This window comes from Lynx rufus, unplaced genomic scaffold, assembly GCF_022079265.1.
Source record: "Lynx rufus isolate CCGP_SWC_20201006 ecotype Redwood Valley unplaced genomic scaffold, mLynRuf1.p SCAF_1, whole genome shotgun sequence".
Lineage (NCBI taxonomy): Eukaryota > Metazoa > Chordata > Mammalia > Carnivora > Felidae > Lynx > Lynx rufus.
Window position 1 is genome coordinate 204,394,148 of NW_025814823.1, and position 128,795 is coordinate 204,522,942.

The 128,795-nt window shown below is 39.7% G+C and overlaps 2 protein-coding genes across 4 annotated transcripts; one reads left to right on the forward strand and one right to left on the reverse strand.

Moving 5' to 3' along the window:
* Positions 1–23,373: 23,373 nt before the first annotated feature.
* On the reverse strand, positions 23,374–119,395 carry NNT (nicotinamide nucleotide transhydrogenase). Of its 3 annotated transcripts, none has more exons than XM_047092863.1 (22): positions 119,310–119,395; positions 113,756–113,959; positions 108,783–109,012; positions 106,037–106,254; positions 101,285–101,372; positions 94,831–94,919; positions 89,440–89,627; positions 70,519–70,652; positions 70,027–70,218; positions 69,250–69,403; positions 66,054–66,215; positions 64,666–64,776; positions 63,513–63,658; positions 61,858–62,053; positions 59,326–59,559; positions 57,999–58,159; positions 55,813–55,992; positions 47,553–47,712; positions 46,355–46,436; positions 27,391–27,509; positions 26,032–26,147; positions 23,374–24,343 (listed from the first exon to the last, which is right to left on the reverse strand). In XM_047092863.1, exons 2-22 carry the CDS (start codon positions 113,910–113,912, stop codon positions 24,194–24,196), a joined length of 3,267 nt encoding a protein of 1,088 aa, XP_046948819.1. In that variant the 5' UTR covers positions 113,913–113,959; positions 119,310–119,395; the 3' UTR covers positions 23,374–24,193. The 3 variants fall into 3 exon arrangements, with proteins under 3 accessions (XP_046948819.1, XP_046948827.1, XP_046948808.1); XM_047092871.1 differs by lacking the exon at positions 119,310–119,395 and adding an exon at positions 119,055–119,072; XM_047092852.1 differs by lacking the exon at positions 119,310–119,395 and adding an exon at positions 118,755–118,834.
* LOC124521774 (ubiquitin-conjugating enzyme E2 N-like) lies at positions 72,078–72,745 on the forward strand. The gene has a single exon (XM_047092885.1). It carries the CDS (start codon positions 72,078–72,080, stop codon positions 72,492–72,494), a length of 417 nt encoding a protein of 138 aa, XP_046948841.1. The 3' UTR covers positions 72,495–72,745.
* Positions 119,396–128,795: the final 9,400 nt, after the last annotated feature.

Consider the following 128,795-nt stretch of genomic DNA (forward strand, 5'->3'; position numbering starts at 1 on the left):
AAGTCAACTACCCATCTGAGAGCTTTGGTTGATAAAGAAAATAGCTTTCAAATAGAGAGGATAAACTAATGTTGGGATTAAAGTTAAGTTCTCTTGTTTTAGAAAACCTTGATAATTTTACACAATTTCGAGCAAAAAAACAAAACTGTAATTAAAGCTGAAGAGTCTCCTGAGTCTCCTTAGATTATATAGCTTCAGCTGTGCTCTGCCTCTAATAATCAATAAATTTTTATATTTTATTTTGATTTTACATTTATTATATAAACAAGTATAGAAAGACTAACTTTGGGGTAATACAGAGAGTAGAATGTGGTTTATCAGAATTATTAGGCTGTAAAAAGAAGAGAGGTCTCTAAACTTGAGCAACTGCAGAATGAGACAATTTTCTGCAGAAACTGAATAAGCTCTGCTCTAAAGAAGCAACCTCTGTAGGAAACATGGAGCAACAGAAGTCAAGAAAGATCTCAGATAATAGCAAAGAGGAGGACCAGTCTAGACTACAAGCTTCATAACTTCCTAGAAAGAAAGGAGTGGTAGTTAATACCAGAACCACGATGGGTTTTGTAGTTGAATTATTTGTAGCTTACAGTGTGGATATATTTGTTTAAATAGATAAGGTCTACAGCTACACCATTAAAAAAAGAAAAAAAAGGAAGAAAAGGAAAACTCAAGAGCAGCATGCACTTAGAAACAAGTAGTCCATATCCTAGCAGCAAAGCACAGGATCCTTCTCATGGCACCACACCAAAACAACAGATTCTGTATTTCTAAAAGGTGAAGAAGTCTTCTGGAAAAATTGACTGCCAAACACATGCATGAAGTTAAGCAAATGTCAAATTGGTACATTAAACTGTACTGCCTTGCTTGTTTAGCATCTCGAAGAGCTCACAATTTACAAGTCGTTCTCAACTTACCAAGATGTTGTTTTCTTAAAGTTAGTTGGCAAATCAGTTGTATGACAGCATAGTATTGTGGCTCAGAGTAGAGCCAGACTTCCCAGTTCAAATCCTGATCCCACCACCTATTTAATTCACTGGACTCTGAGCCTCTACATCTGTAAAATGGGATACCTACTCAAAGGATTATTCTTTTGTGATTAATGAGTTATCACATTGAAAGTTTTTACAGTCATGCCTGGCACATAGTGAATATTCAAAATGGTAACTATTATTATAATTAGCATGCTGATAGAAATAGGAACACACTAAGTATTTCCTAGAACAAGAGGATCATAGGTTATAGAAAAGGCCAGGAGAGAAACAGGTCACCAGGGATTTGGTAAATGTATAGACATACCTCTCTAAATGCATAAGAGAAGACTTCTCTAGGGGCACCTGGGTGGCTCAGTAGGTTAGGTGTCCGACTTCAGCTCAGGTCATGATCTCATGGTTCATGGGTTCAGCCCCTCATTGGGTTCTGTGCTGACAGCTCAGAGCCTGGAGCCTGCTTCAGATTCTGTGTCTTCGTCTCTGCACCCCACCCCCCGCCCCATTCATGCTCTATCTCTGTCTCTCAAAAATGAATGAATGTTAAAAAAAATTTTTTTTTAAGAGAAGACTTCTCTCTAGGTGGTTAGCAGAGCACATTTAAATTCCAAACAGCACACAAAGAAAATAAAAATTAATTAATTAAAATGCTGAATTACATTTTAAAATTCAGTCACCAGAAGACAGTGGGAAATGCTGTATATCCTTTCTTCTTGGAGCTTTACAGAGAGTGTCATCAGTCCCTGTGATTAAAAAGAGAAAAATACCATTGAATTTTGTTTAATCCAGCATTGCCTAAACTTTTGTAACCATAGAAACCATTCTTCTCTTACCTGCCATTATCACCACATTTTTGAGAGATGCTTCTCCAGGTCAATTATTTTCCCAGATATTCTAAATTGGAGAATAAACAGTAATTATCCCTAAGGAAATAAAAGTGGAAGGTTTTGATTTCACAACGCTATGAGGATTACAAAAACACTCTTCATAAATTAAATACTGGCTAAATCATGATTGCCATTCTTGCTCAACCTGTTCAAAGTGAGAATAGTAATATTAAAATAAAATGTAAAGCTCCAACACTTCTTTTTTTCTTCTCATGTTAGTAAACCTACTATAAATGACTGCTTAATTATTACATACTTTAATGAAGATAAATGCGAGAACTACAAAGTGTATTGAAGCATTGTAGTTCTGACTTATTATGGTGATCATTTTGCAGTGTTCACAAATATTAAATCACGATATTGCACACCTGAAAATAATATAATATTATACGTCACTTATACCTCAATTAAAATAAAGCATTACAGTTCTTCCTCAATAATCCAAAATTGTTTAATTATAAAGGGAAGCTTTTAACTATTACTGCATGGAAAAAGAGAAATACTATTTATGGCAGCCCCATAATGTTTTTACAATACATGCTAGTACTCATGTTAACTCTTACTAGTTTTCTTATTTCTGGGAATGTTTCTATCCAGGGGTAAGAATTTAAATAGATAAGGCATTGTAAGGGAGTCCACAATGTTCTAGTAAGTCTTAGCTTCAGCATAGCACCCTTAATTTTTAATTCCCCTTTTTAAATTTTATTTCATGTTATTTTTTTATGAATACAATTTATTGTCAAATTGGCTTACATACAACACCCAGTGCTCATCCTAACAAGTGCCCTCCTCAATGCCCATCACCCATTTTCCCTCTCCCCCACACCCCATCCACCCTTAGCTTGTTCTCTGTATTTAAGAGTCTCTTGTGGTTTGCCTCCCTCCTTCTCTGTTTGTATCTATTTTTGCCCCCTTCCCTTCCCCCATGGCCTTCTGTTCAGTTTCTCAGGATCCACATATGAGTGAAAACATATGATACCTGTCCTTCTCTGACCGACTTATTTCACTCAGCATAATACCTTTCAGTTCCACCCACTCTGCTGCAAATGGCATGATTTCATTCTTTCTCATTGCCAAGTAGTATTCCACTGAATATATAAACCACGTCTTCTTTATCCACTCATCAGTCGATGGACATTTAGGCTCTTTTCACAATCTGGCTACTGTTGAAAGTGCTGCTGTAAACATCGGGGACACAAGTGCCCCTGTGCATCAGCACTCCTGTATCCCTTGGGTAAATTCCTAGTAGTGCTATTGCTGGGTCATAGGGTAGCTCTATTTTCAATTTTTTGAGGAACCTCCACACTGGTTTCTAGAGCGACTGCACCAGTTTGCATTCCCACCAACAGTTCAAGAGGGTTCCCGTTTCTCCACATCCTCAGCAGCATCTGTAGTTTCCTGATTTGTTCAGTTTAGCCACTCTGACCGGCGTGAGGTGGTATCTCAGTGTGGTTTTGATTTGTATTTCCCTGATGATGAGTGACGTTGAGCATCTTTTTATGTGTCTGTTGGTGATCTGGATGTCTTCTTTGGAAAAGTGTCTATTCGTGTCTTCTGCCCATTTCTTCACTGGATTATTTTTTTTTCGGGTGTGGAGTTTGGTAAGTTCTTTATAGATTTTGGACACTAGCCCTTTATCCAATATGTCATTTGCAAATTATCTTTTCCCGTTCCATCAGTTGCCTTTTAGCTTTGTTGATTGTTTCCTTTGCAGTGCAGAAACTTTTTATCTTGATGAAGTCCCAATAGTTCATTTTTGCTTTTAATTCCCTTGCCTTTGGAGATGTGTCGAGTAAGAAATTGCTGAGGTCAAAGAGGTTGTTGCCTGCTTTCTCCTCTAGGGTTTTGATGGTTTCCTGTCTCACAGTTAGGTCTTTCATCCATTTTGAGTTTATTTTTGTGTATGGTGTGAGAAGGTGGTCTAGTTTCATTCTTCTGCATGTTGCTGTCCAGTTCTCCCAGCACCATTTGCTAAAGAGACTCTCTTTTTTCCATTGGATGCTCTTTCCTGCGTTGTCAAAGATTAGTTGGCCATACATTTGTGGGTCTAATTCTGGGTTCTCTATTGTATTCCATTGGTCTATGTGTCTGTTTTTGTGCCAATACCATACTCTCTTGATGATTACAGCTTTGTAATAGAGGCTAAAATCTGGGATTGTGATGCCTTCCACGTTGGTTTTCTTCTTCAATATTAATTTGCCTATTTGGGGTCTTTTGTGGTTCCATACAAATTTTAGGATTATTTGTTCTAGCTTTGAGAAGAATGCCGGTACAATTTTGATTGGGATTGCATTAAATGTGTAGATTGTTTTGGGTAGTATTGACATTTTAATAATTTCCCTTCTTGAAACATCTCAGAGTTTTTAGAATGCCAGGTGCCTTCTTTCTTGCCTAAAATAGTATTAATACATCCAGTCCAGGCACAAAAGGGTCTAAAGTAAGAAAGGAAAAGAGAATTCAATTGTTCAGAATCTCAGTTCACCCAGTCATTCATTTGTTTCTTTAACAAATATGTATTAAATACACTCCATGTGTCAGAGTATATTCTAAGTATCGAGAATACCACAGTGAGCAAAAATAATCATGATCTCTATCTCCTTAGAGCTTATAGTCCCAGGTGATGTAAATAATATGTATGTAATATGATGTAAATAATTACATATTTAAAAGGTTGATTGAAATTGCTCTGAAGAAGAGGCAGTTGGTTCTATGAGCACCTGTAATCGGAGAATAGATTTAATCAGGGGGTTCAGGGACACTTCCCTAAGAAACTGTTAATGGAGTCCAGAGCTGAAGGAAGAGAAGTAGTTAACTGGCTGACAGAATAAGGGGGAAGACTTGCAGGCAGATGTACATGTGTGGGCAGGGCCCCCTGGCAAGCTAGAGTCAGTTCCTCCCTGCCTCTTCCAAGGAGAGCAAACGAACAAACTAATCCTGGCTCCATGGTGATTGACAGAGGATAATATTATGTGTCCAGGCATAGTTCGTCCTTGGAGAAGGGAATTCATAGCTTAGAAGAAAAAAATCATTGTTTAAATAATGTTGAAGTCTCAAGTACCAGGACAGACTGAGAAGGAAGATATTCTGGGGTATATGGGGTTTCTAAGTGTCTCCCAACTCATGCTACCTAGAAGAACGACCACCCATGCTCTGATGAGAAAAGGAGAAGTGGAGACCATGAAAAGTAATAAGGAATTTAAGGAAGGAGTAAAAGGAGGCATAGTCAGAACTAAGTCAATGCACAGTTTTTTATAAAAAAAAGAAAAAAGAAGAAGGAACAAGTTTATTATTAATGCTTTGTCATGGCTATTTCAATCTTCCATTGTTGTATAACCAACCACCCCTAAACAACAATCTGTTATTCCACAGAATTCCGTTTATTAGGAATTCCAGCAAGGTTCAGCTGGTGATTCTCCTGTTCCATGGATATTGCTCATGCAGTTGCCTTCAGTTGATAAGTCCAAGACAGCCCCTAATCCTCCAAGCCTCTCTCCAGATTGCTTCTCATGACTCAGCCCAAGGTTCCTTATAGTATGGCAACAAGCTCTAAAGAAGGAATTTTCCAAAAGGCCAAGCCCCAGTGCACAAGCTCTTATCAAGCCTCTGTCTGCACTTCACTTGCTAATGCCTGTTAGCCAAAGAAAATCGCATGGTCAAGCCCAGAGTCAATAAGGATTGATTCACATGTGCAAGAACAAGAGCTCTTGGAATTTCTAAAAATGGTGTCAATATTTGTATGTGTACCGATACTATAACCAAATCATCATTTAAATTTTTAGCCTTCTCCTTTTATCCTACCTGTAAGCATTCTGTCCACACACCCCCACTGTATGCCAAAAAGAGGATAGGTTTTACAACGGTTTTAATCCCCCCAGCACTAAGTTGTGCTCTTTAGAAACAGCATTAATTTATATGAAAAAATCATTAGCTGAATTCATCATTCAATCCATTTGTAAAGGTGGTGAAATGTGAGTCATCTAATTTTAATATTTATTAGGAGAAATGGTTGAAATTATATATTTATTTTTTTTGATGTTTATTTTTGAAGGAGAGAGAAACAGAGCGTGAGGGGGGAGGGGCAGAGAGAGAGGGAGACACAGAATCTGAAGCAGGCCCCAGGCTCCGAGCTGTCAGCACAGAGCCCGACATGGGGCTCGAACCCATAAACCACGAGATCATGACCTGAGCCGAAGTCTGAGGCTTAACCAACTGAGCCACCCAGGTGCCCCAAAATCATTGAAATTATTAAATGAGACCTTTGATCACCTGTAATTTCAATTACATATGCCATTCAAATTCCTTAACACAATTAATAATCACAAATTAGTTATATGAGCATCATGACATGTGGTGAGGGGACTGTACCAGTGAAGTTTCAATCAGGGAAGCAGAACCACAGTAGGAAAGAAGAGACTTACTACGAATGCAACTTTACACAATTGTGGATGCCATTGGCTCTGTTTCTGGCCACGGGCCTGAAGTGACTCTCGGTGAGCAGAGTTGACAGACAACGTGAAGTGGGGGAGAGTGAGGACAAACTTGAACCCTTGTCTGTCTCACACCTAACACGAGTGACCTGCAGAAGCCAGTGCGCTCGGCCAAGACCACATACATGGGCTTTGCCCAGAAAGTTGAGAAGCTGAAGAAAGGGATGCAAAAGGAGTGAGAGAAGCTGGGGTCCCAGCTAGTGTGCAAGGTCAACAAGCGGACCTGGAGCAGCAGTCACGCGATGCCGCAGTAGTACCCAGCCAAACAAGCCTTTGTAGTGATACGGCCGTTGCCTGGCCTCATCTTCCGAATTTCACAAAATTTCTCTTGGGACTAACCTAGAATCAGACAAGGAAGGAAATTCTAGGCACTGCACTTCCAGATTAGCTAAATTGACACAAAACCACATTAATTATGGCCGCCACCCATCAGAAACAGGCTTGCTTCTTGCTTGATAGACTCATCTTCTGAGATCCACCCAGAAGGCAAAGAAAGCCCAAGACCTTGGGAAAAGCTCCTAGTATTAGTACTACTGAATTACCACTGCCCAGTTGCAACTGACTCAATAATTTCTTGGAAACTTGAGCCTTCTCTAATGCAAAGAATAGAGTTCCTCCTTCACTGGTGCTCTGACAAAGATGGAGTAACAGATTGTGAAAAATACAAGCAATGTGGTTTTTTTGTTTGTTTGTTTTTTGGGGTTTTTTTGAGAGCAGCCTGGGGAAAGAGACATTAGTCAGTACCAAAATTGGCAAATGACTATTGGCAGTAGAAAATAATAATAATAATAATAATAATAATAATAATAATAATTCCCCTCAAAATGACCAGGAAAATGACAGTTCTCTAGCACAAGAGTTTTATTTAAAACATTAATAACTATGAATTAAAATCTGTATTGTGTTAAATATTTGAAGAGAATTACTTCCTTTGAAATGTCTTGATTCAGTGAATTTTCACATGCTATCTCCTCCATTTAAAATACTTGTTCCCGGGGCGCCTGGGTGGCGCAGTCGGTTAAGCGTCCGACTTCAGCCAGGTCACGATCTCGCGGTCCGTGAGTTCGAGCCCCGCGTCAGGCTCTGGGCTGATGGCTCGGAGCCTGGAGCCTGTTTCCGATTCTGTGTCTCCCTCTCTCTCTGCCCCTCCCCCGTTCATGCTCTGTCTCTCTCTGTCCCAAAAAAATAAATAAACGTTGAAAAAAAAAATTTAAAAAAAAATAAAATAAAATACTTGTTCTGGGGCTCCTGGGTGGCTCAGTCGGTTAAGCGTCTAACTCTTGGTTTTGGCTCAGGTCATGATCTCAAAGTTTTGTGAGTTCGAGCCCCACATCCGGCTCTAGGCTGGCAACACGGAGCCTGCTTAGGATTCTCTATCTCTGTCTCTCTCCACCCCACCCCCAACTTGCACTGTCTCTGTCTCTCTCAAAATAAATAAACTTTAAAATGCTGTTCCTTCCTTATGTACCTAACCATCTCTTATTTATCTTCTAGAACACTTCTCTGCAAAAGCTACCCAGAATTCCCTACTCAAACCCAGGCAACAATCATTCTCTTCTATGAGCTACCTCCATAACTTGCAAATCATTTAATTTTTGCAATGCCACCAAATTATAATTTTATCATTCTTCTATGCATCCCATACTTCACTGCAAGGGACCATGCTACATGCTTCTGCTAATTGGCACAGCACATGGCACACAATAAATAATAGGCTTGTCATCGCCACTTGATCATATATTTTATAGATAGGAAACCCAACCAAATCAATGGTGGAAGGAACAGAAATAAAAACATTTCAAGCGTAAGCAATTTCTAATATCACCTTGTAACTTAGAAAATGTCATTAGTGCTACCATTAACTGTTTTTTTTTAACGTTTATTCATTTTTGAGAGAGAGAGAGAGTGGGGGACGGGCAGAGAGAGAGGGAGACACAGAATCTGAAGCAGCCTCCAGGCTCTGAATTATCAGCACAGAGCCTGATGTGGGGCTAGAACCCACAGACTGTGAGATTGTGACCTTAGCTGAAGACAGATGCTTAACCGACTGAGCCACACAGGTGTCCCATACCATTAACTCTTTTTGTGGTTTCTTCCAGTTTGAATTCCAACTCCTTACTCCACATCCCTTCTAAAAATCTCATGCCGATGATCTCTGATTCTTCCTTCCTTTGACATCCGCTCCCTCCACTTGGAATCTAAAAGAACTAGCAAAATTTGGGTTTCACCCATCTTGTAAATGCTCCCTTGGTCTCTCTTCTCAGAGGCTTTTCCACCTCATCTCCCCCAGGCTGAGCAGTGGCCAATTCACTTCCTCTCACCCTCTATTCCACCTGGATAAACGCTCTAATCCCCCAGATTCTTGTACAATAGGAACACCTATTATGCAAAGGTCTGCCCAATTGCCCATGTTGTCCCTTGCAGTCTAATTTCATTCTCACGTGGTGGCATGAAAATATTAAATAATGGCACTTTTGAATGTATTTGTTATCTTCTTTGTTCCATTTTGCTCAACTTCCTTTATTTCCGTGGGGGGCAAGAAAATATTCCAGAGGAGCAGAAAGCTTATGCATAAAATAGGAATCATGACATTTATTGAAATGACCATGCACTTGTAATTTAAGAAAAAAAACACAGTTAATTGGCAGAAGATACAGTTCTTGTTCCATCTGCCACAGTGTAATTAGGGGAACATTGTGATGTTTTGTGCTCCAATTTCCCCAGTGAAAATTACAATTAATAACATACACAGAAATCGTTATTTTTTAAAAAATATATTTCATCAGTACAAAAGAATTAGATGGGTTATAAATGCTAACCTGTGTTCTTCAAAAAGATGATAATTATCACAGAGCTATTTTTGACCTATCTTTGTTTCAGATGTGATCCAACTGTGAATGAGTGGTTCAACTTTTAGCTATAGATTTAGTACCAAAGTACTGCTCATAAAATAATAGAGATTAGATGATAGAGCACTTTAAATTCCTCATGGGGCAGAGGAACATATGAAAAACCTTCCTCCAAACAACTCAATGTCTAAATTTTTAAAAATAAGGTCTCTGAAGCTCACATTCAGTTAGTCTTGTGAGAATAATTAAATGGCTCCTCAGAATTTCTTTGCTTGAAGTATTTGAATCAATTCATTTTAAACTACTTAAATAGAGCACCTACTACTTTCTTTGTGAAAATAAAATTAATATTCTTTCCTCATTCAAAGGCTACAAGTTGCACCCCAAATATAAATCATAGTAGGAGAAAGTTGCCAAAATATGTTGAGATGATCATATCATCCACGCTTGTGTATTTCTTCCCTCCCATTCCATATTGCTTTAAACATTCTTATAACCTCTTTTATTTCATTTAGACCAAAGAGGAAATTACAGAATGTCAATGTGTAAAGATATTAGTAACCAAGACTGGGTAGGAGGAATAACACTTCAGAGGATGCCAGACTGGATGGATGAAGACCAAGGACCCAACCCACTCCATTCAAACATCATTGTAACTCACCTTGCTCTCCACCCCACTTTGCCTCTGAATGAAGATGTGCCCCCAGGAGTAGAAGGAGACAGAAACACACTGAATTAAGGTCAAGTTTCCATCATCAAGGAAAATGGGAGTTTAATAAAGGAATTCAGGGGGCACCTGGGTGGCTCAGTTGGTTAAGCATGCTACTTTGGCTCAGGTCATGATCTCACGATTAGTGAGTTCAAGCCCCATGTCAGACTCTGTGCTGAAAGCTCAGAGCCTGGAGCCTTCCTCTGACTCTGTGTCTCCCTCTCTCTCTGCCCCTCCCCTGCTTGTGCTCTTCCTGTTTGTCTGTCTGTCTGTCTCTCTTAAAAAAAATAAACAGGATGGGCCAAGATGGTGGAACAGCATGGAAATTGTTTTTTGCGTCTCTCCTCCCTGAAATGAAGCCAGATCAACACTAAACCATCTTGCACACCTAGAAAACTGATTTGAGGATCAACACAACAATCTATACAACCTGAAACACAGAACTCAGGAGGTACATGGTGTGGAGAGATGAACTGAGGGAGAGAGAAGCCATGGGGGGGGGGGGGGCAAGAGCTGTTTTTGCTTGTGGAGAGAGGATGGAGACGGTGGGGGGCGGGTAGAGTACAGATAGCATACCCCCACTCGAAAGCATCTGGAGAGAAAAGAAAGAATACACGAGAGACTGAAAAAAAAGGGAGAAAGGAGAAAGGAGAGGGTTTAAATTCCATTAAGACTCCATAAACAGGGAAGCATAGAGTCTGAAATGCCACAGCTCAATACCTGGTGGTGCTCTGGTGGGAAGGGCGAATCCTTAGGAACAGAGAGCAAGGTCTGAGGGGTCCTCGGGTCACACACTAGAGGCAGTTCCCCTGCTGGGAGGACATCTGGTAGAGGCTGTGCAGCCACCCCACAGGCAAAGGTCTCAGCAGACCCTGGCAAACAACCACACTCACTGGTACTGGAACAAGGACGTTAAGTGGGAAGCCTGGTGACAGATGGGTGTTGTGATTTTTCCATGATCCCTGGTTGCTGCTGCTACATGATCATGTGAGATTTTTCTGGGGTGGGCTGGCACCCACCCACAGTCTCAGGGAATCGGCAGCAGTGCAGTCTCCCGAACATCCCTGGGGGTAGCTGGCACCAGGCAATTGCTTGGTGAGACCTTCACCCAGAGGGTCAGAACAGGCCAAAGCCCCAATCTCTCAGAAGCGAAGGGTTGGGAAACACAGGCGCATCTGAGATAAAACTCAGGAGGGAGGTGTCGCCTGGCAGCCTGACGGCTTGTTTACAGTGTAAAAGCAAGGAGTGGACATAAGCCAGAGACAAAGGTGGGGTGCTTGATGGTCTGTCTGGGAAAGCATAGAGTTCTGGTACTAGGGATTGGGTAGCTGGGTGACGCTATTTTCACCCCTCCCGTGCATGTGCATACATACCTATAAGCGCCACAACAATCCACCCCCAGCAAGCTAAGCAGCGCCATCTAGTGGAGAATAGAGCCATTACACTAAGCCCCATCCAACTGGGCCAACTGTGCACTTTAGGAACACCACAAGTCATTCCATCTGCTTAGTTTACTGACTCTAACGTGCTTCATAGTTTGACTTCTAGGAGAAACCTATGTAATTTCAATCATATTTCAGTCTGTTCACAGGTCCATCTATTCGATTTTTTTTCTTTTCTTATTCTTGAATACAGAAAGAGAAAAAAAATTATATTTATTTTCCATTTTTATTAAAAATATTTTTAATTTTTCCCACTATATTTTTTATTTTGTAAATTTTTAAAATTCATTTCACTTCCATCATTTCACTCTATTCTATTCTATTATATTCATGTTTTCAAATTTTCAAACGTTTTCCTTTTTTCTCTTTTCTTATCTTTCCCTTTTTTCTCTAATCTATCAAGCTCCTTTCAACAACCAGACCAAAACACACCTAGGATCTAGCATCCTTTATTTTATTTTTTTGTGTTGTTTTTAATTTTTTAATTTTTCTTTTTTTACTTTACTAATTCCTTTTCTTCCTTCAAAATGATGAAATGAAGGAATTCACCCCAAAAGAAAGAACAGGAAGAAATTACAGCCAGGGAATTAATCACCACAGATACAGCAAGACGCCTAAACCAAAATTTAGAATCACGATAATAAGAATACTGGCATTGAAAATAGGTTAGAAATCCTTTCTGCAGAGATAAAAGAAGTCAAAGCTAGTCAGGATGAAATAAAAAATGCTATAACTGAGCTGCAATCTTAAATGGATGTCATGGCAGCAAGGATGGAAGAGGCAGAGCAGCAAATCAGAGATAAAGAGGACAAACTTATGGAGAACAATGAAGCAGAAAAAAAGAGGGAGACTAAGGCAAAAGAGCATGATTTAAGAATTAGAGAACTCAGTGACTCATTGAAAAGGAATAACATCAGAATCATAGGGGCCCCAGAAAATGAAGAGAGAGAAAAACGGGTATAAGTTTTATGTGAGCAAATCATAGCAGAAAACTTTCCTACCTGGGGAAAGACACAGACATCAAAATCCAGGAAGCACAGAGGACTCCAATTAGATTCAACTAAAACTGACCATCAACAAGGCATATCATAGTCAAATTCCAAAATACTCAGACAAGGAAAGAATTATGAAAGCAACAAGGGAAAAAAGTCCTTAACTGACAAGGAAAGACAGCTCAGATTCACAGACCTATCCACAGAAACTTGGCAGGCCAGAAAGAAGTGGCAGGATATATTCAATGTGCTGAATCAGAAAAATATGTAGCCAAAAATTCTTTACCAAGCAAGGCTGTCATTCAAAATAGAAGGAGAGATAAAAAGTTTCCCAGACAAACAAAAATTAAAGGAGTTCTTGACCACTAAACCAGCCCAGCAAGAAATTTTAAGGAGAACTCTCTGAGGGGAGAAAAGACAACAAAAATAAAATAAAATAAATAAAACGTATTTTAAAAGACCAAAAGCAACAAAGACTAGAAAGGACCAGAGAACACCAACCAGAAACTCCAAATCTACAGGCAACATAATGGCAATAAATTCACATCGTTCAGTACCCACTCTAAATGTCAACGGACTAAGTGCTCCAATCAAAAGATATAGAGTAACAGAATGGAAAAGAAAACAAGATCCATCTATATGCTGTTTACAAGAGACCCACTTTAGACCTAAAGACACCTTCAGATTGAAAGGAAGGGGATGGAGAACAATCTATCATGCTAATGGTGGCCAAAAGAAAGCTAGAGTAGCCATACTAATATCAGACAATCTAGACTTTAATGTAAAGACTGTAACAAGAGATGAAGAAGGGCATTATATCATAATTAAGGGGTCTATCCACCAAGAAGATCTAACAATTATACACATTTATGCTTCAAACATGGTAACACCCAAATATATAAATCATTAATCACAAACATAAAGAAACTCATTAACAATAAAACCATAATAGTAGGGAACTTCAAAACCACACTTACAACAATGGACAGATCATCTACACAGAAAATCAAAAAGGAAGGAATGGCTTTGAATGACACACTGTGCCAGACGGACTTAACAGATATATTCAGAACATTTCATCCTAACGCAGAATACACATTCTTCTCAAGTGCACTAGAACATTCTCCAGAATAGATCATATACGGGGACACAAATCAGCCCTCAACAAGTACAAAAAGATCGAGATCATACTGTGCATATTTTTAGATCACAACGCTATGATATTCTAAATCAACCACAAGAAAAAATGTGGAAAGATAATAAATACTTGGAGACTAAAGACCGTCCTACTAAAGATGGATGGGCTAACCAAAAAGTTAAAGAGGACATTAAAAAGTACATGGAAGTCAATGAAAATGATAATACCACAGCCCCAAACCTCTGGCACATAGCAAAGGCAGTCACAAGAGGGAAGTATATAGCAATCTAGGCCTTCCTAAAGAAGGAAGAAAGGTCTCAGATACACAACCTAAACTTAGACCTTAAGGAGCTGGGAAAAGAACAGCAAATAAAACCCAAAGCCAGCAGAAGACAGGAAATAATAAACATTAGAGCAGAAATCAATGTTATCAAAACAACAACAACAACAACAAAACAAAAAACAAAACAGAACAGATCAATGAAACCAGAAGCTGGTTCTTTGAAAGAATTAACAAAATTGATAAACCACTAGCCAGTTTGACCAAAAAGAAAAAGGAAAGGACCCAAATAAATAAAATCAAGAATGAAAGAGGAGAGATCACAACTAACACAGAAGAACAATAACAAGAGAATATTATAAGCAATTATATGCCAATAAAATGGGCAATCTGAAAGAAATGGACAAATTCCTGAAACAGGAAGAAATAGAAAATTTCAACAGACCCATAACCAGTATGGAAATCAAAGTAGTAATCAACAATCTCCCAAAAAACAAGAGTCCAGGGTCAGATGGCTTTCCAGGGGAATTCTACCAAACATTTAAGGAAGAGTTAACATCTATTCTCTTGAAGCTGTTCCAAAAAATAGAAATGGAAGAAAAACTTCCAAACCCTTTCTATGAAGCCAGCATTACCTTGACTGCAAAACCAAAGACCCCACTAAAAAAGGAGAACTATGGGACAATTTCCCTGATGAACATGGATGCAAAATCCTTAACATATTAGCCAACCAGATCTAACAATACATTAAAAAAATCATTCACTGCGACCATGTGGGATTTATACCTGGGATGCAAGGCTGGTTCAATATCCACAAAACAATCAATCTGATACATCACATCAATAAAAGAAAGGACAGGAACTACATGATCCTCTCAATAGATGCAGAGAAAACATCTGACAAAATACAGCCACCTTTCTTGAAAGAAACCCTAAAGAAAGTAGGGATAGAAGGATCATTCCTCAATATCATAAAAGCCATCTATAAAAGACCCACCTCTAATATCACCCTCAATGGGGAAAAACTGAGAGCTTTCCCCCTAAGGTCAAGAACAAGACAGGGATGTCCACTCTATGTTCCAATATTCAACATAGTGTTGGAAGTCTTAACCTCAGCAATCATACAACACAAAGGAATAAAAGGCATCAAAATCGGTCAAGAGGAGGTGAAACTTTCACTCTTCACAGATGACATGATACTCTATATGGAAAACCCAAAAGATCCCACCAAAAAACTGCTAGAACTGATCCATGAATTCAGCAAACTGGCAGGATATAAAATCAATGCACAGAAATTGGTTGCATTCCTATACACCAATAATGAAGTGACAGAGAAATCAAGGAATCAATCCCATTTACAGTTGCACCATAAAATACCTAGGAATAAATCTAACCAAAGAGGTGAGAAATCTATACACTGAAAACTATAGAGAGCTTATGAAAGAAACTGAAGAAACAAAAAAATGGAAAAAGATTCCATGTTCCTGGATAGGAAGAACAAATATTGTTAAAATGTCGATACTACCCAAAGCAATCTACATATTCAATGCAACCCCTATCCAAATAACACCAGCATTGTTCACAGAGCTAGCACACACAATCCTAAAATTTATATGGAACCTGAAGAGACCCCCAAATAGCCAGAGCAATCTTGAAAAAGAAAACCAAAGCTGGAGGCATCACAATCCCAGACTTCAAGCTGTATTACAAAGCTATAATCATCATGACAGTATGGTACTGGCACAAGAACAGACACTCGGATCGATAAAACAGAATAGAGAACCCAGAATTGGACCCACAGATGTATGGCCAACTAATCTTTGACAAAGCAGGAACGAATATCCAATGGAATAAAGACAGTCTCTTCAGCAAGTGGTACTGGGAAAACTGGACAGCGACATGCAGAAAAATGAACCTGGACCACTTTCTTACACCATACACAAAAATAAACTCAAAATGGATAAAAGACCTAAACATAAGACAGTAAGGGGCACCTGGGTGGCTCAGTCGGTTAAGCATCTGACTTTGGCTCAGGTCATGATCTCGCTGGGTTTGTGAGTTTGAGCCCCACGTCGGGCTCTGTGTTAACAGCTCAGAGCCTGGAGCCTCCTTCAGATTCTGTGTCTCCTCCTCTCTCTGCCCCTCTCATGCTCATCCTCTGTCTCTCAATAATAAATAAACGTTAAAAAAATTAAAAATAAATAAATAAACATAAGACAGTAAGCCATCAAAATCCTCAAGGAGAAAGCAGGCAAAAATCTCTTTGATCTTGGCCGCAGCAACTCTTACCCAACACATCTCCAGAGGCAAGGGAAATAAAAGCAAAAATGAACTATTGGGACCTCATCAAAATAAAAAGTTTCTGCACAAAGGAAACAATCAGCAAAACTAAAAGGCAACTGACAGAATGGAAGAAAATATTTGCAAATGACGTATCATATAAAGGGGTAGTATCCAAAGTCTATAAAGAACTTATCAAACTCCACACCCAAAAAACAAATAATCCAGTGAAGAAATGGGCAAAAGACATGAATAGACACTTTTCCAAGGAAGACAGCCAGATGGCCAACTGACTGCTTAACCGCACTCAGCATCAGAGAAATACAAATCAAAACCATGATGAGATACCACCTCACACGTGTCAGAATGGCTTACATTAACAACTCAGGCAACAACAGATGTTGGTGAGAATGTGGAGAAAGAGGATCTCTTTTGCACTGCTGGTGAGAATGCAAACTGGTACAGCCACTCTGGAAAACAGTACAGAGGTTCCTCAAAAAATTAAAAATAGAACTACCCTACAACCCAGCAATTGCACTACTAGGTATCTATCCAAGGGATACAGGTGTGCTGTTTCGAAGGGGCACATGCACCCCAATGTTTACAGCAGGACTATCAACAATAGCCAAAGTACGGAAAAAGCCCAAATGTCCATTGATGGATGAATGGATAAAGAAGACGCAGTATATATATATACACAATGGAGTATTACTTGGCAATCAAAAAGAATGAAATCTTGCCATTTGCAACTATGTGGATGGACCTGGAAGGTATTATGCTAAGCAAAATTAGTCAGAAAGACAAAGATCATATGACTTCACTTATATGAGGAATTTAAGATACAAAACAGATGAACATAAGGGAAGGGAAGCAAAAAATAATATAAAAACAGGGAGGGAGGCAAAACATGAAACTCTTAAATATAGAGAACAAACAGAGGGTTGCTGGAGGGGTTGTGGGGCGATGGGCTAAATGGGTAAGGGGCATTAAGGAATTTACTCCTGAATTCATTGTTGCACTACATGCTAACTAACTTGGATGTAAATTTTAAAATAAATAAAAAGGAAAACAAAACAAAACAAAAACCCCATAACCAACAACTCGTGCTGAGAGCACTTTTTAGTAAATTATGCTGAAGTTAAAAACAATAAAATAAAATAAGAAATAAATTAAAATAAAATGGAAGTCAGTTCAGTTATAGAAAATAAAGTCAGGGGCGCCTGGGTGGCGCAGTCGGTTAAGCGTCCGACTTCGGCCAGGTCACGATCTCGCAGTCTGTGGGTTCGAGCCCCGTGTCGGGCTCTGGGCTGATGGCTCAGAGCCTGGAGCCTGTTTCCGATTCTGTGTCTCCCTCTCTCTCTGTCCCCCCCCCTCCCCCCCCCCCCCGTTCATGCTCTGTCTCTGTCCCAGGAATGGATAAACGTTGAAAAAAAAAAAAAAGAAAAAGAAAATACAGTCATATTTTGGGACGTCTGAGTTTGTGGCCTGGGAGATGAAAATTCATAGCAAAAAGCTTTGGCCAGACTGGTTGTCAGGTGGGCAGTTGTTGGAGGTCCAAGTAGGCATGGATGTGCAGTAGGTATGATTCTGGAAAGCATAACATAGAAAGCATTTTGGAAAATCTGCTCCAAAGTCTCCTTTATTCTTCTCCTAAGTAAGAAGTGACCCCAGGACTTAAACTTTTGTGTATGCGGCCAATGGCAGCAGCTGCTGGGAGAGAGAAAGGGTAGGACAAATCACTACTGGATAACCAGCAACTTTTGTCATGTAAAAACAGCTGTTGCTTGTTTCTTCTACAAGGTTCACATTTCTTCATATCATTTTGTCAGTGGTTGGTATCTTCTTGCTGAAATCTCAATTGGGTTTTTTAAAAATATACTTAAACAGTTTAGAAAGATATGGTTCCTCCCTTTCTTGAGTGCCATCTTTCCTTTAGCTATTTTTGTTTAAGAAACATCAACAGAGTGGTTAAGTGGACCCAGTTAAGTGGAACCTCGCCAGATCTAGGTTGCCATTTTCTATTGTAGAAGGCACTGAAAACCCACAGGATGTGGACAGGATGTTGCCTAGCACAAAATGAGTACTCGTTAACTAGTAGCTACTGTTACTATTACCAGCTGAGATACTAAATTGAATAAGGGGACAAAGTCTGTCTATCTGGAGTTAAAAAAAAAAAAAAAGTTAAGATAAGCTTCCAGATAATGAGTCCTAAACATAAATCCATGTGGGACACACACAAAAATGCACTCCCCTCCCTCCATCCAAGCTGCATACTAATATACTTATTAATAAAATGCCTTTATATTTAATTTAGCAAAAGGTGAAACATTCCAGGAATGTATGCATGACCAAAAGTGAATGAATGTTTTCATTAGAGAAAACAGTAACCCTTCTCCTGGCAATGCCATCATCCAACTACTTGTCCTGTGTTCATCATTAAAATCCAACCATTGGTGCTTACACAGACCGTATTCTGGGTGAGATGCATTACAGCAAGGACCAAATCCAGTACAAGTACTCTAAAGTTCTTACATATAGAGTTAAGATTTTCATAAGATTTCCTATTATAGTCTTCGAATGCTCTATTGGTCTCATTTACAACCATGATTCTAATCTTTATGTGACCATGTTTCCAAGTTACTATAATTATACCCAACACTAATGAAGCAGTGATCCCCAATCAGACACAAGGGTGTGGACCTAAAGCATGTCCTGTCCAAGCTTCCATGCTCATACATACCCCAATGGGACAAAACCACAGAGCTGGCTATAATTTGCAAGAACAAAATTTTCCATGAATCAGTAGAAGCCCGAAAGTTTTAAAGGCACTTTTCTAGAGGGAGTGATTTCTGAAGCAAACTGTTCCAGTAAACTCGGAGAGTAGTGACAAAACATTCAAACATAAAGCCATGTGGGGCACTCAGGTGGCTTAGTTGTTTAAGTGTCAGACTTCCTCTCAGGTCACAATCTCACAGTTCGTGAGTTCAAGCCCCCGGTCGGGCTCTGTGCTGACACCTCAGAGCCTGGAGCCTGCTTCAGATTCTGTGTCTCCCTCTCCCTCTGCCCCTACCCCACTTATGCTCAATCTCTGTCTCTCAAAAATGAATCAACATTAAAGGAAAAAAAGATTACAAATAAAGCCATGACATTCTGTTTCATCCATCTGGGGAAAAAGCTATCTCCTTACTGACACAACACAAGGAGGTTAGTCAGTCACACTTTATCCTATTTCTCTATAGACGTTTAAATGTGACATTTCAGTTCAAACCAGTGTTTATGTATGTGTAGCAGAGAACTAGAATCACAAGGTCTGGATAGAATTAACCAGGCACAGACCCTGCCACATTAGTGTAAGCCCTGTACTCTTGTGGAAAGTGCATTCCCCAAATGGGAGAAAGAAGGGGCAAAGGCAAGGCTGGCTGATAGCAACTCACTGGCTTTTGGAAAATCAGGTCCAGAAAAGAGCTCATTTAGATAAAAGTTCACTGGCTAACTCCAGTTCTACACATTACTAGACAAGTTTCCAAGTTTTGCTTTTCCTAGAGTAAGCCAGAAACAACGTAGGTGGATGGGGGGGATTAAAAAAAAAAGTGGCCTTATTTCAATTTCTGAATGGTCCATTTCCGTGTGTTTTGACTGTGCCCTACATCAAATCACATTGCTGATGTGTTTTTCATCTTCCCAAGTGCAAAAGGAAGGAGAAGGAGAAGGTTCTTAGATCTTCCTATTCTCTCTTTATGGTAGAGGAAACAGGAACACCTGCAATCCCTTGCCCTGAGTTCTCACTTCCTTTTTCGTGTCTCTCCATTGTTGGGGGAAGGAACTAGCCACCATCATTCCACGTGTCACCTGCACACCCCAAATCCACATCACTTCAATTCTTCTCAAAGTCTGTAACAACCACTTTGACTCCCCGCCATTCTATTGCTGCCACTTGTATGTGCCCCCAAACTCACAGTGACCTTAGGTGAGCTGGATAACTCTCCTCCCCATTCCATTACCTCTCTGCCTTTGTTATCCCCAGTAACTCCATACAACAAAAGTCCAAGTACCCAGATCTCTGAGGGCTGTTTTGGTCTATGGGTGAAATTTGAAATATCCAGGGGCAAACTGGACTCTCAAACTTTTAGACTACTTTTTCATTAGTATTATACTTCAGAAATAGGCTTTTTAAAAGAATTGGAAAGCAGAGTTTAAAGTTGTGATCTTGACAAGAATATGAAGTACAAATATTTTACGTAGAATGAGGTAGTCATATGCTTTCACAATCAACGTGACAGAGATGTAATATCTCCCCACTATTTAGAGTCCAAGCCTTTAAAGTTCTTCATAATCATAAACTAGATGTTCTCTACCTATTCAATATAATTTTCCACTCCTCCCCCAAATAAATTATCTACCAAGACCCTATCTTTTCCTCCCACTATCTTAACCATCATAAGTCAAGAGTTTGAAATAGTCAACATTCTAATTGCTGTCTCATTATCTCCTTCCTTTTGCACAAGACTATCTACTGTCTCATTCTAATTACTGTCTAATTATCTCAATTACTGTCTCTCATTATCTAATTACTGTCTCATTATCTCATTATACCCACTTTATCCAAAAGATTTCCCTCCAGAATTACAGTATATACCATGCTAAATGTCTATATAACCACTTAAATAGTGAACAGTTCAATTCCTTAGCCCAATATGTAACTTCTAAGAGATAAGTTTAAAAACAGCAATCTTGGGGTGTTGGGTGGCTCAGATGGTTAAGCGTCCGGCTCTTGATTTTGGCAGGTCATGATCTCGCAACTTGTGGGATGGAGCCCCACATCAGGCTCTGCGCTGATAGCAGGGAGCCTACTTAGGGTTCTCTCTCACTCTCTCTCTCTGCCCGTCCCCTGTTCACATTCTTCCTCTCTCCCTCTCTCTCGCTCTCAAAATAAACATTTAAAAAAAAAGAACAGCGACCTTGAGTGCTTCAAAATTCAAATGTTACCATTTCTACTGCTTTACTTAACTAACACTTTAAAAGTTTCACTTTAGGGGCATGTGGGTGGTTCAGTGGGTTGAGTGTCCAACTCTTAATTTCAGCTCAGGTCATGGTCCCAGAGTCATGAGATGGAGCCCCACTTTGGACTCCGTGCTGAGCATGGACCCTGCTTAAGATTCTCAAGTTCCCTCCCTCTGCCCCTCTCCCTGCTCCTGTCCTCTCTCTCTCTCAAATTAACAAAAAAAAAAAAAAAAAAAGTCTCACTTAAAAGTGTTTTTTTCCCCCTTGTTAATTACACTTATTTATCTTTCCTTTGGGAATCTAAAGAGCAGCTGGAACATGCAAGTTGCTGCCACTGACGTGTAGAATTTTGGTTGTTTGTTTTTCTCCTCTTACCATTCCGACCCAATATTTGTTGGCAAAGACTCTCAAAAACTGGCAGGAGCTATAAATTAGATATTTGAACTATTCTCCCCTAGCTATACAAATGAGCTGTCCAACTTTCCAGTACTAAAATGCTTTAATTCACAAGACGTATGCCTTAAGGGACTTGAAAATTTGCCTCTAAGTTAGATGAACACATGGGTTATGAGTTATTAATTATACATAATAGGGCTTTGGGATAGGATAAATTGAACTAAACCCTAAACCTGACTGACAGATAATATATCCCATATTTGTGTTGGATGAGAAAACAGCACAATCTAAAAGTTAGGGCCATGACTTGGATAGAATCAGAAAGGCCAAGGCCCACTATCCAGATTCATTACAAAATACCTAACTGTTATTCCCTGACTCCATCAAGGCCTGAACGCCCACTGCAGAAAAAGATTAGTCCTCTCTCTCCGTCCTATTCCAATCCCTAGAAAAAAAATACAGAGAGAATGATAAAAAGATTTATATGCTGAAAAACTGTCCAGAGTTAGACAGAAACATACATATAATGTATTAAAATTTATCCATTTACTTATATATATTCTTTACTTAGATGAGTAATTTAAACACAAACTTCCAATTTAAGACAAACGAGAAAATAACGTATGGTCAAAAAGGCCTAAAAGACACATCAACATTAGCACTTCACTGCCTACGCGTAATTCTTTTTTTTGGTAACGCACTGTGGGGTACAATGGACTTTAAAAAAAAATTATTTCCAGTTGAATATCTATACATAGTGTAACAATACAAGAATAAAAAATAAGTCATAGCTTCCAGTTGTATGCCTTAGAAAAAAAAGAACAATAAAATAGGATGGATGAAAATTATTTCTGTTGGTTTTAGACTTCACCATAAATAATCCAAGGTCACCAACCTTTGGGAGTATTAATTTAAGAAATTTTGTATCCAAAAAATCATTTAAATATCCTAAGCAATAAAGCAAAATAAAACCAACTGAAGCATAGTTTTTAACTCAAGTAATACAACTAGATGACAAAGGATTAGTCAGCAGCAAAGAATGAGGTCCTAAATTCTGAAAATATAGAAAAAGATTTACTACAATAACAAAAATAAATAAATCCAAGTATCATTATTTTTAGTTTAAGCTGAATCCAGGAATTATCTCATTAAAAAAAAAAAACCAAGTTGCTGCTTTCCAGATATGCCCACAAGTACTTTGGGAAAAGGAAAAGGGCATAAAGATACGATTTATTGTTTTCCTGGTAGAACTTTCATGATGTAATTCAGACTTGAGGTTACTAATGACCTGAGATCCATTAGCAAATTGCATTTATTACTTAAAAATTAAAAAGGAGCCTTTCCTGCTTTAAAACACATGTACACACCCACACAAACACACACAAACAGATCTTAATCTCAAGCACAGCAAAACAGAAGTTGATTACCAAACCAATAGATATTGTGAGTTATAAACTGAGTAAACATGAGCATTACAGTAAAAAATTTCACAACAGTTAATTCTTTTTCTGGTTTAGAGATAGTTTATATGTGCTTATAATTATTTCAAGAAACTTAGTACCAAATTAGTTACAGAGAGAGACAGATATTCCAAGTATTCACTCATTCATTCACCTATATACAGCTTTTGGCACAGTAGCAAAGTCACAAAGAAAATCTACACTTTTACTGCAAAAAGACATGGTCTTTACTGATGTTTAGATAAACAAAGAGGTAGCTAATAAAAAAAAGGGCCACCATTTTTCTCAAATGTCATCAATTACATAAGACCTCAAAACACATTCTGATTTGGAAAAAAAAATTCTTGCCAACAATTAAGGGAGCGAGTAATTTCATCTATTTCCCAGCGGCAAGTCTTCCCCGGATGGTAGTAACCAGCAAAACTATTCACTTGAGCCTTTTGTCACCAGAGACCATTGCTACATCTCTACGCAAACATGATGAACTCAATTTATTAGTCAAATAGCTGAATTCCATTCAAGTGCACTTAATACAGTAATACACTTTATAAATTGATTGAAATTAAAAACACCTCTGATTGGAAATGGGATTCTTAAGAATACAATACTGATTTCAAATTATATGTTTCACTGGTGTCCTGATGAAACATACAAAGCAAATGATGTCATTGTTTCCAGCATCTCTGAAAGATTACCTAGTCCCTTAAGGTATTAAAATAGAAGTGAGAAAATACATCCCTGAAATCTAGAATTGGTAGTACAGTTTGAAAAGTTGAAGCCAATTTGATATGGTTAATTCAGATCATGGTTAAATGGTAAGAGGATAGCTCAGGAGTTGACACAAGTCTCAAATTAGTAATCTTTGTTGAAAAAACATAAACGAAGGTACCTGTAATGTTAACAAGGTCAGAGTGTTCAGATCCATGTATATAAGTCCTAAGATCCTAAAAACTTAATCTCTTAAAATATTGTTGACCATTGAGGAAGAATAAAAAAATCCAAATGGATTACATCTAAAATGAGGCTGTTCTTTCTCCTTTTATAAAATACTTTTGGAATTCATAACACAAAAAATATGCACAGAAAGACATTCAGAATTTTCAATCTTTTAAAAAAAAATCAAGGGATCTTGAAAAATATCCCTGTTTGCTTTGCATTCTTCAGTCTTCCTTCTCTTCCAAGAGCTTTGCTACAGATGTCTATCAGCTGTATAGAGTGATACTTTATTTGCCTGTTCCCACAACAGAAGAGGTGGCTTTGTCGGACAACAGCTTGGTCTTGAAAATTTACTTCTGGTAGGATTCTCTCACTTTTGCCTGCAGCGCATCACACGTCTTCTTGGCATCGCCTAGAAGCATGGCCGTGTTGGGTTTGTAGAAGATTGGATTGTCCACTGCAGCATAGCCAACACCCAGAGACCTCTTCATAACGATGACCTAAGGAGCAAAGATTAAGGGACAAAATGAGTGTATTTAACAGACTGGGCTGGGATGTGACAGGTATGCCCACATTGCCCTGCCCTAGCTTTAAATGAAGCATCACCACTACTAACTCTTGAGTACACAGTTTTCTAAAATACACAAGGAGTCGTTTTTTTAATGCAGGCACACATTGTATTAACTTTAATTTTTTAAATGTGCCCATACTCACATCCAAGAGAGAAAAATCTTGTTAACAATAAATAGTTTATCTATGAAACATAAGATTACAAGTGATTTTCTTCTCAGAGCTTTTCTCTATAAAGACCCTGTAACATTTTCTACTCAGAAAAATAAGCATCTTTCTCTAATGTGTTAAAGAGACCAAACTTAGTGCATAAGCTTCTAATGGGAAAATGGCATGATTCCTATTCCACCACTTTAAAGTACATCAGAAGGTTCCAGGCGCGCCTGGGTGGCTCAGTCAGTAAAGTGTCTGAATCTTGATTTCCACTCAGATCATGATCTCACAGTGGTGGGTTCAAGCACCAGGTCGGGCTCCGTGCTGACAGTACAGAGCCTGCTTGGTATTCTCTCTCTCTCTGCCCCACCCTGGCTCACTCGCACTCTCTCTTTCTCAAAATAAATAAATAAACATTAAAAAGAAAAAGAAGGTGCCAAGACAAAAGCCCAAACAGCAATCTAGCCCATCACATGACAAAGGTAATAATATTACAGTCCTACAAAGCAAAATGGAAAAAGCAAACCTGTCTCTAATATTGATGTAGTATAGTCATTGACACCTACATGGATTATGGATGGTGCTATCCTGTTAAATAGCAAGTCAGTTCTTAGGAAAATAAAAAGCCTTTCTGTGGTTGTCCAGGTAGTTTATCCAAAAATGAAAGCAGTCTAAATTTATTCACACTTCACTCAGCCTTCGTATAGTCTTCTTCAAATTCTCCAATTTGATGACGAATGCAGTAATTTTTTATCTACACGTGAATAAGTGCGTATCACACTCCCATATTTTCAATGAAGAGAAACAAAATTAAAGGGAAATGTACTTACATAATTACATAATTATGACTGTTAAAATGCAGATCTGACCTAAGGGTAGTAAAGACATGTCCCTCGAATGAGGCAGGGGAAAGGTATAAGCCTTTGAGTCTCTATGACCCAGCGGTGAGCCTCCACAGAGGTGATGTGCGCGAGCAGGCCTTGCTTCCTTATGCCACGTTATGGTTTGGATTTCTAAATCACCTTTCTTCTAGACACCCCATAACAACAACAAATTCCCTTTAAAAAAATTAAATGAAAAAACATGCTCATCTTCGTATATGAAGGCAATGATACTGACTCACTGTCCCAGAGGGAAGCCATCTGCTTCACTGGTCTCTATCTGGAAGTCAGCCAGACTCATTCCAAAAGCTCACAGCTCTTTTTTCAGCTGTGGCTACAGATTTTGTTAATCCATCCACATAATATCGTTTGGTTCTAATGGTGACCAGGGCATTCACTCGGGTTCTCTATTGGTCACCGAACAGACAGAAGCTGGATATAGAGAGCTAGGCCCTACGCCCACTCAAGCTCCTGCGGCTTTTAAAAGGCATAAGCGCTCCTCGCCGAGTGAACCAGGATGGCTCTGTGCGCATGTCTGAAGAGACATTTGACTATGAGAATGAAACACAAGTCTGAAACTTTACCTGCTTTGATTTCCAGACCTCGAGGACTGGCATGCCTGCAATAATAGAGTTGGGGTCTTCCTGAGCTGCTGAATTAACAGTGTCATTAGCTCCAATTACAAGGACCAAATCGGTGTCTATGTAATAAAGGGAAAAAAAGAGAAAATATAAGTCTCAAATAGGCTACTTTCATTTTTTTTCAGGCAAATTATAGTGATCTGCACTTTATAACAATAGTAACAAAAGCCAACATTTATAGGATGCACACTTGTGCCAGGCACTGTACAAAGAGCTTTATCAGAGAGGGTCGGTAACTTAGCCAATGCCACACAGCTAAAAGCAGTAGGTCCTGCATGTGAACCTGAGCATGCTGACTGGAGCTTACATTATTGTGCTTTCCCTCCCCCCAGATGCATCTACCTAATCTGACTTTGCGATTTTTTTATTATCTCAAAATGATCTTGTTGGTTATATTATTTTTGAGAAGACTGGCATTCTATTTTCAACTTTTAAAATGACCACATATGATGCTATTTGATGTCTCAAAGAAAATGGTCTAAGAGTCTGTACTGTATTAAAGCTGTGCCCACAATTCCTGGAACTGGCAGGTTTCACACAAAATTTTGCAACAGTGAAATCTCAAAGGGGGCATAAAATTAAAATGGTCCAAACTCCCTCTTTAAGGACTATAATATAAATTACCTTAGAACTTTGCCAAAAATGCCATGTGAATATAGATACACATATAACTTCATTATTTTTCTCTAATAAACAGTATTTTTTAAGTTTACAGTGGATACTTGCCAGGGGGAACTGGTTTAACTTTAACAAACATGATCTTGGGCCAAATGTCATTAACATTCAACATCTACCCAATGACAGCCATAAAGTACAGCACCTTATCTACTGAAATCCTAGTACTTTAAAAGAAAATAGAAAACTACTTTATTGATTATGAATTAGTACAATTAGAAGCCAGGAAAATCTCAGACACTGGCTAGCATTATACATTAAATTAGCAACAGAACTAATTTTATAAATGAGGAACCTGAGGCTGGGATCTAATGCAAACAAGCGAGAATTGTGACCTAGATCCCAAAGCCAGATCTCTTCCGAGTTCCTCTGCTATGAGCTCCACTATCTCTCAAGATTTTCACCACCCCTCAAAGGCACAAAAGTACCCATGCTACTCACAAATCTGTTGTGCCTTATTCAGTACCGTCTTTCACTGCTTTCATTCCAACTGCACACCTACTAGGGGTAGGTTACTCTTCATTGGACTAGTGGGTGTTCAGAAATCCCACAATTTACGTCCTAAGACGGGCGTTGCTTTATTCAGACTAAGAATATTTAGACTTCAGCATCGCCTCTACCACTTACCTGGGAAATCATGGTTGATCTCATCCATTTCCAGCACAATATCATATGGCACCCCAGCCTCAGCCAGCAGCACATTAAGCTGACCAGGCATCCGGCCTGCAACTGGGTGAATTCCAAACCTAGACATGAAACAAATGAACAGCTGGCCTTACTTGATGGGCCAAAATGTACAGAGACCCCAACATCACCTCCAAATCTGCACACTTTGTTCTTGGCACCTCTGCTTTTCCTGGTACTATCTGATCTCTACAGGCGGGACTAGAACTAGTCCAGATATATGATCAATCTACAAATATTGAAGTTGGAGGTTTAATATCTCAGTATACACAAATGATAACTCCTCTCAAAAAATAAGTGTAACCTTAGAACCTGACTCTTCCATATGTTTTAAGTACAAAGAATTTCCAACAACATTAATAAATAAGATCACCTTACATTTAATAAGCATTATGTTCTCTCATGATACTTTCTGATAAATCTTGAATCTTTAAAAACTTATGTAAGTCAGCCTGGAATTAAACACTTGCCATGAAAAATCAACATTATTCCATCAAAAGCTGACTTCACATTCAACTCTAACCTCTATGTTCAAAGCTGGAGAAATAAAATAGTGTCATGGACAGGAGTTAACAGCCTACAATCTTTCAGAAAATGATATGAAGCATTAGTCTGCATCCCAGAAGAAATGTGATAGCAACATGCTGGAGTGTTTCAAAGACAGAGTGATACACAAATCAGAGCTCCACACTTTTATTAAGGCAAAAGAAACTGAAGCATCAAGCAATTTCTTTCAACCACAACCATAATGGGATCTTTGGAGTCATTTAATCCAGCCCCTTGCCCACAGTATTGATCTCTGTCTCCTCAGCACTGGGCACAGTGCTTGACACACAGGAAGGGCTCAATAAAAAGTGAGTGAGTGAGTGAGTGAATGAGTGAATGAATCCAGTGAAGAAATGCATTTGATAGTAGTTCTTGGCAGGGATCTATCCGACTTCAGTTTAAACACTTTCAGTAACCAGAAACTTACTCCTTCCTAAGGTCTATTCCATTACTAGACAATCTCAAAAATTATAACACACACACACACACACACACACACACACACACATACACATACACACACACACACACACACACACACACACACACACACACACATTCATATTCAACCGAAGGGAACCCCTATCTCATTGCTTTCCAAGGTCTGTAGTTTTGCTCTGGAGCCATAATGAGTTTATTCCCTCTTTCATATGTGGATTCCTTTGAGCTATCCTACGATGCTTACTAAGCAAAACATCCTCAATTCTTTCAATTACTCAACACTGACAGATCCGCTGCTGTCTGAGTCCCATTTCCACAATGCAATATCCAGCTCAAATCTCAGTCCCCCAAAGTGAATACAGTATGCTGGATGCAATCTAGATGCATAAGGCACAGCAAGAAAATCCCATCCTTAGACCTTTCATTGACAATGATGCCTAAGTCAGCCTTAGCTTTTAGGGCCGCCACAATACACTGCTGGCTCACACAAAAATCATGTCATTTAAGACACAGAAACTGCTGCCAAGTCAGGTGTTCCCACTGTTTTTTTTTGTTTTGTTTTTTTAATTTTTTTTTTCAACGTTTATTTATTTTTGGGACAGAGAGAGACAGAGCATGAACGGGGGAGGGGCAGAGAGAGAGGAAGACACAGAATCGGAAACAGGCTCCAGGCTCTGAGCCATCAGCCCAGAACCCGACACGGGGCTCGAACTCACGGACCGTGAGATCGTGACCTGGCCGAAGTCGGACGCTTAACCGACTGCGCCACCCAGGCTCCCCGTGTCCCCACTGTTAATAGAGGTCCTGCTGGGAACAGATTAAAGCAGCACAGGAATTGACCCCTCCCAAAAACACAGACCTGAAAAGGGCTTTAAAATGGCCATTTAATTGCCCAAATAGATGATAAGGGATTTTCCCACATCTTTAAAAGTGATAATGAAGGGGCGCCCGGGTGGCTCAGTCGGTTGAGCGTCCGACTTCGGCTCGGGTCACGATCTCACGGTTTGTGGGTTCGAGCCCCGCGTCAGGCTCTGTGCTGACAGCTCAGAGCCTGGACCCTGCTTCAGATTCTGTGTCTCCCTCTCTCTCTGCTCCCCACCCCCCAACTCACACTCTGTCTCTCTCTCCTTCAAAAGTAAATAAACATTTAAAGAAAATTTTTAAAGTGATAATGAAGAGTCTGAATTACTGGGGGATCTTGTAGTTGGGGGGGGGGACATCAAGTGACAGGTACTCTCTCTTATCAAATTTATTTTTAATCTTAGTTTGGAGATCACCAAATGCCCCTAAATAATAATTTATGTTTATTAAAAATCAGAAACCCCAGGCTAAAAGGAAACAAAACAGTTACCCCTATGCAGTTATACAACAGATAATCATTTTATTTCTCCTCTTTTTAAAATATATTTTCCCAATTTTCTATGAGAATGTACACTTTTGTGGGAGAATCAAACCATGTGATTAAGGGGCTTTGGGGAAACCCCGAAGGGCTAGGAGGACAGTGAGATCAGTGACCTTGGCCCAGCCAGGATCTTCCCAGCCTCACAGTCGCTGAAAGGAGGAGAATGTACACTTTTTATGGTGGGAAAAATTAACTTCATTTAAAATAACTTAATACTTCATGCTATTATATTGTAACACCATTTACAAATGATTTCTCATATATTATTCCATTCTATCCCTAATCATCTTTAAAATTCTCCATCCAGAATTAGAACACTGGGGCGCCTGAATGGCTCAGTCAGTTGAGTGCCCAACTCTTGATTTTGGCTCAGATCAGGACACCAGGGTCGTGAGATCGACCACCGCATCGGGCTGCACGCTGAGTGTGGAACCTGCTGAAGATTCTCTCTCTCTCTCCCCTCACCCCCACTCACCCCCAACTCATGTACTCACTCTCTCTCTCTCTCTCTAAAATAAAAGAATTAGGGGCGCCTGGGTGGCGCAGTCGGTTAAGCGTCCGACTTCAGCCAGGTCATGATCTCGCGGTCCGTGAGTTCGAGCCCCGAGTCAGGCTCTGGGCTGACGGCTCGGAGCCTGGAGCCTGTTTCTGATTCTGTGTCTCCCTCTCTCTCTGCCCCTCCCCCGTTCATGCTCTGTCTCTCTCTGTCCCAAAAATAAATAAAAAAAACGTTGAAAAAAAAAATTTAAAAAATAAAATAAAATAAAATAAAAGAATTAAAATAAAACAAAAAGAATTAGAACGTAAGAGCAAGTGATTCAAACCCAGTCCTTCGTTAAATAAGCAGAGCTTCAGAGCTTTACCCATACACATAACAGAAAGAAGCAAGAATGTAGTAAGGGGGGCTGCTGGTATATATTCTGGCACAACGGCCAATGCTGGCTCTTCCTGATGTGCTATGCAGTTTGTGTAACTTTTTTAGTAAATAGTTACAGCTGGGATTCAAACTCAGGTCTTTCTGCCTCAAGAGTCTGAACTTTTAGCTCTATACATTATAGTAGTATAAGGGAGATATATATTTGAGAGGTATTTTGTTTAGTTGACAGCTCAGGTTTTACTAGTTATGTTGCTGCTAGGCAGGTTACTTAAGGACTCTCACTGTCTCAGTTTTCCCAGAGTAGTAACCGGCTGTTACTATCAGCCCATATCCTGCCAAGGGCTATATAAAACTGTGTAGAAACGGTTTGAGAAATACTTATTATTCTCTGCTTGGATGGGTAAAAAAAGGAGTTCCAAAAATCCAATTCGCAGTGTTCTTTGAGAATAATTGAGAGCCCAGAAAGTTTCAACAGTGCTACAAGCTATAAAATAGAAAAAAAAAAAAATTAAATATCTGCATGAACAAACAGACACAGAAGAAAAATATGTCTCATCTATCTCAACTACTTCATCACCTTTCCCCTCAGTGGGCTAGCTGTAGTTTTGTTCTAGCAAAAATACAATTAAGGGCAGTCATTGTTTCACTCCAGTCATTAGTTCACTCCAGACCATGCTCACCACCTCATAGGGTTTTAAGTTCTTCCACCACAAATTCTCCTGTCGTTTTGGGGACTGTAACAGTTCAACACCTGAGAAAAAATTTTAAATGTTCTCTAAAAACAAGATTGCTTTCTTTTTAGGTTCAAAAAATGTTTCTCTATTTATTGAGAGAGAGAGAGAGAGGGAGAGGGAGGGAGTGCATGGGCAGGGGAGGGGCAGAGAGAGAGGGAGACTCCCACACAGAGCCCAATGGGGAGCACGGAGTCCCACATGACCCCATGAAGTCACTACATGAGCCTAATTCAAGAGTCAGACACTGAACTAAGTCACCCAGGTGCCCCAATTGCTTTCTTTTTAAACTAGACATTGCTATCTTAATGTCATAGTCTATATCAAACCAAAGTTTTCAATCACTCCTGAAAACAAAAGAAATAAGGCAAAATACTGACAATATAGGCTCCCACTCTTCATGTGGTAATGCAAGCTGTCTTCAGCACTGCAGCTGTTTTCAAACTGCCTCAGAGAAAACACTTCTGCAGGGGTAAGTGGACTCTCTGGTTAAGGTAACTTCTTTAAGATTTTAGTGTTTTTTTGTAGTGGCAATAACATAAAACATTTGAAAAAAAAATCTCCAGGAACCAAAGTATATGCTCAATAAATCAGACTTATTGAGACTTACTAAGACTCAAATATGAACATAAATATCATTTTAGTACTTTAGTAACAATATAGTATTTTAGGGGTGGCTGGTTGGCTCAGTTAGTAGAGCATGTAATCTTGATCTCAGGGTCATGAGTTTGAGCTGCATGTTGGGTGTGGAGCCCCCTAGGGGAGGGGAGGGGAGGAAAGGAAGGAAGAGAAAGAAAGAAAGAAAGAAAGAAAGAAAGAAAGAAAGAAAGAAAGAAAGAAAGGAAGGAAGAAAAAGAAAGAATGAATGAATGAATATAGCCTTTTCCAGCTTCTGGAGGCTGTTCCCATTCCCTGGCTTATCACTCCATCCCTCTGACTTCTGCTTCCATTATAACATCTCCTTCCCTGACTCTGACCCTCTTCTCTCTCTTATGACAACCCTAGTGATCACATGGGCCCACGTGAATAATCCAAGATAGTCTCCCCATCTTAAAATCCTTGCCTTAAATCTACAAAGTCCCTTTTGCCATGTGAAGTAACATGTTCACAGGTTTGGGGGATTAAAGTGGACACCTTTGGGGGTGACTGGGAGGCTCAGTTCGTAGAGTGTCTGACTTCAGCTTAGGTCATGATCTCACAGTTCGTGAGTTCAAGTCCCACAACTGGCTCTCTGCTGTCATCACGGAGCCTGCTTCAGATCCTCTGTACCCCTCTCTCCCTGCCCCTCCCCCACTCATATTTTCTCTCTCTCTGTCTCTCTCTCAAAAATAAATAAACATTTTTTAAAAAACTTAAAACAATAAAAAAAAGAAAAACAAGTGGACATCTTTAGGGCCTTTATTCAGCCTACCACAAACTTCCTTTCTAGTCCTAAAATTCCAGGAACTAGGGTTTCTATTTTAGCTGAAAAGTCAATATATACAGTATGTAAATTACTTTTGGATTTCAATTCTGTATCCTTCCTTTATTCTAGTAATTTTATTGTTTTTAATAAAACAATAGTAATTAATTTGTTTTTAATACTGCCCGTGCTTATCTTTATTTTTTTTTATTTTATTTTATTTTTTTTTAATTTTTTTTTTCAACGTTTATTTATTTTGGGGACAGAGAGAGACAGAGCATGAACGGGGGAGGGGCAGAGAGAGAGGGAGACACAGAATCGGAAACAGGCTCCAGGCTCTGAGCCATCAGCCCAGAGCCTGACGCGGGGCTCGAACTCACGGACCGCGAGATCGTGACCTGGCTGAAGTCGGACGCTTAACCGACTGCGCCACCCAGGCGCCCCCCGTGCTTATCTTTAAATTAATCCATCTAGCTATCATCTTTATGCTTTAACTGACATGTCTTGGGCCAGATTAGAAATCAAAGACCTCTGAATGTATTTGTTGTTACTGTAATTTTTAATTAGCTACAGACTGCATAAAGACATTATTTCTGTTGAGCTAGTTGTGAAGGGTAAACAATCACAAAGCTAATCAATGTTATGCTAAATATCCCAAATGATAGACCATTTTATATCTGTTAGCATAATAATTTATTATACCAAACCTTAAGACTCTAAGGTTGGAGAAAAACACATGCAAGGCTCTAACAAGAAAATGCCAGTGTTTTGAGAGAAATAACAGAACACGCTAAATTTTTAGAAATATATATGTGCACACTGATAAGCCAATGTGAGTTTATAACAATTCTGGCCCATATAACTGACTAATCTCCAAAGTCAGTATTAAAGTTAATTATACCAGACAATGGTTTGGCCATAACCAGCAATTTCCAGGAACTGATGGACAATGCTCATTAATGTTCCATCATCATACGAAGAATATCCAGAATTTCAAAATGCAAAGCCTACTAGTCTTTTAGTTCTTTCCTCTGAGCCATGAAAATTATCTTTATTGTACACATGCTTAAAGCAGAATTAGCTGTGCCTGTCTACAAGATTCTACAGAAGGAAAATAAATACTACAACGAGATCACAAAGATCTGCCAAGGTGCCTCAGTGGCTCAGTTGGTTAAGCATTTGACTCTTGATTTCAGCTTGGGTCATAATATTGTGGTTCGTGGGTTCAAGCCCCGTGTCGGGCTCTGCGCTGGCAGTGTGAAGTCTGCTTGGGATTCTCTCTCTGACTCTCTCTCTCCCCCGCCTCTGCTCCCTCTCTCTCTAACTAAATAAACATTAAAAAAAAAAAAAAAAAGATATTCCATGTTCCCAGAACTTTTTCTTTATGCATCTCCTCCTTACGATGCACTGCATCATAGTAACTGGTTGACATGACTGTGCCCTCCAAACTGGGCACAACATGAGCACAGGAACCGTGTCTTATCTGTCAGCTCCCACAGCACCTGGCACTCCTTATAGGGATTCCAAGAGAGGGAGGGAAGGAAAGGGTTTTAAGAAACACAGTGTGCCCAGTAAGGTACACGGACTCATACATTTTTACGTCTCTTTTTAGAGAAAGAATTTAGGGAAGTGGCAAGAAACAGCAGTTAAAAGCTGTAGAGTGCCACTGCCTGGATTCACAGCATTTGGGCAGTTTGATCTGTATGCCTCACGCCTCCTCTGTGTGCAATGGGAATGATAATAAAACCTCTTCAGAGGAGTATTGTGAGATTTAAGTGAGATAGTTCACATAAAGAGTTTTTTATACAAAGTATTTTAGACCAATGCCAAGCACAATAAGCCTTTAATAAATTAAGCTGCAATTATAAAATTCTATTCCAATACATTTCTGTAATATAAATGCTCTCTGTATTTTTCACACAAATACATTTTAATGATCACTTATATAAAAATTAATACACATTTTTTTTCATTAAAACAAATGTTAGTTTGATGTCAACATGTTTTGGTTGGCTTTCTAATTTTTACCTTGAAATTCTAGTAAATATCAATATAGTCCAATAAAAGCCAGAAGTTCTTTGTATTCACAACTACATCAAAAGACTAGAGAAATTATGTAGTCAAAATAGACGAAGGCTAGTAATTGTGAATACTGCACTCACTGGGAACTTGGTCATAACTAATATTCAAATACATACTTATTTGATAAAGTCAAATTTTAAAAGGCTATACATAATCCTTCCACCGATACTATTAGGCAAAAAAGCATTGTTTCCTCAACTGACAGATACAACAAATGTTATTAAGTCAGGATAATCTCTTCGATTATCTTGAAACAAGAAAAATTTGAACATTTCTTGCTGTTTTCCTCTCTCAAATATGAAAATGATAGCTTTTGCAAAACATTATAGAATAAAAACTAAGGCCTCGGTCCCTGATTAAAGACAGACCCAGGCACAGTTCAAAACCAGTGAAATGATCTACTCAAATAAATCAACCTGATCTTCAGAGCCTTTTAACTAACCAAGAAAGAATAAAAACAAGTAAGAGTGTATACAAGGGCTATTTGTAAATATTGCGTGACCTGGATAGAACTTGGTAAAGATGCAATTCAAAAGACACCCTATTTCTTAAAACTTCTTTATAGTACATGATGATATAAAGCCTATTCTTACACTTTTCGCAACTTCACGTTAGATTTTAGACACCACATGTTCCAAAGGGGACACAACAATGTTTACTCCCATGATTGTGGGTCATGGAGACAATATGTCCTGACCAGGGTGCATTACAGCAGTTGGTTCTTGGACATGTGGGACTAGTAAAGAGTATAAAACATTCACCACATGGATCTTACCACAACCATTCAAATTAACTACATTTTCCTTCTTGCATTATGAAAATATCCAGATTTAGTTCAGCAATAAAACATGAAGAAGAGTCAAGTATCCCAATTCAACAATAAGACAAAGAAACTACAGAGACAACTGGGCCTCATCCTACAGTATTGAGTGTTTTCCCCATTTTACAACCTCTTACTATTTATTATAAATATTGCAAAATCTCTTCAGATTTAAAAAAAAATCTTTTTACAACCTGCAACAATTTGGTTATACATTTTGCCAGTCACTGTGCAAAATGTTTTCATACTCAAGATGTTCAAATGGCTAATTTCCTTTCTTTCATTGTGTTTTATTATTTAATATAATTTATTGTCAAATTGGCTAACATACAGTATGTACAGTGTGCTCTTGGTTTTGGCGGTAGATTCCCGTGGTTCATCACTTACATACAACACCCAGTGCTCATCCCAACAAGTGCCCTCCTCAATGCCTAGTACCCATTTTAGCCTCTCCCCCACACCCCATCAACTCTCAATTTGTTCTATGTATTTAAGAGTCTCTTCTGGTTTGCCTCCCTCCCTCTCTATTTTTTCCCCTTTCTTTCCCCCATGACCTTCTGTTAAGTTTCTCAAGTTACACATGAGTGAAAACATATGATATCTGTCTTTCACTGACTTATTTCACTTAGCATAACACCTCCCAGCTCCATCCAAATAGCATGATTTCACTCTTTCTCATTGGCAAGTAGTATTCCATTGCATATATAAACCACATCTTCTTTAACCATTCATCAGTTGATGGACATTTAGGCTCTTTCCATAATTTGGCTATTGTTGAAAGTGTACTGGAGTACATGTGCCCTTATGCATCAGCACTCCTGTATCTTTTGGATAAATTCCTAGTAGTGCTATTAGTGGGTTGTAGGGTAGTTCTATTTTTAATTTTTTGAGGAACCTCCACACTGGCTTCCAGAGCAGCTGTACCAGTCTGCATTTCCACCAACAGTGCAGAGGGGTTCCCATTTCTCCACATCCTCGCCAGCATCTGTAGTTTCCTGATTTGTTCATTTTGGCCACTCTGACTGGCGTGAGGTGATATCTGAGTGTGGCTTTGATTTGTATTTCCCTGATGATGAGTGATGTTGAACATCTTTTCATGTGTCTGTTTGCCATCCGGACGTCTTCTCTGGAAAAGTGTCTATTCGTGTCTTCTGCCCAATTCTTCACTGGATTATTTGATTTTCGGGTTTGAGTTTGGTACGTTCTTTATAGATTTTGGATACTAACCCTTTATCTGATATGTCATTTGCAAATACTTTTCCCATTCCATCGGCTGCCTTTTAGTTTTGTTGACTGTTTCCTTTGCAGTGCAGAAACTTTTTATCTTGATGAGGTCCCAATAGTTCATTTTTGCTTTTAATTCCCTTGCCTTTGGAGATGTGTCGAGCAAAAAATTGCTGTAACTGGGGTCAAAGAGGTTGTTGCCTGTTTCTCCTCTAGGGTTTTGATGGCTTCCTGTCTCACATTTAGGTTTTTCATCCATTTTGAGTTTGTTTTTGTGTGGTGTAAGAAAGCGTCCTAGTTTCAGTCTTTTACATGTTGCTGTCCAGTTCTCCCAGCACCATTTGCTAAAAGAGACTGTCTTTTTTTCCATTGGATACTCTTTCCTGCATTGTCAAAGATTAGTTGGCCACACATTTGTCGGTCCAATTCTGGGTTCTCTATTCTATTCCATTTGTCTATGTGTCTGTTTTTGTGCCAATACTATACTGTCTTGATGATTACAGCTTTGTAGTTCTTTTACTGTGTTTTATATTTTTAAATTACATAGACTGCATTTGGGAATTCTGCCTTCCCAATACCATCATCCCACAATTTTCCTAAATATGTTATTCTAAGCTCCTAGGAAATTCGCAAATTAATGAGAAAAAAGACATAACATGGGGAAATTTTTTTAAAGTTTCATTTGTTGAAAGCTTATTTCTTCTTTTTTAACCATAAATATTTACAAATCAATAAAACCTTTCGAGTTAAAATAGAGGGCTGGGGAGCAGGCTGTGGATGGCTGTCGCCTGCTAGTCAGCACTGGGGCCGGGCTGTGGGACAAGCTGTGGGCCTCACCCCTCTGTCCTGAGGCCACTTCTCCCTCTTGGGGTTGCAGATGAGACGGAGTCACAATTTCCACACTCAGAACCAATTGTTGGGAGTCAGTTCACCATTTTTTTTTCCTCATTCCCCTACCTTGGGATTTCTCAGATATTTGTCATTTATCATCCAAAGATCTCCAGTAAAAGAATTTTTTCAAGGGCGCTAATGACGATGATATTTCTCAGGGAGAACGCCATTCAACTCCCTGAACAAGAATGTCTTGGTCTGTTTAGGCTGCTATAACAAAATACTTTAAACCGGGTGGCTGCGTTCTGGAGGCTGAGAAATGTGGGATCAAGGCGCTGAGAGATTTCTGCAGCGGTCTGGAACTGAACCTGTAATAATCTCTGAGCAAGGGAAGCCTTAAGGCAGTGGGATAAAATCTTCAAAGACTGGAGAGAAAAGAACTGTCATCATGGAATTTTAAGGTATACAAAATGAAAGAAAATCTACCATTAACCTCTCACTAAAGAACCTTTAAAAGATATGTTTCAGGGTGCCTGAGTGGTTCAGACAGTTAAGCTTCTGACTCTTGATTTTGGCTCAGGTCATGATCTCACAGTTGAGATCAAGCTGCATGTTGGGCTCTGTGCTGACAGCATGGAGCCTGCTTGGGCCCCTTCCCCACGCTTGCTCTCTCTCTCAAAATGGATTAAAAAAAAAACTTAAAAAAATTTAAAGATATGTTTCATATGGTCTCTCTGACTTATTTCACTTAGCATAATACTCTCTAGCTCCATCCATGTTGTTGCAAATGGCAAGATTTCATTCTTTTTGATAGCTGAGTAGTATTCCGTTGTGTAAACATACCACATCTTCTTTACCTATTCATCAGTCGATGGCCATTTGGACTGTTTCCGTTAAGTTGGCTATTGTAGATAATGCTACAATGAGCACTGGGGTGCATATAAACCTCTGAGTTAGTATTTTTGTGTTCTTTGGGTAAATACCTAGTGGTGCAATTGCTGGACCATAGGGTAGTTCTACTTTTGACTTTTTGAGGAGACTCCCCTGTTTTCCAGAGTGGCTGCACTAGTGTTCATTCCCACCAACAGTATAAGGGGGATCTCCCCTTCTCCACATCCTCACCAACACCTGTTGTTTGTATTGTTGATTTTAGCCAAGCTGACAGGTGCGAGGTGGTATCTCATCATAATTTTGATTTGTATTTCCCTGATGATGAGTGATGTTGAGCATGCTTTCATGCATCTGTTGGCCATCCGTATATCTTTGGAAAAATGTCTATTCATGTCTTCTGCCCATTCCTTAACCGGATCATTTCATTTTTTGGGTGGTGAGCTTTATGATTTCTTTATATATTTTGGATACTAACCAAAACGGTCTCTTAACTATAGGAAATTGATGGTTACCAGAGGGGAGGCGGGTAGGGGGATGGGTTAAATAGGTGATGGGGCTTAAGGAGTATCTTGTGATAAGCACTGGGTGTTGTATGGAATTGTACACCTGAAACTAATACAATATTGTGTTAACTGGAATTCAAATAACAACTTAAAAAAGAAATTTAAAAAAAAGCGTTAAAATAGACCTTACAGATTCTCTAATCCAACTACTTCCTCAGGCAGGCCTCCTTTATCTAGAATTACATCGAATATGTGTGCACTGTACTGTGTCACAGAGCAGGCTGGGAGCTGCACTGCAGGTGCAACACACAGTCCCTGGTGGCAACATACACCTTAAGGATTTTTGTATTCTATGTTTGCACATGGCAGTGCTCCATTCTGGGGAGGGTCCATGAAGGTAACAGAAGGATCTGTTACTACATTCAATTACTTTCATAATGTAATTGTGCATTTCACCTGTGAAAAATATGCTGGGATCTGAAAGGGCAGGTTTCTTTGGTTCATCACATTCTGATCAGAACTTCTGACTGACAGCTACAAGTCACTGACGAGAAGCACAAGGAAAAGTGGCATTTTTTGTTTGTCTGTTTGTTTGTTTTAAAAAGTAACTGCACTAAATGCAGTGGAGAATAAAACCTTCTAAAACATGAAGCGGGGTAAACATAACACACACCGTCCTTACTGGTGAAAAGGCTAGGACCAGCTGGGCAAGGTTAGCTTATCCATCTGAATAGAAGCAGAGTAATGAAGTGGGACAAAATCTTCCTTGCCACCCTCAAAAACGGACTGATGGGAAAAGCTGTGGAATCAACTTTCTGGCAAGGCTTCTTAGGCCAAAGGATAGACACCCGCCTCTCGAAAATTGTGAAAGCCCTTCGAAGCAGTGCTTCAGACAAACTCACTTGTACAATTCTGAATGAAAAAAAAATGTTCATTTAATTTCCCAGAACTTTCCAATAGCCAGAACTAGAGAACATTATGTACCTTTCATTCTTTTTTTGAAGGCAAATAAGGGCTGAACTGCTACTCGGGTCTGAAATCTGGTGTTCATCTATGGCCTTCCCTTCTGGAGGAAAAAAAATTATGAATGTTAAAGAGCTTACAAAAATGTCTCAGGGGCACAATTTTTCCAAGACAGAATAACAGAACCTGTCCTATGACTGTGAATGAGAAAATGTTTGACAGAAGGCTATGGTCACGTTTTCCATTTGTGCAAGTGCCCAGTGATGCTGAGGTCCAGCCAAAGAATGAGAAGTCATCTAAAGAGGATCAGGTCAGGGGCGCCTGGATGGCTCAGTCGGTTAAGCGCCTGACTTTGGCTCAGGTCATGATCTCGTGGTTGACGGGTTCCAGCCCCGCATCAGGTTCTATGCTGACAGCTCAGAGCCTGGAGCCTGCTTCTCCAGGGAGGGATTCTGTGCCTCCCTCTCTTTCTTCTCCTTCCCCGCTTGTTCTCTCTCTCTCTCTCTCTCTCTCTCTCTCTCAAAAAAATTAACATTAAAAAAAATTTTTTTTAAAAAAGAGGATCAGGTCAGACGACAATGCGAACATCAATGCAGTCTTCTGCAGAACTGCGTCACACTACCCTTTCCACTCTGAGGATGTTTTTATAGATTGTGCCCAAATCTGGCTTTTCCATCACTAAACCAAATCCAGCAACCAAGCCCAGAATAGAAACGGTATGACTACTGACACGCTTTCTATTTCAAAATAACCAACAAGACTATAAAGAGTTATATCAGAGGAAAAAACCAAAATTCTATTTTTCACTAATGTTCTAAAATATTATATTCCAGCATATTACAGAGACTTGGTAAGAATTATACATAATTTTATCTTCCTGTATGAATAACTGTAATGATGTTGCAGAACGGCTGTTGGAAGGCAATAGCCAGTGAGCACCATAAAATGGAAATTGTCAGCAAGATAGTGAAGAACTGGAACATGAAATGAGAAAAGGGCTTTTATTTATTTATACTCTGCCATGTTTACATGAACCTCATCGAAGAACATCGGCTCAAAGAGTTTATTATGACTAATACTAGAACAAGAAGCCAAAAACCACCCTGATGGTCAGAGGCACCAGTTTCATGAGTAGTAAAAGTTTCTCCCTCAGACCACCAGAATGCCCGTGACAAACGTGTCCAAGAATTGAGTCCTACAAGGGTATGGCAGAGCCTTTACAAAATACCCAAATCACAGGCTTTCTTTCCACCACACCAATATGCTGCGAACAATACAAATAGAAGGCCAAAGGTGGTCTGGCCAACAGTCAACCCGCGAGGAACAGAGTCGCTTTTTAGGAGCACAACTGACACCTCTGATCTGAGAAATTACTGGCAATTCTATACAATAGGCTGAACACAGACATGAGTGAATGTACATACTTTCTTGGGTTTTCCTCCCTTCTACCAAAAGTTTCATTCATATGACTAATTACACAAATAAGTCCCATCACACCCACCTTCCTGGCCACTATGTTTCTCAAAAAGGCAGGCTCGGAGCAAAGTGCAAAGAAATAACACCATATTCTTTCAGAAAACTTGAAGCACTGGCTAATTCATCACCCAGTAGTACCAGATGTAACTCCGAAATTCTGATACAATTTTCTATGCTACAGCTGTTTGTCATCATTTCAGCTGCATCTGAGCTGAAGACACAATGGGGTGGTAAGTGTCTCCAAGTCAGAATCTTCAAGCCTATGATATAACCTCCCCGTGAATGTACATTTCACTGTGAATACGCAGAATTTTCATCCGTGTACTCAAGGACCTATTCTCAGGACCTAGAACGGTGCCTGGCACCAAACACTATATAACTATCTGTTCAGTGAATGGTCATTAACATGAATAGTCATGTCTAAAAAGAATGTATTGCAAGTTGTCGCTGAAATGCTAAATAAAATGTCTTCTTTCGTTACTCAAATTTCGGAATATTTTATCAGGCCTAATTAATATCTATTCTCTTCAGAAGCATGTGCCTTTATTACCTTATAACTCTGAATGTCCTATCTCTTCCTGCATCCCAATACATAACAAATCCAAGAAGGCTGAACTCTGTTTACTTGAATTATATGTAATCCATGAAAAACAAGAAAATCCAGTTAGACTGACAAAATATTTCATCTTCAACTATCTTCAAAGAACGGATTCCTTAGCAAAAAATAACATATATTTAAACCGATAGCCATGCCACACGAGACTGTAAAGCACTATTAAACCGCAAATACCAATGGCAGCTAGATGTGTTTAGACAGAGAATGAAAAAGATTAAATATTTTTAAAAACCTGCAAAAAATTCATGTTCTGAGTAGCACAAGAGGTTTCAAACGTCCCCTGGTTAATTACCTACTCCTCTCCTCTGCATTCTGATCCTCCTTCCACTCTACTTTTCCTAGCATAGTATCACATTAAATGGAATTCATTCATGGATTCATTTGTGTACAGATTTGTTTTCCTCATAACTATAAACATTTGAGAGCGGGAATTGCGCTTATGCACCCTTGAATCCCAATCCCTAGTATAAATTTCTACCAACAAATTATTAACAGAAAGATGTAGTTGAACATTAATAGGAAAGCAATACATAATATCAGTCAGTAAATCAGAGAAACTGAAAGGTGGTTTCACAAATTCAAAAGACTTCTGTGGTGAGCCAAGCAATAAGGCTTTCTGAAAAGAAAATCCAGCAGTGATTAATTGCAAACAGAAAAAAATTACACCTCTTTCTAAGAATTACTCACTGGGAACACTATCTCTGCTTTATAATGAAAAGCCCATCGTATTGATCCAAAGATTGGGAAATAAAGAGAATAAAAAAATGTCTACATTTTTGTAGCATAAGATTTTGGTAACAAAATGCTTTTAGAGATCAAGCAGAGGTTAGGGAAGCTATAGAGGCGTTCTGGCCAACTGGGAAGCAACAACGTACTGGCCACTAGAGAAAGTCTAAGTCAGTGAACATTCATGCCGTTCGGAAAGGAGCTCTTGTCATGAAATGTCATGTGCTGCGTTATGCAATCTCAGCTCCCGGTGAGTATGTTATGACTGTAGCCAAAGGAAAGGAAAACAGGAGTGTCTCTAAATCAATCATGGGCCATGAAGCCAGACAGACTGTATGACAGATGCAATTTTTCTTGGCACCACTTGGGCATAACTAATTGATGACAATCGTATGTCCTCACTGGCACATTTCCATGGGGTATGTGTGCGAATATGTCACCACATCTGGATGCTAGGCATGCTGGGGTCCTGAGGCACAAAGATCTACTGACACCAGAGGCCCAGCAGCTGTGCTCAATGAACACCGTGGGAGCTCCACAGAGTGATGAAAGGACGAAATTACTGCTAACTGTAAATACAGATTTATTTCATTAAAATACGAGGTAATGCTGCAGCCATCTCATGCAAACAGACATTTGTCTCCTAAAAAAAAAAAAAAAAAAGAAGAAGAAGAAGAAGAAAGCCAGCATCTACAGATAGACATATTCCTAACTTCATCAAGAAAATCTGCATTTCTCCCAGGAAAAGATGATAATACACATGAGACAAAATCAACAATTTCTATGACTCCCTTTCAGTTAAAAAAAAAAAAAAAACCACTCAGAAACTAGAAAGGAAAAATAGGATAATCTACTGTCACTGTGTTAGCAAGAACACTTTGCTTCCATTTAACTCAAACATGAGATTTGCATATGAAGCCCATGGTGAAAATTCAACAGATCACAGTAAAAAACTGAACTCTCTCAGTAAAACGTTCTCAGTAAAACGACGGAACTCTCTCTCACATAAAGTCTGATATTCTGTTCACAAAATTACTTCAATAAAACACAATTTATAACTGAGAAACTATTCATATATGTTTAATTAAATATCTCCCATAAATCTTAAGTAATTATTTTTCCCATGCAGTGTAACAGAAATCAACCTAAAACAACAATTTTTGTTATGTCCTCATGGATCAAAATCACATTTTAATTAGGTCAGAAACCGAAATTTCATTTGTCTCATCCCTTTTATTATCATTTTTTCCATCCCTCTTAGTCCTCTCCCCTCACATCCTGCTTCTGTCAAACTACCCTATAGTCACGATGCTCCCCAACTTTGCATCCACCTCACCCTGGACTGATTTTCCAAGCTGTCTGGTTAATATAGGCTGGTCCGTGGGTAATATGGGAGGTATGTCAGATTAATCATCCCTTCCCAAAGGAGAACTAAGACAGGAAAGCTATCTTTCTCTACTTCATTAAGATTGCCACTCATGTCCTAAACATTTGTGGTGATAGAAGGCATTACTAATACGTTAGACTTCTCACATGTGGACTGAATAAAAGAAAAACAATTTCTTTTTAAGAAAATCATAAAAGATTCTTTAACACATCCATTCCTTGTGTAGGTCTGCAAATGTTTTAAGTGGCAAACATATGACTGAGAAAGTGCGGCCCTGTACAATACCGGATAAGAAAATGGGAATCAGTGGGGCGCCTGGGTGGCGCAGTCGGTTAAGCGTCCGACTTCAGCCAGGTCACGATCTCGCGGTCCGTGAGTTCGAGCCCCGCGTCGGGCTCTGGGCTGATGGCTCAGAGCCTGGAGCCTGTTTCCGATTCTGTGTCTCCCTCTCTCTCTGCCCCTCCCCCGTTCATACTCTGTCTCTCTCTGTCCCAAAAATAAATAAACGTTGAAAAAAAAAAATTTAAAAAAAAAGAAAATGGGAATCAGTGACCAAAATGAGACTTCATATGTGAAAATCAAAAAACAAAGCCAGTGATTTTTCTCATCTTCGATCTTCAATTCCTCTAAGATTACACTAAACATGGTAACATCTACATCACAGAAAAGCTGGTCCTACCACAAAATAGTATTTTGACTTTCTGTATTTGAAAAACACAGACTAACTATGGATTGCAGGAAGGCAGAGAGTGGGGAAGGAGTGAGAGAAGGAAGGAAGGAAGGAAGGAAGGAAGGAAGGAAGGAAGGAAGGAAGGAAGGAAGGAAGGAAAAAAAATGTAGCTGATGCTAAAATGTTAGATCCCCTTCTATCATCGGCTAAGTCTCTTCACCACTATTAATAGCTGGGACATTCAGGATTCAATCTTGTGTAGACACTCTGACTAGCTCTGATTAGTTCTAGGCATGTGGTTAGGCTTATTCTTATCATCTTCCCCAGAAAAAGTGTAAGATAGACATCTAAAAGGGATTTTCATGAACAGACATTAACAGTTTTGTCAACATACATTAACTTTCAGGTGAACAAACTAACTTTATTTGATAATAGAGTTGAGTTGGCTTGTCTCTCTGACTTATGATACTATGTCAATGAAACTGCTAAAGAACAGCTTCTCTACTCAAGAGGAAACAGGTATCCCTCCCCCCTGGGAGGATAGTCCTCCAGTCTCTTCACTGACTCCCGGCAGCAGAGTTCCAAAATAGGGATCCAAAGGTGCATAAGCCAGATACAAAGTACTGCAAGGGTTTGTCACCCACTGGCCCCACCTTTACATCCCTCAAACCCTTTATCCAAGGTCATGGGAATAATCTAGAATTGCAGAGTCCTCAACTTCCTCATTGTGTTCAAGATCCTCTCAAGGGCAGAGTCTAGTGCCCAAATGCCAAGTAACAGGGACAGCTACTGCCCTAATCCATATTTCAAAAAACGTATGGCTTTAGGAAAAAAACAATTTCAATAGTCTTTGCCATGAAACAGGAGAGCGAACGCAGTCAAAAATTAATCAGCCCACGGGATCACCACTGGGTCCCACTTACTCTACAAAGACCTCTCGTTTGAGATGTTTTTCTTCAGTCAGTGGGAACAAGAGAAACCAAAAGGTACAACCTGATGTGGTTCTAATGCTTTGTGTGACCTCCTTCCCCAAATCCAACCAGAAACAGGACTTCTGTTTTACCCCTTTAACAAAAATCCTGGAATTCGGTATAATAAAGTTTCCCTTTCTAAAATGGAGCTGTATTTAGGTTCTGTGGTATTAGAGACAGTGCAACTAGGTAGCAAGACTAAGGCTAGAATAGGGTTTTGACAACTCAGTTTCTTTACCCGGGATTACATACGTAAAACTCCACTGTAAGAAAGTCATCTAAACGTGAGTCCTCTATTTTCCTTTCCTCTCACACACGTGCTGCAAACCAGGCACTATAAGCACTGACCTGACTTTCTTGCCCTGTTCAGCGAGCATCTTCACCAAGTCTGCGATGGGGTACTGCGCTTTGGCTGCACAGAGACCATAGCCTGCAAAGAACATGAAGGACACAGAAGAATGTGACTTTTATTTTGAAATCTTATAAAGTACAATTTCTCCCTTGATCAAAACATATTTAAAAAACTTTTTTTAATGTTTATTCATTTTTGAGAGAGAGAGACAGAGTGTGAGTGGGGAGCACAGAGAGAGGGAGACAGAGAATCTGAAGCAGGCTCCAGGCTCTGAGCTGTCAGCACAGAGTCCGACGCGGGGCTCGAACTCTCAGACCTCAAGATCATGACCTGAGCCGAAGTCAGACGCTTAACTGACTGAGCCACCCAGGCGCCCCTTCAAAACATATTTTTAGGCCAAAAAAAAAGGGGCAATCTGTTAACAGGACTAGAAATGAAAGCAAACTTCTAGACTTGTCAAATCAATAGATTTCCTTTTTAGAAAACTCTTACGATAGCATGATAGAGTTAAAATCCTAATCTGAAGCCAATATATTACCTGTAATACCACAGAATTCTGGGGTAGGATTAAAGAAAAACTAAGCTAAACCTGAGAAAAATTAGGGATTGGGCTAGGAGATTAAATGACTTGGTCAATGTCATGTCAATTGTTGGAGGTAAAATTAAGAACAAAAATGAGGTGTTGTGACTCCCAGATCAGGTTCTTTCTATTAGGTCATGTTACCTCACCTTATTGGAAATCACATGATTCTCAATGATTTTTTTAAATATTTACTGTTGATAAGAAAGAGATTAACATTTACTAGCATTTATTGAGTCTAATGAGTGAGCTAGATACTTTCATACACTATTTCTAATTTAATACTCACATTAATCCCAAAAATGATCATTGAGAAAAAAATAACCAAGACTCAAAGATGACTAAAACATTTGTACAGAATCAGAGAAAGACATGGCGAGAACCCTCTACATCAGTTTGTAAAATCTCTATATGATTCCCAAAATATTAACCTAAGCCAAGGATTCTCACCATTTTTCACTTGGTAATCAGAGGGTTGTTTCTATGTTTCCATTACATTTTCAAAAAATAAGTAAGTTCCAATTCAATTTTTTTCCTGTTGTAAGAAACTGTATTAATACAATAAATTCCAGCAGCTCTTATAGATTGTTTACTTTTCGCTTTTGGTTTTTTACCTGGAGTAATAATAATGCTATTAGCTTCACGGATCATGTCAATTGCATTGTCAAGGTTGATTTCTGTATGTGTGCCAGAAATTTCCATGGGTTTTCCACCAGCTGTTGAAGTGGTACCATAGCCTCCAAGAATCACATTAGCCAGGGAGCGATTCATTGCCTGGAGAACAAAATAAGCAGCTGTGAAGAGTTTAATCTACATAACTTTTTGAAAGTTTTAATCTATGTAACTTACTGTATCCAATGTATACAACATTCACAATCACTTAAAGAGGTTTTTATTTGATCATCTAAAAAAATCACATAGATCACATCTATAAAGTCAACTGCACACTGACATGTTTTCAATAAAAGTTAATTTTAAGAAAGAATTTAATGGAAAATTACCAGTAACATTAAGAAATTAATGAAATTCAGATCCAGTTATTACTGTCTGTGTTCTGATTAAGCAAGTTCTACCTCCATATGTATTTCACCAGAGTGAAAGAGAACGATATCTATGAGAAATTTTACAAGGTGACTCTATACATCTCTCAGGTGAATCCTGCTACCAGTTCCAACAGGGAGGAATCCAAAGGATAGGAATTCACATCATTTAGGAGTCTGCTGCCCTCTGTCGTCAAGAAAACAAGAAATGCGGGAGTTGATACATTCTTCTTTTCCAAACCAACTACATACAGCTCCAGGAAGCAGTAACAGAAGTGACTGATTCATCATTAGGTTCCTAAAATATTTTACTTCCAAAAAGGTAAACGAGTAAGTTCATACACCATTTCATTAAAACTTATACCCACCCTTTTAACTAAAAAAATAATCTTGGGGGAAAAAAAAATAAGAGGAAGGCATGCTCATTTACAATCATCCAACAATGTGCCACACAAGTGAATCATGTGAAAAAATCACAGGTCTGGTTTCTACAATAGTTCATTTGTAGACCTCTGGAGCTGTGGTGGTAAAAGACAAGAAGCAAATGCCTTTTAAGAATTCAAATCACTGCAGGGATGCCTGGGTGGCTCAGTCGGTTGGGCGTCTAATTCTTGGTTTTGGCTCAGATCACGATCTCACGGTTCGTGAGTTCTCACCCACATCAGGCGCTGTGCTGACAATGCAGAGCCTGCTTAGGATTCTCTGTCTTTACCTCCCTCTCAAAATAAATAAATAAGCTTAAAAAAACTGCAAATCACTGTACATGAACAAAGCAGTCATTCTACATGATCAGCACTGGATTTCTCACTTCTGAAAGGGCTATAATAAACATATGATTGATCCAATGTGTATACCATGTAAAAGCTATATAAATGCAATCTATTACTTAAAAAAAAAAAAGACAATACTGTATTCTTAAAGAATGAAAAGCAACTGGGATTTCCAGGGACATGTAAACACACTAGGAGAAAAAAAACATGACAACCCACACGAAGACAGCCCAGCCTGCTACCACCTTCATGCAGACGTGAACATACACGTCTGAAGTGGGACAGAGGTAGAGGCAGGGAGGACAAGGTGCAGAGGCAACAAACAGAGAGCCATACCTGACTAAAGGCAGCATATCAATAACATAAAGAGGATAGATCCAAATGTTGCCAGAATTGTAATTATCCTTTTTGACCTAGGCTCACTTATCACACACAGCATTTGCATTTTACAGAGCCCAAACTCTGGTAAACTTGTCTAAGATTATCACATACAAAATAAAGTCCAGAATATCTTTATACATTTATGAACAGACAAGAGGGCCAGAGAAAAATTCATAATGGTTTTATTTAGGTATAGAGTCCCAATCTGACATAAAGATTTAAATTCTTAACCCAACCTCCTATACTTAAATCCAGGTTTTATTGAAAATCCAAATAGCCAGGCCTGAGACTTCCAAACATTCAACATTTGTTGATTTTGTTAATCCTTTCTAGTTTTGAATTAGAAGATTCTGAAATTAACAGAAATATGTTCTACCAAATAAATGCTTGCCTTAAAAACTAAATCAAAGGAATGTGCATCGACTGATGAATGGATAAAGAAGATGTGGTATATATATACAATGGGATATTACTCAGCCATCAAAAAGAATGAAATCTTGCCATTTGCAACGACGTGGATAGACCTAGAGTGTATTATGCTATGCGAAATAAATCAGTCAGAGAAAGACAACTACCATCTGATTTCACTCATATGTAGAATTGAAGAAACAAAACAGATGGACATAGAAGAAGGGGAAAAAAGAGAAAGAGAAACCATAAGAGATTCTTAACTACAGAAGATAAACTGCAGGTTGCTGGAGGAAAGGTGGGTAAGGGGTGGGTTAAATAGGTGATGGGTATAAAAGAGGGTATGTGTGTTGAGCACTGGGTGTTATATGTAAGTGATGATCACTAAATTCTACTCCTGAAACCAATACTACACTGTATGTTAAGTAACTAGAATTTAAATAAAAATTTGAAAGATTAAAAAACATTTGATTCAGGGGCGCCTGGGTGGCGCAGTCGGTTAAGCGTCCGACTTCAGCCAGGTCACGATCTCGCGGTCCGTGAGTTCGAGCCCCGCTTCGGGCTCTGGGCTGATGGCTCAGAGCCTGGAGCCTGTTTCCGATTCTGTGTCTCCCTCTCTCTCTGCCCCTCCCCCATTCATGCTCTGTCTCTCTCTGTCCCAAAAATAAATAAACATTGAAAAAAAAAACAAACATTTGATTCAAAGGAGTATTTCAGACATAGAGATATTTCTATCATAGATAACTTTTTTCTTGTTTTAAATTTTTTTAAATGTTTATTTATGAGAGAGACAGACAGACAGACAGACAGAGCATGAGCAGGGGAGGGGCAGAGAGAGAGAATCCACAGAATCCAAAGCAGCTCCAGGCTCGGAGCTGTCAGCACAGAGCCCGACACGGGGTTCGAACTCACAAACCACGAGATCATGACCTGAACTAAAGTCGGACATTCACCCGACTGAGCCACCCAGGTGCCCCAGGTCATAGATAATTTTTAAAAAGTGAAACACACAAAATGGTTCCATCACCTGCATCACCCAGTCCTGCAGAGCGACAGATGTACAAGGATATGACCACTGTAACTTGGTGTAAAAGGAACCATTCTTCTCTCCCTATAAAACTGAATGGAGGAGAAGAATTTCTGAGGACATTTAATTAATGTTTACCCACTTCTAATGGCATCTTCAGGAGAAAGAAAGGGAACCACACAGTAGTTTAACAATCAAAGTCAACTTGTTAAACACATATCCACAATTATATCACCATTAAGCTAATTCCATGTGGTCTCTTAAAAACTAAATTATTTTTTATCCCTGAATTTACCATTGCAACATCATATTTTCAGCAAATGCTTAGGGTGTAGGGCTTTCTTTTGTTTGTTTGTTTCTTTCTTTTTTTTGCTTGCTCAAGTGATTAATGAGACTATCCTGGGCAGACTGAGGAGTTCCCAGCTCCCAAGACAAAGTATTCGCAACACTATCCAAGACTGTTCCTTTCAAGTTACTAAGCCCTATAATGAAAACTGTATGCTACATTAAAGAGACCCTTAATTCACATCATTCCAAGCAAACTATAAGAAATGAATTTGAAAACAAAAGAAAGGTCATAAAATAGACAAAACTAACGCAATAATAACATACAGTCCATTTACTATCATTTCTCATTTCAGTGCTTTGTGGGCGCCAAATAATTGACTGCAAAGCAAAAAAAGAAATTATTTTTGGTTTGGCTTTGATGTACTTCACTCTGTTCTATTTTCATTTGGAAATAAGCAACAAAGTACAAAAATCAGAAAATTCGGTCGGAAAATGCAGTTCCCCTTCTACAAGCGCTCTACCTCCCAGGCTGTTTGGACACAATCTCAAGTACATGGACTGTAAAATCATGAAGAGGTTAATGTCTATATGACTTCTAGACATAAAGCAAATTATTCACTTGAGCTGCTTCTTTGGACACTATCGATATTTTTCAGTTTAACATTGGGTATTGTATAACCACAGCATTCGGCTCAGAAGACACACAAGAGAAGAACTGTCAAAACAAAAATTCAATTTTCGGTATTACTGATTAGCCACTCGGGGAGCATTTCATTCCCTCTCACATAATAAAAGCACTCTGTTCCGGTTTGGACTTGCATGTTTCCTTTAATAAATAATAAAATAATGAAGCTACAACACACTAGTAATATTAATAGATATCGATATACGATAGTACATCTGTTACCATATGCTATCCAGGGAAGATTCCAAAATATGAAATGAGCTGACAAATATTTATCTAATGTTCATGTAACAAGTATTATACTCATCTGAGGTGCCAGGTGCTAGGTCAGGCTCCATAAACACAAAGGCAAACAGTAAATGACATCTTAAAATATCTTCCTTGTAAAATGAGAATAGTATCTCCTACCTCCAGAATTAGTGTGGGGATTAAACGAGCTAACATTTGTAAAGCACCCAGCTTTAATGCCCAATCACGAGCAGCTATTTCATTTTTATTTTTATTAGGAACCACTCTGAGCTGCTAAAGCATAGGCCATGAAGAAACAATTTTTTTGATAATAAAACAAGCACAAGCCAAGAATCAATGAAGATTAATGTGAAAAGTCAGGAATCGGGGCAATCTGGAAGGAGAGAAAATTTCTATCTTCAAAACTGAAAACTACAGCAGGGTCGTTTCTGTTGTTGCCTTGTTTGTTTCATAATAAGACATAGGACTGAAGAGAGTGTGAGAAAACTAGCTCCCCACGCATCACCGTTGAGAGCTAAGACTGGACGGTCCTTTGTGGACATCAATTCATCGATATTGAGAGCCAACAGAAAGCTCTTACTCCCTTTGACCAAGTAATTGTACTTACAAAAAGGTCAGCTAAAGGAAAAAATCAAAATGCACAAGAAGGTATACTGAAGAAAAAAACAAAAACCAATACTACGGACTTGGATATATTATAGCATATCTATGTGATAAAACAGGCAGACACCAAAAATTATTAGAAAATCATTGGTGAGAACATTGAACAACACAGAATATATTTGAACATAGGTATATGGGAAAATACTGGAATTAGAATATTAAATTTTAAGAGTTAAGTGGTAATGGCATTGCAAATGATTTTATGTATTTATCCTTTTCTACTTTCTTCCAAATTTCCCACATTAAGCATCTTTTATTTTTGTAATTGAATAGTATTTTCTAAAAATTTAAAGCTTCGGCTGTCCTTGAATCCAAATTAATTTGAGTTGCTATTATAAACAGAGTATCAGTCTGATCCAGAGTGACACTTAGGGTCACAGACAGCTGTAAGAATACCCTGTTAGCCTTATACGGTACGGGAATAAAAAATATCTGTGAAATGCTGACAGTAAATGACATGCCTGACGTGGTGGAAATAGAAAGAAAAAAAAGAAAAACCAGATCAAGAAATATGAAAGACGAGAAAAGCATAAGACAAAGATGATACAGTCACAGAAGTACACATAGAAAAAAGTATTTTCAACAACTGCCTCTTACTACCTTATTCTAGTTACTGTCATAGAATTGCTACTGTCAGTTTCTGTAGTTACTATAACCAACAATAATAAAAGAAACTAGATGAAGAAAGGAATGGGAAGGAAATTAAAAAAAGACACACAGAAATTTGGGAAATACTACTGATAAGATTTAAGAACCTAAATAAAACCATTTAAGGAAAAAAAAATGATAAAGCCAAGAAAGACCCATGATGATGCTCTAAGAACTAGACATAAGTACTCCTCACCTCTCCCCAGATCAGTATGCCACTGGCTTTGTTAAAATTTAAGTCTTCCCGTGTAATTTTAAAATCAGTATTTTGACCAACAAGTTTAAGTAATGATGAAAATCTGCTGCCCCCTCCTGGTCATTCAAATTCACCAAACGAAGCAAAGTCAAACTAAGAGTTCATTTTTAAATGCTAAGTGAAATAAGTCAGTCAGAGAAAGACAAATACCATATGATTTCATTCATATGTGGAATATAAGTAACAAAACAGATGAACAAAGGAAAAAAAGAGACACAAACCAAGAAACAGACTCTTAACTACAGAGAACAAACTGATGGTTACCAGGGGGGAGGTGGGTGGGGACGGGTGTACAGGTGAAGGGGATGAAGAGTAAACTTACCATGACGAGCACTGAGTAATGTGCAGAACTGTTGAATCACTATACTGTACACCCAAAACTAATATAACACTGTATATAATCATACTGGAATCAAACAAAAAACTTAATTTAAAAAAAGTTCATTTTTTGAGAAAACTATCTCTAATACAATTGAATACATTTTTCCTTGTTCACAAACATCTGTTTTTTGTCTTTTAATTTTTTTAATGTTTATTTACTTTGACAGACAGGGAGAGAGAGTACAAGCAGGGGAGGGACAAAGAGAAAGAGAGAGAGAGAGAGAGAGAGAGAGAGAGAGAATATCCCAAGCAGGCTCTGTGCTGCCAACACAGTGTCCTCCCTGGGGCTCAAACTCATGGACTGTGAGATCATGACCTGAGCCAAAATCAACAGTTGGATGCTTAACCAACTGAGCCAACCAGATGCCCCAAACATTTGTTTTTTTTTAAACCCCAAAGCCTGACACCTTTCAAGCAGGAGACACAAGCTTCCACCTTTCCAAATTCCCTGAACAACCTGGAAGATTTCATTTTAAAACCTCTTCCTTTCTTTGAACTTGGGCTATCAAATCCTTTGTTTTACAATATGGCCAAAGAAAACTAATTTTTTTTACTATAAAAAGATAACCTCAGCATTCAATTTACAAAGAGATTTTCAGTGAAAACATTTGAGAAATTCTGAGTTATAAAATAAGGGTGGGTCTTTTTTAAATATTGTAATAAAAGAATGGAGGCAGAATAAATGTCCTTTTTCTGCCTGAATTATTAATCAGCAGAGCCACATTCTGATGTCACTCCATTTCACACTTGCCCTTTCACAGTCATTCAGAACTGTTAGAGAATAGTATCTATCATCTGAAAACATTTTCTAGTCAAACCTTTAATTATTTGCAGGATATCTTCTTGCCATCCAGAAGAGAATTAGAAACAAAAAGGAAGCTAAGAAGTATTTGTTTTCTTAATTTTTTTTGCTTTTTTAAAAAAGATCATGCTGACCACAAAACTTCAAGATAGGCACTCTCACAGATGACCAGTGGGAGTGTTAATTGAAGCAAGCTTTCCGGAAACAACACAGCAATAAGTAGAAAGAACTGATAAAAACGAGCATACTCTTTCACTTCGAAGAATCGATCCGAAGACAAAAATCAGAGGTGCCCGAGATGTATTTTCTACAAAGAAAAATTAAAACTCAAACAATATAATTTTTATAGGGAAATATTAAATAAATTTTATATATCCATATGATGGATTTATATGAAGTCCATTAAAATATTAGTTAAAAATCACTTTTAATAAGGAAATGGCAAGAGGGGTGCCTGCGTGGCTCAGTTGGTTAACCAACCGACTTCGGCTCAGGGCATAATCTCACAGTTCATGAGTTCGAGCCCCACATCAGGCTCTGTGCTGACAGCTCAGAGCCTGGAACCTGCTTCGGATTCTGTGTCTCCCTCTCTCTCTGCCCCTCCCCTGCTCTCGCACGTGCGCTCTCTCTAAAAAATAAACAGAAATTATTTATTTAAAAAATAATACTCAAAATAATAAAATGACCAGAATATAGTAAGACGAAAAGAATAAAATGTAAAACAGTATATAATATGATCAGACAAGTAAATACACGGGTATGTAAAAGAGAAAAAAAAGAAGAGAATACAAGAGATAGACCGAAATCTTAAATGCTTATCTCCAGCTGGAGGGAGTCGGAAGATTTTTTTTTTTTTTCAATGTTTATTTATTTTTGGGACAGAGAGAGACAGAGCATGAATGGGGGAGGCGCAGAGAGAGAGGGAGACACAGAATCGGAAGCAGGCTCCAGGCTCCGAGCCATCAGCCCAGAGCCTGACGCGGGGCTCGAACTCACGGACCGCGAGATCGTGACCTGGCTGAAGTCGGACGCTTAACCGACTGCGCCACCCAGGCGCCCCTAGAAGATTTTTTTATCTTTATATTTAATTTTCCTAAATATCTACACTTGGGTGCTTTAAAAGCAGTCTTGCAAATTTATTCAGATGAAACACTCTGAGATTTCTACTGAAGAAAATAGGAACGGACACAGTCGTTTCTACTGCAAATAGAAGAAATACCAAACACATCCTTATTTTGAGAACACCATGTCTTTTTTGTGCACACATGTTTCTTACCACACACATGATGTAGGACAGGATGGCACCAGAGGAGCCTATGAGTGCGCCCACGATGGTCAGCAGGTTGTTGTTGAGCAGGAAGCCCTCCGCGCACAGGGCCCAGCCTGAGTAGCTGTTCAGGACGGTGATGACGACGGGCATGTCTGCACCCCCGATAGCAGCTGTCAAAGTCACACCCTATGATGAAAACCAGAGCAGAACCAAAATTAATACAATAAAAATAAAACCTCTGACACTGGACATCTTGGTTCTTAGTCATTCTGGTGTTCCAATTAACCTACTTCCCTTGAAGTTCTCCTGCCAGTAACAACCAAGTGCCTCCTATCCGGTCAACTCTCCCGCAGATGCACCAAGTGAGAACACTGAACCACCTCCCCGCCCCGAAATATCCCTAAGTCCCTAAAAGGCAGTGATGAAAAGCAGGCAGAAACTAGAGAGGGGTCTGCACTTGGAAAAAGGTGAGAGCACTGAGTGAATTTTGTGGTTTTTATGGTTAGTCTAAGGGCAGGCACCTGCTCGTGCCAGGAGAAAGAGCTGAAACTAAATCACGAGCCCACAGTCTCACTAGTTTGAAGATCCAAGGACAGGATTTAGGGTGACTAAGGCAGCTGGAAAGGCAGAAGGCAAACTGCAAAGGAGCAGGCTGAAGAGAGGGAGCCCCAAACTCTATATATAAACTCGGCCCAAATATCTGGCTCACTCTTTATGCATTACGCATTGATCTAATAACAGATTTCAGCAACCACCCCCCTCCCCGCAATCATAGGTGAGCCAGATTTGAAATCTGAAGGCAGCCAAGTTAGCTGCCTACAAAAATAAATTAAAAAATAATGATCAATATTCTTTGGAGGAATACAACAGAATCCAAAGTCTGTCTAGTGCAACCCCAAATCACTAAACACAGGAAAGGAAAAACATGATGGGGAAGAAGAGTTTTGCTTTTTATTCCACATACGTTGAGTTTAAGATGTGAATGTATTCACAGGCTACTTAATTAAGTCAAAAGCAATTAAAATAGTCCACAAAATATTTTATCTTACTCAGACATCCTTATAAAAGCATAAAGTAGCTCTTAAATATCAAATTCATCCCTTCTCAAAAATAGTAATTCTTAAAATTTTCTATTTCTATGCTATTGGTTTTATTTTGAGACTTTTTTTTACCTCTTCTGCTCTCCTGAATAAAAAAAAATGTCAAAACTACTTTTCATTGGTTTAAAATAAAACAAAACTCAGTGCTATATAATCCTGAAAAAAATTGGATTGTCAGTAGTCATAAAAAGAATTTTAAGTTACTTTTCAGACTTCTAAAGTTTCTTGGTCAAAATCAGTCCTTTTAGGATTACATAATAATAAGTATTATTTTAACACTGTAAATCATGAATCAAGCAGCCAATATGTGTTTGATAAGCAATTACTATATGTCTAATTTTGTGCTAAGCACTACAAATTATTTTAAAAACTTAAAACATTAACCTTGTCTATAAGGTTGACTCCAGACTAGACAAATAAGGGAATCAGTGAATAACAGAGAGCTGTTTGCAAAGGCTTCATACACTGATATAATGAAATGCTACACTGTAGCACATGGCCAACTAGAGAATGCTGTATGTATCAATATACTAAATACAAAAATTAGAGAGGAAGAGGAGGACCAAACCTACCATGAAAGAAAGGCTTTGCTGAACTCCCCCCACTGAGCCCAGAGGATTTATTAACTGCATTCCATTTTATATACTGTGGTTATTTAACTTGGTATCCTAGTTTCCAATAAATGTTAGCACAACTAATTGGCAGAGAATACCTTCCACTTATCACATAAAACCCAAAGCATTATTCTGTGGGCCCTGTCACAACAGGGAGGCTCCCCACGAATGGTATTGAAAACACTTGGCTTTTTAAAATTCCCTATTCACCAACACACTGATCCAGTGAAAAGACCCCAGAACAATAAATGTGTCACAAGACAACTTTGGAAGCAACCATTACGTGGAAAGAAAGAGTGGATTTTTCTTCTTGCACTTTTCTGTGTTTTCCAAATTCTAAACAGAACACGTGACATCATTTTGAAACATGTTTATTCCATCAAGGGTCTTGAAGAGATAGAAATATGATTAGACTGTAATCAAACAAAATACTGCCAGTTCCTCACTGAGTGCATGCTTTCCATCTCTGACTTCTTACCATGACAGCAGAGAGAGCCGACACAGAGCCCAGACAGGTGATGCCGGTGGTAAAGCTAGGGTCCATCATGAATGGGACGATTCCACCCACACTAGCAGCCAGCAGGCCTGCATTAAGTAAGTGCCTTCCAGGAAGCAGGAGAGGGGCAGATTTCAGGATACCTAGGACCAAGGGCATGTCAGTCAGAACCTAGCACGTGTCATTAAATTAAAACAACAACAACAACAACAACAACAACACACACACACACACACACACACACACACACACACACACGTGTGTGTCATTTAATCCTAAGCTACCAAAATTTAATATCAGCATAAAAAAAGGACCTGAAACATAAAAGCAAATTAGGGCTCTTAGACGTAACAAATGTTAACAGAAGTAGGAAAAGTATGGCTCAACTTAACTGTTCTTTACTTTGATCACACAACAATTTCTTTACTCTTTGTCACAAAATCTTAAAAAACTACTTTTTTCCCGTATGACCGACACACAAGTTGTTAAGTGTGGTTTCATTTATTTAAAACTTCAAAACAGAGTCCTAGCACATTAGCATTTCTGACTCTATCAACTGAGCCCAAGGGAGCAGAGCCCTGGTTTGCTACTTGTTTTTAAAAACAAAGCATGAGACAAGAACATCGTAGGCTTGAAGTTCTTTTGGGATTTTAAGTTCCATGGAAGTTTCCTATTTAATTTTAATGACTTGATTACTGAGAGGCCAGACCAGATTTTTATATCATAAACTAGTTTCTATATAGACTCACTTTTTCATGAAAACACTGAAAACAGCCTATGTGAGGTTTGGTTTTTTTGTTGTTTTTTTTTACCCCCACTTCTATTTTCCTGGCTGACTTTGGCAGTAGCAGAAGATGCCATGCTACAGCTGTAAAATGTGTATCTGTTTTCAGAATCAGTACTGCATAGTGATCACACCAGCTTATTCAATAAGCTGCTCTCTATTCTGGAAAACGTATGAAGTTCATTCTTGTGAACTCTACAGAGGCATCTCTAAGGGTTATGAAGATGTTGTTTTGTTCACATTTATCATCAAATGTCAACTAGTCCCTCTACACAAATTTCTGTGCACTTGTTTCCTCCGTTGGCTGTCTACAGAAGGAACAGCTTCAAAGCCTTAGGAGATCTGGAAGGCTCAAATAAAGGAAAGCAACCGTGATGTGGAGGAGGGGGTCTTTTATATATTTGAGCGCTACCTGAATTCTTCACCTAACAGCTTTGACAGTTAAGCCATTTTCTAAAATTGAAATGGACCCCTAAACAAGAGATATTTACACTGAATAATATAGGTAGGTGCTAAATCACTTACCCTGCAGTTTTCCATAGGCAACAAGAGAGCCACTGAACGTGACGCCTCCGATGTAAGTACCGAGGTAGGCCACGATCTTGGTGAGATTTGCTGCTGCGTCCACAGCAAAATGGGGGTATTCTACAATGTACTCAGCTATGCAAGTAAGCACCGCTGCCAAGCCCACTAAACTGTGGAAAGCAGCAACTAACTGAGGTAAATCAGAAATCTGGATGCGTTTGGCAATTGTCAGTCCTGTTGGGAAATGAAGGTCAAAGAGATATTAAAACTCAACACAGCTTTGAGAAGCAACTCTGATAAAGCCCATGCCTGAACATTATTCAGCCATAAAGAAAGATAGAAATCTTGCCGTTTGTGAAAATATTGATGAACCTTGAGGGTATCATGCTAGGTGAAATGAGTCAGACAGAGAAAGACAAATACCATATGATCTCACTTGCATATGAAACCTAAAACAAAAAAACAACCAAGCTCATGATACAGAGAACAGACTGGTGGTTGCCAGAGGCAGGGGAAGGGGGACGGGCAAAATGGGTGAAGATTCCAGGCTCAAAATAAGTCGTGGGGATGTAACATACAGCATGGTGACTATTATTAATAATACTGTATAGCGTATTTGAAAGTTGCTAAGAAAGTAGATCTTGAAAGTTCTCATCACAAGGGGCCCCTGGATAACTCAGTCGGTTGGGCGTCCAACTCTTGATTTCGGCTCAGGTCACGATCCCAGGGTCATGGGATCAAACCCCACATCCAGCTCTGTGCTAAGCACAGAGCCTAATTAAGATTCTCTCTCTCCCCCCTGCCTGCCAGTCTCCCCTGCTCACACTCTCTCTCTAAAATAAAATTTAAAAAAGAAAAGTTCTCAGCGCAAGAAAAAAAAAATTCTGCAACTATGTATGGTGACAGATATTTGCTACACTTACTGTGATTATTTTGCAATATACACAAATACTGACTCATTATTTCATACATCTGAAACTAATACAATGTATGCCGATTCTACCTCAATTTTTTGGGTATACACATTTAAGGGTTTCCCATCATTATCACTAATAAGTATTTATCTGCTTCCTCATATGGGCTAAATATTCTCTCACAGGGACTATACAGAAGGTAAGGACGCTGGCTATGTATACCCTTTCAAAATAGCAGGCTTTCTCAACACACAGTCCAATTCCAAAACCCAACACACAGCACTGACACCTGCCTCTTCCCTCACAACCTGCAAACACTCCCCTAACGCTTCTTCACATGCCTTTACATCCCCCTTCTGCAAGAATACCTCAAGCTCTCTTCTCCAAAAGCCAATATTTGCTTCTTCAATATTTGAAGAAGGCTTAGGTTTTCAGGGCGGTGGGTGGGAGCAAAGGTGAACACATGCAAATAGCTGGGTAGAGTAAACGTGCAAATGAGGAGACTCTTGAACTCCTGCCTGGTTCTAGGCAGGTGGTACAGGAGTGCCTCTCAGAATACTTGCTAAGATCCTGTCTAAAAGTTTTTCTGCCATGAACCTACAACACATTTTCCTTCCAGTTCCTTTCCAGGGACTATTGAGAAAGGACACAAAGCATTCCTGCGAAAGTACAAAAGGAGGTCTAAAGCTACTGTTATGCTGGTAAATATATAACCACCAGCTCCTTGGGATAAAAACACGTGCCTGTGCCTGTTAGAAGTATGTACATGAGTTTTCGCTGATATGAAGGTATAGAGCACACAAGTTTCAAATAACAAAACATATAATACTCTCTATTGTAAACTCCATGTAGCCAATTGACTTTCACAGAATGCATTTGTTGTCTTTTACCAACTCTTGTGTCTGTCGCCAACCTAGTGGTTGCAACTGATGAATGAGTGTGGTTCCCATGGGAATGTTGGCTGACAGTTTTGTCTGCATTAACAAGTAAGACAAAACTGAAAGATGCATGTGAGAACCTCACTCAATATCAACAATGTGAGCAGCTGCTTCACTAAATCGGACGATAGTTTTCAAACACTATGAGAATATTTTCTCAGTTTTTTTGCGATATTCACCACATAATGGCTATAGACACAGCACACTTTTGAATTTAAGCTGCATTATTAATATTTTCTCCACCACTTTCTCAGGGCTGGACAATCAACAAAACAATAAATGAAACCCAGATATGTTAGTATCTGTTGATTTCCACCGTGTAAATGCAACCATCATGATCAATTTCTAACTACCAAGGTTATGTCATTAACTATGGAGCTGGGAAGCCATGGACAGAAGCCCACCTTTACACGGTATTCCTAAAAACAGATAATAAACATGGGTAATCTCAAGAGCATAGAAAATAAGCTCGAATAAATTAGAAAGTTATAAATAATATAATTACTTTTGTTTCTAATGTATTTTATTTTGGTGAAAAGTCATCAAGTTGGTATAATTCTCATTCAAATACAAACATTTTAAAACATTTAACATTGAGTAAGTACATCAACTGCACCAAAAGAGTGAGCTAAAAAATGGGCATGGGTTCCCATAAAGGTAGAAACCTGCCAAGTGCTTACCAATGGTACCGCCCAAAGCCATTGCTCCAGACATCTGGGCTAACAATTCTGGGGATGGGTTTAGTCCTCCGAGAGTCGCTGCCAGGCCTCCAGCCACCCCAATCATGCCCAATGCATTGCCAAGACGAGCTGTTCCCTGGGTGGAAAGGCCGGCCAGGGCACCAACACAGCACAGACCTGAGCCCAGATACATGATCTTTGCAAACAAAAGAGAAGAGCAGAGAGAAAGAGAGAGAGAGAGACAGAAAGACTATCAAAACTTTCATTCTATTAGCATAGGGAGGACTTCTCTTGAGGAAACATGATTTCCTAAGAACAACTTTAAATTCAGATAATAGAGGGACCAATATGACTTCTTCTTTGAATATTTCAATATATCTTTCTATCCATTAGGGATATTAACAAATTAAATACCTGAAATTCTACTTGCAGTTATACCATTTAGGTAAATTGGTTTCTTCTGTATTGGATGGCATGCACAAATGCATACAGAAGTACCTAAGTTTAAACAGAGTTATGGGCTCTAGACCTGACCAAACGCTGTAAAGGAGCCAATCCCTGACGTAGTAAATGCCAGGGACCATGCCCTATACTTTACTGAAGTTGTAAGTCAGTCCCATGAGATTCACAAAAGTTGAAAGAGTCATCATCCTCGTGTTACAAGAGGAAACCAAAGTTTAAAGAGGTTACTACATAATTCTTCCAAGGTCAAATGATCAGAAAATAGCAAATCTGGGATTCAGACAAGGGTCTCCCTGACGTACCACTCCAACTGTTCTCAAAAAAGATTTTGTTCAATCAACAAGTAAGAAACGCTGGGAACAGCGGAAACCAAGGGAGACACGATTTTCCTGCTGTCAGAGTAGATGCAATCACATGACAGTCATTGAAAAGTGATAAAAAAAAAATACTGAGTTCAGAACAAAATTGAGTCTCAATTATAATTATATTGGAACATGGAACTTTCGAAGTTCAACTTGATTATTTCTGCTTTTCTACATAACGTTTATTTTAAAACTTTTTTTAAATGAATTGACATAACATCTCCTGCTTACAAAAGATGATGCACTGAATTTGTTGGGGGAGAAACAGAAAATTTTCAAAATTTTTTACTGATTATTTCACCATATCCCTACAACAATCCAGCCAGGTACATAAAGAGGATACTAATAACTTTCTTGACTCTTTTTACATGTAGAAAAACTGAGGGACATGGGGCGCCTGGGTGGCGCAGTCGGTTAAGCGTCCGACTTCAGCCAGGTCACGATCTCGCGGTCCGTGAGTTCGAGCCCCGCGTCGGGCTCTGGGCTGATGGCTCAGAGCCTGGAGCCTGTTTCCGATTCTGTGTCTCCCTCTCTCTCTGCCCCTCCCCCGTTCACGCTCTGTCTCTCTCTGTCCCAAAAATAAATAAATGTTGAAAAACTGAGGGACAGACAGGGAAACCCACGTTAGCACATTCAGTTAGCAGGCAAATCTGTCACTAGAATCTGGGGTACGGATTCTTAGGGGATAGGAATGCTCCATTTGACCAAGATGTTTCTAGAGTTATTATTATATTTGCTTGTCAGAGCCTGAATTTTGATAACGATAATGTGAAATCTAGTTGGAAAGAAAACACAGTGGCAAAATTAAAAATCCTCAAAACAGCCTCTTACTTGTTCAATGTTATAGCCACTGTAGAGAGCTGCTAAATATCCTCCAACAAAGGTGCCAGCAGGGAGCAGATATAGGTAGTTGTATTCTGGGGGGTCCGTGGGACGCTTGAACATGTCCAGCATTCTCTGGGTCACCAGAAAGCCACCTTATCAAAGTAAATATAAAACAGAAAGAGGTATCTCATTTAGCAACATGATTTTTAAAGTGGTACACTTTTCCTATTTTAAGCACATCTTTATCACCTAAGGATAAATATAATATTAAGTAACATTTTAAGAGCTCAAAATTAAGTTAGGCTATTACTCAAGCCAGTTCCACTGAATGCAGGGAACCCTATATTCAAAAACAAAATTTGTGACCAGGGTGGAGCACCAACTCTTTCTGCATGACTACAAGTAAACAGGCATTCAAACAGCTTGGGAACGCAAAAGATCAAAGGCTAGTAATTTTTTCTAATAAGTTATTCTGTTTGTTAAACCTATATTAAGTGATAAAAGAAAAAAAATGCCATATTAACAGGCACCAGATTTCTTGGACATATTAACTGATTTTTTGATACAAAATAGCATCAAATGAGTTTATACAAGTGATGGGCCAGGCTTTCAGTTTTCAGGAACACAGGCCAGGATAAGGCAAAAGGCTAAAATTTTATCTAAAAGTATACTCATTTAGAGATGTTACGGTGATAGCTACAAGTCAACTTAATTCAAAACTATGCATTCAATAACTTTCTAGTTAACCTGTAGCAAGACAATCATTCTGTTTGTTTATTTCGGGGCACAGGGGAAGAGGGTGTTCTTTTATCAAATGGTTTCTAAAAATTACAAGTGGGCAAAATAATTTTTCTTCACAGAGAGCATTTATGATCTGAGTGAGACCATTTTTAAAGGCACAATTAAATTCTTAAAATCAGAATGTCTAACACTCCAAATGTCTATATCAGTTTATATTTGCTTCTCATGTCTCCATTAAAAGTAGCACTTGGGGGGGGGGGGAGGGGCACGCCTGGCTGACTCATTCAGAAGAGCATGGAACATGCAACTCTTGATCCTGAGGTCATGAGTTCAAGTCCCACGTTGGGTATAGAGATCACATACATACATACATACATAAACAGCACCGTGGGTTCTTTTACCACCATTGCCATCGTACCTGCAATGTTGACTGAGGAAATAAACGTAGCAAGAGCAGCAAGGCCCTGAGAAGTTGTGGAAGGATACAAATGTCCTCCCATCAGTGCCAACCCACCAACTGCAGTCAACCCTAAGAAAAAAGAATCAAGATGGTGAACAGGCATAGTGACACAGCCACACCCAATTCATAGCTGCAGGATCTCACACGTATAGACACAAAGGAGAACGTTCCCACACAACACTGTCACTCAAGTACTATTGTGGGCAAAAAGCTAACGAATGTTTTTCCTCTTGCATAAAAATTCAGCCTTCCTTTAACTTTCTAGCTCTGTTCCTCCGATAAAGATATAAATCAATAACATTATCAAAAAGTGGATAAACTGCTTCTGAACTGGAAGTAACTTGGCACGAACTATAAATACATGATGGTGGAGCCGTAACTTTGAACTTTCCAGAGTACAGTGCCTCTGGGAATGAGACACGTTCCGTGCAGAGACCCCGGATGCTGGGCCTCCAGCACTGCTGTCAGGGCTGTGCACTGGTGCCATGAAACTTCCAAGCCAGGGCAGGTCCAGGGTGGGTCTCATTCCTAGATCTGAGTCATCACAGGGGGCCAAAGAGACCAGCTCCTGGACAACTGTGTGGACCGCTGCACAGACCACCATCAAGACTCACACCAAAAAGAAATGCCTGATGCTACTCTGGCTGGCCAGCTGGGCTTCCTGTTCCAAAGCCTTCATGGTGAACCTGAGGATAGGTATGGCTTGCTGCGCGCAGACTTGCTGAGCTGAACGTTTAGATGAATCTAAGAAGAGCTCCTAACGGATGTCACAACTATAACTCTGTGAAACAGTGGTTTCCAAATTATATCACAGGAATCCCTTCTTTAAAGGAAATTGTAGGGGCGCCTGGGTGGCTCGGTAGGTTGAGCATCCAACGTCAGCTCAGGTCATGATCTCACGGTTTGTGAGTTCGAGCCCCACGTTGGGCTCTATGCTGACAGCTCAGAGCCTGGAGCCTGCTGCAGATTCTGTGTCTCTCTCTCTCTCTCTCTCTGCCCTTCCCCTACTCGTCCTCTGTATCTCTCTCTCTCAAAAATAAAAATAAACATTAAAAAAATTTTTTTAATAAATAAATAAAAATAAAGGAAATTATAATTGAAAGAAATAACAATGGTTCTGCACTGCTTGAGATGGGAGCAGCCCGAAGGCCTGACACTTACTTGCTCAGCCCCTTACTTCTGGCCCCATCCTTGCCCCTGTGGGAGCCCAAATCACCACAACCACCGCCTCAGATGCCAAGCCATACAATGTGTAAACAAAGACTTTATAAACCTCACTGAAAGCGGCTGGAGAATTGAACAGCCCATGAAAACCTAAGATGAGGGAAGACAAGAGAGGACCAAACCTGAGATTGCATTAGTCACAGACATCAGTGGTGAGTGGAGAGCAGGGGTCACTCCCCAGACAGTGTGGTAGCCCACGATGCCGGCCAAGCCAAAAGTGGTCACCATCTGGGAAAAGGCTAAATTGGGCGCCGCAAGGCCCAAACCCAGAATCCCAGTGAGACCTACAGAAAGAGAAGAGTGTGAGCTGACATCCAATTAATTACCTCAAGATTAAAAGCACACACATGCACGCACATACACACAAGCATGTGAAATAGTCAATCCTTTTAAATTCTGCACCCAATAATGAGATTTGCCAATAATGAGATTTTTTACACATTTCATGATGGGAGTCGGGGGGGGGGGGGTTAAAAGTATTATGAACAAACTCAACTTCCTGACTGCCACCTCTCAAAATAAAACAAGCTATAAAGATCTAGTAGAATTTATGAGTCACCTGAATAACAGTTTCCCCATTGTCCTCTTCCCTGTTTTAATTTCCATTGACAATGCCACATGTGTTTATACGAGTGTTTCTGTTCCAGAATTACAGACCTATACAGATCTACCAAAAAGCATTTCTACTTGGGCAAGACACAACCTTTACAAGACAGGACTTTTTTGAAGCCAATTTCATGTCACTCAGATTTGGCTAAGGAAGAGGGATTTTAAAAGAGTAGGAAGGATTTCATTCACTCCAGCACCTCCCCAAAACATATGGCTTCCACCCACCCGGGACAGAAGTTTTGCAATTGCTCCTGAATCTGGACTGGACTGCTGGCCAGGGCAGTCAGCTCCAGCCTCAACACCAAGTCAGCAAACAGGATTTTACAAAGAAAAGGAAAAAAAAAAAAAAACAAATTAAATTAAGAATGTGCAGAATACAAAGTCAGCTCTGAACATACATCTTTAATTATTGCCTTTCCTAATAGCAAACATGTGGATGGCTGTTCTGCAACAGAAGGGTTACCTAGTGGTCAGTAAAAATAATGCTAATGGGGGACCAGGGAGCTGGAATTCAGCTTTCTAAAATAAGGTACTTTTTTTCCTTGATATGAACTACTTCTTTCTAAGTGGCACAGCTAGAACATCTAGAAATTGACGTTAAGTTTACTTTAAATCATGTAATAAGACTGCAGTTTTAATTTATATTTCCCTACCCACATATAAAATTTCCAGGGTTCCAATGCATGGCCCATTAACCATCTGGAGGTAGAGTTAGAATACTGTTTTGTGTTCTAGCTAAACATCAGAGAAGCTGTATAGAGCTGTGGTGAATACATTTCATGGGGCGCCTGGGTGGCTCAGTCTAACTCTTGAGTTCGGCTCAGGTCATGATCTCATGGTTTGTGAGATGGGCCCCACTTCGGGCTCTGCGCTGACAGGGTGAAAAGCCTACTTGGGATTCTCTCTTTGCCCCTCCCTGACTCACATGCACTCTCACTCCCTTGAGCTCTCTCTCTCAAAATAAATAAATAAGCTTAAAAAATATATATATGGTTTCATAAGCCAGAATGCCTCGTTCAAATCCTGGGTCTACTGCTCCTTAGCTGTGTGATCTCAGGCAAGTTACTTAACTTGTCTGTGCTATAGTATCCTTATCTGTAAAATTATTAACCCTCTCTGTCTTCAGCTGGAAAAAGAAAATAATAAATAATATGTGCACCTCACTGAGGTCTTGTAAGAAGTAAATAAGTTAAGGCATATGAAGTGTTTAGTGCAATGCTTACCACTCATTAAAGGACTACATTAATTGAGAAGCACTAAAGTATCCATCTTTGTTGGGCATCTAAGATAAAAATCACATATCTGAAGGTTTTTTTAATCAACTATTTAACAAACTAATGTCTTTTCTATAACATATTTAATAATGTCAAATATGCTATTTCTATAGTCTTTGTAATAGAGGAAAAAGAAGAGAAAGAGAAAAAAAAGAAAGGAAAAAAAGTAAATCATATTCTTTGAAGAATACTATTCAAATAGATTCCTAACACACATGTAAAAGAAAAATACTTGTTTTTATTATTACGGAGGAAGTTTAAGGTAAAGAAAAACAAGTATATGGCCATCCTTTTATTCACTAGAATATGCTATTGTCATATCTATTAAAATGCAATAAACCTTGACTTAACACAAAACAAACCTAGAAAAATAAACCATCATATATGCCTCATTCTATTTCCTGACAAATCTCAAAGAGAAATGGAAATCTACAATCTTTCCAAAAATCCTCTGCAGGTACAATAAGCTGGTTTCTTTTTTTCTTTGACAAGAAGTGCAAGTCGGGACATGGCCCCATTTATTCACCATGTTCAGAACTAGAGGCTTTTCAGTCATTTTGCTGAGACTTGCTCTTTATTCAAGGAGAATTACACATTTCGCTTTCAAACATCTGGGCTCGCATGGGAATTTGGAGAATGCTGAGGCTACAAGAATTGTGTGCCTGGTGCTGGTCCTTAATTCTTTCTAGTTTGCTTTTCTTTTTGCTTTGGCTCTAAGTAGATCTAAATATTTTTAATTCATTCTATGAGAGAAACCAATTTAAAACCAAATGACCATATTTCAAACTCAAATAATTCATACCCAGAATGAATATTTATCACTCTTTTACAGTGACTGCTTAATGTTTTCGTTAAGATGAACTGAAAAGCAGAGAATTTGTGTTCAATTGTAAAGAAAGAAATGAAAATTTAAAACCTGAATTTTTTTACTAGGTAAATAACTAGGATGTTAGACAAACATTCAAGGGCTCTATCTGTATCGTACTGTTGATTCTTCAATGCAAACGTTTGGTTCCCTAGGCTTCCCCGATGTGCAGATGATCACAAGTGATGTTTTACAACCCACGAAGATAGATAAATAAGTAACTACATTTACGGGCACTTAAAACCAACACAATCCAACACACATCACTACTCGATATATTTGATGGAAGATGAAGCTATTAACAGCTATATTTTAAATGTTTTCTATGAAAGAAAAGCATTAACAGCCTGTATATGCTTTCACACACATTCATTCCAGTATCTGGCGAGCACCTGTATAATGCCACAGACGTGAGACAAGTAACACGTTTATGAAAACTCGCTTCTAACAGGCCCACTTCCTAATGGAATCCAAAGGAGAACAGCATTTCGTTCGCTAATTTTGACAATTGATACATTTCTTACAAAATCCAAATAATTAGGACTCAACCCTAAGGAAGGGGGTCCTCACCTGCTGTATACGCAGAAGCCGTAGTCATGGTCTTCCTCAAGGGCGTGACCGTAGCTGCTTTTTCAGCTTCCAGCTCAGCCACTGTCTTCGGTTTTACTGGGGCACCTTGAGGAATATTTTTTGGGGTGGGAGCGGGGAAAATCACTTCTCCATCCTAACAGAAATTAGAAAAACAATGTTAAAAGTCAATCCAGCATTTCAGAAACACAGAAGATAGTGACAGTGCTGGGGGGGGGGGAAAGAGCTGTTCTTTTAAATATAATTTTTCTGGGCCTCCTGGGTGGCTCAGTCGGCCAAGTGTCTGACTTCAGCTCATGTCATGATCTCACGGTCCGCGGGTTTGAGCCTCACATCAGGCTCTGTGCTGACAGCTCAGAGCCTGGAGACTTCTTCAGATTCTATGTCTTTCTCTCTGTCCCTTCCCTTGCTCGTGCTTGGTCTCTCTCAAAAATAAATAAACATTAAAGAAAATTAAATACAATTTTTCTTTTAAGATTTTTATTTTTATTTTAGAGAGAGAAAGAACACAAGCACATGTGTGAGCAGGGGAGGGGCAGAGGGAGGAAGAGAGAGAATCCCAAGCAGGCTCCACACCCAGCGGGCAGCCCAACTCAGGGCTCAATCCCGCATCCTTGGGACCACAACCTGAGCCAAAATCAAGAGTCAGATAGATGCTCAACTTCCTGAACCGCCCAGGTGCCCCTAAAGATTTTAAGTTATCTCTACATACAACACCTACATTTGTAATGAAAATGCAGGAAGGATTGGGTCTCTTACCTTCATCACTACAGTTCCTCTAATGACATGACCCATTGTACCAAAGTCAAAGTCGTCTTTCACTTCAAAATAAAAGTTATCTTTGTCAGGGCTGATGGCCTTCAGGAGCTTGGTGATGTTGTTGGAATAGAGGGTGCTGGCCTGAGTGGCCATTCGGCTGGGAAGGTCTGTGTAGCCGATGTGAGTAACTCCCTAAGTGAACAAAAATATATAGTCTGAAAGGTCTAATCCGGTCTGTTCACCTTCCTGCTAGGACAATTCGCAGTCATAGCCAAGCCTAAGCTGTGAAATTATGATCTTTGTAAATATGCACACATCTCACAAACAGTATATTTCAAAAAGAGCTTTAAATGTGCCTATTTTTAATTTTAAAAAATTTCAGGCCTCAGTTTCTCTGAACACTTTGAGCTTTGAGGCATAAATACTCTCTTGCAAATCACTATGGTGAGCCATGGGACATTGTCCACAGAGAGAAGCAGCTGTTTCCTATACCTTGTGAACGTAAAGTTCTCCTGGCTTCGTGGTTTCAAAGTTTCCGCCAGCCTCAGCAGCTAAATCCACAACAACTGAACCTTCCTTCATTGACTCAATCATTTCTTTACTAAATAAAACTGGGGCTTTTTTACCTAATAAAATGGAAAGAAAACAGAACAAATTATATTATACTTTTTTAAACTCTATTTTCTAATTATTACAGTAGTCTCTGGAGGCTCAAAAATGTAACATCTGAAATTTAACTCTTTCAAGAGACCCAAAAGTCTATACACAGGTGGAAATGGTCATCCTCCTCAGGAAGAAATATGGTTAGTACAAACTACAAAGCCGATATGCAGGAGGGAGATGTGTGGCTATTAAGCCAGCCTTTCCGTTTACTTACTCAGCATAGAAATCTCAGCACGGCTCTTCCCCACTGATTTACATTCAGCACCACTCATGAAGACATAACCATTTGCCTGGTTTTTTTTTTTTTTTTTTAATGCATCAGCTATTAAGGAAACTATGTGCACCTGAACTGGACAATCCATAAATATCACAAAAGTCAAGGGGAATACTCACTAGCAATTTACCAAATTAAAAAATGGAATATTTTCAAACATCTTAACAAACCTCACCAGATTTTCCAACATGTTAAATTAATCTACCTTCATTTAACACAGGATAACTTCAAGGAGAGACAGAGAAATGCCATGAAATGAAAACAATAGGAAATCCCAACCTGGGATTGGGGTTGGAAATCACTCATAGACTTTTATTTCCCCCAACACTATTTATTCTGCCTCTGATGAGTCAAGCCCTATACGTGGTGCTCAGAATATACTGGTAGATAAACAGAAAAGATCCCTGTTCTTATGGAACACTCTAGTTATGAGACAGTTCACATTTTTGATTCATTCACTAATTCTTACATAGAAGATAAAGCACCAACCTAACGTATTAGTATGTTCAAAGGGGGCCCACAATGTCAGTATATTACCGTGTTCAAGTTTCATAAAACAATAAACACCTAAGCCAAAAGACAAAGGACATAAACTTGTGAGACTGGTAGTAGGAAAGTAGAGAGTTAATAGCCTAATTATCTTTATCTTCTCCTCTTTTAGTAAGTTTTCAACTCTGTGTTTACAGAATTTTAGTAAAAGTACTATCAATTTTATAAATGAAAATTAATTTCAAATGAAATTTCCATTATAGGGGCGCCTGGGTGGCGCAGTCGGTTAAGCGTCCGACTTCAGCCAGGTCACGATCTCGCGGTCCGTGAGTTCGAGCCCCGCGTCAGGCTCTGGGCTGATGGTTCAGAGCCTGGAGCCTGTTTCCGATTCTGTGTCTCCCTCTCTCTGCCCCTCCCCCGTTCATGCTCTGTCTCTCTCTGTCCCAAAAATAAATAAACGTTGAAAAAAAAAAATTTTAAAAAAAAAAGAAATTTCCATTATAATAATAATCTGTTTTTCAATCTTCTTGATTGGAACACATATGGGTTTAAAAAAAGAAAACTAGGTGTGCGAGGCGAGTGGAGCCAGAGTCGAGACCAGAAGCCGAACTCGGGATCTGACAAGATGGCTGGGCTGCCCCGCAGGATTATGAAGGAAACCCAGCATTTGCTGGCGGAACCAGTTCCTGGCATTAAAGCAGAACCTGACAAAAGCAACGCCCATTATTTTCATGTGGTCATTGCTGGCCCCCAGGATTCCCCCTTTGAGGGAGGGACTTTTAAACGTCAACTATTCCTTCCAGAAGAATACCCAATGGCAGCCCCTAAAGTATGTTTCATGAGCAAAATTTATCATGCTAATGTAGACAAGTTGGGAAGAGTATGTTTAGATACTTTGAAAGATAAGTGGTTCCCAGCACTGCAGATTCGCACAGTTCTGCTATCGATCCAGGCATTGTTAAGTGCTCCCAATCCAGATGATCCATTAGCAAATGATAGAGCAGTGGAAGACCAACGAAGCCCAAGCAACAGAAACGGCTAGAGCATGGATAGGCTATATGCCATGAATAATATTTAAAATCGATCTGATCATCAAGTGTGCATCACTTCTCCTGTTCTGCCAAGACTTCTTCCTTTTTTGTTTGCATTTAATGGACACAGAAACATTACAGAATAAAAGCCCAGACATCTTCAGTCCTTTGGTGATTAAATGCACATTAGCAAATCTATGTCTTGTCCTGATTCACTGTTGTAAAGCATGAGCAGAGGCTAGAAGTACCATCTGGATTGTTGTGAAACATTTAAAAGCAGTGGCCCCTCTCTGCTTTTATTCATTCCCCCAATAGTGGTTAAAGTATAAAGCACTGTGAATGAAGGTAGTGGTCAGGGTTAGCTGCAAGGGTTGTGGGTGTTTTCTCTTTATTATCTTTTTTTTGGTGGGGGGGGGAGAGGTAGTTTTAATTTTATGGGCTCCTTTCCCCCTTTTTATGGTGATCTAATTGCATTGGATAAAAGCATCTAACCAGTTCTTTAGAATATGCTCTCTAGCCAAGTCTAAGTTTATTTAGATGCTGTAGATGGACAAGCTTGATTGTTTGAACCAAAATGAGAACATTAAACAGACATCACAGCTCTCACTAATAACATTGTGACTTTGCTGTCAAGTGTAGAATCCTTCCTTCAAAAAAAGCTTGTGACCATTTTGTATGGCTTATCTGGAAACTTCTGTAAATCTCATGTTGTAGTAAAATATTTTTTGTTATTCTACTTTGCCTTTGTACAGTTTATTTTACTGTGTTTCATTTTCCCAATGTGACAATCGTATTTAAAAATTAAAACTGATGGAACATTCTGTTTTGGTCTTCACCATCTGACAAGTCGAATGACAAGAGGTGGATTTTGCCAGTTTCTTTTCACCGATGCAAACTTGTGTTAAGATATCACTGAATGGAGTATTTATAAGCTGGCCCTGAGCATGCATAAAGCATTGCTATCTGGTATTTTTTTACCTCCTAGAAATTTGAGGTATGTGTTGTCTGATTAGTTAGATGATCATTAGTGTCTTGCCATGATGTCTGAAAATTACTGTACAGGAGAGTCACAGCAAAGCAGCCGTTGTGACTGGCTTTGTGTAGGACTCACATGTTATGCCACACTTGTTTGTCTGGCATTTCGGGTATGACCTCTTTCTTAGTGTTTGTCTGAAAACTCCATGTGTGACCACTAGTGTATGATACTATTAGGAAACACCAATCTGATAACCATCTGGGGTTTGCGGAGACATTTATGAGTCTTCCTTGTAGACCTCACGAGCAGACCTCAAGCAACCAGCTTGCATAAGTGTCATCCGAAAGGTTTCTTCCTTTGTGAACATCAAATCCTCAGTTCATGATTCTTATTTTCATCCTTCAGTATTTGCTCTGAGAGCTATTGCTTGATATTCAGTAATTTTTTCTGCATTGATAGAGTTCCTCCCCTCAGAAAAACTGTTCTTTCCCACCCGTTTCCGTATCTAATTTCTGATCCTTGTTATTTTTAAGACATCAGTGTAGCCAGTCCTAAGTATGTAAATGTTAACCTGTGGGTTGGAACCTTTTTCTTGCAATTTAAGGTAATGGATATTGTGGCCCATCTGAGTTTCCCCTACTCTTTATTCTCACAACGTCTGGAGTTTCTTCAGAATGTGGTATATTTTGTTGTGCTTCTATGTAAGATGAAGAATTATCCATTAAAATTACATTTTCGACATAAAAAAATAAAAGAAAAAAGAAAAAGAAGTATTTGTGGCACATGTGGGGGAAAAAAAGCTGAAAAGATAACAAATCGGTATTTATATAGTACCTCCCTCTTTCTCAATGCCAACTTTATACTTCCAAGATAAAGTCCAAATCCTAAGCCTCCTATTACTGAAGGCCTTCCTCCCTGGGTCTAATCACTCTTTCTCACATTCTCTCTCATTACCGGCCCACTGGACCTTCTGCTCCAGCCACACAGGGGTAGCTAGCTGCCACACAGTTTGTCGGATAATCTTTTGAGTTTCCAAGAAAGAGCAAGAATAAGGAGATATTTTCCCCAAAGACAATACTCTGACATCCTGGTGGTTTCATCATTTCTCAAAATTCTCTGGAAATAACTCCTTTCATCTACTCTCCCCACTACAGTCCAACAAAATCTTGAATATTTAAACTTTATTAAACATAACAATCTGGGGATGCAAACCACATACATTTGAGGACTCCTCCCCCCCCCCAAAAAAAGGTTATGCTGCTCAGCTCTGCAGTAATTTAAAGCTACAGATCATATAGGTGCATCCACATAAAGTGGCAAATTTAAAGCGCTAATGTGTGCTTTCTAGGTATTTACCATCATCCCCCTTCCTCTTCTCTAGTCCAGAGCCTCTTTTCCATTTACCAGCCTCTTGTTTGCTACAGCTTTTCCTCACACCTTACCTGTACCCTCCAGTCTCAGATTGATGTGCCTTGAACTGCAATTTGGATCCAGGCCCACCCCCTTTGACTTCTAACTGCACTAACTGTATAGCCATCAACTTCACAAATTTGATTTGGCATCTAATTAATTCCTCCTGCCTTAAAAATTCTGGATTCCTTCTTTTTAAGGATCAATTCCAGGACTGCAACCCTACTGACTTTACAAGACCTCAAGTGGCCAAAACCATTTAGGCTCCCTAGAAAACATCCTATATATTACCTATTTGTCTTTGATTTTACTCACTCAACCTTCACAAAACAATTATGCAGTGGCTGACACAACTTTAATGAGCACACACATACATACACACTGGCATCTTAACAAAAATAATAAATATTCTGTCCACATTGTCACTCTGAAATTCAATCACTTTTGAAAGTATAGGATATTCCTTCACATAATTTATTTAGTGTATAGTCAAATAACTAGAGGATGAGTTAAAATTTAAGTCACATAGGAATATTTAAGATACGTTAAATTATTACAGATAAAATGCACACAACAAAATAGTATGTATATACTACTGCCATTTGGTAAAAAAATTTCACATACATATTTATGAGTGTTTCGTATGTATTTTTATATATACATATACTATACTACATATCTTATATAGTTTCTAGTAAATTCTATATAGTATAACATTTAACCATACCAGGATATCTTTAAATGCTAAGAATATTTTCTTCTTTGTGCTTTTCCTTATCTCACAAATTTTCTATAAGAGCTAGTTTTAATTTGGGCACCTGGGTGGCTCAGTGGGTTAAGTGCCCAAATCTTGAGTTGGGCTCAGGTCATGATCTTGCAGTTAGTAAGCTTGAGCCCCACACTGGGCTCTGTGCTGATGGCACAGAGCCTGTTTGGGATTCTCTCTCTTCCCTCTTTCTACTCCTCGCCTGCTCATGCTCTCTCTCAAAATAAATAAATAAAACAAATTTAAGAGCTAGTTTTAATTTTATAATTTAAAAAATCAATAAAGGCCACAGGGAATACAATGAGGAATAGAACAGTACAGCTGGCTTTTAAGCATTCACATGTGGATTAATTTTTTTTTAATTCTGGAAGTGTAGAAATGAAAATTGAAAACAGAAGGGGAAAAAATAGAGCCAAAAGAGGAGCAGGGCAATACATAAAAGTTCCAAATGAGAAAATCCTCAAAAGAATAGTTCAAGAGGAGGAAAGACTGAGAAGGAAATTTCAAAATACTATCTTACCCTGATGTCCTCCTAGGGCAAAAATGTAACACATGATAATGTGGCATCACAAAATGGAAGCAACAAAAGGAATAAGATGATTAGTTAGGTATGGAGGGGTGAATCTACTACCAGACTTCAAATTAAACTTTAAACTCTATACATCAGAATGAATTACAAAAAAATCAACCCTTGGGGTACCTGGGTGGTTCAGTAGGAAGAGCATAAGACTGTTGATCTTGGGGGTCATGAGTTTGAGCCCCACACTGGGTATAGAGATCCCTCAAAACAAATAAAACTTTTAAAAAAGAGAATCAACCCAAAAAGGAAGAGAGAAGAAAGAGAACCTTGGTGAATAGCCCTCTAGTCTTTGGATTAAAACGTATTTTCTTGGGTGCCTTGGTGACTCAGTCACTTAAGCATCGGACTCTTGATATTGGCTCAGGTCATGATCTTGCAGATCGTGGGATCAAGCCCCGTATCAGGCTCCCCTACCCATAGTACATAGCCTACTTGGGATTCTCTCTCTCCCTCTCTCTTCCCCTCCCCTGCCTGCATGCAAAGTGCTTACTCGTGTTCTCTCTCTCTCCAACTAAAGAAATAAACTTTAAAATAAAGTATTTCCTAAAGCAATTGGGAAAACAATAGATTTAAGTATGAAAAAAGTACATATTATCGTCCTCAAAAATAAATATGACAAAAAATATATTAAAAAGCCCACAGAAATTTAAATAAAAACAAAACACAAAGATCCTAATAAATGAACAACAAATACCAACACTCAATTCTAAGAGAAATGGCAACAACTAAATTTTTTTTTTAAATGTTCACCCTCCTCCAGGCGCCTGGGTGGCTTAGTCGGTTGAGTGAACGATTCTTGGTTTTGGCTCAGGTCACAATCTCGCCATTTGTGAGTTCAGGCTCCACTTGAGTTTAGCGCTGACAGTGTGGAGCCTGCTTGGGATTCTCTCTCTGTCCTTACTTTCTGCCCCTCCCCTGTTTGCATGCTCTCTCTTTCACTCTCTCTCTCTCTCAAAATAAATAAATAAACTTAAAAAAAATGTTCACCTTCATAATGAATCAAAGAAATGTGAGTTACAAAAAGTGAGATACTTTTTTTTCTTTGCCTCTAAAACTGAAAGAGTCAAAAATTAATAATAGGGGCACCTGGCTGGCTCACTCAGAATATGCAACTCAGGATTTTGGGGTTATAAGTTCAAGTCCCATGTTAGGTGTAAAGATTACTTAAAAATAAAATCTTTTTAAAAAATCATAATGTTGAGGGGCGCCTGGGTGGCTCGGTCGGTTAAGCGTCCGACTTCGGCTCAGGTCATGATCTCTCGGTCCGAGAGTTCGAGCCCCACGTCAGGCTCTGTGCTGACAGCTCAGAGCCTGGACCCTGTTTCAGATTCTGTGTCTCCCTCTCTCTCTGCCCCTCCCCTGTTCATACTCTGTCTCTGTCTCAAAAATAAATAAATGTTAAAAAAAAAATTTTTTAAAATCATAATGTTGAAATGAAACAAGTAGCAGGATGATCTATTTATGAGATTATGGACTGCACAAGTTTCAGGAAAGCATAGTTTACAAACATGTATCAACTGGCCAAAAATGTTGATATTCATTTATCCAGTAACTCTACTTCTAAGATTTGATTAATCCTGGGGAAATAAATGAAAATACACACATTGGAATGACACAGAAAAAAGGTTAGAGCATTATTTTTAATTGGCAAAAACTGGAATTAAATGAAAAGCCCAACTTTTCGGGAACCATTAAATAAAATATGGTACATTCAAACAAGAAAATTCTATAAAACCATTAAAATATATTTACAAAAATTTCTTTTTTTTTATTTTTTATATGTTTTTTATTTATTTTTGAGACGAAGAGAGACAGAGCATGAGCAGAGGAGGGGCAGAGAGAGTGGGAGACACAGAATCCGAAGCAGGCTCCAGGTTCTGAGCTGTCAGCACAGAGCCCGACATGGGGCTCGAACTCACGGAGTGTGAGATCATGACCTGAGCTGAAGTCGGATGCTTAACTGACTGACCCACCCAGTCGCCCCATTTACAAAGATTTCTTAATGACTCATCATATTATATCAAGGGGAAAATTTATGATATAATATTATATGTAGAAAATGAGAAAGATACTGTATCCTGATCTAACATGATAAAAATGCATGCAAAAAAGGATGAAAGAAAATGGTAAAATGTTAATAGTATTTTTCATTAAGTAGAGAGATGATGGATGATCTTTACTTTCTACTTTGTATTTTCTACTTCATACTACATTTCCAAAAGTCACATACTATTTTTATAAAAAACAATAAAATAAAGTACTCGTGCATAATCACAACCAGTTTCTTCTTTAAGTTGAAGACACAGGTTCAGAGTTGTACTAGAAAATTAAAATAACTTAAAAATGCCATCAGACCAATCTATTTACTTACCAACTGAAAGGCTTCAGTCAACGTTATGTGCCCTCCCTACAGCAAATGAAGCTATACAGTTAGGACAGCCTTTCAAAGAGTGCTTCTAAAACACTTACAAAGTGAGTCAGAGACTAAGGATGGATAACAAACAGGAAGATTTTTACAATATAAAACATAGAGAAGAATATACCCAATGTTTAATACAAATCCTACAAATACAAAGAGATGTCCCATATACCCCAGAGATAGTCTGGTATAGATTTTAGAAACAAGAATAAAAGGCTAAGTGATCATATCAGATCTTTCAAGACATAACTGTAGAAGATGTCAGAAGAATTAATAGAAGAAGGCAGAGGCACCTGGGTGGCTCCGTCAGTTCAGCATCCCGACTCCCGATATTGGCTCAGGTCGTGATCTCACAGTTAGAGGGTTCGAGTCCTTTATGAGGCTCTATGCTGACAGCGGGGGGCCTGCTTGGGATTCTTTCTTCCTCGCCCTCTAACCCTACCCCACTCTTGCTGTCTCTCGCTCTCTCAAAATAAATAAATAAACGTGAAAAAAAAAAAAAAAAAGAAGGTGGCAGGTAAGAGTTATGTTTGTTTTTGAGGCAAGCACAATTGGGCTTTCCCCTTTTGATTGCTCATTTCTTTTAATTTTATAATTTTATCTGCCAAAGAGGAGATATACAAATAAACTGAAATTTTTACACTTTCTCAAACCAATTTCCCCCAAAACAATAACAAAAATCAATATGACAGAAAAAATTAATGAGAGAATTTTTTTAAATGTATTTCCTAGCACAATGCAAAATGTGGATGAAGGATTTGGCATGACGTACAACCTCATGAAATATTTCTTGGTGCCTTCTCGTTCTTGGACATTAAGTTCCCTGGGAAGATTCCTCGGTCCCCTCCCAGCTGGGAATCTATTTTCATACTGTAGCCAAAACAATGGTAGGACAAAATGCACTCCCAGTCATCATTCAAATACGCATCCATTTACCCACTCAAGTAATATTTAGTGCTTACCATGTGCAGACTGGATATGAAGGAAAATTTTCCTTACAGCTCTGAAGACTAATATTTTAGGACTGAAAGAGGCTATATTCAAAGGTCAGTAAACAGTTTTATTATCCAAAATAGCTGAGGTATTTAATAAAGCAGTCATCTAAAAATCTGTGTGGTTTCCCAATTGGTTGGCCATTATTTAGGGTGAGCAGGGATGGCATAGATGACTGTAAGGTATCCTTGAATCTCTGTGTACACCAAGAATTGACTATAGACTGAAAACATGCCTCACACGTGCACTGTTTCTAGATGTATGGCCACAGAATTCACAGAATTCTTTCCATACTCCTGTATTTTCTCATTAAACAAATACTAAGATGAAGTTTTAAAAGTATTAAAGCTAGAAACTTCTAGAAAAAATTGCTCCTCTCTAAAAACAGCTTCAGGGGCATGTGGCTGGCTCAGTCACAAGATCATGAGTTCGAGCCCCACGTTGGGTGTCGAGATTATTTAAAAAAAAAGAAAAAGAAAAAAATAGCTTTAACAACTATGGCTACGTAGCAAAAGAATCATTGGCTTCTCTGTAGCACTAATTTCAAAAAAGAGTGATTTAGCTTAAACTAAATATCAATGGGTAAAGATTTATCAGAAAGTCTTACAATACATTATACTTCATTAAATGAATCAGAGCTAACCTAATCATCTGAAATCAATAAATTCTCAGATTCTACCTTACTGGGAAAAGAATTAAGCCCTCACAGACAACTTTAACCACACCAAAGCAACAACAACAACAACAGCAAAACCCAAAAACAAAATGAAACAAAAAACCATTAAGAGGAAACCACTAAAAATATTAAGAACAACAAGACACCAAAATGAAATGGGTTTACCACAAAATTTTGATTCCAAACAGCATTTAGCATTATTTACTGGGATTACTCTATAGCATGTAATCAGATGGGGAAATTTCTAACTTCCTGAACTTCTGGCCAGTGAGGTGTCAGATTAGACAGGCTCAAGAAAAACCTTCTGCTTTAACAAGATCATAGTATATTCAACAGTATAGTAGCAAAGAGATAAAAATACAAATAATAGGGGTGCCTGGGTGGCTCAGTCAGTTAAGCATCTGACTCTTGATTTTGGCTCAGGTCATAATCTCTGGGTTCTGAGTTCAAGCCCCACATCGGGCTCCATGCTGACAGTGTGGAGCCTGCTTGGGACTCTTTCTCTGCCCCTCCCCCGCTCGCACACAATTGCACACTCTTTCTCTCTTAAATAAGCTTTAAAAAAGAAAAAGAAAAAATACAAATTAAATACATTTATCCAAACCAAGATAGATTTCTGAATAAGTACTAAGAAAACAAGGATAATTATTAATGGAATGCAATACTATCCAGACTCAGTGGAAAATACAGCATGTAAAGACATTGTGAACTACAGCATTTACATATAAAGAAATATCATTAGAAGACAACACAGTTTTGCACTGAGCATTGTTGTTTACCCAGCACCCATCTCCTCCTCTTGTCACTACTCTGATTTCCATTTTCTCCACACAGTCCATGAACTTCAGGAGAAATAACCTCAGACACCACTCCAGATGCAGGCTGGCCTAAGGATAATCTCATCATATTATTAGTGACCATTTTGAAATCCAGATGTAAGCCAAGGGGCATCGCATTGTCCTGCCTCCACCAGCTGGTTCAGGAATGGGCACGAACCCCATTAAGGCCAATAAGAACAAGGAAAAGTTTACTAAAAGCTTCTGAAAAAGACGTTTCCTTGCTCTTCAAGAGGGAGCCATCAGAACTGGCCTTCCTTCCAGATGTCGTGTCCTGCAGACTAGAGGCCCCACACCGCTGCTGCCTTCTTTCTACCACCTCAGAGCAGGGCAAGGTGACAGACTACAGGGAGCACAGCCAAAGTCCCCCTGATGTCAGCACACCTATCCACACTTATAAGGGGACTTTCTTCGGATACACAACCCAAGAAGTTTCCTTTCTTATTTAAAGCAGATTGTGTTGGAATTTCTGCTTCTGACAGCCAAAGGTATGCTAACTGATACACACGAAATTTTGGAATTTCAAAATCACAGATGGGGTTAAAGCAATGGTTTGTAAGCTATAAAGATGTTACAGATAAGGACAAAAAGTTTCTTATACATATATATATATATATATACATACATACACACACACACACACACACACACACACACACACACACACAGGTAACTGATTATGTAACAGACAGGAAGTGGCAAGAAACTGCTGAATATTTGATCCACTGATCTATCATCTAATGAGTCTGTGATTTTTTAATTTTTTTTAAGTTTGTTTGTTTATTTTTGAGAGAGAGAGAGACAGAGAGTGAGTGAGCGCACAAGTTGGGGAAGGGCAGAGACAGAGGGGAAGACACAGAATCTGAAGTGGGCTCCAGGCTCTGAGCTGTCAGCGCAGAGTCTGATGCAGGGCTCAAACCCACGTACTGTGAGATCATGACCTCAGCTGAAGTCAGACGCTTAACCAGCTGAGCCACCTAGCTACCCCTGGGTCTGTGATTTAGGCAGCCTCACGGTGCAGACAGCAACATACTGATTCAACCCCTTTATCTATGTTATCACCGGCTAGGCTATAGACAGCTATGTTCATGAAAAGAGATTCTGACCCCAGCAGAGTACTTTATTGGTGAATTCTGTCCACGGAACTAGAGACAAATTTTCTCTGCACAATTAATTATTTGTATTAGGAACTAGAGAGAAACTCAGGCCAGCAAAACCTTGGCTTTTACAAACTGAATACCGTGATATTTCTAAATGTAATACTTACGAAACAGGATTAGTCAACAGCATATTTTAGCAAACTGGAGAAATCCCTAAAGATCTGTTTGAAGAAAAAAAACCTAAAAACAAGTTTTTACCTAATAATTAAAGAACACATTTATAAAAAATTTTAAGGATCATCTTAATCATTTACCTCTCATAGCTATAAATTTGTATAAATAAAGATCATAATTAGTCAAGATGTTACCATGGTTCCATAAATGATGGGAATTCTTAAAACACTAAAACAGTCTACCAAAGTTAAATGGTAGCACAAACAGGAAATGTATAATATTTTTATATAAATTATAACATTGTGTTCTCTCCAATGCATGTTTAGCATTTTGCTACCAAAATGCCTTAAAATAAAAAAATGAATATTTATTACACAATCTGATTTAACTAGTTTTATAAAATAATTAAAAGATTCTTTCTAAAAATAGAAACATTTTTTTACCATGTTATTTATTTCCCATGTTATTCAACTTAGGCCAGAATGAGATTAATTGACAAAAAAGCCTTACTGAAATGCATATCTTCAGAAAATTCAGTTTTTCAGGGACTGCCTTAGACATTCCATGTAATCCTTGAGAATGTCTAGACCTTCTGTTCACAAAGTCAGTAAGTTTTCAGTCCTGAGTACCATGTGCAGGACCAGACATCACCCGTGGCGGGAAAGAGAATGATGCTAATGCTCTCTCTAGGCCAGGCCCTGATCCCTCCACTGCATTTTTTTTCTTCATCTATTCAATGAATCAGCTCTGGGAGATAAAAATGTTTACCTCCTTTTCAGAGATGAGGAATCTGAGGTTCAGAGAGACACATCAGCTCTTAAGCAGCGGAACTGGAAGTTGAATCTACTTTCTCTGGCTCTAAATCCAAGATCTGATCCCCAGTGAATACATTAAACATAAGCAGATAAAATTACAAAGCAAGAAAAAGGAAAAAGCTATTAGCTGTTCACCAAATCCATGTTTGTTATGAGCTGAACTATGTCCACAGAAAATTCATACGTTGCAGCCCTAACCCCTACTACCTTAAAATATCATGATACTGGGAAATTGGTGAATTCTTTAACCACCTTTAAAGAAAGGTGATTAAGTCAAAATGAGGCCCTAATTCAATCTGACCGACATCCTTAAAATAAGAAGAAATGTGGATTCAAAAAAAAAGAGACACCAAGACCACGTGAGCACGCAGCAAGAAGAAGACCATCTACATAGAAGACAAAGAAATCTACATAGAAGACCATCGACAAGCCAGAGAGAGAGGCATCAGAAGAAACCAAACCTGCCTACACCTTGGCCTGGGACCTCCAGCCTCCAGAGCTGTGAGAAAAGAAATTTCAGTTGTTTAAGCTGGGATTTTGTTACGGCAGCCTTAGCAAACTGATGCAATGTTCTATTATTCCTGGGCACACAGCTAGGAAACAATTCCCAGCTTCCTTCACAGTTAGGGTTGGCCATGTGACTAAATCTTAGCCAAAGAAATGTGACGAGTGGTATGTGCCATTTGTAGGCATCCTATGTGCATTCCTCTATGTCCCTTTCCCTCTGGCTGGCTGGAGGAGACACGGTGCCTGCAGTGATCTTCAGAGCCTCATCATGATGATGGCGACACTGTCATACCTGAATCCCCAGATGACCACGTGAAGGAGAGATGCCCACCAACATGTCAACCACCCGTTACTGCTAACTGAGCAAGAAGTAAATTTCTATCACGTCCAGGCTTTTGTGCTGATTTGTTATAGCAGCCAGACCACCCTAACTGACGCTGAGACACAAGAAAGTATAGGGAACGTGGAAAGAAGGAAATACAGAAACACATGTGGTAGGCAATACTAGCTGTTAGCAGTAACTCCATGGGGTGTTGCTTCCCCAGGGATGGCCTCAGCCTCCCAATCCTTTTCAACTCAGGGACTGCCAGGGAGGGAAACACAACTTCCAATCTTGCAACATATGTTTGGAGAAATAATAGACCAAACCAGAATATAATTCTGTGCCATAAATTTTCCTAACAAACATTTGTTAAATTCGGCCCAATAACTCACTAAGCGTGCTCAAACACACTCTAAGAAGTCATGACTGATAAATGGTAATGGGACACTCCCCAGTCTTGGCATCTTCCTCTTGATGACAAGTTGCCCTGTCCTCTTGATGACAAGTTGCCCTGTCCGTGTTGAAAGCTACCAAGAGGTGTGTAGACAGCCTGTGGTTACCAATCTTTGATGTTGCAACACTTAAGTGTTTCTCTCTGTCCTTCAAAATTCTGAAAACAAATGAAACTTTGTAGAAGTAATATTAGAAATTCCATACAGTCATACAATACATTTGAGGGAGGGGAGGGTGACAGATGAATCAGGTTAGTCAGTAAACAAAGCAATAAATAATTCAAAAAAAGTGAGAAATGGCTGATCTATATGAGCTTTGTCCTGTCAGATCATCATGCTTACAGAGAAGGAAAAGAACAACCTGAACAATAAACCTTTACTTTAGGCAAAAACTTTGTAGAGTTGTCAAAGCCGTGTTGTCTTTGTGGAATTTCACAAATGGCAAATATTATCACCATATCAGTTATTCTCCTGGCTGAAAGAACAAGTGTGAACATTACTGTGAAAAATTATTTTTTTGTACTATATTTCTGCTCTTTATGAAAGACAGATTTCAAAAAGACAAAAGTAATGTCAGATAAAGAACCAATGTTGATTTTCCAAGGAGACCGCAAAATTTCTCCAGTTTGGTGTGATATGCGTAAGGCCTTTATTTCGGGGAAAACAACCCCCCGCCGCCCTGCCAATTCTCTAGAGTCACGTAAAATTATCACAAGTGTCCTTTGAGGGGTATATTCTACAGACCCTATCTAGTGTAGATAAAAAGTATTGTATTGTTACCATAATCTGGATTGTGCCTAAAAAGAGGTCCAAGTATATATGGACTGAGATATTATAATTTATAATCAAGCAATGACTATCTTCCCTCCTGGCTGGTAGATACTTTCTAACTCCAGGACAGACCTTCTACTACTTCCTAAGTCTATCTCCTAAGAGGAGCTAACCACCTTAAATTGCAAACCTGGCAAGTGTCCTAGTTTTGACAGTTTAAGAAAGCTAGGTTCCCAGTCTTAGGGTTAGCCTCTGCATTATTCCCATCCAAAAATGAGCCAACAGAATGTTCTCTCTCTCATTCCTTGGATAGCACTGGAAAAAGAAGAGACTGTACCAACGGAGACCTAAGGAAGGCATCCAGGAATATTAGCTCAACAACTTTTGCTGAACCCCTGCTGTACACAGGGCCCTGTGGTAAGCACCCACCATGACAGATCTTAAGAAGCCCAACATATGCTGCATGGGGCCAGTAGGGGCAATGAGACTGGGAACTATGGGGAATCCATGGCACAGGCAGAGAATGCTGTGGGTGCAGAAAGAACAGTGTTTACGGATGAGTAGGAGAGAGCAGAAACCGCGGAGGAAGCGGTAACTGGGTTAAGCAGGATTTCAAAAGGCAGGGAAAGGCAGCGATAGCATTCCAAAGAGAAGGAACAACATGTGCAAAGGTCTGAAAGTCCTTGGCCTATTTGAAAAGACAATAGCAGCCAGCATGACTGAAATTAGGCCCAGAGAGTAAGAAATTAGTTTAACATGAGGCCCGAAGGCGAAATGAGACTAGAAATTAAAAGGCAACAGATACCTTACCAAGGAGCATGAACTTGAAGGCATGGTGGGCGGGGCTTATAAGCCAATCCTGATCACTTCAGGTGCCTTGTCCAATGATGGTGGGAACCCCAGTGGTCCAAGTCACTGCCATCATTACTAAACAAAAATCCCAGGCTTTCCAGTAGCTATGGTTCAATTACAAAATAAGGGCAAGACCTGAGGAGGGGGTAAAGAGGAGAGCAGGAAAGGTGGAGGAGCTTACGAGGTTATAATTTTTTAGTGAGACAGTCATCAGGAAGGTTTTATATGGAGAAGGTTGTTTCTGTCAGAGGAGATTTAGCATGGGCACCACAGAACTCCTCATTCTTACACTGGGATTTAGGTGAAATATGCCTGACAGAGAGGTAGTGCTAAACCATACGATTCCTCCTCACCCCACACCACCCCTCCCTAACTTACCCATCACATTTTCAACCTGATTCAGTCTGTTCCTGATGAAATATTCCAAGTCTGTGGAAAGTCTAAAAGGGTGCCAGAACAATAAAGATGCTGAAAAATCTCTTTGGTTGCAAAAAGTTTAACAGAAAAGATTGTGAGCACAGCCTGAACATGACCAAAGGTGGGGCTGCCTTCCTCTTTAACAATAGCCCCAAAGGGCAAAGAGCTGGACAGGAAAGCTGAGAGCTTTCCCTTGTGTGCAACAGCACCACAAAATGGGACTGTCAACTCTATCCTGAAGCGACCTGTGTTAAATGACACTCCAGCCTTTAACCCTTCACCCAACCCAATCTAGGGAGTCCAGATGATGGCACGAGGCAGCAAAATAATTAGTGAGCTACAGAAATATTTCATTCCACATCCAATCAACATAAATATACCATTATTTTTGTTTCAAGCCCCTGGACTTGGAGGAATGAAAATTTACCAACTCTGTGAGGTTGCTACCTGAAGCTAGCTACCTGCCCAGGTGCCCCTCTCGGCATTCTTATCCATGTCAGGTCTTCAGGGCAGCCTCCAAGGCACCTGGATCCTACCAAGCAATCTCAGTTTGAAGGACTTTTGACATTTGACTTAATCTCCTCTGGATCCACTCAAGGAAAACCTGAGAACAACTTCTGTTCCAAGAGTCTTTCATGAGCTCAACACACCATCAGGTGACCTATGCAAAGGCTCAGGACATAAACCAGTAAACGTTTAATGCCAAGGATGGTTTTTCAAAGGGTGTTATGCCTTTATAGACTCTTTTCCTCTTTTTGTTTTAATGCTCATGCTTTATGCTTTCAGGTCTCAGTTCCCCAAGCAATATGAAAAACCTTTAGAAAGATCTTCTTCCTTATAATACTAACTTTTTCTTTCTTTCTTTCTTTCTTTCTTTCTTTCTTTCTTTCTTTCTTTCTTTCTTTCTTCAAATAAAACAAAAAAAAGGATAACAGAAAGACCAGCCCTGAGTACCGGCTCTGGGTCAGTCCACTGGTCCAGGACTTTGTCTAACTTAAATGTGCTCCAAGCAGATCACAGCTTCAGAAAAGACGGAAAACAGTAAAGTTTCAGTGGAACAGATTAACAAAACGTTTTTAACAAATCTTCTTTAAGACTATTTGACCTTTTACCAAAATACACTATTAGGAAATTATTTAAAAAAAAAAAAAAAGATATTATCAGGGAGGGGTAGACCCTAAAAGTCAATTATGTGTTTTACATAAGAAGTCTTGAGTTGTATCGCTTACTTTGGGCTTTATAATCAATAATAATTCTATATACTATGTCCAAAGTATCCCGTGTCCAATGAGAGTATGACTTGACTAAAACTAGCTTCATGTCCGCATCATTTACTCCATGAGGAAATGTTTTAGCACCCTCTACTGGCCACTTATATCTAGTCAGCTCATAACCACTCTCCACCATGGAGCTAACTTCCAAAGGTCAAATGGTAGCTACAGTAAAGGCCACCCCATCCCTCCTTCAAAGCCACCCATGCAACAGCTGGGCCAGAGGCCACTGCCACAAAAGGAAAGAACAAAATCCTTAAATGCCCTCCTGCCACTGCTTGTTCATGAGTCCTATCATAGCCGGCAGATTTCAAAATATCACCCTGAGCCCCTGGCTTGCCTGATTGATCTGCATTCCGCCTCCAGTGACCGACCCAGCCTCATTTCTACACTCACAGATTCTTCTTTGGGCTGAGCCATGTCACAAGCCTGTCCAGTCTGCTTCATGTAGCCAGCTCTGGTGGGATGCTGGTTGTCTTGAGAGCCCATCTTACCTATCTGGTATCACTCAGGTAAACAGGACAGAAAGAAGAGCTTGAGGGACATATTTTCCCCCACAAGCTCATAGATATGATGTCAATCATCTTCCTGCCCTTGCTTGTATATTATTCAGACTGGGGCTTGGGGGAAGATGACAGAAGAGAATTTCTCCTCTCCCATGGTCTCATGACAAAGCAACTTCTAATGTTCCACAGTCCCCCAGAGAAAGCAAGTCTCCTTTAGTAAGATCTGACACAAGTAACCATTAGCCCTGTAAACTCTCATTATCTGGCCCACTTCCTTTCAGAAAGGAAAATATTAGAGTCGGCATGGTATTCATCATTCAATAGCAGAAGGAAAGGAGGAAAAAAGGTGGAATGTTTTTCACTCCCAAATCTTGCTAGGTCAAGTTACTCTTTACTGATTAATAAGAGCTTACTGATTTGGCATCAATCATCTACTGAATGAAGAATATTCTTTAGAAGAGGATGTGGCAAAGGACTGAAAAGTAATTCCTGCCATCAAAAAGCTTACAATTTGGTTGCAAAGACCAAACATGCCAAAGGAAATAATTAAAAAAAGATAAAATGCCATATCCTTTAGTAAAAAATATATACCAGAAATTCCACAAACACACACACACACACACACACACACGCAAAGTCCCTTTCTCTCTCATGCATGGGAAAATGGCTAAAATATTAGTAACAGCCATCTCTGGTGGTTTTAGGTCTGTACTTTTGTTCTTCATATTTTTCAGTCCTGTTTGAATGTCCTACAATAAGAACATTGTATCTTAACAAAGAGAACAGAAATAAATTAAGAACCAATTTATCAAAGGTGTAAACAGGAAATTGCTTACAAATAGAATTTTGTACACAGAATATGACCTATGAACACAGCTAGATAAAAATACATGGGAAAAAAAGACTGAACAAAAACATATCGCATTATTAACGATCATTTTTCTCTACAGGCTACAGTGATTTTGGTCTTTTCTGCCTTTCATATGCTTTCTCAATTCCTAGAAAGTAAATTAATCTTTACTTAAAGCAATTCACATGTTGAACAACTCTCACCCTCATTTTAAAATATCATCAGTGAAAGTGCTTTTGATGACCCCGGGCTTAATGACACACCTGGAATAAGGGCTGTGCTGATGAGGATATCCACCTCCTTGCACTGTTGAGCAAAGAGCTTCATTTCAGCTTCGATGAACTCTTTGGACATCTCTTTCGCATATCCTCCTTGTCCTTCACCAGATTCCTTCAAGTCCACCTCCAAGGGCTCAGCACCAAGAGACTTGAACTGCTCCAAAGCTGCAGCTCTGGTGATTATTGAAGGGAAAGCAGGGGTTATTTCAGGCCCTTAATGCAGAAATCGAGATCATTATTTACATACATATTTGGGGGGTTGGGGTTTTTTTTAAGTTTTTATTCGAATTCCAGTTAGCTAACATAACAGTGTAATATCAGCTGCAGGTGTACAATACAGTGATTCAACATTTCCATAGAACACCCTGTGCTCATCACAAAAGGTGCACTTCCTCATCCCCATTACCTGTTTCACCCATCCCCCTGCCACCTACCTTCCCTCTGGTAACCATCAGTTTGTTCGCTATAGTTAACAGTCTGTTTCTTGGTTTACCCCTCCTTCTCTCTCTTTTCCCTTTGCTTGTTTTGTTCCTTAAATTCTACATATGAGTGAAATCATATGGTATTTGTCTTTCTTTGACTTATTTCACTTAGCTTAATACAGCTCTATCCATATTGTTGCAAATGGCAAGATTTCATTCTTTTTATGGCTGAATAATATTCCATTGTACACATATACCACATCTTCTTTATCCATTCATTAGTCAAAGGGCACTGGGCTATTTCCATAACTTAGCTATTGTAAATAATGCTGCTATAAACATCAGGTGCATGTATCCCTTTAAATTAGTGTTTTTATATTCTCTGGGTAAATACCTAGTAGTGCAATTGCTGGATCATAGGGTACTTCTATTTTTAATTTTTTGAGGAACCGCCATACTGTTTTCCAGAGTGGCTGCACTAGTTTGCATTCCCACCAACAGTGCAAGAAGGTTCCTTTTTCTTCACATCCTCACCAACACCTGTTGTTTCTTGTGTTACTGATTTTAGCCATTCTGACAGGTGTCAGGTGGTATCTCACCGTAGTTTTGATTTGTATTTCCCTGATGATCAGTGCTGTTGAGCCTCTTTTCGTGTGTCTGTTGGCCATCTGGATGTCTTCTTTGGAAAAATGTCTGTTCATGTCTTCTGCCCAATTTTTAATTGGATTATTTATTTTTTGGGTGTTGAGTTTTAAGAAGAACGAACTGTCTATCTTCAAAACTGGAGATTTTCTTTTGATATCTTTGACTGGACTATTTCAATTATCTCCAGAAGTGCATACCACTTCTATAACTTTTTTTTTCTGGAAAAATAAAAATTATAGGGAATTCCAACTTCTACTTAGTTCAGTTGCAAAAGGAATTTCACTATTGATAACTCCAATAATCAGTTATGTTTCTTGGGCCTCCATTGTCAATGATGACATGAGCTCTGACCTACGTTAAGATTTGACTTCATTCCAATCACTCAGGTTGAGATTTTCATTTGTAAGTGTTCTGACTTATGGGGACTTCTCTCATATAATGGACTCTTAGAAATATTTTAATAAAGTGATTTTTGTTCCTAGTCCTCATTAAATTGTGTTTGAAAAAAGCAACCTATAAATAGTGTATGTTAAAATGTGAACAGCCAACACATTCAAACTATATAAAAATACATTCAGTTTAAAAAAAATAAGCTCTAGCCATGCACCGTGTACTAGTTGGAAAACCAGAGCCAACAAAGATCTCAGTTCTGTGGTGGAAAGTGCGTTTAACTTACCAACCCCTATCCCACGATAGTGAATCCCAAACCCCACTAATGACATCGACCCCTTCCCAGACCCACTGAATTACAATCTCCAGGGGAGAGGCCAGAAGCTTTATTTTTAGCAAGAGCTGTAATAGTAATAGTAATTCTGGCCATCAGGGAAGTTTGGGAAACCGTGGCCTGAGGCCATCAGTCCCAAGCAACAGTCATGGTCAGAGAGAGGACACAAAGGGTAGGACATGATTCAGCAAGAGGTTCTCACCCTTTCTGCTGGCTTGAACAAGGAAGCTTGTAGTCCTGATTGCCCAGGAAGGCCAACTTGTGACACAGGGAAATTAGCCAAAGCTGAGGACAGCCGAGAGGACAGAAAGAACCCGGTGCTGGACGGCACCAATGAACTGCTGACTCGAATGTGAAAAGGGACTCCTTCCCATGGATTTTCATTTAAAAGAGCTAATACATTTATTTAGAGTTTAAGCCAGTCTGAATTGGTGTTTTCTATTCCTTACAGCCAAAAGGATACTGCTGTTTACAAAGTTTAAGAAATGTATACTAGTTTTAATGAAATAAGATGAATTTAAAATGACCTATATGTATGTGTGAGTGATCACAGAGTGATCACAATTTCATTCAAAGGGTATCTGCATAAATATCTATAAGAAATGATACCAAAAAAATCATTAGCAATTGGATCTAGCTGGTAGAATTATAAAGGTATTTTCATTTTCTGATGTTTCTCTGTATTTTTCAATAATGGACATGTATAAATAATCAGAAACATAAATGCTATGTTAGAATCTCTGCCCTCAAAATAATTATCACTTAAAACTATTATAATGTATCAAAATGTAAGTAAGATGTGAATATTTTTGACCCCAAAATTTCATTTCTAGGAATTTATCCTAAGGAAATAATGAACTTCATCTCCAAATACATATGTTCTTACATAAACATATATACAGTATTGTTTATATACAGTGAAAATGTCCATTATAGAAGACTAATTAAAGAAGTCACTCTACTTCCACACAGTGGAATCCTATGCAGCCATTAAATATGTTTGTAGGTAAGTCAAGATCTTCACAATTAACTGCTAAGTAAAAACAAAGCCAGTTAAAATAGTACTGTTAGTAAAATTACATTTTTAGTTAATGTGTAGAAAAGACAATATATACTGTTCACAGTTCTTTCCAGGGAATAGGCTATTTTATTTTCACTTTTTGTACTTTTTAATGTTTTTTTTTTTTTGAATTGGGGGAATAAGCATGTATTAGTTTTATGATAAGAAAGGAAACTGAATGTTATAAAATTGATATGTCTATAGTATGTAAAATAGGGCTAATCATCCCCACATCATAGGTTTTTTTGTTGTTATTTCTGAGAAAGAAAGAGAGCACAAGCAGTGGAGGGGCAGAGGGAGAGAGAGAATCTTAAGCAGTCTCCACGCCCAGTGCAGAGCCAGAAGCAGGGCTTGGTCTCACAACCTTGAGATCATGACCTGAGCCAAAAACAAGACACTTAACTAACTGAGCCACCCAGGTGCCCTGAGTGTTTGTAAAGAACAAATAAAACAAAGCAGATAGCACAATGCCTGGAAGAGAGTAAACATTAGTACAGGTGTCTGAAAACTATAGCTCCTGACTTGCCAATTGTTTTTGTAAATAAAGCTTTATTGGAACACACACATACACAAAAAGAAAAATAAAGTAAAGCTATTATATTTCTAAACTTTGTGACACAGGCATTAGGTAGGATGCTCACTATTGTTACCAGGGAAATCTCTTAGCTATTGTTTGAAAAAAATTAAAAATCACACTCCTTTAATATTGATGAGCAATGAGTTGTCCTTAAGTTTTTAGGATGTTTATCTGAAAATATATACTGTTCAGTCTTCCAACAAGAATTTATAATCAAATGTGTTTTCTAATGTGTTTGGATTTCATATTTATGATACCAACCCCTACTCTCAAAATAGTGATTGAGGTATGTATAATCCTTAGAAAAGGATTATATAGTTCAGCCACATCTTTCTTCATTGTGTACTTGAGCTATCCTAGTAAATGGTAAATAAAAATGGAGTTAAGCAACAGCCATCCTCTAGCTATCAGATCTGTACACTATCTAAACCAATGACATCAAAATACACAATAAATTCTCAGCAGCTGACCCAACACCAAGTTTCAAATCATCTCTAAGTCAAATATGCACATTTCCACATTAATGCTACTGTCGCTACACTGAAAACTTGCACAACCTCCTCTCTCCAGGTTTGGATGTCTTCAAAAACTTCACATCAACAAACGTTAAAAATTAAAAGCACAGGGGCGCCTGGGTGGCGCAGTCGGTTAAGCGTCCGACTTCAGCCAGGTCACGATCTCGCGGTCCGTGAGTTCGAGCCCCGCGTCAGACTCTGGGCTGATGGCTCGGAGCCTGGAGCCTGTTTCCGATTCTGTGTCTCCCTCTCTCTCTGCCCCTCCCCCGTTCATGCTGTGTCTCTCTCTGTCCCAAAAATAAATAAACGTTGAAAAAAAAAAATTTAAAAAATTAAAAGCACAAATAACATGCTTAACACTGGCTATCCTTGGCATGCATCCTCGTTATTGCAGAAAAGCCTTTTCTCATTTCAGCAGGACAGCTTTTTATCAGTACATCACTTCTCTAAACTCCACGTAAGCCCTGTAAATCATATTCAATGGAACATTCCTTACTCCAGAAAGTCACATTCTTTCCAAATTTGAATGGCTGCACATTTTTCTGATCATTCTATATTCAAGATTAGCAGCAGTATTATTCCTCTACTGATCTCAGCTGATAATGAAGAACTATGCATTTTAACCTTGAAATAGTATTCATACATAAAAATAACAACAATTCTCAATAAGCATTTAATAAAATCCAGCATCTAATATCTTCTGAAATGAAGAACAATTTTAATCAAACTTTTCTTTAAAGAATTCTAGAAAATGTTGGTATGTCTGCTTTAAAGTATTATGCAATGAACATAATTGAGTATTTTCTCCTAGGGGCTCCACTATTGCCCAATCAGCTTTATTTGCTTCCATCAAAATGCAGAGCATACCTCTCCCCACCCTCTGCCCCCCAGTCTGTTTTCCAAAATACCTCCTATGCTGACTTTTTTTTTAAGGAAACCCAATGCCCAACGTGGGGCTCAAACTCATGACCCCAAGATCAAGAGTCACATGCTCTAGTGACTGAGCCAGCCAGGTGTCCCCAAAATATCTCCTATACCACTCTCCTCTAACTCACAGACATCTTGGTTCATGTCCTCCCTGACTTGTAAATGCAATCTGCAGAGCAACAGATTACAAACTCAGGATGGGAATAATTCTGGTCCCACTGCTAATCCACATAAAGAAAACTGAATAGGAGTTGTTTGTTTTCAATTCTTCTGCTTTTTAAATTATTTCTGCTGAATGGAGTCTGGGTCCTTAGATATTTTTTCCCACTAGATAATATTTTTCTACTTTGAGTTAACTTGGAAGAAGTAGAAACATTTTGAAATGTCAAGAGCTTGTAAAGCAGTTTTCAATGTGAAACTTCCATTTATAAATTCCAAAGACAGCATAATATCCACCTGAAACAAAATGTTTTCACCTTAACAGCAGTCACTCAAAGAGCACTTACCTGGTGTCAAATCCTCGAACAATAGCACCCATAGACTTCGCTGCACCTGCAGAAGCCAGCCCAGCAACACCACCACCAACTATCAGAATCTAGGGGAAAAGGCAGAACGGTATGTTTCCATTTTTTTTTTAATGTTTACTCATTTTTGAAAGAGAGAGAAACAGAGTGCAAGTGGGGGAGGGGCAGAGAGAGAGGGAGACACAGAAACAGAAGCCGGCTCCAGGCTCCGAGCTGTCAGCACAGAGCCCATTGAGGGGCTGAACCCACGAACCGTGAGATCATGACTTGCGCCAAAGATGGACATTTAACCGACTCAGCCACCCAAGTGCCCCAGAACAGTATGTTTTTTTTTTTTTAATTTTTTTTTCAACGTTTATTTATTCTTGGGACAGAGAGAGACAGAGCATGAACGGGGGAGGGGCAGAGAGAGAGGGAGACACAGAATCGGAAACAGGCTCCAGGCTCCGAGCCATCAGCCCAGAGTCTGACGCGGGGCTCGAACTCACGGACCGCGAGATCGTGACCTGGCTGAAGTCGGACGCTTAACCGACTGCGCCACCCAGGCGCCCCAGAACGGTATGTTTTTTTAAAAGTTCATTATCAACTGGCTATGAAAAATCATCAGCTAATAACTATCAGCACCTGGTACACAGCATTCAATAATACACCAGGTGGTGCCGGCAGTGGTGATCAGCCCTCAAATATACTGAGTGGATAGACAACATTTTATCTGCCTCCGCTGTTTTTAAAAATTTATCAAAGGAATGACTGCTGGCAAAGGCCCACAACCTTCACTAAGAAGTCTGACAACCAGCATCTCGGTGTGGAAGCCACATACAGCACAATGGGGATTATACGTGTTAAAGATTAACAGGTCTTGAGGAGCCTGAGCGGCTCAGTCAGTTAAGCATCAGACTCTTGATTTTGGCTCAGGTCATGATCCCAGGGTCATGGGATCAAGCCCCATGTCCGGCTCCACACTGAGCATGGAGCCTAAGATTCTCTCTCTCCCTCTGCCCCTCTTTTTTGTGCTCACACATGTGCTCTCTCCCTCTCTCAAATTAAAAAAAAAAAAAAAAATTAAATAAGGTAACCGTTAAAGAAAAATAGATTAACAGGTCTTTCTCAGTGTGTAAAAGCTACCTGCACTGAAATAAACTCCTAGCGCAGCATTCTAGCTATCTCTCCCCTCACAAATGTTAAGGTTCCTCTACGTTCACAAAATATCAAAATAAGTTTCAAAGATGGATACAACTTTGATAAAATGTCTACCTTCTATTTTGAGTTCAAATGCTTCTGAAAGAATAGCAGGTGACCAACTATCTAATTTTGAACCAATTTGAATGACCAAAGCAACACAACTAATCTCCCTAACCATTGAACAGTTAGAGCCAAGAAAACCAAAGAATTTCTCAGAAACAAGAGTCTCCTGGCCTTCTAAGAAACACAATAAGAGCAATGTTGTCTCCAGTCCGGAATGGGCCTTTCAGAGAAAAGTTCTATTATACTTCCCAGTCAATTGAGGCAACTCCTTGTTGCTGTTTAAAAAAAGAAAGAAAAGGAAAAAAGCCACCCACAGAAAACAGTGAAGCTTATAAATTCCCACCTACCCATCATGCCCACATCTCCTTCCACCTCTTTTTTTTTATTATTATTATTTTTTTAATGTTTATTTATTTTTGAGACAGAGCATGAACAGCAGAGGGTCAGAGAGAGGGAGACACAGAATCGGAAGTAGGCTCCAGGCTGTCAGCACAGAGCCCAACGCGGGGCTCAAACTCACAGACCGTGAGATCATGACCTGAGCTGAAGTCGGACGCTTAACCGACTGAGCCACCCAGGCGCCCCTCCTTCCACCTCTTTAAGAAGGCTAGTCAAGGGGTGCCTGGGTAGCTCAGTCGGTTAAGCATCTGGCTTCAGCTCAAGACATGGTCTCACAGTTTGTGAGTTCGAGGCCCCACTTCAGGATTCTCTCTCTCTCTCAAAAAAAAAAAAAAAAAAAGACTTCTGTCTTTAAAAAAAAAAAAAAGGCTAGTCAAACCATACTCCAGTGACCTCTAAGTAGTGTCTCCGAGATCATGTGAATTGATCTAGATGGTGAAGGTCACAGGGGAGGGTGTTAAGCTACAGGGAAGGGGACAAAGAAGGAGCACAGGGAACAAGCTGGCTCTGGGATCCAAGGCACCAACCTTGCTCCATACAATGAAAATGTGAAATAAAAATAAAATAAGTAAAAATCACAGGAATAGACCAAGTTACCCTGAATCCAGAAATAACAAAAGACCTCATAATTTAAAAGGCAGAATCGCACAATAATAAAGCCAGGTAGATCTGACAACAGGAGTTTACTCTTTCTCTCCAGGATGGGGTGAAGGAAAAGACAGAGGTTAAGAATCGGAGTGAAATCCCGAATCGGCTACCAACTAGTTCTGGGTAACTTTGAGCAAGTTGCTTAGTATCTGCAATAACACAGTTAAAAAACCTTCCCAGAAGGCAGTTACATTAAATGATGGGATATAAAGCACTGACTGCTAACTGGCACAACATAGACATATACTCAGAAAATAGGGGAAAGGTCATGGGAAAGGAATGACCTTTAGGAATGTTCTTAATTTCCAGTCAGTTAACCTGTTCTTCCGCCTGACCTCCCCATCTCAGTTAAGGGCACTAACTGTGCAACATAACCATTCAAGCCAAAACAGGGAGGTCATCTTGTGCCCTCCCTTTGCACATTTCTACCTCCAATCCCTCAGCAAGTACTCCTGGAGTTAACCCCCAAAGATCTCCCAATCCACCCCCTTCTCTACATCTTTACTGCCACTACCTTCCCAGGGTACTATTTCAGCAATCAATCCTGAACAGGCCTTGCCTTCACTCTTCCCCCTACTATCCATTCGCCCATAGAACTTCCAGATGGCTTTTTTAAATCCTCGTGAGATAATAGAATATATATATATTAGTTTCTGTCCCCAGTTCCTGACACAGAACTCCTAAAACCAAGAGCAGCAGGAACATTTTTTTGTTCCAATATCTGGTCTTTGACCCCAGTTAGTGATAGAGTTCCTAAATCCCTTAGAATTTTGAGGGTGACAGCAGTGTCTTTTGTTCTAATGAGTTGACTCCTGGTTCGCTCCTGGATGACAGGTGACCACCAGAAAGCCCATGGTTAGCAGCTGAGAATTTTCAGTTCCACCTCCCATTCTCCAGAGAGAGGAGAAAGGGCTGGAAAAGGAGTTAATCATCCATTGTTCCATGTGATGAAGTCTCCATATAAAAAATTCCCAAAGTACAAGGTTTAAAAGCTTCCAGGGTGGTGAACACACGGAGGTGCAGGGAGAGTAGTGTGTCCAAGGAGGGCTCCATGCCCCTTCCCACATCCCTCGCCTCATGCATTTCTTCCATCTGGGTGTTCACCTATCCTTTATCATATCCTTCTATAACAAACTGGTAAACAGTAAGGAAACTATTTTCCTGAGCTCTGAGTTCTAGCAAATTAACCGAACCTAAGGAGGGAGTCGTGGGAACCTCCAAATGATTTATAGTCAATCTGTCAGAGGCACAGGCAACAACCTCAGCTTGCGAATGTCATGTGAAGCGGGGAGAAGGCAGTCTCGTGGGACTAGCCCTTCACCTGCGGGATCTGACACGACCTCCAGGTAGACAGTGTTAGAACAGAGTTAAGTTGTAGCACACCCTGCTGGTGTCACAGAATTGCTTTGTGTGGAGAAAACCCCCACATATTAGGTGACCAGAATGTCAGAAGTGAAGCGTTCTATTTGAAAAAAAACTGAGTTTTTCCAAAACAATCCTTAATCAGACACTTCCCTCCTCTGTGAGAAAATGTGAACAAGACCTGTAAGAGAAGCTCAACGTCATCCAGCCCCAACCTACCTTTCCACCATCATCTCCAATCGCTCACCACACTCCAGACCAACAGCCTTCTTTAGTCTGCTCTTTCCCATCTCAGGGCTTCATATGTGCTGCTCCTTTGGAAGCTCCTTTTCCTATGTGCTGCTCCTCTGAAATCCTAAATACCTGGTTTCTTTCGCACCATCCATTAGGCCTCGGTTCTAATGTCAAATGGAAGCCTTCCCATCACCCTAGCAAAAGCAGCTTGCTCCCATGACTCACTATCCTATCATCCTGTTCATTTCTTTTATATTTAAAATGATCTCACCTATTGATTAGATTATGTATTTATCACCTCACCATGGCCCCTACTAGAGTGTAAGTTTCATATGACAGGGATCTCCTTTGCCTTGTTCATCCCATAGTCCAGCTCCTAGAGCAGTGCCTGGCATATTGGAAGCCATCAAATAACTAACTGATAGCTCATTGTAGGCAAGTAAGAACCTTCCGTGTTTAAAGAAAAGTCAAATAAAGTATTCTTCAATCTACCTTGATAAACTCACCTAATGTCTAATTCTTCAATATGTAACTATTTCTGACATGTAACCAAAGTCCTTGAAGCTGCAATTTAAATTCGCAGGAAAGACAGTCACTTTTCTACCTCTTAAGGGCTGATTGATTCTCCTTCCTTTAAGCCTCTGGTCTTTTGTTTCACTTTTTAATCTCTTATATATTCACAGCTTTCCTCTCAGCTTCCACATAGTTCGAGAAAGAGTCTAACCAAAACTGAGTAGCAGATTTGTGCATCAAAGCATTTGGCCAGTTTGAAAACAGCATTCAGGGACACCTGGGTGCCTCAGTTGGTTAAGCGTCCAACTAGATTGCAGCTCAGGTCATAATCTCACAGTTTGTGAGTTCCAGCCCCTCATCGAGTTCCTCACTGTGCTTGGGATTCTCCCCCTTCCCCCTACCCATCCCTTGCACAAGCATACTCGCACGTGCTCTCGATCTCTCTCTCTTTCAAATAAACTTTAAAAATAATAAAATAAAATAAAACCAGCATTCAACTTCTGGCCACCGTAAGTGCCAGACCCATTCCCATGATCCTGACAAAGGAGTCAAAACGTCATCACTTCAGGGGCACCTGGCTGGCTCAGCTTGAAGAGCATGTGACTCTTGGTCTCAGAGCTATGAGTTTGAACCCCACTTGGGTGTAGACATTACTTAAATAAATAAACTTAAAAAAAAAATAGTCACTTCACATAGCACATCTCTGTTGTTGTTTACTAACTTCCTTGTTATGTATTCTGGCATTCACTCGAAGCACTTGCATTTTCTTTACCTGGCCTGTTCTTAAAGCAATTTATTTCTCAAAGCTGCTAGTATCTTTTTTTTTTTTTTTTCATTTTTTTCTAGGAGATTTATTTCATGTGCGTTCTCGGTTTATATAACAAAGTACATAAGAGCAGGAAGAACTGAGTAAACCTATGCCTACAGGCAGAGAGTATACTCTTCAGATAGATGAACAACATTTAAAGTCCTATTTTCTATACCGAGACAACATGCTTATATGGTCAATTAGTATATGTAATGTTGAAGGGTCATAACATAATCTATTCTTTTACCTAGCCATCCCAACCTGTCATCAACTGCTCCTCTCTGCTTTCAATCTACATTAAAGAAACCACACCCATTCTCTTTGCCAATTACCCAAATACACCACCTCCCTTTTTCCGTCCTCTTAACCCATATTTGAAAAAAAGTGAAGGGGTGCTTGGGCGGCTCAGTCGGTTAAGTGTCCAACTCTTGACCTTGGCTCAGATAGTGATCTCATGGTTCGTGGGAGGGAACCCCAAGTTAGGCTCTGCGCTATCAGCTGGGAGCCTGCTTGGGATTCTCTCTGTCCCTCTCTCTCTGCCCAGTGAAAAAACTAAAACAATCTTTTCTATGAACAAAATGTCACAATTGGGAAATCTAGAATCTACAAAACTAAGACAATCTTTTCCATGAACCAAGTGTCACAACATTGGGAAATCAAGAATCTACTGAATGGTATCTTGAAGCTTTTTCAAACATCAGTAATAAACACCCTACATACACAGAACAAGTTATCCAAAACCCCTTTAAGAATTCAAGTTAGTAAGTAAAAAAGAAAACAAAAAAAAACTAGAACTTCCAGAAATGTCAAAATTCTTTTTTGTCAAGCAATCATAAACAGCTTTGAGGCTTTACCATATATTTGTACCAAATATACACAGGGTTAACACTGTGAAGTTAACACAGAACAAAACTTTTAAAATAACTGTATTTTAGTACTACACATACCCTTACCTTTAAATAATTCATATTATGGGGGCTCCTAGGTGGCTCAGTCGGTTGAGTGTCCGACTTCGGCTCAGGTCATGATCTCACGGTTTGTGGGTTCGAGCCCCACGTTGGGCCCTGTGCTGCCAGCTCAGAGCCTGGAGCCTGCTTCAGATTCTGTGTCTCCCCCTCTCTCTGCCCCTCCCCTGTTCACGCTCTGTGTCTGTCTCTTGATAATAAATAAACATTAAAAAAATTATAAATAATTCGTATTTGAAGAAACATTAAAAGTTTTACCTACCTTAGCTGGAGGAACTTTTCCAGCAGCTGTGATCTGACCAGTAAAAAACCGTCCAAAATGATTTGCTGCTAGTACAACAGCTTTGTAGCTGAAAAAATAAATATTTCCATAAAATTAAAGAGCTTAGACTAATATATTATTGTAAGCCACCAATGAAGCTTTAATAGTCAAAGATAATCACTAACATTTAAATTGTACCTACTATGTGTCAAAAACCGCTGAGTGCTACATGTATAACTACTCCTTTAACCTCCTCCACAATCCTACAGACAGGTACAGTTTTTACCTTCATTTTATAGGTGAGTAAACAGACACACAGAGAGTGGAAGAGACTTGCTGTCACTCGGCTAGCAAATGGCAGAACCAGAAGCCTAACCCTGGCTGGCATCCTACCTCCACAAGCACACTCTTACCCACGATGTTCCCTGGCCTTTTCAGAATGAACACTGCAGAAGATCAGTTGGTGTAAAAAAAGAAATGAAGGAAAGACCAAAAAAATGCTAACAACGGTTTTCTTCCAGTGCTGAAACTACAGACACTTCAGACTTTCTGTTTTACTTCACTGTATTGTCCAAATTTTCTTTAATGATTATGTAGTATTTATGTCATAGGGAAAAACTTTAAAATGAAAAAGAAATGAGATATAGCTATATGCTTGTACATAATAAAATTCTAACCTCAAACCAAACCAAAAAAAAACCAGAAAACAAAAAACAAACAAACAAAAAACTTCCCCTGAGGCAGCTGGGTGGCTCAGTTGGTTAAACATCCAGCTTAAGCTCAGGTTATGAGTCGCCATTTGGTTCATGAGTTCGAGACCCACTGTGATGGTGCAGAGCCTGCTTGGGATTCTGTCTCTCTGCACCTCCCCCACTTGTGCACACTCTCTCTCAAAATAAATAAATTAAATTAAAAAACAAAACAAAAAAACTTTCTTGATCGCTAAGATTTGAAAGTATGGAATTTTGAGACACAGTGACCTCCGTGCAGGGCCCAGTTCTACCACTAACTGGCTTTGTGACCTTGGGTAAATTTCTCTAAGTCCCTAATCCTTGGTTTCCTCATCTACAGAGTGGGGACAAAAAGAGCATCTCTTAGTGTTGTTATGAGGACTAAGTGAGACCAGGCAGGTAAAGCACTTAGCACAAAGCCTGCCATTCATAAGTGTTTGGTAAATACTAGTGTTTTTGGCTAAAGAAACATTCTGTGCAGCAAAAACAAGTAAAATATACCATTTATACCATCTTTTCTTACGAGGATACTGTTAACATATTATACCAATTTCATTTTCAGAGCATTTTATCCTTAAAAGGCACCTCTACACATTAACTATAACACGTTATAATTAAAATTACAATGCAACTATTTATTAAAATCTACCTGCTGACAATAAAACCTTTCCCTGATCATATTTTTTTCCTGGCCATATTTTTTATAAAATAATATTGATATAATAATTGATGCAAAAGCATATAATGGTAACCACTGCGACTTTAAATCATATTATAGCAGAAAGGCAATATTTTAGAGACCACGTTACTTGTTAGTCTTACTTCTGAATCCAAGTGACAGAAACTTTCAAAAAACCAAACATGATAAAGATTCAAAGGCCACTGTAAGAAATTTTGGAATTAATGTTTTAAAAGATTCAGCTGCTATTCTGAAACAAATAACAAAAATGAGATGAGTTACACAGGAATGTACAAGAAAACGTTGATAGTGGGGAAAAGTGATAACAGTTTGCCTCTTTTTGATGATAGCAAAAAAAGCTCAGAATGGACATGAATGAACTGGAAGGAGCGTGTCTTCACTGTAATATGGCTGTGTGTGTGACTTAGATAATGATTTATCACGTACTGTGTGGATAAGTATCCTAGAAGATGCACCTCAAACTATGCCCTTTGCATATATCAGCTCAGGATGTAAGATAGCGATTCTTCAAACTGTGTCCCATGGATCCCCAAAGGTTCAAATTCCAGCCAACTCTGGGGCCATACTGGGTGGGGTAGAGAACAAACACGTTTCTGGACACCCCTCCGTCCCTCAGTTCAACTAAGGCCACTCTGCTCTTATTGCATTTGTTTATATTGCCTCATAATATGTCATTTGCCCAAAAGATTCTACGGCTAAAAAGCACTGGGCTGGAACCACTGGCTTTGATAACCTTTCATATTCTACATTTCACAAGACAAAATCAAAGATCACATTGTACGTTTTCTACAGAAAACATTTAAGTCTCAGGGCACTTGGGTGGCTCATTCAGTTAGGCATCCAACTCTTGGTTTCGGCTCAGGTCATGGTCTCACAGTTCGTGAGTTCGAGCCCCGCATCAGGCTCCTGGCTGACAGTGCAGAGCCTGCTGGGGATTCTCTCTGCCCCTCCCCTGTACTTGCTCACTCTCTCAAAATAAATAAGTAAACTTTAAAAAAAAATAAAAGAAAATCTTTGAAGTCCCATGATACATAATGTAACTTTTCTACAAACAAAATAATATGGCAAAAATTTATTTTGTCCTTTGGTGTATACTTTATATCACAAAAAATATCTTCAAACCAACCATTTGCTATATTATAGTAAGGATAACAAAATGTGTTTTTAGCTTGTCCTTTTTGTTTTCTGCTTTTCTTTCAAAAATGAAACCCAAAGTAGACTCTATTTGATCTATTGGCCTAGCTGATATGCTACACCTAAGCTATAAAACCTAAGAAAACCTTCAGGTCATGTGTCAGGCCATAAAAGGCTTTATTAACATTAGTCTCTCTTGCATGCGCTGTTTGATTTTTTTTTAACCGTTTTCATTTGTTGGTGCCTCATTCATATTAGCAAATTGTCACTATCAGCAGTTTGCATGCTTAAAATCTAATTCAACTATCTCCTGAGGAGTTGATTTCATAAGCATCTTCAATTTCCAGATTTTTCCCACTCTCTAGGCAGTCAGCAACACGATACACCCCATCCCCCTGGGCAGGCGTGATTGCTCAGTCAGAGCCCTGTTCCTCAGAGCAGGAGGGGCCTTAGTCTCCTCTCAGCGCAGCTCTCCAGGCAGTAAAGTGGGAACGCAGCAGTGGCAGGCAAAGGTAAGAGGACGTAGTTAGCCCTCAGTTATCAATATGTGGTTTGGGGGGGGGGGGGTAATAATTTTTTAAAATTTTTTTAACATTTATTTATTTTTGAGAGAGAGACAGGGTATAAGTGGGGGCAGGGGGGTACAGAGAGAGAGGGAGACACAGAATCCAAAGCAGGCTCCAGGCCCTGAGCTGTCAGCACAGAGCCTGACGTGGGGCTCAAATTCATGAACAGTGAGATCATGACCCGAGCTGAAGTTGGACACTTAGCCGACTGAGCCACCCAGGTGCCCCTATTAATACGTGTTTTGACACCAGGTAGAACTTTGCCAAATACAGACATTTTCCCTATTTGCTAAATATTTTATGAATTTACCTAAGCAAAACATAATTAAAATGGTAAATGCTAATATGTATGTGTCAGGTTGAACAATATGAAACTGCCAATATCTGACCTTTTTTGACCTATAAAAACAGCAATTTATGTTAACTAACTTACTGTGGCAATCATTTCACAATATACTGATATATCAAGTCATTATATTTATACCTTAAATTTACACAATGTTATATGTCAATTGTCTCAAATAAAATCTGAAAAAAAGTAGCAGGGTGCCTGGGTCACTCAGTCGGTTAAGCATCCAACTTTGGCTCAGGTCATGACCTCACGGTTTGTGGGTTCAAGCCCCGCATCAGGCTCTGTGCTGACAGCTCAGAGCCCAGAGCCTGCTTTGGATTCTGTGTCTCCCTCTCTCTGTCCCTCCCCCACTTGTGCTCTGTCTCTCTCTGTCTCTCTCTCTCAAAAGTAAATAAACATCAAAAAAAAATTTTTTTAAGAAAAAAAGTAGCAATTTCTACCTAATGTATACATGTGTATACACGTATATACACACATACATGCAAGACAGTCTATTCCTCATACAAATAATTTCACAATCATTTGCTCTGGTGGAAGGAAATAAGACTTCTACCCATGAAGAGTAGAATATGAAAAGTCATTTCTTTTAACTATGAAATAATAAACCGAGCCTTAAAAAATAAGGGCACTTTGGGGCGCCTGGGTGGCACAGTCGGTTAAGCGTCCGACTTCAGCCAGGTCACAATCTTGCGGTCCGTGAGTTCGAGCCCCGCGTCGGGCTCTGGGCTGATGGCTCAGAGCCTGGAGCCTGTTTCCGATTCTGTGTCTCCCTCTCTCTCTGCCCCTACCCCGTTCGTGCTCTGTCTCTCTCTGTCCCGAAAATAAATAAACGTTGAAAAAAAATGTTTAAAAAAAATAAAAAATAAAAAAAATAAGGGCACTTTTGGTGCACCTGGGTGGCTCAGTCAGTGAAGCCTCCAACTTCAGCTCAGGTCATGATCTCATCATTTGTGAGTTCAAGCCCTGCATCAGGCTCTGTGCTGACAGGTCAGAGCCGGGAGCCTGCTTTGGATTCTGTGTCCCCTCTCTCTCTACTCCTCCCCCACTTGTGCTGTCTCTCTCTCTCTCTCTCTCTCTCTCTCTCTCTCAGAAATAAACATTAAAAAAAAATTTTTTTAATTAAAAAAATAAATAAGGGCACTCTCAAAAAGCTTTTATCCCCAACAATTATTACAAGTAAAAGCACTATAAGAGAGAAGAGTCACAATGAGCATGTTTCTAGAGTAGCACTGTGCTTTGTTAAACCAAAATGGAAAGGAATCAACATACCCAGCAATGTTGGCCATGGAGCTTAGCGCATCATATCCCTGAGCAATCGTGACTCTTGGAACCTGGTCCATCGCGAAAACTGTAGTTTTTCTTTTAGAAAGTTTATTTAGCAAGTCTGGATTTTGGGCTGGGTAAATAAAGCTAATCAATGTTCCCGATGTCTTTAAAAGGTCGGCCTCATGAACACCTAATGTTGGATTAACCATGGGAGCTCGCACCTGAGGAAAAAAAGTCAAGTCACTGATTAATAATGTAAATACCTTTATCATATTTTTAAGTAAACAGGACAATCTAAATGACATGCCATGATTGAAATAATAGGCCAGAAGTAATCTTTCAGCAATAAATTTTGGACTAAATTCCTAAACAAGGTAAGGAGCACCAAGATCTTTGCCATCTGTCCTCTGACTGATGACCAACCTAGGAACTGATCTGAGTAAAGAGCATGCTATCATTCTGGAAGGTTTCCCCCCCACCCAAAATTTTATTTTTAAGTAAGGCTCATAACATGGCTTTACCATTGCCAGCTCTTCCTAAGTTTCTGCAGAAACACATTCAGATAAGCAGATTCATTTGTGAGCTTTTAAGGTGTGTTTTATATCCAAGTTTAAAATCGATCTTCAATTAACATGTATCATGTCCTTAGCTCTAAGTTCGCAGTAGCACTTTTAGGCAAGTAAGCCCAGAAAACAATAGCTCAGGGACTTAAATTTTTAAAGGAAACAGAAACACAAACACTGGGTCAATATTTTCATTTCATAGCACTTCATCTCATTTACCTAGGAAACATCTTTGTTACTGCCATTTCAGTTGTTGATCTGGTGACACATATGATTTTAATTAAGGTTCTGGATTTTAAGACTCTCTAGGGGCGCCTGGGTGGCTCAGTTGGTTAAGCATCTGACTTCGGCTCAGGTCATGATCTTGCGATTTGTGGGTTCAAGCCCCACATCAGGCTCTGTGCTGACAGTTCAGAGCCTGGAGCCTGCTTCAGATTCTGTGTCTCCCTCTCTCTCTCTGCCCCTCCCCCACTCATTCCCTCCCTCCCTCCCTCTCTCTTCTCTCTGTCTCTAAAATAAACTTAAAAAGACTCTCTGGGGGGGGCCTGGGTGGCGCAGTCGGTTAAGCGTCCGACTTCAGCCAGGTCACGATCTCGCGGTCCGCGAGTTCGAGCCCCGCGTCGGGCTCTGGGCTGATGGCTCAGAGCCTGGAGCCTGTTTCCGATTCTGTGTCTCCCTCTCTCTCTGCCCCTCCTCCGTTCATGCTCTGTCTCTCTCTGTCCCAAAAATAAACGTTGAAAAAAAAAAATTAAAAAAAAAAAAAAAAAGACTCTCTGGCAAGGTCTATTTTTCCTCATTGAGAATCTAAAATATAGATTTAATGAAAATTAGAGGTCAACTTTGAATTAATCCTACTGGTCCTTATCAAATGCTCAGCTGAGACTGTTGGCATATGAGTGAGTTAAGTCAACAGAATGTTTTCCTGAGTGTGCTTTTTGGATCACTAGTTCCCCAGGATATTAACAGGCTTGACTCAAAAATAGTTTACTAATGCAAGTATAAAGTTATCTAAGTTATTATATCACAGGATTTCTCCGTGCTTGTAACATGCTCACACACACTGCGGATCTAAAGGAACACAAAGTGCTTCCACAACTTATATACACCCTACTAACCCTTTATTGTGGGGTATCTCAAAAGGTTTTGATCCCTAGAGCATATGTTGGAATGGATCATACTCATTTTTCTATTTGCCCTAAGCTCTTTTACTATACTAAGTTATATCACCAAGTATCTGTACACCTAAACACTTTAAAAGTTTTGGCTGAATTGCAACTTCCCCACATACCATAAATTTCACTGTTAATTTCCACACCAAAAAATTGTTTTGTCTTCTGCAAAGATCACTACTCTACCAAGTATTCAGTAGAATTTATGTAAAAAGAAAAAAAAAGCAAACAAAAAAAAAACAGTTACATGATTGATGCCCCTTACAAATTAACACACATACCAAAAAAAGCTGGTCTTTCCTGAACAAGTGAGGAGCTTCTTTTTGCCTAATAATCATGCTACTACAATCCCTATCTCCCTCTTTGTCTTGGCTGCAGAAGGCTTAGGATTTAGGCTAATGCTACTCCCTAATAATTATCTAAGGTACACTTGTGATAGTCCCTTCCTTTTTCCATATGATTTTTTTTTACTTCAGATTTTATGTCTGAAGCTCTTCAGCACATAGATTTCTATTACACATTAAGACCTTTCATTAAAGTAGGTAAGGCTGTCTCTACTCAGCCCCGTGCTGCTTTCTCCAAGGCAGCCCTGCCCTCTCTAGAAATAGCACTTAGGTCAGTTAAATCACTGTTCCTTCTACATATCAGAAGATCAGGGTACGTTCAGTCCTAGGAGGAGTCCCATGCCCTTTTTCCATTCTGGTAGCAGTTAAATACTCACCTGTGGGTATTCTGGATATGTATGAACCATGAAGTGCAAATTCTCCCTAGCCAATAAGAAGGGAATTTCCACATGAAAATCTAAAAAGGAAGATCACTTTTTCTACTCTCATGGTTAAACAGAGATCACACTGCCTGATAAAAGTTCTACCAGACTATGAAGAATATTCACAACATGCAACCATTTCTCTGAGAAAAGGCAGTGTTTGAAAATATGAAGAGTTATAACAATATGATTTTTCCATGAACACTTTTTAAAAAGCGAGCTATAAATGAGGGGTGGAAAGGAATAATTACTTTGACCACCAAATCAGAAGCCAGCACTTCCTTCGCCCCTTGGATCTGGGCACCTGCTGCTCTGTAGTGATCATCAGAAAACTTGGAAGCTTCGCCAGCACCCGATTCCACGACAACACTAAAACCCTGCTTGACCAAGGCCTGAACACCAGCAGGAGACAATGCCACCCGTTTCTCATTTTGGAAAATCTCCTTGGGGACGCCAACAGTCAGTTGCTTATATGGAATTCCTACAAAGTGAGGGGAAGAAAGAAAGAAAGAAAGAAAGAAAGAAAGAAAGAAAGAAAGAAAGAAAGACAGACAGAGAGAGAGAGAGAAAGGGGGAAAGAGAGAAAGAAAGAGAGAAAGAAATGAAGAAAGAAAAGGAGAAAAGAACGGGAGAGGGAAAGAGAGAGAGAAAAAGAAAGAAAAAGAAAAATTAATTCAGAAAAAACATAAAAACAATGTTTTAATAACAGTTCAAAAAATGAAAATGGGCAGTCTGTTCAAAATATACTGAACATACAAGTTGCTGCTCAAAATAATATTCCTGATTCATAATCATAATTGAGTTTTTTGAATAATGGGAAATATTTATGCCCACTCTCTTAAATTCCAAATATTTCATTTAACCAAATAGCTCTCTTCAAGGCACATGACTAGATTATTCTTAGGAAAAAAATGGGTTGAGAGATCAATCAAAATGCTAACTCCACTCTTCAAACTAATCCTCTGGGATTTATGGTCTCCTTGTCCTCACCTTTAAGGAAGACAGAACTAATTAGCTGTTTTGAAGAACAACCCTATACTAGACACATTGTTGGCTACACTCAAAGTTTTCTTCCTGGCAATTTGGCCACAGGCAATTCCTCACAGATTTCCAAGTGTTGTATCCTGAGACCCTACATTCTTGGCCACAGCGAATAAGACTAAGGATCAACAGCTGGGTCAAAGATAATAGTCTATAGGCCAGAGAGTCCCTGAGATGACTTACATAGGAACTGCCCAAGGACACTCTATGTTGGCCAGTGATGACCCAACCCATTCAGGTACTCTGAGTGTCTGAATGCAAGTCCCACAGAAAAGGACAGGGGGAGTAAAGGGTACAAAAGCTATTTGTAAGCAGCCATGAGGTTAAAGGTAGACAAAGGGAGGTCTACAGCAACAGTAGCAGAAACATCAGTAGTGGCGATAGAAAGAGGAAAGATGAGCCATAGCTATGGAATCCAGAATACCATTCCACTTTTCCTAGAAGTAGATGAGGGGTTTCCTAGGCTTCTGTACTTCCCAAGAATACACCCAATAAACCCTCATCACAAAATAGGACCTTGATGCAATCCTGTTCCTTGTAACCCAAAAGAGCCTGTATAAAATACATAAAGTATTTATATATGGCTCTGAACAATTTTAGCTAAAGTTGCTTCTGTTGTTTTATTCAACGTGCAGGCACAAATAGACTTTTCTTTTAAAAAAAATCTGTTTCTGTATGTTGTACCAAAGTTCAGGAAATCTACTCTAGCAACCTAAACTCTGAAAATACATAATAAAAAAACAAATTATCTCTACAGAGTAACAATATTGAGGCCTTAGAGAAAGTAAGTCAACCTAAAAATACCTGCATTCAGAGTCTTAAACCCCATACTCCATTAGCAGTAATAACTAAAAGTAAGCCAAAGGCAAACATGTGGTGAACCTTAACCTCTGTTTGAAGGAGAGGGAGGAAAATAATAGAAAGCTGGAAAATATTCCAGATTGATGTGCAAAGTTAAATCACATAAACATCTGGAGTTCACTTATCTGACAAGGTCAAATTACCTAGATCCTATATACAGTAAGTCAAAGAAGCCACCAAAGACAAATGAAGTCCCATCAAACAGGTTCGGGAGCCAACGTGAAAGGCCAAATATGAAACAATTTGAGCATGAAAAAGAATAATTAATTGCAATGTAATAAAATACATCCGAGGATGTTAAAATGCAGGAGTTCATTATGATACTCAAAAAATAAATATTTTTTAAAAGCTTCATTGGCCAACCTTAGCGGGTGTGTGATAAGCAGAATAATGGTATTCCATAGGTGTCCACACTTTTAATCCTCAGAACCTATGAATGTGTCAGGATACACAGCAAAGGAGAATTAAGGTAGCAGACGGAATTAGAGTTGCTAATCAAATGACCTTGAAATAAGGATTAGCCTGGATTATCTGGGTGGGCTGACTGTACTCACAAGGGTCCTTAAGTGTGAGAGAAGAAGGCAGAAGAGCCAGAGTCAAATAGTAGTCTGAAGATGCTATGCTGCTGGCTTTGAAGATGGAAGAAGGGGCCACGAGCCAAAGAATATAAGCAGTTTCCAAAAGCTGGACAAGGGAAGGAAACAGACCACCCTTAAAGTCTCCAGAAGGAATACAGACAGCCCCACCGACACCTTGATGTGAACCTAGTGAGAGCCATTCTAGACTTTGGCCTCCAGCAGTGTAAGATAATAAATTCGTGTATGTATGAAGTTGTGTTACCTTGTTACAGCTGAATAGAAAACTAATACTTTAAGAAAACCAAGAGATTATTACCAAAACTATAAAGAATGGGACAGAACCAGACATTTATCCCACCTTACCACTACAACCTCAGGGTAACTAAATAACAGAGGGAAAGTTTTTCTTTATAGAAAAATTCTAGCTAATAAATGAAGATAAAATGATAGTGTATCACCATTTCAAACCCCCTCCCCATAAAACCATGGATTTAGTTGATGATCATTAAATGGCTGTTATAGCCTTTGAGTGAAAAACTGATGGGAGCTCCATAATGGATGAATATCAACATCTAAACTCACTGATCAGTTTTCCTGACGAAATGCCACAGATAGTACACAGCATCCACCTATGAAGTATTCTTGTCAAAAAAAAAAAACAAAAACAAACCTGAGTCTAACCAAGCCTCTAGGTCTAGCTAAATGGTACAGAAAACACAAGGAACAGAGAAACTGGTTAAATAATATGAAGGGAATTCATTCAGCCAAACCCAGAATGTGAGAAATTCTACAGGGCAACAACTACATTCTTCAAGAAATAAAGAAAAAAGAAAAAAAAAAGGAGAACAGAGATCAAAAAAGACCTGAGAGATACAGTATGCAAATACAACATGTGGACCCTGTTTGGATCATTATTTGGATAAGACAACTGTAAAAACAGAAACTGAAAAAATATGAATACTGACTGGAATTACTTTTCATGCTTTGCAATGTGGTAATGAAATTGCGGTTATGTATTTTTTAAAATAGAATCCCTATCTTTTAGAGATAAAAAGTAATTATCTGGGAAATAGTCAAGAACTACAAATTAAAAGTCTCCTGCATAGTCAATATAGAGATCTTGATGTCCATGCCTTTACTCACAAGGAAAATTTTCATGTCCTCAGTGCAGTTACTTACTTCTATCTTAGACACAATTTTATCATGCTTGGATAAGCTGGCTTTCTAAAACACCTAAAATAAAAATCTGAAGAGGGATGCCTGGGTGGCTCAGTTGGTTAAGGATCCAACTTTGGCTCCGGTCGTGATCTCGCAGTTTGTGAGTTCAAGTCCCGCATCAGGCTCTGTGCTGACAGCTCAGAGCCTGAAGCCTGCTTCGGATTCTGTGTCTCCCTCTCTCTTTGCCCTTCCCTCACTTGCACTCTGTCTCTCTGTCTCTGTGTGTCTCTCTCTCTCTCTCAAAAACTAAATAAACATAAAAAATATAAATAAAAAAATAAAAATAAATAGAAATAAATCTGAAGATAAAGTTGAGGGCTCTCAGGGACAGGTACCCTGCCAACAGTCATTTGTCACATGAGAACAAGAAAAGAGGCTGTGAAATCTATTAAAGACAAACATAACTCAAAAAGCATAGCAGTGTAGGGATTCTGACTGCCCAGAGTCCTGCAAACTTAAATTAAAAAGAAGGGCATTATTCTATGTGGCAAAGACAGGTATCTATCCTAGTCTTCCACCTGAATAACAGAATGCCAATTTTAGTTGAGTTTGTCCCCATCTGGAATAAAGGACCTCTTTTGTGTCCAAGTCTCCCTTACAGCTAAATAATTGCCGCCTGTCTGAGTTTTTGCCAATGAGGTACAGAGAGCTATGAGGGTCTTTGCACAAAATGCATAATAAAGGGATCTCCCTCAGCTTAGGGAGCCCTCATTTAGCCTCTCCTTCTGACCTGCGCACAAGAACAGACGTGAGTGGGGACCCTAGCAGGGAACACCTTGTAGGCTACTCAAAGACTTCAGCTCTTCCTCTGTATGAGCTAGGACACTGGTGGCAAATTCTGAGTAGAAGAGTGCCATGATCTTTCATTTTAAAAAGACGATGCTTTTGTGTATAGAACAGACTGTCGTGGGGGCAGAGGCAGAAAGCATAGAGAGCACTTAGGAGACTAGCACAGCAGTCCAGGGGACAGATGATGGTGGCTCGGAACAGGACGATAACAGTGGCGATGATGAGAACAGACCCTGGATACAAGGTAGAGCTAACCCATACCTACTATGAAGACCAAGATGACTCCAGGGTTTCTGACCTGGCAACTGAGATGAAGCTGTCATTCAGTAAATCGAGAAGCAGTACTACAAATTAATTGATACACTCAGTTGTTAGTTCCTCAGCATAGATGAGCCATATACAGTACAATTCCTCAAAAAAGACAAGGAAAAAGGAAGAGCTGCTAAGACAAATGGTTACTATGAGCAATAGTTTCCCGGATACAACTCAACTGGTTTATCATTTCTCTTGTTCTATTTTATTTTCTTCTCTATTAGCACTGACAGTCAGAAACTTCTATACATGGAAAATATTTTTAAAAGCACTCATTAGGGTTGTTTTTTTTTTTAACGAAAAATGATGACTCACCAACACCAGGCTATAAAACTGCATCGCTTTTCCTTTTATCAATCATCAGGAGATCTGTTAGCTCCTACAACTTGAAGGTTTGATCTATATACACTGAAGTGAGACTTTACCTGGTTTGGCAGGGGCTTTACACCACAGTGCCTGATGAGTATGAAATGTTCGTAAAAAATCCTTCTTCCCGGGTATAATCTTACAGGACCCCAAATTGCTACGTAAAGGACACGAACAGCCAGTCACCACGGTTTTCAGTAGGTTCGCCATGTTCATATGAGCTCCCAACTTCCTGAATCCCAAATTTCCTTGAGGGTAAATCACTAAGAAGAAAGAAAATAAAATATTTATATGCCAAGAAAAACATACTTTGTCATTTGAACATCAAAAATTTTTTTTAAAAAATACTAATTCAAAGAGCTTGGAATATAACAGCTGTATGTGGGCATCTACAGTGAATTTTATTTGCCAAGTCCTTTACTTAGAGAAGATGCTTCAAAAGTTTGTTTCCAATTCATATATTTAAAACTCGGAATCCATTCTCCCACTTAAAACTGTGGTTATAAACTCACTATTCAATTCCAAGCCTTGGTCACCTTAATTGATCCTTAATGTAGCAGGGAAGCTAAAAAAGAAAATTGCTATAGAGTCCAATCACATCTTACATGAAAGTTATCTTCTAAGTCTGCATGCGCAGCAAAAATTGCATAGTCACCCTTGGATTTCCCTTAAATTGTCTATAATGCTGTATAGTACAATAGCAACTTGTTTAGCTACAAATGTTGTACAGAAAACACTGGCAACCTATTCAGTGCAGCAAGATGCTTATCCTGTAAGACCCCCTGAATTGAGCCTGAGTGAACATGAGATTCGTGTCTGCCAAGTGCTCATCTCAAGAAAATTAAGCATGTGTGGGATATGACTCCAATTTTAAAAAAGAAGAATGTCAATATCACATAGGTTTGTGCTTGTAGATATGGGTGGAACTAGGAACTCTTCCATCAGTGGTTCTCACAAGCGGCCACTTTGCACCAGCTCTAACTGGGCTGGATGGAGGATCACTGACCTTTGCTGTTACTGACCTAAGCTTCAGTGGCAACCTCCATTGTTCTCCATGGCAGATCCCCAGGGGTGCATGGAAGGCACGCCCACCATCCCCTTGATTCTCAGAGTTCCCCCATCCTTCTTTTCTTTCCTTCAAAATCAGGAAGCAGAAGATTTGGAACTCTCAAGTCAAATTCAGCTGACTCCACCAACTACACTTTTAGGCTCTGCCCCATCATGTGGGCCCTCAGGAGGCCCAGCACCCAATCCCAGCAGTTCCATGAACATTCTTCCAGTCTCCAGAGGAAGAAGGGTCTAGTTCACTCAGAGCTGCTGCCACAACTCCCTGAAGCAACTTCTTACAAATACCAGAAAGCAACACGGGGGATGGAAATCCTTAATCCAGATGGTGCTTATTCTTAAAATGACCTTTAATTCAACAAACACATATAGAGGGCTGAGTTTCAGAGTCACAGTCATTAGAAGCATCTGTGGAATCACACTGGAATAGATCACATGCTCTGAGATAAGAAAAGTCAACAAGTAATAACACTACAGAGTAAGGCAAGTCCAAAGTTCTTTGAGGGATCAAAGGAGATTATGTCCTCCTACAGAGCTCAGAAAAAGAAAAAAAACACATTTGAGATAGAGAGAGTAATATGAAAAAAGCTAAGGAAGAGGAAGTATGCAAGATGGGTTCAGGCATGCAATCAAAAATGTATAATAATGCTTTGCACTTGAACAGGTTTTTAGATTTTCAGTGTTTCCACATGTCATTTCATTTCAATCCCAAGCACCCCTGAATCCCATAAATACACTCCTCATTTATTCATGGGTCACTTCTGGGTTGTTCATGGCTGAAAACAGAGAGCCAAAAATTCGAAACTCAGCCACATATTCAAAACAGTCACTGAATCTATGCCAACAACCAAGGGAGATACAAAGATATATAAAAGGTAATTCTTGCCTTGGGGGAGATTTGTCCTACCATTACCAATGACCTAGTCTTATCTCCGCCTCCCCATTCACTCTAGTTTCTCTTCTTAGATCATCCCAGCTCCCCAACAACCACTGTTCTCATGGGGCTGATGAGGTTTACCCAGACCTCACCAGGGAGAGAACAAAGCTAGATATAATAGAGCCCGTGTATTGTCTAAGTTGGCCACTTCACTCCCTGAATCTCTCTGCACCTCAGTCTGCTCATATATAAAAGCACAAGAAAGTTTGTTTGTAGGGCCCCATTAGGCTCTAAAACATTTATGAATAGATTTTACAATGTTTTAAAGCAGAAGTCCTGTTTCGGGCCATCTGGAAAAACAGCCTTGCCTACTTGGAAAATGGTAATTTGATGTTGAATAGATCCCTGGCATCAGATGGCAATTAAGGCAGAGGACTTCAGAGGCCAATTTCGCCCCAAAATTCCAATTTATTTAAGTTATAAACATGTAAGACAGTGAACAGAAAGTAGTTTTATTGGTAAGGCACCAATTAGCTCAGTTAAGTGTCTGCCTTCAGCTCAGGTCATGATCTCACGTTTCTTGAGTTCAAACCCCATATCGGGCTCTCTACCGTCAGCACAGAGCATGCTTCAGATCCTCTGTTCCCCCTCCCCCTCCCCCGCTCCTGTCCCACTCATACTCTATCTTAAAAATAAATTTAAAAAAGGCACCTGGGTGGCTCAGTCAGTTAAGCGTCTGACTTCGGCTCAGGTCATGATCTCACAGCTCATGAGTTTAAGCCAGGTGTCAGGCTTTGTGCTGACAGCTTAGAGCCTGGAGCCTGCTTCAGATTCTGTGTTTCCCTCTTTCTTTGCCCCTCCCCTGCTCACACTGTGTGTCTCTCTCTCCTTCAAAAATAAATAAACATTAAAAAGTAAATAAACAAATAATGTTTAAGAAAGTAGTTTATTGGCAAGAACAGTCCCTATCGCTAAGACTAAATTAAATACAAATGACCCTGAAATATATTCAGAGAATATTTGAATGTCCCCTATCATTATTTTAAAGCTATTTTATTCATGTGCTTCTATGGCTTTGAAGCAATGGGGGAAAGCTTTACAACTCAAAACTGAAAAAAAAATTTAGTATACCACTCATACAGCAGTGTAATGTAAGTTATTTGGGCAACTATCTCCCCTAATAGGTACTAAAACTCTTGAGGGCAAGCACGTCAGAATGATGACAGCCTAGGAGGCTAACAAGGTGAACTGTGGGTTGCAAGCCCTCATTCTGCAATTATTAGCTGTGTCCTTGGCAAGTCAGTCACTTACCTTCTCTGAACCTGATTTTCTCATCTTTAAAATGATAATAGCACCTGTGTTATATAGGGTTGTTGTAAGGAGTAAAAGGACACAATATCTTTATTGCTATTACTACTCACTTTGGTATTACCTCCGGCCCAGCGCTTTGCACAAAGGAGGAGAACAAGTACTTTTTAACTGAATGAATAAATAACTAGGACTAGGTAACCTGAAACCTGTGTGTCTATAAAAACACATTCTTTCTCCAGAGTTTCAGGAAATTTCCTTCAAAAACGAAATGCTGTGTAGCCTTGCGGAAGATTGATTCCATCAGCAAAGGTAAACAGCTTAGCACATTGCTGATAAAAAAGTAGTCCTAAACTGTCCATTTAATAAAAAAATTTTTTAAAGCCAGGTTTGCAAATAAAAGGTGTGCAACGGAGAAAAGGGGAATATTTTTTCTTCTTTAATTTTTTTATAGTTTCAGATTTTTACTTAAATTCCAGTTAGGTAACATATAGTGTAATATTAGTTTCAGAAGTAAAATTTAGTGATTCATCACTTACATATAACACCCAGTGCTCACCACAACAAGTGCCCTCCTTAATCCCCATTACCCATTTAACCCATCCCCCCTCCAGCAAACCTCAGTTTGTTCTCTATAGTTAATAATCCAGTTAAGAAATGGGCAGAAGTGGGACACATGGGTGGCTCAGTTGGCTAAGCGAGGGACTCTTGGTTTCCGTTCAGGTCATGAGTTGGAGCCCCAGCACGAGATCTGTTTGGGATTCTCTCTCTCTCTCAAAATAAATAAACATTTTAAAAATGGCAGAAGACATGAACATTTTTAAAGAGGGAAGCACTTTAATAAAAGCATGCAAACACCATGGGAAGAGTCTGTCCTAAAAGACTCCTTATAAAGAGATCGCTTTAGGACTGCCCTGCACCACAGGGCGAATAAAGGACGCCTGCCACCGTAAACAAGTTACGTTTTTAAAGCGAAACATACCAACCAAGGACACAATACCCTACAGAAGCTTAGACTGGCAGGCAGCGTGACCTCGCCCAAACCCACCGGTCCCGCCCCTCCTTGGGCAACTACACTACAGCTTGGCTGGCATCTGCGCGGGACCGCTATTTATAACCTTCCCTGGAAGCCTATTGGCCCCGGTCGCTTTACAGCCATTCCTCCTCCGGGGTTCAGATCAGCTCTGCCCCCACTGCTGTCTCCTCCCGGTCGCCAGCCCGGGCCCCTCTCTCTGCCTGGATGAAGTTTGCTCAGACCACCAACCCTCACAGACATACACACTCACAACTTTCGCTCGCCACCTCCTAAGTCTCCAAACGATCGCCGACCCTGAATTCCCTCAAGGTTCAAGCACAATTTCGGGGCGTCCAGCTACCACCTCTCTGGGCGCACCCTCTATGGAAAGTCCTCTATGACCTCCCCCCTCCTCCCATTTTGCCGGTCGAGATGACCCCGTAGGACTCCTGCTGTCCTCCCAAAGCTCCAAGACCTGCACCTACACAGCTGCCGCCTCGTTCCCTGCCCTCTGCAAGGACCCAGTTTCCCAACCACCCGCCCGCTCCCTTCCACGTCGCCCCGGCAAAAGACAAGGAATGGGGCCCTCAAGGCACGGTTCTCCTTCCGGACCCCAGCCTCTGGCCTGCGGGCGCCCGGGTGCACCCCACATCCAGGTCCCTACCGACCCCGCCCCCTTCTCCCTGACAGGTCTCCTCCCCTGCGGGGGCCCGGACCATCCCCAACAGCCCCGCGCCCCCTCCCCAGCTGTGCCCCAAACGCGCGCCAGGACTGCCCGCGCCGCGCGGCTCACCTTGGCTGGGAGGCAGGGCGGCCGGGCAGCGCGCCGCGAGGGAAGCCGCGCTGGCAGCCCCGGGCTCGGGCCCCGCGGAGCTGCGCCTCCAACCCGGAAGAACAGCCCCAACCCGGCGGCGGCGGAGGCCACGTGACGGCGGCGCAGCCCCCCAACCCCCACCCCCAAGCCCCCTTCTCCGCCCGGAGCCCCCTCCCCACCAGGCCCTTCTGCCCTCCGGGCCCCCGGAGCCTACCGCCCTCCCTCCGGACAAGAAAGCGACCGCACCAAACGCCCCCTTAGCGCGCCAAGGCTAGTTACCCCAAAGGGCCCTCCACTCCTGGGTGGCAACCAAAACCTCTTTGTCTTGGGCTCGACCCGAGGCCCCCTGCCCCGCCTCCGCGCCTTCCCTCGGCGCGTCCTTGTCAATCAAACCTGGAGCCCAACGCGGCCGCTGAAGTTTTCAAGGCTACATTTGCTCTCTCCCCTGGAGAGCCAGTTACAATCCCAAGTGTGATTTCCTCTCTAGTGTCCCACCAGAGCAAGTAAGAGGGTAATATAATTCCACTTTGGTACCTTTCCTCTAGCACTCTAGGAAAAATCAGAACTTCTGTAACAGAAGAGGACCAAAAGGAAAGTGGGAGGAGGCCAAGGGGTGGTGAAGGGCGGGAATGAGGGCGTTGTTGTTCCTTTTTGCCGGGAGAGGTGGAGTTAAATTCCTCGGAAACGATGTCAAGGCCCGAAAATTAACACACGTCTACGTATTCGTCTTCCCCCGATGGGCCCAGAGAAAGCCGTGTGCTGCTGGTAGTATTAATATCCAACGGCTAGAGAGCGTCTTTGGTGGACCTTAAGTGTCTTGAGAAGGCCTAAGTTGACTTCAGCAAAACATGAGCCTATTCTTTGAGCATAGTTGTTAGTCTGCAGGTGTTTTCTGATTGAAAGTGGGAAGAATAAAATTTACAGTATAAAATGGTTCACTTGCCCAAAGCTGAATTATCATTAAGTGTCAGCATGGTCACTGCATTTTACTTTAAGTGAAATATTTGAGATTGGCAAAACAGATATTCCTTTAGAAAGAAAGAAAGAAAGAAAGTTCAGAGAAACCCTTCCTTTAAGAACATCTCTTGTGTTTAACCAGCATAAAAGGTCATTCAACTAATGGACTTTCACTGACATCCAGAGGATGTCAAGGGAAAACACTGCCCCACTTGTGAAAGAGCTCACAGACAGGAAACGACACAAGCCCCATGTTTTAAAAACTATAATGAACTATGATAAATGCAACCATAGAAACAGGTTCCAGATACTGTAGATTCAATGAGGCAGAAGTAACTGATAAGGATTAAAACTAAGCCCCTTTCACGATATATGTAAGTCAAATCATTATGCTATACACCTTAAATATATACAGTACTGTATGTTAATTATATCTTGCGGCGCCCCGGTGGCTCAGTCAGTTGAGTGTCCGACTTCAGCTCAGGTCATGATCTCATGGTTCATGAGTTCAAGCCCCACGTGAGGCTCCGTGCTGACAGCTCGGAGCTTGGAGCCTGCTTAGGATTCTGTGTCTCCCTCTCCCTCCGCCCCTCCACCACTTTCTCTCTCTCTCTCTCTCTGTCTCAAAAATAAAATAAACATAAAAAAATTAAAAAAGAAAAAAATAATTATATCTCAATAAAACGGGGGGGAAAAACTAAAACTGGAGGGAAAAAAAAACCCACTTGCTTTAAAACCTGAGGGCGGAGTGCCTGGTGGCTCAATCCAATCCTGCTCTTGGTTTTCTGCTCAGGTCATGATCTCCTAGTTTGGTTTGGGAGTTGGAGCCGCCTTGGGCTCCAGGCTGACAATGTGAAACCTGGTTGGAATTCTCTCTTGCTCCATCTATCACTCACTCCCTCTCCCTTGCTTGCACACACTCTCTCTCTCAAAATAAATAAATAAATAAACACTGGGGGCAGGGGTTTGCTGCTTTTCTCTTTCAAGGCTTAAAAATCAGTGGTTCCCAGGGGTGCCTGGGTGGCTCGGTCGGTTAAGCGGCTGACTTCAGCTCAGGTCATGATCTCACGGTCCGGTCCGTGAATTCGAGCCCTGCGTCGGGCTCTGTGCTGACAGCTCAGAGCCTGGAGCCTGTTTCAGATTCTGTGTCTCCCTCTCTCTCTGCCCCTCCCCTGTTCATGCTCTGTCTCTCTCTGTCTCAAAAATAAATAAACGTTAAAAAAAATTAAAACAAAAAATCAGTGGTTCCCAGATGGGGACAATTTTATCCCACCATGTCTGGAGACATTTTGATTGTCACAACTGCAAAGGGGAGGCATCTAATGGGTAGAGACCAGGGATGCTGCTAACCACCCTTCATTACACAGGACAGCCCCTTACAACAAAGAATTATCTGGCCCCAAACATCAATAGTGCTAAGACTGAGAAACCCTGGCTTAAATAAATGCTCAATGTGTTATTCAATTTCATCTTCTTATGATTATAGCACATCAATTTCATCTTCTTATGATTACAGCACATTGGAAGAAATCCAAGGAGGACATACCACTTCTCACTTTTTCTATTAAATAGTAAGTATGTGGTAATTTTTAAAATTCATTCTTCTGGGGCGCGTGAGTGGCTCAGTCGGTTAAGCGGCCGACTTCAGCTCAGGTCACAATCTCGCGGTCCGTGAGTTTGAGCTCCGCGTCGGGCTCTGTGCTGACAGCTCAGAGCCTGGAGCCTGTTTCGGGTTCTGTGTCTCCCTCTCTCTGACCCTCCCCCATTCATGCTCTGTCTCTCTCTGTCTCAAAAATAAATAAACGTTAAAAAAAATTTTTTTTTAAATAAAATTCATTCTTCTCATTTATCCAACATAACTTGGGTGCCATTGCTTCAGACGAAAACATTTGTCATTTGGAAGGTTCTGTTTTAGGCCCTAATCTCCTACAGAATAATTACAAAATATTCCTAGGAGTCCCCAAAGAAAATTGGATTAAGTTCCAAAAGTTTGTAAGTTAGTTGCTTCTGAATCTTAGAAACTGCCTTGTATAAAATTTTTGCAAAGATTTTATATCCCCTGTTAGGTTTTAAGGGCTTTGTCCACTTCAATATCTGCTTCTTCCTCCTTGACTTTCTCCACCTGCAACCCTCATTCAGAAAAGTATATATGCGTGTATATATATATATATATACGTACATATATGCAAATTTTCATTATAGATTGTTCTATGCTTTTAATACTTTAATAATCACTTAATTTAAATTAATAAAAACTTAAATGATAAATATTTAATAAATACTTAATGTAGGGGTGCCTGGGTGGCTCAATTAAGCGACCAACTCTTGATTTTGGCTCAGGTCATGATCTCATGGTCCTGAGATCAAGCCCCATGTTGGGGCTCCAAGCTGGGCAGGGAGCCTGCTTAAGATTCTCCCTCTCTGTCAGCCCCTCCCCTGCTCACACTGAATAAATAAATAAATAAATAAATAAATAAATAACTTAAACTTGGACAATCCAATTTTATTTTTTTTAAGATTTATTTTTACATAATCTCTACACCCAACGTGGGGCTCCAACTCACAATCCTGAGACCAAGAGTCGCATGCTCTACTGACTGAGCCAGCCAGGCTTCCCTGGGTGGATCCAATTTTGAACATTCAAATTTAAACCCCCTGAGATTTAGGAGACGTTGTACCCACAAATGCTTAAAGATAGTATTTACTATCTTTAGTAAATATTTACTGGGACTCTATAGATAGAGTCCTAATCTATCAAAATCAAAAAAGATTACATCTTTAGAAGAGTGTAACACACCATTAGGGTCTGCTTTGAGGCCTCAAGCCAGAGAGGTGCCCAATAGTCAAAAATCAAAATGTAGACTGAGCCTAAGAAAATCTGTGATCAAAAACCGAATCCTAAATAGGACATATTAACAAAACCCTGCATCCAGTTAAAACCTGGCCAGAGAATGGGTCAATTAAATGTGTTTTCATTGTGATTATTATGTTCAACAGTTATTAGTAGTTTATAGTTTCAAGCTTCCCTTTTACAAGTAAATATTAGCAAAGTGAACAACTCCAAAGAGAACGTATTCTTAGACTTCAGGGATTTTGAATAATGTAGACACTTGACTGATTTTAAGGAAACCATCACTAACCCCCATCTCAGCCCTTTTCTCCCAGCAAACCAATCAAGATATGTTGATTTTAAGAAACAAATATTGGGGCGCCTGGGTGGCTCAGTCGGTTAAGCATCCGACTTGGCCTCAGGTCATGATCTCACAGCTTGTGAGTTAGAGCCCCACATCAGGCTCTGTGCTGACAGCTCGGAGCCTGGAGCCTGCTTCAGATTCTGTGTCTCCCTCTCTCTCTGCCCCTCCCCGGCTCATGCTCTCTCTCTGTCTCAAAAATAAATAAAAACATTTAAAAAAATTAAAAGAAACAAACATTAACTGATTAAATTAACTTATACTCTTCCACATTAATTGAAAACAGATCAAGGAGAACTGACCTTAAACAGCTAGGACAAAGCTAAGTAATTGGCAGTTTATTTAAGTAAAACCAATTTGTATTTAGAATTGTTTAGAACTAACTCAGCATACCTTTGTGGATATTCTTCTCCCCATATAGTAAGTGCCAATGATGAAAATCTATGTTTTTTAAAAATATCTAAGAAATTAGGGGTGCCTGGGTGGCTCAGTCAGTAACATGTCTGACTCTTGACTTTGGCTCAGGTCAGAATCTCATGGTTCATAAGTTCCCGACTGACAGTGCAGAGCCTGCTTGGGATTCTCTCTCTCCTTCTCTCTCTGCCCCTCCCCATGCTTGCTTGCATGCGCTCTCTCTCTCTCTCTCTCTCAAAATAAATAAACTTTTTTTAAAAAAATCTTATAAAAAATGATTTATCTAATGATAACTTTGGGGGCCCCGGGAAAATGGTGAGAGATAGGGCTATATTAGTATCTTAGGGCTGCTATAACGAGTTGCTACAAGCTGAGTGGCTTAAAGCAACAGACATGCATTCTCTCAGAATTCTGGAGGCCAGAAGTCTGACATCAAGGTGTCAGCTGAGTTGATTCTTCTAGAGCGTCTGAGGCAGAAACTGTGTCTATCTTCTGGAGAAAGCTTCTGATTTTCAGCATTCCTTCGGTCCTCCTTGGCTTATAGACGCATGACACATGACTCCCAATCTCTGCCTCCTCTTTACATTGCCACCCTCTCTGCATGTCTCTCTGTGCCCAAATCTCCATGTTCTTTCTCTTATAGACACCAATCAGCTATGCCTTGGTGGCTTAGTTGGTTGAGCATCCAACTCATGATTTTGGCTCAGGTCATGATCCCAGAGTCATGGGACTGAGTCCCATGTTGAGCTTCTCTCCTTCTGCTCCTCTCCCCCACTGGCATGTGCTCTCTCTCTCTCTGAAAAAAAAAAAAAAAAAGAATTAGAACAAATCAAGTTTCTTTGGGTGTTTCCCTCACCTGTAAAAAAAAAAAAAAAAGAAAAAAAGGACACCAGTAAATGTAATTAAGGTCCACCCTAAATCCAAGATGATTCCATCTCAAGATCCTTAACTAATTACGTCTGCAAAAGCTGTATTTCCAAATAAGGGTGGTGATAAGTTGTGGGGGGACACTATTCAACCCACTGAAGGGGCATTCTGTGTCTTTTTTAATAAATTTTTTCAATGTTTATTTATTTTTGAGAGAGAGAGGGAGAACAAGTGGGGGAGGGGCAGAGAGAGAGGGAGACACAGAATCTGAAGCAGGCTCCAGGCTCTGAGCTGTCAGCACAGAGCCTGACATGGGACTCAAACCCACGAACTGTAAGATCATGACCTGAGCTGATGTCGGTGCTTAACAGACTGAGCCACCCAGGCTCCCCGCATTCTGTGTTTTTAAGGGTGCTACAATGTAAAGAGGAGTAGTATTTTGTTTTTTGGTTTTCGTTATTAATTTTTTTTAATGTTTATTTATTTCTGAGACAGAGAGAGATAGAGCATGAGTGGGAGAGGGGCAGGGAGAGGGAGACACAGAATCCGAAGCAGGCTCCAGGCTCTGAGCTGTCAGCACAGACCTCAACACAGGGCTGGAACTCACAAACCATGAGATCATGACCTGAGGCAAAGTCGGATGCTCAACCGACTGAGCCACCCAGGAGCCCCTGTTTTGTGTTTTTTTAAACATAGATAGATTTAACAGTTCTTGAGTTTAAAGTGAAAATCCAAATTATTTGGTGGAAATTCAAATGAAAGTTGTACTGTATTAATAATTAGAAGAATTTCCTCATATACTTGCTATGTGCTTTTTTTTTTTTTTTTTTAGTTTTTAAAATTTATTTTTTTTTTTGGTAATCTCTACACCCAACGTGGGGCCTGAACCCACAACCCCAAGATCAAGAGTCACATGCTCTTCTGACTGAACCAGCCAAGTGCCCCATGTTTTGCCTTCTTAAATGAAAATTCAATGTAACTACATTTTTTCTTCAATTTTTAAAAAGAATTTTTGTACATTTATTTGTTTTTGAGAGACAGAGAGAGACAGACCACTGGTCAGGGAGAGATAGAGAGAGAGGGAGACATAGAATCCAAAGCAGGCTCCAGGCTCTGAGTTGTCAGCACAGAGCCTGACACGGGGCTCAAACTCACAAACCGTGAGATCATGACCTGAGCCCAAGTCAGACACTTAACTGACTGAGCCACCCAGGCGCCCCTCCTTCAGTTTTAAAATACATATAAGTATATATTGTCCTCTCAAACTACTAGATTATAAAACTCCACAATAGCAGTTAACTTGTTTATATTTGATTTAAAAAATATTGCATTTTGATGAAAACTCTAGTTCAAATAAAGTTTTTTTAACACCTTTGTGAAACATGGTCTCTTTGTAGATCTTTTTTTATGCTAGATGTTACCTGTAAAAACCAGAATTTCTCACCTTTGCTGGCTGTCAATATACCACTCTCCTATGACCTCCTACTTCTGTAACCATTCATTCTCAGTTCTTTAGCCACTTAAATGTGCCAACATTTCAAATGTTCTCTTGGCTCTCTTTCCTTTTAACTTGAATACTTTCTTCCTGGCAGTCGAATGTCAACTGTGCTATGGCAACTTTGAGCTTAATGTCCAGCCCAAATCTCTCTTCAGCTCCAAACTCATGCAGCCAACTGCTTCGGGTCATTTCCAAGGAGATATCCACAGGTATTTTTTTTTTAATGTTTATTTATTTTTGAGAGAGAGAGCAAGGGAGGGGCAGAGAAAGAGAGGGACAGAGTATCTAAAGCAGGCTCTGTGCCCAATGCAGAGCTTGAACTCATGAACCGTGAGATCGTGACCTGAGACTAGGACAGACGCTCAATCGACTGAGCCACCCGGGCGCCCCTAGCCACAGATATTTTAAAGTCAACGTAAGAAAATCCTCTCTTGCTCCTCTCCTTTTAGCTGTAACAAAATACTTACTGCTTCCTAAATGTACAAAGCTGTTGTACACTCCCCTGCCCCCCCCCAGCCATTTTGCATGCGTTTTCTTCACTCTGGAATGCTCTCCGGTTCTCCCTATTCTTTGCAGACTTGTGCTCAGGCTTCTCGCTTCCTCTGTGAAGCATTCCAGGGAGACTTGTTTGTCTTTTCTTTTTCTGAGCTAGCACAGTGCTTGGCATGGAACAGATGCTAAATAACTATTTTGCAGGTTGTTGTAAAGAGGAGAAAAAACTAGTGTAAAGAAGATAGCCCGGGGTCTGGCATAAAGATTTTCAGAAGTGTGCCCAATTTAATTTTGGCAAAAATGCAAGAGCAATTCAATGGAGGAAAGATAGCCTTTTTAAGAAATGATGTTGAAGTAACTGGACATCCATAGGCAACAAACACTTAGCCTAAATCTAAGTCTCACAGTTTATACAGTAATTCGATCAGAATGGAATACAGACTTAAGTGTAAAATTGTCCCCAGCTAGACCCCAAAACTGGGCCTTCACTGCTCACCTGCTTGTATCTACTAACTTCTGTCTTACATTTTCCTGTAAGCTCTTCTTTCTGGCTTTCCTCTAGACTCAGGCAAATGAAACCAGAAACCACCCCCACCCACCCACCCCCACACACACACCCTCCCGTGATAGCAACTGCCTGGGCAAAATCTCTCAGCTGGGCCAGACCACCAAGACCAGTTGAGCTAAACCTGATTTGTGCCTGTGCAGACGGACCATGGAGTGACCTCTAGAATGACCTACAATTATCTTTACTTCATAGTATTCAAGTCTCTACCTAAGGAGGAGCCTCACATGCAACATATGTATCAGCGTGTTTCCTTAAGGCACATGCATGACCTTATGCCCTCCTTTGTGTAGGATGATGAAGCTTCCTTATCTAAATATTCATCCTAACCCTAAACAAAAAGAACCCATTCACCCTCTCTTGGGTATTCACAGCTTTGGAAACCATTCCCTGTGATCTCCTTATTTGCTACAGATGAAAGTTTCTTTGGGCAACAACTCAACCTGGTGCAATTTCTGACTCACCAAGGAATGAACTCATGTTTGTTCATTCAACCGAGGCATCTGACTCTTGGTTTCAGCTCAGGTCGTGATCTCACAGTTTGTGGGTTCCAGCCCCAGATCAGGCTCTGCGCTGGTGGCACTGGGGGTGCAGAGCCTGCTTGGGATTCTCTCTGCCCCTCACCCATATGCGCACATGCTCTCTCTCTCTTTCTCTCTCCCAAAAATACGTGAACATTTTAAAAAAATAAAAATCTTTGGCACTGTGAAAGACCTGATTAACAGAATAAAAAGAAGAGCTACATAATGGGAGAAAATATTTGCAAAACTCCTATCTACAAAGGGCATATATTTAGGATATATAAGGAACTCTCAAAATTCAACAGTTTTTAAAAATCCAAATAGAAAATGGGTAGGGGTGCCTGGTTGGCTCAGTTGGAGGAGCATGTGACTCTTGATCTTGGGGTCGTGAGTTCTACCCCCATGTTGGGGACAGAGATTACTTAAATAAACTTTAAAAGAGAGAGAGAGAGAGAGGCACCTGGATGACTCAGTCGGTTGAGCATTTGACTCTTGACTTCAGCTCATGTCGTGATCCCAGGGTCATGGGATTGAGCCCTGCTTTGGGCTCCACGCTCAGTGTGGAGCCTGCCTGAGGTTCTCGGTCTCTCCCTCTGCCCCTCTACCCAACTCATATTGCTTTCTCTCTGTCTCTCAAAATAAAAATAAATAAATAAATAAATAAATAAATAAATAAATAGAAAATGGTCAAAAAGCATAGTTCACTGAAGAGGGATATAAGCACATAAAAAGATTTTCAATATCATTAGTCATTAAGAAAATGAAAATTAAGGGTACCTGGGTGGCTCAGTTGGTTGAGTGTCCGACTTTAGCTCGGGTCATGATCTCATGGTTTGAGAGTTTGAGCCCTGCATGGGCCTCTATGCTGACAGCTTGGAGCCTGGAACCTATTTCAGATTCTGTGTCTCCCTCTCTCTGCCTCTCTCTCTCTCTCTCTCTCTCTCTCTCCCCCAAAAATAAACATTAAAAAAATTGAAAATGAAAACAGAAAATGAAAATTAGAACTACAATAAGACATTACACATCTGGGGTGCCTGGGTGGCTCAGTCAGTTAAGTGTCAGACTTCAGCTCAGGTCATGATCTCATGGCTCATGGGTTTGCTCCCTGTGTCAGGCTCTGTGCTGACAGCTCAGAGCCTGGAGCCTGCTTGAGATTCTGTCTCCCTCTCTCTGTGCCCCTCCCCTGCCTGCTCTCTGTCTCTCTGTCTCTCTCAAATATAAACATTAAAAAAAATTTTTTTAAGACATGTTACACATCTATAAGAATGTCTACAATAAAAAATAATATCAAATAGCAAATGCTAGCAATGATGAGAAGCTGGATCGCTCACACACTACTGACAGGAATGTAAAATGGAACTTGTAGTCACTCTGGAAAACAGTTCTCTAGTTTCTTTACAAACTAGCCATGCACCTATCCTGTGACCTAGCGATTACACTGGGCATTTGTCCCAGAGAAATGAAAATTTATGTTCACACAAAAACCTATATACATATTTTCATGGTAGTTTTTTT

Bases quoted from the DNA above. Each gene is read 5' to 3' on its own strand.
- NNT (XM_047092863.1), bottom strand. From the start codon at position 113,912: ATGAACATGGCGAACCTACTGAAAACCGTGGTGACTGGCTGTTCGTGT. The intron at 66,216-69,249 runs GTGAGGACCCCC...CTCTTTCTGTAG, and splicing joins GGCTTCTGCGTATACAGCAG to GTCTCACTGGGATTCTGGGT. The intron at 46,437-47,552 runs GTAAAAAACCAA...TGTTCTTTGCAG, and splicing joins TAGCATTATTATTACTCCAG to GCTATGGTCTCTGTGCAGCC.
- LOC124521774 (XM_047092885.1), top strand. From the start codon at position 72,078: ATGGCTGGGCTGCCCCGCAGGATTATGAAGGAAACCCAGCATTTGCTG.